The sequence below is a fragment of the Corvus hawaiiensis genome, chromosome 20 (genome assembly GCF_020740725.1).
Source record: "Corvus hawaiiensis isolate bCorHaw1 chromosome 20, bCorHaw1.pri.cur, whole genome shotgun sequence".
Lineage (NCBI taxonomy): Eukaryota > Metazoa > Chordata > Aves > Passeriformes > Corvidae > Corvus > Corvus hawaiiensis.
This window is the reverse complement of record NC_063232.1, coordinates 10,638,565-10,741,713: the sequence shown is the minus strand read 5'-3', so window position 1 is coordinate 10,741,713 and position 103,149 is coordinate 10,638,565. Positions and strand designations below refer to the sequence as shown.

Genomic DNA, 103,149 nt, shown 5'->3' with positions numbered 1-103,149 from the left:
GGACACCGGCCGGGCCCGGCCCGCCGCGGCTCCGGGCTGGCCGCGCTGCCCCGCGGGGCGCTGCCCATCGCCCCCGCGCTCCGGCACGGGCGGGAGCCCCGCGGCAGCCGCGGCTCGGGGAGGTTCCAGGTCGGGCTGATGTCAGAGGTCTGGAATTCAGCCGCTCGGGCTCCGCGGGGAGGTGGAGGATGCTGCGGGTCAGAGCCGCGGGCTCGGTACGGAGCGGGGATGCGGGAGGGCACCGGGGAACCCACCGGGAGCACCGCACCCGGGTCCCGCAGCGGGCCGGGCGTCGCTCCCGCTGCTCCTGGAAAAGGGTCCCCAGCAAAGCGAACTGGTCAGCGAGCGGGGTTGTGACACCCCTGGAGTCACTCACAGAGTGAATAAATGATGCAAACGAGGAACTGGTCCCCTCTTTTGTAAACTTGTCGCTGTGCTGAGGGTTATTTGTCGTGTCAGCAACAACTACTGAAAGACGAAGCATGTTTTCAACTGCGACGCTCGATCACCTGCAATTTAAAACAGAGCAAATGCAAATCAACACCCATTTCTGTTTAAAAACTTACTGCAGATTCGGTATAAAATGTCAAGTTATCTATTTAAATATCCATACACCTATCTAAATATCAATATACCTATGAAATATCAATATACCTACAACTTTATACATATAACAATATATGTAAGTCTAACTATATACACACATAACTATATGTAACTATACACATATATCACTATAACTATATATAAGAATATAACTGTATACTGTAACTATACACATATATAACTATAGCTATATACACACATATAAATATAGCTGTGCACACATATAAATATAACTATATACATAGGGAGCCCAGCTGGCAGCTGCTGCACATTTTCACATGCTCTCTCTTGTTCCTTCCTTTGCAAAGCACCCCCACTTGAAAGGCACATCTGCCAGCAGATGGAGATCTAGGAAGAAGCGGGAATGCTGAGTAAATATGGGGCCTTGTGTGCGTCCCCTGGCACACACATGGCGGGTGTGCTCCTGTCAGGAACTATAAAATACAGCTCCAACTCGGGAGTTTGAGGCCTGCAGTTGAAAGAATAGGAATCCTTCTAGTTCTTCAAACTTCAAATATAAAACAACAACAACAAAACAAATTATCAGCAAAGTGCTCCCATGCTCCAAGATCTTTGCTTTCACTTCCATGGATACCAGCTGGCCACCGTTAATTCCTCTAAAGCCTGGCAGGACCTGCAGGAATGTTCCACTTGTGACACGCACACACCTTCCCTGGTCCATGAAGGGTTCGACTGCCTCAACGTTCCCGGGGCTGGTGCCAAGATCCTACAGGAAACTCAAGGTGTGACAGAGAGCACAAACGAGAGGCTCCTTCTTTTTGTTAATTACCCTAATTTGGGGCAATATGGGGATATTTCCAATGTCTGGTCAAGAAAGTGAACACACACCCTGCTTAAGTCCCCACAGCAGCCCTGGGAATGGCACCCAGGAGAGCTTTAATCTCTCAGCAGAGACATTCATGTCTGAGGCATAGAACTGCAGCCCTTGTTCTTTCTCTGTACTGACAAAGACACTTCATTCCTTCCTTAAATGTTTCAAACTGATGGGCGTTATGAGCTGAATTATTAACTAGCAACATTATCTGGAATCTACAAATTCCCCTTTGAAGTGAGCAACAGCTCTTCCAACTCCACCACCAGCTCCTGGATGAACAGCTGGGAGGGAAAGAGCTTCCTACAAGGCTGAAGGTGGCACCAACTTTGCCTCTAAAATGGATCCAGAGGGCCCTTGATATCCTTTTATGTCTCACTAACGTGTGGACATTTAGGTTTCTCTTTTCATTACTAGATTAGAGGATTGTTTGGCCTCAGATGTTCTGCTGTTGGTTTTTCTCATGTGCCCCAGCATAGATATCAGCAGGCTGGTACAACATTTATTTTGTGATTTGAGATGAAATACTTGGACTTCTACATCAACTTCATCAGTTCAGTGGGTTTTTTCCCAGTTACTTCCAGAGTCACCGCATTACTCAGCATTTCCTTTAGAGCACTGTCACCCTCAGCAAACACATCTGTGGACATCACCTCCAAATTGTGACATCCAGATTTCTGACAACTCCCAGAACTTCAGGTTTTAATTACTAATTTAATTAACACCTTTTCCATGGAAGAGGAATTAGTGTAAGCATCTCTGTAGAAGCGTGTTGGTAAGAACACTGAGAGGCTGTACAAGTGTAATATTTTAACTGTAATATTTGAGGAATCACACTGCCACCAATTCTAAACTATTCCTGTCTCCCCTTTCTTTAATAGTTTCAAAGTAATTTCCTTGGTAATCTCTAAAAAAAAGTCGAATCTCTTTTTACCAAGAGAGAGGAAATTGTTCCCACTAGCTTTTCCAGCTGAATCTAGAGATTCAGTCAGACACCGAGTTCCCGAAGATTCCCAGATCATACTAATGGTCTCCTTAAAAAAAAAAGGAAAGAGGAAGGAAGGAATTTGGAATTTGGAATTCGGAAGGAAGGAAGGAAGGAATTCGGAAGGAAGGAAGGAATTCGGAAGGAAGGAAGGAAGGAAGGAAGGAAGGAAGGAAGGAAGGAAGGAAGGAAGGAAGGAAGGAATTCGGAAGGAATTCGGAAGGAATTCGGAAGGAAGGAAGGAATTTGGAAGGAAGGAAGGAAGGAAGGAAGGAAGGAAGACCAAAAATCACTCAATATTTTCCTGTAATCACTTTAGGATAAAATAATAACTATCATTCTCCACTCCAAAAGGGCATCTAAGCTGAGGTGAACACTGCCTGGATGTGTTACATAATACATTTGTAACTCAGAATTGAGTGTGCCAGATTAAAACTCAAGCTCTTACAAAATTAAGCAAAACACAAAATCAGAAAAGTAGACTACACAGAGTACATGTCCTCACAGTCTGAACTTTGCCCTCAGCTATCAAACTGGCCAGAAAAAATAAGCCAGAATCCCATAATGGGTCAAGCTGGAAGGGACCACGGTGGCTCATCTGGTGCCACCTCCCTGCTCAGGCAGGGCCATCCCAGAGCACAGGGCACAGGATTGTGCCCAGAGGGCTCTGCAATATCTCCTCAAATATCTGCAGGGAGGGCTCAGGGCAGGGCCCAGGCTCTGCTCCGGGGCCCGGCAGCGGCACCAGAGCACCGGGCAGGGCCTGAGCCCAGCAATTGCCCTGCACAGGAGGCAGAACTGCTGCCCTGGGCAGGGCCCAGCCCTGAACAGGCTGCCCAGGGAGGGGCTGGAGTCTCCCTCAGCGGGGATATTGCAGAGCCCTCTGGGCACAATCCTGTGCCCTGTGCTCTGAGATGGCCCTGCCTGAGCAGGGAGGTGGCACCAGGTGTGTCCTACTCATAAGTCCCACCAGATGAAACCAGTATAATTCCTTCCAACCTTAATAATTCTGTGATTCTGTGAGTCTGCTGCCACTCAGTGTTAAATATATATATATATATATATATATATATATATATATATATATATATATATAAAATACGTATCATATGAATAGAATTACATATGCATTATTTGACAATGTTGTATAATGATATTCCAAAAGGCCTGTGCGAATATAGTAACTGAACACTCCAGGGAAGTTTGGGAAGAGGAGAAGAGTTAGAGTGTTTCTGAAAAAAAGAGAGAATCTGTCAAACAAAAGGGCTGATAGTCCCTGAATTGCTCTTCAACACAGAATAAGCTCCAGTCATTGAACCAGCTCATGTCCAGGACCACCATCAGCCTTCTCACCAGTTATCCAGTCATGGGGCCTCAAAACCAAATCATCTCCCCTCAAATCAAGGGGCTCACACACCTGATCCTTCAGTTCCCAGTAAGGAAATTTGGGCCCCAAATGCCAAACGCCTTCAGCAACAGAGAAAATACCCAGTATCTGAAGGACCCAACAGGAAAGGTGGAGAGACAATATTGACAAGGGATGGAGAGATGGGATAAGGGGGAATGGCTTCCCACTACCAGAGGGCAGGGCTGGATGGGATATTGGGAAGGAATTGTTCCCTGGGAGGGTGGGCAGGCCCTGGCACAGGGTGCCCAGAGCAGCTGGGGCTGCCCCTGGATCCCTGGCAGTGCCCAAGGCCAGGCTGGACATTGGGGCTGGGAGCAGCCTGGGACAGTGGGAGGTGTCCCTGCCCATGGCAGGGGCTGGAATGAGATGGGCTTTAAGGTCCCTTCCAGGTCACACCATTCCATGATCCTGTGATGTACTTTGAAAGCTGCAGCTCAGGAGCTGTCAGAGCTGACAGTGTTTGGAGCTGGCCAGCACAGCCCACAGTGAGGGGGTGCTGAGGGAGGACCTCGCCAGCTCCAGCAGCAGCACAGGGACGAGCCCTTTCCTGGAGCCTGCGCTCGGGGCCGTGTCAGGGGCACCCAGCACGGCCCCACTGCACGGGGCACTTCAAACGTTGTGTACAAGAAGAGCAGGCACAGATACACAAAGTGCAATTACAACTTGTCAGGCACTACGAACTATAAACCAGTGAGGATGCTTTATAGCAATCAAATGTTATTAAATTATATTTTCCACAGAAAACAGAAACGTAATGTCTGTTTATCAGAAACAATGTGACCGTTTATCTAAATTTTCAATGAAAGTCCTTGCCTTTGGTGGCAAATCTCAAAATATTCTTCTATATAAGATTATTAGAACTTTAAAAAGCTTCCACTTCATCACCATGAACTCACCTGCACTCAGTTACCTGCCTATAACATTTTCTTCCTCTTCAAGGGTTTGTCCACGTCTACAGGGGGATGACTCCCAAGGATGCTTTTGCCATTACAGAATAGGTCCGAATGCTGCTGAAATGTTTCCCTGTGATCACAAGCTGTTGGGGCACAGTCAGCTCTGACGCATTTTTTTTTTAGTAGAATTCATATAGATCAACCAACCTTCAAAGTACAAAGAAGACAAGGAGAAGTTTCAAAACCAGCAAGTCCTACCCAAGTGAAACCATGCATCCCATTTCAACGACCAGTGTCTGTCCTGCTCCTTCTCCTGGAGATAGATCAGAGTTAAAGGATACTGGAAAGGTAATTTCTTTTGGCAAAAATGAGTCATTTAAATATGTTGAAGAGAAACTCAGGTATACTTAAAATACAGGTTTATTTTGGAAGAGATCTAGGTATGAAGGATTAGTCCTTAGTGCCTGATTATCCTCAGACTTTCTGGCTGAGGTAATGGTTAATAAAAAGCTAATTCCATAGATGAATTAGTGAAAACAGGAAGCCACAGGATCACCTACTAGGAAAGTCATATCAGATCAGGTGCTGGCGAAGGACTTGGTCTCTCAGCAGCACCAACACCAGAGTCCCTGAAGGACATACCCTGAAGGAGAGGAGACCCTTCCTCTGGATGTATGGAGTCAAGCCCTGCTGTAGATGTGCCAGCCTGCAGACAGCCATCACCTGTGGAGGGTGGGGAACGGGAGAGGAGGAGAAAAGCTGGAATTGGAGTTCAGGGGTGAAGTTAAGCAAAGCCTTTCCACTAAAGGCAAGCCATCTTTATATTTTTATGATCTGGGTTTAAACATGGTTGCTTTCATTTAAATTTTTTTCAGTTGTGTTTTTCAAACCATGAACAAGGTGTTTCACTTTTGCTCTACTGGTTGATTACTGTCTGAAGCAGCCAGGATTTTAGGTAAGATCCTGGTTCCCAATTCAACTGTCCAGGGATGGATGAGCTCATCCTGCCAAAACCAAACCAATAAATCCATCCACACTGGACCTTCTTCTGCCTCTTCTCAGGGACTTCAGCTCAAACCTCTAACACACGTCATCTTCTGGGATGCAATATCGGATCCCATATGCATTTCCAACTGGAAAAAGTGCCCAAAGTGCAATTTAAATCCCTTCAGTTCCTCTAGCTAGGACAGACAAGGATGGGACTGGGCCAGTAGTGAAACAATGAAAAGGGATAAAAGATGGAGAAGTCAGGACTCAAAAGACTGACAGTTTGCTGGTCACTTGAGCTCAAGAGGAAAAATGGTCAAATTTAGCCAAAGTGGTGAAAGGGAAGGTGGGAATCACTGACAAACAGCCCTTTTCAGTTTTGGAATAATTTTCTATCCCAAACATCCATTCTGAGATGAGTTTTGTGATTGTGACTCCCATCACTCTGACTGATCCTTAAGTCCTGGATGAAAAAGAAGCTCATGATGAAAGTGAGAGGACAAAGATGGACTGGGTGAAAAATAAATATCGAAATACAAATGGCCTGACTGGCTGTTGGCAATTCCCATCCTTACACCAACATGTTATCCTAGCCATCACCTGGCCAAGTTGGATATGGTTGGATAAACTTGGATAAGCTTATATTTAAAAAAAATTCATGAATAAAAGACAAAGGTTGATATTTGCAAGGCAGGAAACTGGATGATCCAGCTTGGGTAGGTCAAGCCTTTTTCAACACACATAAGCATAACTTGCTTTGCTTGTCCTTTCTGAGGGGGAAAAAAAAGGGTATGCATTATGCTGCAGTAGAAAAGGAAGCCCTTGCATTTTTCCTTCAGATCTTTTGATATCTGATAAGCCAGGCCCTCCAAGTAAGGAGCACTTTCCACTGGAAAGATACCAAGCATTTAGAGTGAGTCCTGTCGTTCTCTTTAATAAGGCATCTTGGAGGTGTGGCCGATTCCAAAAGTCACCGAAGTTTTTCTCATTCATCAAGTGAAACTCAGGGCTGCAAAAAGCTGTCTGGGAAAAAAAGTGGAGCTGTTTCCCAGTCTTTTCATAATATTAAAGAATCTCTTTTTGTCCAGGCAAAGACATTCTTCAAAGATAAACATAGACTTGTTAACTAAGATAAATTCTGGTGAAGTCAAGCAAAAAACTTTTGAAAAACAAACCACTGCACTGATGAGGACACCCACTATGCTGCTGCCCTGGAACCTCACTTGAATTACAGAACTACTTGTTTCATGTTCAGGGCTTCTTTGAAATAGATATTTGTAACCCACAATGCTTTCACTTTCTCAAGCAGATCCATTTTCAAATTTATAGCCTTCATTCCAGAAGTCCCTAAGCCTCCAGTTCTCTCCTACAGTCTCCCCTGCTCTCCCCTGCTTCCTACACTGCCCTGGAAGGTGCTGCTGCCGTGCAGGGGAAGCTGCAGAACTAGCACAGCCAGTGAGAGGGTTGGGGGCTGAACAACCCTGTGGTGGGGCTCGAGGATCCAAACACAGCCACCAGACTCCCAGAATTTGTGCTCAGTTTGCAGTGCTATGGCTTACTTTGATTAAACATTTCAAGAATCACCCAGTAAAATAAATTCCAGAAATGCATTCTTACCTCCCAAGTGATTTGAAGACTGATTTCTTTGTCTTCAAAAACATTTATTCTAATAGATGTTATCTATTCTATTTATTGTATATATATTGTATTTATTTTATACATATTCTAATAAATGTTAAACATATACATTGGGAAATTGATCTACACACATGTAGAAACTCCATAACCACAGTCTTTAGTGTTTTACTATCAGCATTTTGATTTGCTTGACTTTATCATCACAGCTAGCCACAGAAAGTAGATTCACACAGGAATGTGAATTTCACAGTGAAATTAAATGCTGATTTTATTCTAAAAATCAACTTTGTAGCTGAGGCCGTTTTCTGCAGGTATTACTTGGTGATGCACGGAGATAATTTAAAAGCAAAGGCATTATTTGCAGGACAGACAGTCTTTATAATCTGCAATTGTTCTGAGCAAGAGAGAAATCCTTGATGAAATCAAATTCAGTCCAATGCTGATAATCAGCGAATGAAACAAGTATAACTTGAGCTGGCAAACAGCTCAGACAATTAACTTGCAATGCCTTGGCACTTCCATGGGATTTTACGTGAGATAGTTGCTACCATAACCGAGAAGGTTTTTAATACCTCTGCCTATTGCCCTTCTTAATAGGATGTTGCTGTATTTTTGTGCTGTTTGGAGCAACAAACCTGGAAGCTGAACAACACAGAAAGAGCTGGTGTCCATCATTCCAAACAAGCAGATGTGAGAATGACTCACATTACCCAAAAGCTAATTCTGAGCAGCTTTGTGATGAAATCTGGGCATCTTTGAGAACATTCTGTGACCTGTGAACAGAATACTGGATACTGGATAATTCTGGATACTGCCAAAAAACCTAAATGGTATCTGTGTACCTCTCTGCAAGCTCCAAAGTGTGTTTGCAAACCTGAGAAACCAACAAAAGATACCTCTGAAGGGCTCCAGTGAAGACAAAGTGAGAGAGCAATGGCAAAGGAGAAATTTCTTGTAGCTTGTTGGAATGATTCCAAGGGAAAACAAACAGATACTACAGAAAAAACCCGATCTTCTAAGAAAAGAAAAGGAAAGGCCTGAAAGGAAAAAGTGCTTGTGGAATGGGAGAGAAGTGTGAGACATCAAATCCAGATCATATGCTATAAAAAGCTACAAATAAAAACCCAAAACCACTGAAGGAAGCGTTTGCTGAGGGCAGAGATATCAAATGGGAAGGTGGCGATTCATTCCTAAGACTCCAAGATTGAATCAAGAGTCAACAGACAGACCCAGGAGACTTCACTCACACACTCTTGTCCTGCCCTGTTAATTGGACAGAAGTTTCTAAGCTCTTTTGTCTAAGATATGGTTAATCCAGCCCTACCCAGGAGAAACTACCAGCTACAGCCCATTCTCTCACCAGCTGTTATGAAATAGCTGACAGGGAACAATGATGTCCTTTGAGTACTACGGAAACAGGGATGAACAGCATCTTATGGAATAAATCAATATTTACTAAAAATTTACAAAAAAACCACAGCCCCTTCCTTCTTCCAAACAAGACAGATCAGCCTTAAAATAAATTTGGTTTGGGTCAAAAAGGAGATGTACTTGGGCCCACGGAAGCTCTGGATGGACTCTGCATCTCAGCAAGAACATTACCAGGGAGGGCACACGGATGGTGGACAGAACACCTTCCTGAAGGAACAGCAAAGTGGGGCAGGACTCTCCAGAGAAAATGCAACTGGAGGAACTGAGACAGAAGTGTTTCAAATCATGGGCAGTGAGAGATAGAGATCCAATCACACCAGAGCCAAGTGGAGATTTAATGCAGGAGGCTCAAAAGAGACAGGAAAAGGTGGCTCTGGGCACAACAGCCACGCAGTGAAGTCCTTGGCACAGTCACGCACATGCCACTGTCTGCATTGGTTGGGACAAACAAATTCGTGGAAATTAAATCCACCAAGGGCTATTAAATACAACTTGTGTTATGGTTTATTAATTCCCTCAGCCCACATGGAATCACAGAATCATTTGGATTGGGAAAGCCCTCCCAGCCCATGGAGTCCACCCTGTGCCCGATGCCCACCTTGTCCCCAGCCCAGGGTACAGAGTGCCACACCCAGGCCTTCCTTGGGCACCTCCAAGGATGGGAACTCCAGCACCTCCCTGGGCAGCCCCTTCCAGTGCCTGACCACACTTTTAGTGAAGGAATGTGCTCTGCTGGAAATATTTTGGAAATGCATCAGTCCCTGCTTGCTCTGCTCCTGCCTCCTCCTTGGGCATTGCTGTCAGAGGAAACAATGAGCTTCAGGACGGGAGTTTGGTCTGACCAAGGCCAGCATTCTTATCTCCAAAGCAGAGATCTGTTCATTACAGAATTATTCAGACATTGATTAAATCCGGCTTTCTCAAAACTGGAAAAAATTGGATTAATTGGGTAGAAATAAGCATGTGAAATCTAGCTGGGGGGATGATAACACTAACACCACATTCTTACAGACATCTTCCTCTTGAGACAGTATTATTTTGTGGCTCTCAGTGTTTCAGTAAAGAACAAATCAATCATCACTTTAGCTGAAGGCACAAAGGCTGCAGCTTTACCAGTGACTGTATCCAGTTCCATTCTCTAGCACAGAGGCTGTTAATACTGGAAAAATCTCTTACTCTTCCATTTCAGAGCTGCCACATCCAAACAGCCTGGTGGGAATGGCTCCATGCCAAGCACCGAACTAAGCCCAGCACTTCTGGGGAGAGCTCTCACCAGTCCAGTGATCCAATGATGGGGCTGAGCAAGACCCCCGGCACTTTTCCTGGTGGGGTCTGCACTCAGGAGGGGCTCACATTGGTACTGAGGGCTTTCCACAGGTCCCAGGGCTACCTGCAAGCTCAGGAAAGCGGAAAGCCCAGAAAACCAGCTCTGGGGTCCCAGCACAGGAAGGAGATGGACCTGTTTGAGCAAGTCCAGAGGAGGCACCAGGGTGATCATGGGGATGGAGCAGCCCTGCTATGAGGAAAGGCTGGGAGAACTAGGATTATTCAGCCTGAAGAGGAGAAGGCTTTGGGGTGACCTAATTGTGACCTTCCAGTGCCTGAAGGAGCTGACAAGAAAGATGGAGAGAGACTATTTACAAGAGCCTGGAGGGACAGGACAGGGGGTAATGGCTTCCCATTGCCAGAGGGCAGGGCTGGATGGGATATTGGGAAGGAATTGTTCCCTGGGAGGGTGGGCAGGCCCTGGCACAGGGTGCCCAGAGCAGCTGGGGCTGCCCCTGGATCCCTGGCAGTGTCCAAGGCCAGGCTGGACACTGGGGCTGGGAGCAGCCTGGGACAGTGGGAGGTGTCCCTGCCATGGCAGGGGTGGAACAAGATGGGCTTTAAGGTCCCTTCCAAATCAACCCATTCCATCTTTTTATGGTTCTATGAAATAAATGCAAATCCAACATGATCAGCATCAGATCTGTTCCAAGCTTGAAGTAGCACGTGCTACATCCTTTCTCCAAAGATCTGTTGGAAATGGAAGGAATGTCTTGATCATTTCTAGGCATTGTGGGTAGGAACAGGCATCAAAAGGGGTTATCACCAGCTCAGCTGGACCAAAGGACACGAGACTGACACTCTCCAGCACCTTCCATCCCACTTGAGCACATGCTGTATGGGAAAATACCAAGGAAGCAACTTCAGGTCATCCTTTCACTGTGAACTTATAAAGTCAGGCCCAAAAGTCATGCTTAAGGGGAAGTACTCACTCATCTGGCGTCACCAGAACTCAAAGCTATGCAGGAAATTAGGGAATGCAGCTGTGCCTGTTCCTGCCCGATCAATGAACACTTGGAATGGGTCTGGATACAAAATCTGCAAGCTCTGGTCCTTTACCATCCAAAGGACTGATGAAAATGAAAATTATCTCTTCACTAAAATGAGGAAAGTCTCTTCAAGAAGCGAAAATGGGAGAGACAATGTTGTCTGCACTTCAACAGCCAGGTGGGATTAATGCCTTCCTGCTACAGTCCCAGAGGTCTGGCAGCTGTCGACTCTCTGCACACTTGATGAACTAATAGGCTCATCAGAAAGAAATTAATTGTCTTCCAAAGGCATCCGTCTAAGAAAGTTGGAGTGACTCAAGCTCTGGGAGGTGCCTGTTTCTCTCCACTGACTCTCTGTGCAATCGGGACGACAAGCCCAGGCACATACAACCAACTATTACACATTCAGATGAATCTTAGGCAAGATGAACCCTACAACGAGTTTTACAAGTGCATTACTAATGCAGCTACTCTGCTTTTCTCAAGGGAAAATGTGGTGCTCTTCACGCTGTGTTAAAACAGATGTTTTCAGCTGCTTTTTATTTTAAGAATCCCCTTTTGGCCATGTGAATTTTAAGCCTCGCATACAAAGACAATTATCTATCTTAATGGGGGGGTACACTCAGGGCAACACGACTGCTCTTAGGTTACCACTTGCCATAAAGGTGATCATGGGTAAAAGAACCCTTGGCCACTGATGCATTCAAAGGCATGACTGGACTTGCAAGGTCAGGTGGCACCAATAACTCCCATTTCTCACACAGCCTCCTCGACTGATTCTTCGTTATTCTCTGATAATAAAGCTTCACTGCATTTCTCTGATCCAGCCCTACCTCTAGCAAAGGTTTTGCCAATAGTTGAAAGCAAACAGAACTAAATCCTTCAAATAATTATGGTCTAAAAGACCCAGGTGGGCATCTTTTCTTTTACTGATCTCACAGTGAAAAACCCGGAGAAATCTTCTTGTCGCTGAAGTCAACAAAGAAGTTTGAATACACATAAAAAGAAACCTTTTGACAAAGTTCTACTTTGAATTAATTTAATGGGACTTCAACAGTGACATGAAAAGAGTCAAGAATGAGATGGAAAATATATTCTTTAGTCCCCTCACTTAGGAAATACATATTTGAAGATGAAGTATCACTTTGCAAAGAAGCTAATCTTGGTGCTGTGCCCTTAAGATGAAGGAAGAAGGTTTTATGTGGACATAAGAAGAAATCAGCTTTCAGCATTCTGCATGTTACAATGCAGAGAAGAAAGGAGAGTGAAGAGATTAAGGGATACACAGAATCCCAGAGTGGTTTGGTTGGAAGGGACTTTAAAGCCCACCCAGTGCCACCCCTGCCATGGGCAGGGACACCTCCCACTGTCCCAGGCTGCTCCCAGCCCCAATGTCCAGCCTGGCCTTGGGCACTGCCAGGGATCCAGGGGCAGCCCCAGCTGCTCTGGGCACCCTGTGCCAGGGCCTGCCCACCCTCAAAGGGAACAATTTTTTTTCTAAGAACTTGCTTCAGCTTCTCTTCTGAAGAATAAAAACATTTCTGTGAGACTGAAAATTTTAGCAGAACCATTTTGGCCAAAAGGAGAAAGTCAAGACTTTTGTACTTTGTGTTCTTCAGTGCATAAAAAAATACAACATGAAGAAGTTAGGCAAGAAAAAAAAAATATGAGCAGAATGAACTATTCTACGCAATATTTTTGACTAATCCTTGCCTTTAAAAACACAGCCTGGGAAAACATGAGACCAAGAACTTTTCAACACATCATCAGTTCTTTATTGCCTTAATTTTGCTTAATTAAAAAAAATATATGAATGTTAGCCTAACAGTGACTAGTCGTGGACAAATGTTTTTCTCCTCGCCCTTTAACCTCAGCAGGGACTGTCTGGAAATCACCAGGGAACACTCAAAATCTGGAGAAAGGACAGGAACACCACACACAGAATCTTTTGGCTTTAAGGGTTTCTCTTCTGTTTAGACTTTCCACTTTCTATCCAATTCTCACTTGAGATATACGCACGACAGAGCACTGCAGAAATATATGTAAATTATCACTTTTAACCCTCTTTTTGACAAGCAAGTGCAGAAATTCTTTTCATACCTGATGGACCTGAGTCCTGCAGTGAGGATGTGCAGGGTTGGGGAATGGAAGCGGCAGTGGACTGAGCCCATTGCTGAAGCAGCCAGAGTGGAAACTCCATTTTCTGGAAAAGTTTGGGAATCTTCCTGCCTCTGGGAAGAGGCTGTTTTGTAAAAGCATGGAAAGAAACTGTCCTGGTGATAAAAGGGCCCTGAGTCGGCAGCGCTGCAGGGAGTGCTTTCCCGTGTTGAGGAGAGGACTTTTCCCAGGCAGTGAAAGGCAGCAGGAGGAGCTGAGGCTCCCCAGCGTTTTGGGGGAGAAGGACTCCCTTTGCTGCAGCCCAGCTGGCCCAGGAGCAGGCTGTGTCCCCACCCCTGAGCACACAGTGCTGCTGCAGTGGCAGGAGGGCAGTGCCAGCCCAGCTCTGTGCAGTGCTCAGTCTCATCCAACCTCAGGAACAAATCACCAGTGTTCAGAAATGTGCTGGAAATCCCAACGTGTAGGAGCCACTAAAGCAAAGCAAAGGCATTCAGAAAGTGCTGTGTGTTAAACCTGACAATATGGTAAAACCCATTGGAAATCACAAAGCCAGGCTTTAACAGAACTCCAGTGCTGGCAGCTCCCAGACAGCTCGGAGAAGGGCAATGTCCAAATCCTCCAGGTGACCTTGAAAGCACTTTATGACAAGTCATTTTGTCAAGAATAAAAATTCAAAGTCAACTTTTTTTTCCAGTCAGCTCAACCAGTTCAGTTTAGAAACAAATATCCCAAACTTTGCCCTTTTGTCATTTTGTAGATAGTATCTTTATTTTTCTCTTAGTTTCCTGTCTTGCTGATTATGTCATTAAATGAGCTCTTAAGCTGTGACAGTTTGAATCCTATTAGAGGCTGTGGTGACGTTGTTCAGACACTGACAGCAACACCCAGGATCCCTGTGCTCACTGAATTCCTACAATACCACCTGCATTTGTGCCTTTTCCGCAGAGATGTCCCATGCCAAGTACAAATTTCAGGATAGTTTGCACCAAAACAGTTCATCCAGCAGCCAGGCTTTCTTACACTGGAGTTCCCAGTTCTCACTCTAAAGGAATTTTTTTAAATAGTGTCACATTTACCTCTTTCTGTCCTCTGACAGGCCAGGTTGGACACAGCTTGGAACAACCTGGTCTAGTGGAAGGTGTCCCTGCCCGTGGCAGAGGGGTGGAATTGGATGGTCTTTAAGGCTCCTTCTATCCCAAACCATTCCATGAGTCTATGATGGGAACTAACTCAAGATGGACAACTTACAGTCATCATTCTGCAAGTTCACATTAAATCATTAAAAATCACTACAGAAATACAACTTGGCCCTGAAAATCTATTAAGAGTTAACATTTAGAACTGATTATTTCCTGCTCAGGAAGAGCAGAAAATCAGTATTTTTATTTTAATCAGTATTTTACCATATATTAACAGAGAATGACCAGACATCTGAGAATTCCTTTTTTTTTAATATTTTACCTTTGGATAGGGAAATTGTGATTGTCTAGTCTTAATATACCAACAAGACACCACAGGATGCCAAGCTAGGAAGCACAGTTGCTTGACAGGAATTGTTCCTGGATGTTTAACAGAGAGTTCCATGTTGCAAGACATTTGGAGCAGACTGATGCTTTGCAAACAAAAGTATCTTTTATCTCTTAAATTACCTCACATTTACAGCAAAGCCATGCCTCAATCATCAGAACAGGGAATTGTCAGCCTGTCAGAACTCGACTGTATATGAAACCTGATGTCTGCCTTTTTCTGTCTTTCTAGAAACTGAGGACCAAAGCTCCCTGAAATTGCATCCCATAGAAACAGAGGCTGAAAAATCAGAAGGCCGTGTCTTAGCATTTGCTCTACCTCTGCCCTCCACTGAAGAAGTCTCTAATGGCTCATCTTAGTCTTAACAAGGCGTTGGGGTTTTAGGAGCTCTCCTGGTTTTTTTCTGTTAAAGGAGTTTTCCCCATACGTGTTGCTAGGGGGGACAAATTGCTGGGTACTTAAGAAAAACAAACCCCACCATTGGGGTGGGGGCATCTGGCGACTCTTTTGTTTCACCTGGGTGTGTGGGCAGTCGGTCTCCAGCGTTTGGACAGAGAGGGAAGCTGCTTTCGTCGGCTGCTTTTTTTTCCTTCTGCTGGAGAAGCCCCGGGATCCCAAAGCCGGCCTTCCCTGTCCCGCTGGGAGCCAGCCCATGGCTGCCCTGCCCCGCTGTTGCTTCGAGCCTTCGCTGCGTTGTGGCCGTGCTCGCCCTGCCTGCCCAGACCTCCGGGGGGTTCCCCATTTGGACACATCTCGTCTGCCACCTGGGATTTGTGCTCATCTCTGCCGCTCCAGCCTGCCGTTCCAGCCTGCCGTTCCTGAGAGCCCGGGATCGGCTGCCCAGGGGTTTGTGAGGCCTTTGTCCCATCCCTTCCCGGGATCCCAGGGCACCGGTGCCGCGTGCTCCCCGAGCTCGCTCCGGAGCGCCCCCTGCAGCCGCGGGGGAACCATCGCACCTGCCCTGCTCACCGGGAGCCGCCAGCGCCCCTGCCGGCTGCGAGCGGAACTGCACCCGAGGGGAAAGGGCCTGACAGCCGAGAAGGCTGGCACTGGGTTTGTGTTTGCTGTCACTGCCAGAGTTATTGCTGTTTTGTTTGACTGGTTATACACATATAGATATATAATAGTAAAGAACTGTTATTCCTATTGCCCACATCTTTGCCTAAAAGCACCTTGATTTCAAAATTATAATAACTCGGAGGAAATGGGGGTTGCATCTGCCATTCCAAGGGAGGCTTCTGCCTTCCTTAGCAGACACGTCCTTCAAACCAAGACACAAGGTTAATATCAAATCTTTAACTTAAATTCTTCCTAGCTTGGTATTAAGTTTTTTTGCCTTCTCAAATGCTTAATTTTGTTTTCTTGGTATTACAGGTGAAGTGCCACATACACCACAGAAAACACCACAGGAATCAGATGGCAATTCCTGCTCTGAAACAATAACCAAAAATAAGGATTGGGATACCCTGATCTGTCCTAAAGGTGGATGGTGCTGCAGGAGGCAGGGCGAGGGTGTCGGAGCAGACTGACCCGGGAACCACCTCCCCACGTTTACTGACACCGAATCCACCTTCATGGAGAACCCTTTCCCTACACCGGGTGACCTGAGCAGCCACCAGGGCAGGTCACCCTCCTCCCTCAGCTCCCCCAGCCCTCACAGCCCCGCCATCCCCCTCAGGCCCCCAGTCCCCTCAGCCTCCCAGTGGCTCCCAATCCCCCCCAGTCCCGCCATCCCCCTCACGCCATCGCTCCCGTAGGATGTGTCCAGCTGAGGCCCGGGGGTGACACCCTGAGGGAGGGTCTGGGGTAAAAAGGCAGGAAATGGGAGCTCAAGTCCGGTGAGGAGTGGCTGAGGGAGCTGGGAAAGGGGCTCAGGCTGGAGCAAAGGAGGCTCAGGGGGGACCTTGTGGCTCTGCACAGGTCCCTGACAGGAGGGGGCAGCCGGGGGGGTCGGGCTCTGCTGCCAGGGAACAGGGCCAGGAGGAGAGGGAACGGCCTCAGGCTGGGCCAGGGGAGGCTCAGGGTGGGCAGCAGCAGCAGGAATTTCTTCACTGAAAGGGCTGCCCAGTCCTGGCACAGGTGCCCAGGGCAGGGCTGAGTCCCCGTCCCTGGAGGGGTTTAACAGCCCTGTGGATGTGGCACCTGGGGACGTGGGGCAGTGGTGGTGGCCTTGGCAGTGCTGGGGAACGGTTGAACTCGGTGATCTCAGAGGGTTTTTCCAGCCTTAATGATTCTGTGATTCTAAAGCTGCATTAGCAGCCTAAGCTCGGTGAGACTGAAGCGGTACACTGCTGTGGGCAACTTTTTTTTGTTTCAAATTATGATAATTTTAAACATACTGGAGGCTGTGTGCAGCATCTTTCATCTATGGACAATTGTTTTAGCTTAGGAGACACAGAGATAGCCAAGGTCCCATAAACAAATGGCAGCACCCCAAGTTCACCTTCACAGAAGCCCAAGAGCTTAGGAGAGAAATGTGTGAACTATAACTGAAAATGGACTGGGCAGACACTCACACACCTCAGAAAGCTCAGAAATCCTTCCTGCCTGTGTCTCTCACTTTGAACTGCCTCCTGTGCAGCACTTGCAGGGTTCACAAGGCCACACATCACCTTCCTCTTCCTCTTTTTCCTCCACATCCCCAGCCGTTTTAGCGTTATCCATTAACACACCTGAATAACCCAACCATCGCCAGCCTGACCTGGCTTCTCCCTACACCGAAATGTGTGTTTATTTTGTTCAGTGGCTGCTGAGATAGCGTAGCACATCACACGAAGCCCCGGTTGTTAATTCACCAAGAATTCCCGGCAGTTGGTGCATGGATGGGGAAGGCTTTGATGTCCCTGTTTGTGCTGGGTTCAGACCCATTTCGGCAGATATCGATTACCTCAGGCTGAACATGTTGGCAACGTTGGCTTTATGTTCCTTTAGTGATAACATTTCCCTCCATGCTTAATAACCAGGAGCGTTCAGTGCCCCTCACTGGGGTGGCCAGGCTGACGTGACACTGGCCACAAGTGTCCCAGCAGCTTGTAATTTAATAAATATTATTTATAAATAATTATTTATCTTTCAACTGTGCATGGGGGAATTCTGCTGTGGTGTTTTCACACAGATAAGAAGCCAGCAGGTCACACCTGTGTCCCAGCAGTCAGCCTTCCTCTGCCTCTCTGACATTGGAACTGCTAACGATGGAAGTTAATAATAAATGGTCTTTTCTTCTAAAAATGTTGTTCATGACTAACATTGAGCAGTGTTGCTGTGGCAGAGCACCCACCACAGCTGGGACCAGCCCCTCCAGCCAGGGTCCTGCCACAGGCAGTCCCAGTGTGACCAGTCTGTCACACCTGTGGTGGCTGTGGTGGGCAGCAGGTCAGACCCCGGCCAGCCACAGTTAATGTGACTGTTTGACCACGGATCAGACTGGACTGGGCTGGAGCCCTGCCAAGGGTCAGTGGAGTCTCATCCTCGGGTCAGCAGTCAGGGATTCTCTCTGAGGGTCAGCAGCTGAGGGTCAGGCCTGAGGGAATTCCTCAAAGCTGAGCCCTCGCCTCACTGGGGCAGTGACTGCACATTCCACAGAGAGGGTACCCCTCTCCACTCTTCATAACTCTCATGTCAGTCAGGTAGTACCAATTCCATTTTGCATCACAACTCTGTATTCAAGTGTTGGCAGGGCTATAATTTCACTGATTTATCTGGTTAATAAAAAGAATCTCATTTAAATACCTTCTTTGTCTCAGTTTTACAGTCTCCTGCAAATACAGCCTCCTAAGTGGACCTTGTGTGACTGTGAGGAACAATGGTTCATGTTCCAGTGTGACACTGTCCTGTTCCCCACATTTCTAATACAAGGCCTTTAGATATCACCTGTCTGACAGGAACACCTGAGCCGAACTGTGGGAGTAGTTACCAGGGATCTGCTCAATTTCAAGATCCCTGGATGTCTGAATTGAGGACAGGCTTTCCAGGAGATTCTCTCTGGCTCCATCACAAACTGTAACTGACCTGCAGCACCATCCAGCTGACAAAGCTCAACAGTCCCACCCACCATCCTGCACAGAGGAACCACCCACACACCTACCTGGAGCAGGTGCTAGGAAAACATCAGCGAGGAGCGAGGGGATCACAGAATCATGGAATGGGTTTGGTTGGAAGGACCTTGAAGCCCACCCAGTGCCACCCCTGCCATGGCAGGGACACCTCCCACTGTCCCAGGCTGCTCCCAGCCCCAATGTCCAGCCTGGCCTTGGGCACTGCCAGGGATCCAGGGGCAGCCCCAGCTGCTCTGGGCACCCTGTGCCAGGGCCTGCCCACCCTGCCAGGGAACAATTCCTTCCCAAGATCCCATCCATCCCTGCCCTCTGGCACTGGGAAGCCATTCCCTGTGTCCTGTCCCTCCAGCCCTTGTCCCAAGTCCCTCTCCAGCTCTCCTGGAGCTCCCTTAGACACTGGGAGGGGCTTTAAGGTCTCCGTGGAGCCTTCTCTTCTCCAGGTGAACAATCCCAACTCTCTCAGCCTTTCCTCGTAGCAGGGAATCCTGCCTAACAATTCTTCCTTAGAAAGAAAACAACTTCTCCTTAAGTCATTACAGGAGAGGCTGAAGGCCCTGGTTATCCTGGGAAGGACATCCTGCAGGTTTGTTTGGAAGAGGGCAGAGATGTTCTGTGCCCTACCTGTGATTCTGATTGTGAGAAGGGATATTTTAAATCCCTAACACAACTTAATCAAGGGAAAAGGTAGTGAGTCAGCAGCCTGAAACCCCCTGGGCAAGCAGAAGAACTCCCAACACTTAGAAAGAAGGGGCCAAACCCAGCAGCACTAATATAGAGATTTTATTTCAACTGTATTGAGTTGTACAGCACATTTTGTTTGTCACAATGCCATCAAACTGATTGGAGAGTTTTTGGCCAGCACATTGTGACGCTGAAACTCACAAGAGCTAAAAGCAGTTTGGACTAATGGCCTGAATGGAAGGGCCAGCAGTACCTGGTTTCTGGCTTCCTCATCACTTGCAGTCATTCCAAACACGCGCAAAACAGGAGCAAATCCAGTCTCTTCTGCCAGGCCAATGGTCACTCTTCCATGTCCGGCAATGACTGCAAGGTACAAGGCAGGGGAGAATCTGAAGCAAGGTGCCTTCTCTTCCCAGAGCCGTGTTGGTTGTTCCCAGTATGGAAAAGAAGCAGAGTCTAATTAAGTACAGGGTCTTCAGAGGATGAGCTTCACTCACACATCAGGATTTACAAAACCAGAGGCTGGCAGTCAAAGTGCAGGAAAGGGTCCTTATTTAATTCCTTCCAACGGAGATGACAAACCATTACCACAAGATCTGGGATATCCCAACTGTGTCAAGTCCTTTGCCTTGTTAGCAGACCAATGTCCTCACAGGTCCTCCCTGCCACATACTGAGTCTCAGCACCTCATATTCTGAGGTGCAGCATATATTGGAAAGAAAACCTGCATTTCTGCAAAGAAATGCCCCACTTTCAAACTCTTCTTCCTCACTAGTATCCGCACACGCCTTACAGAGGAGGCAGGATGGATGCTCCCGGAGGGATCTAGGGATTACAAGCCCACTGAAGCCCACTTTATAAATCTTTCTTTCTCTCTAAACCCAGTTCCTTGTCCATAGGATGAGTTGGGATTCCTGCTCTCTAGTTTAAAGGAGAAGCAGAGAGGCAATTACAAGTTGGCAACTCTGAACTTTGACCGCTGTACAGGAGACAAAAAAAGTCAAATTCAAGAGGCAATTCAGGTAGCACTGGGGCAAGTCAGAGAGATTGTTTTCACCACTGAACAGATGCCACACGTCAGGGTTATCACTGCAGCGCGGCTGCACGTCCTAAAGTGAAAAGCACAGACCGTAGTGTCTACATCAGCCAGTGTCCTCCCCCACCCCCGTTTTGGTATCGATGCTTCATTCTCCCTTCTTCGGGTTACATTAAGTGCACAGAAATATATAGCAGCATTTGGACTGAAACCCTCACATACACCAGACAGCACATTCCAGGAGGTAAAACAACACATTATGGCCTATACCCTCAAGGTATCAAGTTTTCAGGATAAAGAGCAGTAGGAAGTGGAGAGCTGAGGGCAGAAAAGGGGAGGAGGAGCAACACAGGAACACGAGTTCTGTTTCCATGCCAGGAGAGGATCAGGGTGCCATTCCTGTGTTAGCACCAGGCTGTGACACGACCGCAGACAACGCAGACGGGCAGAGCAGAAGTGAAAAGCCAGTCTCCCATCTCCCCATGGTGCTGGGGGCAGGGACAAGGTCCAGTGCGACACCGATCCCAGCGGAGCCTGAAAATGGGCACAATCTGCTCGGCCCTTTTCAGCTGGAATGAATTTCTCTTCAGAGCCCGAGAGAAAATCAGTTAGTGATGGCTGAGTCTTGTTCACCAAGCTGATCACAAATCACACTCATGGAAAGAGAATCTACAGATCTGCTCCAGGCTGAGGCCCTTCCAACGCCTGCGGGACCATCGGGAGCTTGCCCTCTTCCTTCTCATACAGCAGCCTGCCTTTGGAGGGGGAGGTGGTTCTAAACATGCCTTTCTATTGCTTTGGGGGGACTTTGCACAGGCAAGAGTTGTGAAAACGTTGCTTTCCAGCCCACAAAAGGAAGAGGCTGTGATCCTCTCAGCCCTAGGTCGTCCGGGCTACAACACACAGGCCCACCGGCTCTGGGGTGGGGACACAGCAAACTCTCTGATCTGAGCTCCTCTGCTCCAGCCCGGCAGTGAGGCTGCTGCAGACAGTGCATTCGAGCTTGGTGTTCAAGTGTTGCACCAAAGGCCTTCACAGTTACCCTGGAGGCAGAGTCACCCTTCAAACCCACGAGAGAAAAGGCTGGGCTTAGACAGGTCCCTTGTCTGGCATTCAGCTGGAAGCTGTGGCAATGGGTTTCTTCATATGTTGGCTCATGAGCTCCCTGGCACGAGACACTTGGATATGGTCATAACAGGAGTTACAAACGAGGACAGGGTCATACAACTGTTGATCAGGGATGGGCAGCTTCAGATGGCAGCAGCTAGCACAGAACACATTCCCACAGTTCCTGTCAAGGAGCAAGAAAAACAGTGAGAAGAGAGCTTGGGACCACCACAGCAGAACTTCAGAAAGCACAAAGGGTCCAGGTCAGGGCAAAGCACCAGCCTGACTGAGGATTGTAGACATGTTTCTTATACTGTGGTCTGCAGTGCAAGCAAACTGCTAGCGCTGACAGGGACTCATTGCTGTCCAAGAGAGGGATCAAAGGCCTTGGAAAAATAGAAACAAGAACAATGTCGAATGGAACTCTGCAGGGAACTGATGAGGCCTGGCATGTAGTGGAAAGACCTAAAACTTTCTCCTGGGAGCTGGAGGGAACAGACCTGGCAAAGGGGCATTTTGTGACACCAGGCTGAGGAGAGGAAGGGCCCAGAGCGCTGACATTTTTACCTGCAATGGTGCCTCCGTTTGGCCAGCCAGAACTCACAGTCGCAGCTGAAGCAGTGTGAGGCCATGTGGTCTGGGACCCACCGCGTGACCTAGGGCAGACACCAGTCAGCTCCCATCTGTAACCCCCAGTGACAGCTCTGGGCAGGCTGGGGTGGCTTTGGGCCACGCCTCACAGTGAGCCTACCCCACCCGAGCCAGCAGCAGCAGAGGATGTGTCAAGGACATGGGAGGCTGCTCACTGCCTCACTTCCAGACCACTTCTGCTGCTGTGCCCACGCAGGTCAGCTGCAAAAAACATTCCCTCCCACTGCATCCCAGCTCCACGATGGGACACGCACCTCAGTCTCCTTCTTATCCACAGGCTCCCAGCTTGCTTCCGACAAACAGTCCTCACTGCGGTCAGAACAGAAATCCTCCGTGTCGCTGCCATCCGATTCCTTCAGACACGTCTGCAAAGCAAGACCAGGTCACCAATCCCCTCTGCTGCTGGGCACACGCTCCAGGGCACTCCCTGCTCTGCACACTCCATGCTGGTGAAGGGCACCCGGGTGGTTCCCGAGCACCCAGACAGGGGGCAAAGCATCCATGAGTGTCCAGGAGTTTGGCCCTTGAGCAGCAGAGATACCTCTGGGTGGATGAGGACATGGCCAGGATGGGGACACAGCTGAGGAAACAGAGGAACAATCTTGCACACCCCCTCCCAAAGGGATGGAGAGCTGTGGGTTGGAGAAGGTGTGAGGGGGTGCAGGGACCTGGCGTGGGGTGTGAGCGGCCTGTACTCACAAAGTCATCCTCGTAGTCCATGGGGGGCTCGGCCGGAGGGGCGCAGAAGTGGCGAATGTCCAGGCGCAGCTGCAGCTCCCGCACCTGCCGGCGCAGCTGCTCCACCTCCTGCTTGTAGCTGGCCTCGATCTGCCGCAGCCGGTGCTGGATCACGTCCGTGGGGAAGGGGAGTCCGTCGTCATCCAGGTAGAGAGGAGGCACAGGAGAAGGACATTTTGGTGGCATGTGCTTGGGACCAGAGGCTTGTTTCAGGTGGCAGGGCAGCCACAAACGGCTGGGCTTCCCGAAATGTGTGCCCGCATGGCCAGCACAGGCCAGGGGCTTCCCACCTTCCCTGCCGGACCACGGGCCACTGAGGCACAGGCCTGGGGCCCGCAGGGGTTTGCTGCTCAGCCTCTTGCTGCAGCAGCCATAGGAGAGGAGGTGTCTGGGTGTGGGCTCCCCATTGGGGAGCGATGTCACCATGCCTTGAAAACTGTCCCAGTTGGACCCCAGGAAGGAGAACTCGCTGCTCTGGCTCTGGGAAATGGGCTTGCGCCATTGCTCCAGCAGGACCCTCCCCGGCCGGCCAGGCTCCTCGAAGGGCACGCTACGGCCAGCATCACCTCTGCCCTTGTCTGCATCTGGGCATGGGATACCCAGGGCAGGGCCTGGGATGTCCTGAGAAGGGGTGCCTGGTGCCAGGGACTCCTGGCTGGGAATGTCTTGGTGGGTGGTGATTCTCTTGGGGCAGCCTCCTCCGTTGGACACTGTGCCAGCAGCCTTCAAAGGTTCCTGGGGACAGGTTTCCAAATGCTTTCCAGAACTGGTGGAAACCTTGTCACCATTGTCCTGTCCGGAAGGATTTGGAGCTGGACCTGTGCCATCCACTTCCTCCGTGTGTGTTCCATTTCCCTTTTCTGCCTCCACAGGGACACTGCTGGCTGGCACAGCAGCCTGGCTGCCCAGCTGCCTGCTCAGCCCTTCGTGCTCAGCACGGCTGCTGCCTTGCAGGGGAGAGTTCTCCTCCTTCTCCTCTGTAGGCCATGCCTCTCCTGTGGCCACTGCAGCACCTTCAGCCCCTTCAGTGCTGGCATGCCGGGCTTCCAAGCCCACCCGCACCTCCTGACAGTGGTTGTTCAGGTTGGGGTCACTGGATGTGCGGGTCAGAGGGCTGCTGGAGTCACAGGCTGAGAGCAGGTCATCCATAGATCTTGTCTTTGGTAATCTAGAACCCAAAAGCAAAGCAAATCTCACAATAAACCCCCCAAAACTTCCCTGGTTTCAGTCAAAACTGAGATGAGGGCAGGGAAATACTCCCCATTACAGCTCTGGGGGTGGGTGGAGAGGGGCAGTGCAGCTGCAGGAGCTGAAATGCACAACACCACAGTTTGGCCTCCTGCCTTTGAGGCGCAGCAGGGACCTCCACTCCTTCTCCAAGTAGCTGTGACACTACTACGGAGCTCTTGCTCCCACAAGGAAGATGAGAACAGCAGGGAAACGACAAGAAACTACAGGAAGGGCAGGAAGATCTGTGGGTAGGCAACACCCTGAGCCTGAAGCTCTAAGCTCCTACCTGTCCAAACACCTGCCACTGAAGTCCTGGCTCTGAGATCCAGGGGGCATGTAGATGTCCATGTCCTCCTGTCCCAGAGGATGTGGTGAGGAGGCCGGGAGGTACACGGCTGTCCAGAGGTGCAGGGCGCGCACGTGGCACACGGGATGCAGCACCTGCGACACCGCCCGTGTCAGAGCCCAACGCCAAGGGAACCCCTCCAGGCCCTCCCCAGTGCCTGCCAGGGGCAAAGCCTGGAAAGCTGGGCCAGGAACTCTACTGACCTGCTCGGATCCGGGCATATAGAGCAGGTTGTGGAAGTTCTTGTTGCCAGCTCGCAGCAGGGACCACACAGAGCACGTGCGCTTGTAGATGTTGTGCATCTCCCGCTCGCAGGGGCTGTTCCCCAGGAAGGTCCCGTAGAGGCAGGAATATGTGTGCTGCACCAGCTTCACCTGTGGCAGGAGGGGGAGCAATGCTCAGAGCCATGGGCAAAAGGGGGCTCCTGCCTACGGGGGACACATCTCCCCCTCCTCTGGGAGGGCTCATGCACTGCCTGCCCTGGGTGACCTCACTGCTTCCACACTGGGCAGGACAGGGATCACTTAAATTGAAGGGAAAGCAACACTCAGCTGATACCAAACCCATCCCTCTAGAACCAAATGACCCTCTAGAACCCTCTCCTGCATTTTTTGGTAAGACAGAGATTAACGTTTTTTTTCCTATTTTACTTTTTTTTTTCAAATGTTTCAGACCCATACAGCTCTGAGATTTGATGCAAATTGAACCAGTGCTGCTGCTGGCATCTGAATTCCCTGGGCTGGACAGGGACTGGAGAAGGGATGCAGAAAAACCACAGTATATAAACCCTTCACCATCCCCTCATGGGACAACAGTTTTAAACTAAAAGAAAACAGATTTAGATGAGATGTTAGGGAGAAATTGTTCCCTGTGAGGGTGCTGAGGCCCTGGCACAGGTTGCCCAGAGAAGCTGTGGCTGTCCCATCCCTGGAAGTGTCCAAGGCCAGGTTGGACAGAGCAATCTGGGGTAGTGGAAGGTGTCCCTGCCCATGGCAGGGGATGGATGGAACAAGATGGTTTTAAGTTCCCTTCCAACCCAAACCATTCTGGGATTCTGTGATCACATCACAATCTCCCAGGTTCTGCAGACCTCTTCTTTCAACTCCAGTACTGTAAAACATCACACCCTTCCCTCTGTCTCTGCTCACATCTGGCATAAAGGCATGTTTGCACATGTATTCCTTACCAGAAAAGCTTCATTAAATTCAAAGAGACAGGGAAATTGCTTCAGAAGCTGATGAACAGCATCCAGCCACTGGAGAAAAACTGGGCACTGCTCGTTCTGATCTTCCACCTTTTCCTGGTGTCCACAGCGATCCCCAAACTTGTGACCAAAATCCAGCCAGTCTGATTCAACAAGCACCTGGAAGCCCTGGGAATAAAAGAAAAAACAATTGCAGAGACTTTGCTGAGGACATGTGGCAGGACAAAGCAAGCCCCATCCACCAGGAAGGGCTGGGAAGGAGGCTGCTGCGGTGCCTGGTGTGGGAGCAAAGCTCAGCAGGGTTGGAGGTTTCCAGACACAAACTAACAGTTGCTGTGTCTATGCAGTAACCAGCTCGGAGAATTCAGAGTAGGGAAGCAGCTGAACTTTGAGCACAAGCTGGTATTTCCCACGGCACTTCCCCAGGCTAGGCAGAGGAGTGAGGAACAGTTCACCCAAACCAGGCAGGAAGAGAACAAGGAAAACTCAACACCCACCACAGCAGCTCAGAAACACCACTAAGCTTATTCCCAAATGCAATCCTGCTCCTTTCCATGGGGATTCCGAGACAAAAGCTGCCTTTGAACAGACGTGAATCGCAGCAGAGCGCACTCCTACCTCCATGGTCCTGTAGTAAGGATCCAGGAGAATCTTTGCCAGTGCCACAATCTGTGGAGTCCTGTCCCAGCCGTCGGAGCAGTGAACCAGCACTGGACGTCCTTCTCTGTCGACCGCACTGGAGACCAGCACTGCTGCCTTCAGCATGACTGACAGGTGCTGCAGCCACTTGGTGCTCTCCAGGGCCGAAAGCCAGCTGGAACAGAAAAAGCAAGAAAATGGTTGCTTAGCTCTCCACTGAAGCAAAAAAGGTACATTTTAACTTCTGTTTTCTTGGAGTCCTCAGTGAAAATCAGTCTTTTCTAAAACATGCCCCCCCAGAGGAGCCAGGCAGCCTGGAAAGAAGGGCAAAGAATCCAACCCTGAATTTAGTTTTTCTCAAATACAGCCACATTTTAGAAACCCCCACAGGACACACACAACCAAGTGACACTGAGACAGTGCCACAATCCCTTCTGGATTAATGGATCAAAACTAGCAGCATTCAAGCACTGTGAGCACTTTCCTATCCCTCCGTTTTCTCAGGTAGAAACCTGGGATAAAAAAAGGAAAACAGAGGGAAACCCCCCCAGGTCACTGACAGATATGGCACCAAACTCAGCTAGAGAAGGTCACTTACTTGCTGGGGTCTGGCACCTGACTGCAGACAGCACGCAGATACTGGAAGCTGTTCCGGATGGAGTGGATGTTGGCCATGCCCATGAACACGACTTCACAGTTGGGGTAATACTCTGACACGAGAGACAGAACACTCAGAGAGAGCTACAGAACATTCTGAGCTGGAAGGGACCCACAAAGGCCATCGAATGCAACTCTGCTGCTACTGCAGCAACCTCCTCCATCCCCCAGGGCAGCCGCCCTGCACACACCACTCCTGGTGTTGGTGGAGTCACTAAGGTTGGGAAAAACCTCCAGGGTTACTGAGTCCAACCATTTCCCAGCACTGCCAAGGCCACATCCACACGTCTGTTAAAGCCCTCCAGGGATGGGGACTCTTGCACTCTCCTGGGCAGCTGTGCCAGGCCTGACCACCCTTTCATGAAGAAATTTTCACAGTATCCAACCTGACCCTCCCCTGGCACAGCTTGAGGCCATTTCCACTCATCCTGTGCCTTGCTTCCTGTGAGCAAACCCCAACCCCCACCTGGCTCCACCCTCCTGTCAGGGAGTTGTGCAGAGCCACAAGGTCCCCCCTGAGCCTCCTTTGCTCCAGGCTGAGCCCCCCCAGCTCCCTCAGCCACTTCTGGTGCTCCAGACCCTTCCCCAGCTCCATTCTCTTCTCATCCTGAGGGGCACAAAACTGACCCCAGGAGTGGAGGTGCCTCAGCAGTGGCCAGATAAGGGGGACGGTCACTGCCCTGTACCACACTATTGCTGGTACAGCTCAGGTGTCATTGACCTCTTGCTCACCTGGGCACACGCAGGCCCATGTTCAGCTGCTGCCAACCAGCACCCCCAGGTCCTTTTCCACTCGGCAGCTTTCCAGCCACTCTGCCCCAGCCTGGAACATTCCAATGGGGCTGTTGTGACCCAAAAGCAGGACCCAGCACTTTGCCTTACTCAACCTCAGCTAACTGACCTTGGCCTGCTGATCCAGCCCATCCAGATCCCAGTGTAGGGACATGCTCCCACAGACCAAGTACCAAATGCTGACCTGACCCCCAGCTGTGCCCTAGGACCCACTGCCAGGCCCAAGAGGAAGATGCTCTGGGATGTTCTTGGCCCTTGGTACCTTCGCATTCGCAGCCGCCTCCCTTGGCCCTGTTGGCCACGGCTGCTGTATAGGACCTGGCATCGAGGATCAGCAGCTTCTGAGGGGTTCCCGCATTCTCCACGCCCGAACACGCCGTCAGGGACGAGTCTGCAGGGACACACAGGGACTGAGCGAGCTCCTGGCACCTCCCTCCCTGCCACCACCACAGTGCCACCGTGAGCGAGCCCAGAGAGCCACCCACCCACCACAGGCATGGCACGATGGGGCCCAGGTTCTCCAGCTGGACACTGGGGTAGAACCCTGCCCTGGGACAGCCCTGGCAGCCACTCTGTGGCGTTGGGAGCACCGAGGAGCTCGCCCATATGGGAGGGCTGGCGGGAGCCATCTCACCGAAGTCGGCGTCGCAGGGCTCGCTGCCGTCGCTGCTCCCGGCGTGCGGCGCGGCGCCCGACGGCCTCGCTCCGGGGTTCAAGGCACAGGCTTTGGCAATGGATGTCACCAGGTACTCGTCGTCGGCGTTCCGCCAGCCCCACCAGCTGATCTCGGGCTGGCTGCAGCGCGCGATCACCGCCCCGTTGCGCACGTGTCTGCGGGGACAGAGCCTCGTGGAGCCCCTGCGGAGCGCGGGCCGGCCCGGGAGCCGCTCCCTGCGCAGCACCTGAGCTACCCCCGGCTGCACTGCTCTATCTGCTGGAGCACTGCTTTGTCTACAGCACTGACTCTCTCATCAAAAAGGGAAAGAGAGCAGGCAATCTCAAATAACCATTTTTCACTGCTACAGCACTGACCCAGAGGCTAAACCAGCCTCATATTCTTATTTACAATAATATAGAATCATTTAGGTTGGAAAAGAGCTTCAAGATCCCCAAGTCCAACCTCTGACTTCTATTTATATATATAACTATATCCTGTAACCCATAGATATATAATAAATAAAATAGATTATATTGTATATAGATAGGTCAATATTTATATTCATATAAACCAGAGAGAAGAACTTTAAATCATTATGGTCGTATTTTGGGAAAGTAATAGTTATTTCATAGAATCACGGCATGGTTTGGGTTGGAAGGGATGTTGAAGATCATCTTGTTCCACCCCCCTGCCATGGGCAGGGACACCTTCCACTTGATTTTAATGCTGTTCTGTTTTCTCCTTCTCTTTTTTTTCTCCCTTAAATTACAGATCCATTTTTAAACCATTTCACTTATCACCTGTAAGTTGGGAAGATGAGCTCACTCGGCATCAGACCAGGGAGTTTCTGGGTGGAGGCCTGAGCTGGTGTTTATTAACAACCCCTAAATGTGAAGCCTACCCTGGCTGTGCTCACTGACACCTGGCAGGAGGCCTGAAGCAGGAATCAGTGCATTTCTCACACGAACACACAGTCATTCCCAATTGGCCTGGAGAGGGAAGGGACTGTGAGGTGACAAAGCTGCTGGTGATAGAGAATGACCCAGAGAGTGTGAAATTTAGTACTAATAAGTGAAGAGTATTTACAGACGATCAGAACATAACCCCAGCTGTGATATGGAGCCGTTTTGGTGCAGATCAGCAGCCACATCCCAAAGGCTCTGAAGTCTCTGGGGAGCTCTCAAAAGCCTCAGCTCTGTGCTCAAGAGAAGCATGAAGGTTAAGGACGTGCTAACAGTTATTGGGAAAGGAGTAAGACAGAAAATATTACGGCTTCACATCTTAGCCACCCTAAAATGACACAAACTCCCCAACAATCCATCTCAAAAAGGATCATGTTGTAGCCAAACCAGGCTTCAGAGATGGGTGGCACAGACACAAGCAAGCACTGGAATGGTTATGCCATATGTTTCAGAAGCACAAGTGTTTCTTCAACAACAAGCAAAACAAAGAGTGGACTCACTGCCACGGTGCAATGTGGAACCACTAACTGGTTCCAAAGCACTCAGTGGCAGGTTCACCAAGTGACCATGAGACACAGTCACCCATTCCCTCAGATGGGTGTAGGAAACCTAAGATAGCAGATGCTCCAAAGATGCACCAGGAAAGAGCACCTGCATCCCCATCCCATTTGTTACATTTCCCTGAGGTGCTGCTCCTAGTGCCTGGTCCTTCTTGGAGATGGGAAAAGGAACTGGACAGCCCTGAACCAGACTCACACACCAACCATGCTGAACCAGCCCACCACCCCTCTTGCAGCATTTCTCTGCAGATCACAGAGTCGAGGAATGGTTTGGGTCAGAAGGGACCTCAAAGCCCATCTCGTTCCAGCCCCTGCCATGGGCAGGGACACTTTCCCCTGTCCCAGGCTGCTCCCAGCCCCAATGTCCAACCTGGCCTTGGACACTGCCAGGGATCCAGGGGCAGCCACAGCTGCTCTGGGCACCCTGTGCCAGGGCCTGCCCACCCTCACAAAGAACAATTCTTTCCCAATATCCCATCTAACCCTGCCTTCTGGCTGTTTATGTAGTGTCCTTAATGACATCTCACAGATAGTAACAACGAAGACTTTAAACTGAAGCCTTCCAAAGAAATAATGTTCATGTTTGGCCAAGTCAAAACACTGTAGGGACCCTTTACTTTCAGTGCTGCTCTGTTTTGCAAGGTGACTTGCAAAGCAGTCACTCCCAGGAGATCCGTTCCTGCCTTCAGGATCACTCAAGGATGGATAACAGAGAGCAGCAAAGGCTTTGTTTATAGTAGTAAATGAAACAGAGCCAAGGTGTGGACTTAAGCACCAACCTGTGATCATCCAAGCCTGTTTGTGAGCCACCCACAGCTCCTGGCCTGTGCCAAGCAGCACTTTCCCAGACAGCGCCTGAGCACGTTTTTGGGAAAGGCAGGGGCTGTGCCAGGGACTGCTCCCAGCAGGCAGCTTGGGGGGCACGGCAGCTGCTCCTGCAAAGCCGCCCGCGTCACCAGGGTCATGCTGAACTCACAAAACTCTTGGTAACACAAACCTCTGAGCACTGAACAACTGCTGGGAACCTTCAAGGGACACGCTGACCTGCCAGCGAACGAGGAAATGTGGCAGCACCAATGAGTGTGAAGCCACCAGCAAGCAGAAAGTACAGCAGGTGCCAGCAGAGGAACCAAAACCACAGCTGAGCTTGCCAGGAGCTTCCCAGGGCAGGGGAGCACCAGAGCCTCACTTTGCCTTCCCTGCACATCCCCAGCACGAGCACAGGAACTATTTAAGGCCTTTTCTTACCTGGAAGTTTTGGGGAGGTTTTCCTCAAAGGAAAAAGTTGCATTCTTGAGACTGGAATGGCAGAAAGTGCCAGAGTGTTTTAATTTACGTGGAGCAAATTATTCTCTAGGGATCCTCAGTTTAGTTTCAATCACTCAAGACCCTTTCATGATCCAAAGCTGCAATATGAGGTGCCTCTGTAGTTCATCAGTTGAGTTTTTCCTCACAGATTCCTTCTGAGCACAAGGCTAGAGCACATCTGATATTGTCAGCACATGCCATTTAACCCCCAACAATCCTCCACAATGGATTCATTAATATCTGGTTTAGTGGAAGGTAGCAGGGGGGTTGGAAGTAGATGATTCTCAAGGTCCCTTCCAACCCAAACCATTCCGTGACTCTGTGATCTCCCAGGTCTCCTCTCTGTTATTTCCTGGACATGGATGAGCACTTGGAAGTCAAGGAGCTTGGCTTAAAGCACAAGAAAGAGCTTGGAGAGGGTTTACTGAGCAGAGCCCAAAGGTTCTCAACTGAGATGCGTGAGTGTATAAGTGCCTCCATTTCCCAAATGTTTGGGATAAACTCCCGTCTCACTGCGGCACGACGTGAGAGCCCCAGAGCGAGCGCTCAGCCGTGGGGCTGGAGCAGTGCCCACTGTCCCCCGCTGCTCCCCTGGCAGGTGATGGAGGAGCATTCCTGCTGCCACAGCCCCAAGGTCTCCTCAAGGTGGCTGAGCAGACAGAGCCAGAACTGCCAGGCCCTGCCCATCTGCCTCTGTACTCAGCTAAATAATTGATTGCATCCTTTGCCTTGTTTTAGAAGTGCCTGGATTGTGCTGGAGGCTCCTGCATCTCTCCCGTGCATCTCCACCGAGAACTGAGATGGAGACCTGAATTTCTGCTTTGCTTAATAGCTAAATTATACTTTTTTAAAGAAATCTGATAACGTGGTACCTTTGGTGTCATGTTTTACAGCTCTGACTGTGACCCAGTGAGATGAGCCTTATCCAAAAGCTCTGAGGTCTATCAAACAGAGTCCCTGGGATGCAGGCACCCATCCACTCTCTCCTGAACTCTGAGTGAGGAGGAGGAGCTGAGTGTGAGGTTTTTCAGTTCCACACAGCACGAGGCACTGCACAAGCAGCCACGACCCTCAAGGACCCTCTTGCCCCAAAGACTTCAGTCTTGAGGACAAAGGCTAAAAAAAGTGCATGAAAATCAGAGACACACGGGCAAGCACTTGCCTCACCCTGTAACATCACTTGTCAGCGTCTTCTAATCTGATCCCAGGCTGCAAAGGGTTGCACTCAGCTTATAAATTACTGGGTACCATTACAGAGATATAAAGCAAGGAACAAAATAATTGCTGGAGTAGGAAAGACATGGCTTTGTCCTCGGGTGGGGAGGCACAGTGGGACAGGCTCCAGCACCAGGCCATTTTTAGCAAAAGGAATCACAAATACAATTAACTTCTTAGCTGAGCTGGCTACAAGGAGGGAAAGGCTCCATCCGATAAGCTGTGCTCATTCCCACTCTGCTGCAGAACTGAGTTCTAGCAGGAACAGTGTTTTGCCACACCCAACAGCAAGCTGTGAAATGTGAAGATGCAGAGTAAGGTACCTGTAAATTCACTGGTGTTGCTTCCTGACTTTTGTATTTTCCAATACAGCTCTGAAATTTTAAGGTTTTTTATATTTGGATTTGGTAACTGCTAACACAGAGTCTAAGGCTACAAACCATGATGTACATTTTACAACAGCACAGCTGCCTGGGTGCCCCTTTCCATCAGCCTCCTGCTGGTTTCAAACACGTCACTCTCCCGGGAGACACATTTAATGAGGAACCAGCCCCTACCCTGCAGAGCCCTGCTCCACTGGCTGCCTGGCCTCCTACATCCCCCTCTAGATTATTTCTGGAAGGCTGGTCAGGGAATATTTCATAGAATTACAGATTATCCTAAATTGGAAGGGACCCCCAGGGATCACCCAGTGCAGCCCCTGGCCCTGCACAGACACCCCAACAGCCCCACCCTGGGCATCCCTGGCAGCGCTGTCCAAACACTCCTGGAGCTCTGGCAGCCTCGGGGCCGTGCCCATTCCCTGGGGAGCCTGGGCAGTGCCCAGCACCCTCTGGGGGAAGAACCTTTTCCTAAAATCCAACCTAAACCTCCCTGACACAGCTCCAGCGGTTCCCTCGGGTCCTGTCCCTGGTCACAGAGAGCAGAGATCAGAGCTGCCCCTCCACTGCCCCACATGAGAAGCTGCAGGTTTGGGCATTCCCAGGTCTGTCCAGGCCTGCACACCCTGCTGAGCACAGGGCACCCAGCAGGCTCCTCTTGGCTCAGATTTCTTTTCGAAGTAGCAGCCAGACAAGGACCAATGTGTGGAAAGATTTTGAAACTCTGAGAGAACTTTAATTTGACCTTATTTTGCAACATCTCCCATAGGAAGAAAGTCACCCACACCTTCCAATCTAACTGGAAGCAGGAAAGGACAGTTCTGGAGCACTGCTTCTCTCTTCTGGAAAACACCCTGCTGCAGACAGTGCTGGGAGAAAGAGCCCTGGGAGCACCACATTTGCAGGCAGGAGGCAAAAGGATGAACAGCTCTCCTGCCATCCCTGTCCCACAGCCCCTGCAGGACTGTCATGGGTTTGGGGGAGGGAATTTGGGTTTACATTTACCTGTACACCACCACAGGGATCCTCTTCCATGACCTGAACGAAGCCACATTCTCCAGCTCCTTGTCAGTGATCCAGACAGGGACCAGCAGCTTCTGGGGATAACTGGAACAAAGCCTGGCGAAGAGAAAGTACGAAAGGCAAGATGAGGACTGAGCAATCAAAAATCTGCCTCAGAGCAGCTCACATTTCCCCAAACTCAACATGTAGGACTTTGGCTCTTCCTCCTCATATCTGTCTCAGTGCAGCCTCAACAAGTGACCCAAAAACTGCTGTCAGGAACGAGCTGAGAGAAGACAACCTCCTTTCACCTCAGGCCTCACCTCTGGGCTCATACTAAGTATCCTAGTACCTCCCAGGATGCCTTTGGAACAGCCTCTGGATTTAAGAATTCATGAGGGTTTAGGGGAACAGTCAATAATTTACGTGGAGTTTTTGTTTTCTTGTAGCAGGACACAGAGCTTCTGGTAAAGAATGGCCTGCCCCTGTCTGCCCTGCAGAACACGGGTACCACTGCTCAACTCCACACATTGTTCAGTAAGGAAGACACAAATCTGCCCAGAAATTTAGCAGTGGGGATTTGGGGTATGCAAATAAAGTGACAGGAGTGAGATCTAAATCATATCTTGCTTGGTGGGGTGTTGGAAATCAAATTCTTATAGATACCTGAACATGTACCAGCAGTGAGAAGAGAACACTGAGAGCAGAGAGCACTGCCAGAGGGCAGCGTTAGACGGGATATGGGGAAGGAATCCTTCCCTGTGACGGTGGGGAGGCCCTGGCCCAGAGCAGCTGGGGGTGCCCCATCCCTGGCAGTGCCCAAGGCCAGGCTGGATGGGGCTTGGAGCAGCCTGGGACAGTGGAAGGTGTCCCTGCCCATGGCAGGGGCTGGAATGGGATGGGCTTTAAGGTCCCTTCGACCCAAACCATTTTGGGATGGCATGAAGCACACACAAAATTCCAGGAGTGCAGGGTGGGTTTCTGGCTCCTGCAGCTCTTCCCCTGCCCCTGCTGCTCCCAGCACACGCCGAGGGCAGGCTCAGGCACAGCAGTGCTGGGAGCTGGACCAGCTGAGCCCCCACAGCCCAGGCAGGCACAGGTGGGTACGTGGCAGGGAACATCAAAGAGCAGCTCTGGCCCAAGGCTATCCCACATCATTTAGCAGGAATGTTTCAGGGCAGATAGGGAGCAAAGTGAGGGGGGTGAAAGGACGCAGACAGTACGCTCCAGAGGGTGGTCTGGTGTTCCTGAGCCCAGGCTATTCCAGCTGATGGCAACAGGCGCAATCCAGTATTAGTTTATGGTGCTAGTGAAGAACTTCCAGCCACGTTGGAAAAGGGCACTTCAGTGTCTAGACAGCTCCACGGAGAGCCCCAGGCAGCAAGCAAGGGTGGCTAAGGGATAAAAACAACTGGGTGAGGATGAGGAATTCAGGAAGCAAAATTAAAGCTGTCAGTTAAGAAGGTGAAGACCAGGTTGTCTGTGGGAGGATGTCTGGGCTTGGACACCTCTGAAATGCCTCAGATTCCATGAGTAAAGGTGGTCAGGAAATTAGAGAAGCAGTGAAGTGTGACTGAGGATGCAGGAATGTGGGAGAGGGTTAGCATCTGTTCAGGTCTGGAGGAACTTCTGGAATAGCTGAGTCTATACATGAACAGGCTTCCCTGAAGTGCAAAGAGTTCCCTGGCACCTCAGCTGAAACATGGGTGATGTCTTAAAGTACAAACTGGGGAGAGGTAGTCCAGGAGAGGCTCAGGATTGTATCTTCCAAGAGTTAAATCACTAAAACTCTGTAGCCTTAGGAAAACAGTAAGATAGAAATCAATGAAATTCAGGTAGGAAATGGGACATCTTTAAGAAGCTAAGCCAAATTCAAGCAGGGTGCATAGACACAGGCAATGAGGTCAAGACAAAGAGACATGTCTTTCTATGCTAGAATTCCAGAGGAATACAGTAGAGGAAATGAAAACCCAGGATGAGGAACTCTGTTGGCCTAACAGTATCTTATAAACTGATACAAGGAAAAATATTTGTGGCACCCTAAATTTCAGAGCACAAGCTTTCTAAGAAGGCTGAAATAGGCCAAGCTTGTGAACTAAGTGTGGGCAACTTCCAGGGGAAGGTGGAGGTAAAAGTGTGATGCTCAGAGTGACCAGCATCCACCAGAATGAGCAGGGATCAAATCCCAGGCCTAAAGAGAAACAGGACAGCGTTGAGGCTACACTACCAAGCCCTGGTGTGACAGGAATGACATCCACAGCCACTGGAAGAGATGCAGAAAGGCTGTGAGGGCAGAAACTCCCATGGGAGACTTGTGTTGCTTCCACACAGAACGCACCGGTGTCTGAACCAAAGGTGACATTTTCAGACACATCCAGGTGTTTCTTGGTGCTACCAGCAAAACTATACAGAAGTCCCTGACTCTTCCTTTGAGCCTAAGCTGCTCCAAAGTAGAATAACTGAAAAATCCCTTTCTTACAGCATTTATCACTCAGCAGATTCAACAATGTTTCCAGAGGGGATAAGGCTCCCACAACAGCAACAACAAAAAAAGTCTACGTTCAGTGCACTTGGGAAGAGTGAACGTGGCTTTTGGGAGGGAGGTCACCCTCATGTGTGAGAGCTACCTGAAACATCAGTGAACGAGCAGATAGGGCAGACTCGAATTTTCAGAAGGGGGTTAAATTTTTGAAATTTTTTGTGTGCCTGTGTTTTTTAGCAGGTGTCTCCCCACAGAGCTGAAGGATGCTTCTCTTAGGAAACAGCTGCTCTTGAGAAGACAAGAAATAGTTCAGAACCTCAACGATCATTTTTCACCACAACGGGAGCTCTAAAGGGAACCACCTGCAGTGGGGTGGCCTGGAAAGCCCTGGGACCAGGCTGAGCCAGACCACCAAGGGAAACAGCCTTGAACTGTGAGGGCTGATGGCAGGAAAGGGTGGCTGGAACACAGACACAGGAATGAGCACCTGTGAACAAGGATCGATGGACAACCTTCTTCCCACAAAGCTAACAGTGAGAGAGATTGTGGAATCAGGGAATATCCTGATTTGGAAGGGACCCAAGAGGATCGAGTCCACCTCCTGGCCCCGCACAGGACACCCCAACAATCCCATCCTGTCCCCAGGAGCCTTGTCCAAGCTCCTCCTGCACAGAAGGCAAACACATGTACCACTAACAGTCCTCACAGACTTATTGTCCACATGTTCCTGTGGCAAATCCGAGCAAGGACACTAATTATCACTTCTCAATGGTATGGATAGTATTAAAATGTATAGAGAAGCGTAAAAAAGACAAAATGTGAATTAAGAGCAGTCCCAGAAACCAGTAGGAAACACCATCTGGCTAAAGCAGTAACAGAACTCCAAGCAACTTTTTCCTCATAAACTCAAAGTTAAATAAAACCACAACCATAAAAAGATGAAACCTGAAAATGAGCATCAACACTGGAGGAAAAGTGGGGGTTTTTTTCCTTTATCTGAAGGAACTACACGTGTACCAAACCCACCAGCACCAAGGCTGATATGAAACAACTCCCACCTCGGATGGCCTGTGTGCACCAGATGGGAAATGCTGGAGTGATCCCATTTCCCTGGGTATAAGATCCCTGAAGATGTGAGAGCCAGAGAGAGACCGTGTAATAATTTTATTATCACTGTATACTTTTATCAAGACTCAAGGAGTGGTTATTATAAGCTTGTATTGCTCTCATTTTATGATGGCTGTCGCCAGAAAGAAGATAATAGTTCCCAGATAAGGACATCTCGGAACAGACTTGAAAGACAAGCAACAAAGCCATTACCTTGGAGTATCCTGTCTTTAACAACACTGTTTTGCAAATGCAGGGAAATAAAAGATAAAAGGACTATAAACAGTTAAAAAGTAACCTGATCCCTGTGAATAGAGGCAGGTGGTTATGATCAAAAGCCAAGGCAGGATTTAAAGCCACACTCCCCCAGCAGCAAGAGAGAACTGCTTTGAGTTGCACAAGGCAATTACACCACCCCTGAGATCCCGGGATGTCTGCAGGAAGCTGGGATCTGCGAGGAACCCCAGGGAGGAACTCGGCAGGTGGAGGGAAGCAAAGCCAGGCCCACACCCAGCTGGCTGAGGTTTGTTTTAAGTCCTTTCTTCCCTGGTTTGCTTGGAAATCAAACACCTGTCTTCAGAGAAGGTGGGTAATGGCTGTGGATTACTGGCCAGGAAGCAAAGCACAGATGGTCAATGGAAGCTGAACTTCCTGAAATAGTCAGAGGGAACCACACCCCAAGACCCAGCAGGGAAGAAAGCCTGACATGCTGAGGGCAGGGACCTCAGGCTGTGCACTCCAAAACTGAGCAGTTCAGAACAACTTTTACTTGGTATCCTTGGAGAAACTGTGAAAATGCCAGAAAAGTCACGTGAACAGTCCCAAAGCAACAACATGGTCAGTAGGGCAGAGGGAAAATGGAAACCACCCCCCAAATTTAGTGCTTGTGGCCTGGATTCTTCAGGAAGAGAGAACAGGCAGCAAGCTCCCAAACTGGGATTTCCCCAGTCCAGTGTGTCCGAGGTTTCTCATAGTCTCCACAGGAAACCAGTGACCTGGAACTGTCCAATCCATAGGTGATGGGGATGCCTGGACTGGCTGGGACAGAGAGGAAAGGCTCTTTTCTAAATACCAGTAGTTTCAAGAACAGGATTATAGGGAATGCACAAATGAGTATGTCCATCAAACCCCAGTGACTTAATGCCACCTACTGCAACACAGTGCAGCTGCCCTTCTCCGAGAGTCCTGTGCTCCTGCAGGAATAGAGGACAGGCTGGAAACACTGACTGGTGCAAAAAGGTCTCTTCCACTGTGATAGTGGCAAAACCTTGTGGAGATCTCCACTCCAATGCCCTGCTCACAGGGACCACCTCCAACACTGGCTCACCTGAAATGTGACATCACAAAGATGGAGAACCCCCCCGCCCTGCTGGGGATGTGCCCAGCACACTACCACGTTCCCAGGGAATGCTCTTTTCCCTTCCATATTGTGAACCTCCCAAGCTGCACTTTGGGGCCGTCACCTCTTGTTCTGTCACGTGTCACTGCCAGGAGTTTTACTCCATCCCTTTGTGAATGCCCTGCCAGCAGCTGGAGGCAGATCACCCTTTAGCTTCTCCTGCTCTGACTGAATGAGCCTCACGCATTCCCAGGCTCCTGAGCATCCTCACAGCTCTCCACTGGCTCACCCCAAGCTCATCACAGAGCTGAACAGCTGCCTGAGTGTATGAAAACTGTGTTTGTTATGTCAAACGGAGCATTCTACGGAGAAGGACTGACCAGAAAGACAAACCCACAATGGATGGACCTCCAGACTTCCAAATGTCTTCCATGAGGAATTAGAGCCACCACATTATAAACTACCTGAGTCAGCATTTACAATTCCTGCTAGCTCTGATGTTTGGGCTGTATTCCCTCTCCAATTCCACGATGTGAAAGGCAGAAAGAAAAGGGATCTGGCTCATCTTCTGATCTGCCTGGGGGCTGTCAAGGCCAGGAAGGAGGATTAGCTGGAGTCTGACTCACCCACTGCTCTGCATGGGGATCACCAAGGGAAAGGCAAGGCAAGAGGGGAGTGGGGAGAGCCCGGCCATGAACACTCACTTGTAGTTGTTGTTGATGTCAGAGACGCGCCAGACGTTCTGCAGGTCGAAGCCCATCCTCACCAGCTCCATCTCAAACCGGAACCTCACGTGGTCCCCTGAGGAGCAGAGCACAGGGAGTTACTGACAGCACTGAGGAAACCCGAACATGTTTGTGGAGCTCCACAGCAACTGACACAGGCTGGAGAGAGTCACAAAACCACAGAAACCTTTGGGTCAGAAGGGGCCTTAGAGGTCATCCCGTTCCACCCCCTGCCATGGGCAGGGACACCTTCCACTGTCCCAGGCTGCTCCCAGCCCCAATGTCCAGCCTGGCCTTGGGCACTGCCAGGGATCCAGGGGCAGCCCCAGCTGCTCTGGGCACCCTGTGCCAGGGCCTCTCCATCCTCATTAAAGAAACATCCCATCAAACCCTGCCCTCTGTCACTTTAGCACTGTTCCCCCTTGTCCTGTCACTATCCACCCATACAAAAAATCTCTCCCTCTTTTTAATAAGCTCCTTTAGGCACTGGAAGGGGCTCTAAGGTCTCTCCCTGGAGCCTTCTCTTCTCCAGGAGAACACCCCCAGCTCTCTCAGCCTGGCTCCAGAGCAGAGGGGCTCCAGCTCTCGGAGCATCTTTTTGGCAAAGGAGAAACTCCTGGGCAGCTGGGTGGCACCAGGGATTGTGCTTCAGGAGCCAGAAAGATTGTCCCTCACAGGGGTTCCTCTGCTTGTTTTATCAAGTCAGAACTCATCTCAGGGCACAGAAACAGCCTCTCCATGTCAACGGGGGTGTGGGGGTTAATTTAATCCACTTCTGCCCTTCTGGCAGAGACAGCTTCCAAAGTGGATGTCAGGAACCCCATGGCAAGGAGCACTGAGCACCCACCCCAGGCAGTTCCTTCCTCCAGACTGCTCTCAGATGCTGACTCAGGGTTTCCTCTCTCATGGTTTAAGCCTTGCCTCACAAATTCTGGAGGCCTTTGTTGCTCCAGTGTCAAATCTTGTTAATAAATAAATACTGCAAAGCTCTTCGCCTCACTCCTATCCTGCAGCAACTTGCACAGGTGAGTTTATTTATACTAGAGAATAATACTTTCCCTAAAGGAAACACAGCAAATATCTCTGACTGCTGGGGTTTGGGGCGTGGTAAGGACACAGAGCTTACCTTTCCCCTATCAGCTTCTCCTGGGATAGCTGTACTGTTGAACCCCATCCCTCCACCCAGCCTGTCTTTGGACATTCCATTCAGGCTACTGCTGCTCTCCTCTAGGCTCAGCACATTTTTCAGTCCAAAGCCAGGTTTCTCACTCATTTTAATTCCTTTTTTAAACAGCTTCATCATGGATAAGACAAAACAACTGGAAGCAAACTTTGTGCTCCCAGGGAAGGGAAACTCCCAGTCCACACGAGGGCACCAGCACAGCTCTGGTTTTCTCTTCATGGACCCAAAGATTTGATTTGTGCCTGTGTAAGGATGAGCCAGAGCTCTCCACAGACCTGATCCTGGGAGTGTCACAGCATTTTTGGGTGTTGGAGAAGAGATGCAGATGGGCTCATATTAATTAGGCTGCCTCAAAACTGATGCTGTTTGCCACTCCAGGACAGGACTGCCTGGGGTCTCCATCACCTTGATGAGGGAACATAAGTATGGGATGTTTTCTCATGAGGAGAAAGGGAAAAGCTGCTTCTGTGCTGCTGGCTCTGAAAGTTTCTTGTTGTGTTTATAACTAATTCCTTTCACCGTGCTTCTTATCCAGCACCATCTGGCCATCAGCTGGATCTCTAGGCCAGGCTCAGGATGACCTAGCCAGGCGAATTTGAAATCAGACAGGGTTTATGAACAAGAGCTCAATTGCACTGCAGTGCTGCTGGCCAGAGGAGCAGGAGGAGCCAGGCCAGGAGCTCACCGGGACGGCAGAGATGTGCATGTTGATCCTCCTCATCCACACACACCCCCAGGCACCAGGCGTGGTAGGCGAACGCAAAGAGGTCCTCGGGCTTGGCGGGGCGGGCGATGGCTCGAGTCAGCCTCTTCAGCCACTCCTGGCACTGCTTGAAGGTGGAGAAATGGCACCTGCAAACCCAAAGGCAAGCCACCCTCAGTGGGGACACTCATCCAGCCAGGACTGAGCCAGGAAAAGGAACACGGCCCCAGACCTTAGAACGCTGACCACGGACAGCATAGAGGGAGCCACCAGAGCTGGTCACAGCCTGCAGCAGCTGCAGCACAGCAATAAACCAGATACCTGATCACTTTGGAGTCCTTGCAGACAATGTGAAGCTGGAACATATCCCGACACTCCACACTTTCCATCATCCTCAAAGGCACCTGCGAGGGAGGGACAGATGTAGGGCATGACAAGGCACACCACAGGCCAGAGCAGCCCCAGCAGCCGTGCCCGCAGGCTCCTCACGCTCCAGCACAGCTCCACCAGGCATGAGCTGCTTCTGTGAACTACAAACCCACTCCCAGGGTTAGGGAGCTCCGTGAGTCAGCACAGAGCTCCTTCCATGATTACTATTCTGATTTCTGTCCTCTCCCTCGGTAATCTCCCACTTGGGGCCAGTTCCTGACTCAATCACATCCAGCCAAGCACAGGTAACTGAGCCAAGCAACAGCTGCAGGAAGAGATGGCAAGTTAAGGCAGTGAGGGAAAGCCTCAGGCTCCCACTGCCTGACTCTGTGTTGGTGAGAAATCTCATTAAAACTGGTCTGCAAGAGACCTCAACAGCCTTAAAACCACCCAAGGGTAATGGCTGAATTTAAAGAAAACAGCAAAGGAAAAACCTAATTACTGTCCAAAGGAAAACGCCATCCTCACACCTAAATGCAGCAGCAAAACAGCAACCGCACGCCCAGGCCTGGCATCCTCCAAGAGGCACCTTCCTGTGCCACAGCCCCCAGGAACGGGGTATTCCCACCCCTCCCTGCTCCGAGACCCTGCGAGAGCTGATGGGGCAGGCAGGGCCAGACTCACATTGATCACAGAGTCCTTGAATTTGATGTGCAGGCGGTAGTTAGAGATGGCGATCACGGCGTCGTTGGCATGGCCCAGGTACTCCACCCCCTCGCCCTGCAACACAGTGAATGGCACCTGGAAGGGAGACAGCACCAGGTCAGGTCACACAGCCACTTTGTGCACTGCAACTCCCAGAGCCACTCTCCCATTGCCTCCTCCTCTCCCAAGGAACCGTTCCCAGCAACGTGCTCCTCGTGCCCGTGCCCCGAGAGCAGCACAGACAGCAGCCACTGCCCAGCCCCACACACTGAGCTCTTCCCAAGGACACCTCCGGAGCCAGCGAGCACCTCCTGCAGGATCACGTGTGTGCCATGCACACGTGGCAGCGAGGGCTGGCCTGGGGACAGAGGGGCTGACGGGCCCTGCTCTTCAGACAGGGGAAACCAGCCCTGGCACAAGAGGCATGGAGAGGGACGTGACTGCAGGACAGCTCAGAGAGAGGATGGGGAGCGCTCGGCACAGCTCCTGAAAGAGCCCAACGCCATGGGGAAGCACTGGAAGGGGCTGCCCAGGGAGGTGGTGGTGTCACCATCCCTGGAGGTGTCCAAGGAACAACTGGATGGAGCACTCAGTGCTCTGGGCTGGGTGACAAGGTGGGGATCAGGCACAGGTTGGGCTCAATGGTCTCGGGGGTCTTTTTCAACCTCAGTGATTCTGGGATTCTGGGACTGATCAGAAGCCTCTGCCCCAGGGCAGTGTCACCTACGTGATCCTGCTGTGCTATTTAAACATGGGGGGCCCTCAGCAGCACTGTGAGACTCAGCAGTACCATCCAGGTAAGCAAATGAACCAAAGATGTGCCCAGTTTCTGCTAACAAAGCTCTCAGGGATTCTCTCTGTACAGTGATTTATATGACTGAGGAAGCTTGTCCTGATTAAACTGCAAGAAAGCTTCATTAAAGTTACCTGTATTCCATTTTTTAAAATATCTAGATAATCAAGTGTCTGTTTTTCCCCATCAGTCTGGACACGCCATAGTTATTTTTAGAACAGGGGATCCTGGCAGACAGTCAAGTTTGACTTTTCTTATATTAAAAAAAAGAAGGCAGAACAGCCTAAAATTCACCAGGCCCCTTTGTCCTTAGCTAATCAGGCTCCTCCTGTTCTCTGAATGCCACCTACACCAGGTGATGTCGGTAACCCATTATGTAAAAAGTGTCACGACACAGCTGAAACCTGCCAGACAGGGCAGCTGATGACACAATTCATTACACTGTAATTAGTACAAGTCAGACCACCTTCTCTTTATTTCGATATGGGTTGGGTATAAAAACCTGAATTTCCTGGATTTCAAGTGACAACTGTACTAACAACTTCTCCTTTCTTTGTACAAAAATAACCAGCTTAGACTGGCATATGTCTGAACACTCTTGAAAAATATTAATTATTTGCCTAAGAGAATATCCTCTTTTTATTTCTGCAGTTGATTTCTGCACGCTTGCCAGAGCTGTTTTTATCTGGCATGTGTTTCTCCTGCTTACGTGGCTCTTTCACACAGCAACAGAAGGGAGACAGAACAGAAAGGGGCTGGTAAGGCTGCAAGAACGGACAGAGGGAAATCCTGGAATAAACCAGCAGGTGCCTGAATACGGCTTGTTATCAACTGATGGCAGCCTTCTAGAGTCACAGGATCCTGGAATGGTTTGGGCTGGGAGTGATATCCCAACCCAAGCTCATCCAGTTCCACCCCTGCCATCGGCAGACACCTTCCACTAGGCCAGGCTGCTCCAAGCCCCATCCAACCTGGCCTTGAACACTCCGCTTTACAATGAATTAACGATTTACTGAAGGCAAATTAAGCTTGGGAGGGTTGAACTTTACTTCTCCACGCAGCAAACTAAGGCAGAGTCTGCTCTTCTCCAGGAGCCTCGGCTCAGAGTCACCTCAGCAGCTTCACCCCCCAAAGCCACAGACCCTGCACAAGTCCCCAGACTGTGGCTGTTCCTTCAAGCCAACAGCTCCCAGCCCTTGCTTTCCCCAGCACCATTTGCCAAGGCAGTGACAGCCCCAGAATAAACTCAGACACTGCAGCAGCAGCAAGAACAAGGTGAGCCTGGCTCCAGCCCCAGAGGAGGATGATGAGCACTGGATGATGTTAAAGGAAGCACCAATCCCCAGGAGGGAATGCTGCCCTTGCTGCACAGCAGCAACAGCACGCGGGGCTCTTCCCAGGGCTTTCTGCAGCAGGAGGCTGGCACCATATGGAGGCTCCTTCTTCCAGCCACCGTGCAGCAGGAAACGGCAGGAGCAACATGTCCAGGGGGAGAGCAGGCAGAGCAGCCGCACGCTGTGGCTGCAGAGCACAGCCCCGCGCTCCCGTCCCGGGGAGGCTCCCTGCTGCAGGCTGCCGGGCTGGGCAGGCAGCGGCACATTCCGACAGGGAATGCCCGGGCTGGCTGAGCACTGCACCAGCTCTGGCCGTGCTGGCAGCAGCTGGTGATGCCGGACACATCCTGCCAGGGCTGGGCAGGCGGGGACAGGGCTGTGGGAACAGCCAGCCTGGCCCCCACGCACAAGGACCTGCTGCTCTGACTGTGCCCCTGGCACCGGCCAGCCCATGGCCTCCAGGACGTGCTGGGCTGGAGAGCTGCTCTGCAGAGCCCAGCCTGACACATCCCAGAGCTGTTTGGGTGTTTTTACTTCCTTACCTGCAGTGACTCCTCCTCCTTTATGAGCTCCTTCGGGGGGAACAAGTCCTTGGCCTGGATGTACTCCAAACTGGGAGGGCCTTCCTCACCCTGCATTGCAAACAGAGCACACAGTCAGACAGCCTCAGCCAGCACGTGCTGTGAAAGCCAAAAATTGAAGCTGATGGATACTCTTGGCACCCCAGGAGCTTGGGGATACCTGTGCATGGAAATGCCTGTTCTGCCTGCAGACCCCAGCAGTTCCTCTGGCTGTTGCAGAATGCCCCCAGCACCGTGAAATGCTGAAGCCTCCAAGTCCCACCTCTTCCAGCTGAGTTTGGAAAGCCCAGCAGACACACCTTGGCCACAGGGGACTGATGTGACAGTAACTTGTCACGTCAGCTGTTCCCGTTACCTGCTCCATGGCACCAGGGCAGACACCCTGTGACACAGAGGGTTTCCATCTACAGTCCAACGTCAGCCTACTCTTCCTCCTCTTAAGGACCGCTTTTTTTTGGGAGTTTTTGTTTTCACTCTCAGACCAAAGAAATCTGGGAAGATCCTGAATCTTTTGGAGGAGAAGATACAACTGTGAAACATAACCCTACAACAACTGCACCCCAGTGCACCCAATTCACAATAGGCACTACTGACTGGTGCCAGCACCGAGCCCAGGGCAGCTGGACATGTCCAGCCTGCTCAGGTGGACATCCCAGAAAACCCAGAGGCCTCAGAATGGTCTGAGAGGTCACATGGAACCTGCACATGCCATCCTTGACAAGTGGAGTGTATGCCTCAGTTTGGAACACGGGAATCTTCATTCACTCATACAATCAGAGTATCCTGAGCTGGAAGGGATAAGGATCATAAAGTCCCACTCCTGGCCCTGCACAGAATACCCCAAATCCCACCATGTGTCTCAGTGCATTGTCCCAATGGTCCTTGAGCTCTGGCATGAACTCTTGGTGCCAATTTTCACCAGCCTTCACCCAGGCCCTGTCACATCACCGAGCTGCTGACCGAAGGAGTGGCACCCGGACACTCAGCTGCAGATGCTCACTGCTGGGAGTCCAGGATGGTGCTAATTCCACATATATTTGGTGTGGGAATGTTTTCTTCAGAATGCTGCTTGCTCTCTAACTCTAGCACTAGGCTCTAGCATTTACCAGGAAACACCGTGTTCTGTAAGCACTGAATAATATTTTAAAATGACATATCTTTCTGGATATGTCACTCAAGCCAGAATCCCAATTTCAACCTGAAGAAAGGAGATCCCAATCCTTCTGGCTCAGGAATATTTAAAATGCTGCTGAATCCTCTTGTGTTACTGACGGGAGCTGAAGCCTCAGCGCCCACGGGAACAGGCTGGCCTGAGGTGATCCCTGGACCTCAGACAGGGGCAGCCAGACCCCTCCCACCCCATATCCAAGGAACCTGCACGCATGTAACATGCTGTTAGAGCCTTCATAAAACTCAGCATCAGCTCCAGCTGGAGGCAAAGGCACTGGCCCTGTCATCATGCTGTGAGGGACACAGGGCACAGCACCTGCTCCAGCAGCAGCCGATGCTGACTGCAGACCACGGGGGGCCTGGGGCCCCTCCTGCCAGTGGCTCACTCCAAGTGAGGCACCAGCCCAGGGGAGCACAAAGGGAAGGTGTGTGCCCGCGTGCCGGTGTAGCAGCTAGGGAGCAGAGATCCTCTCCCATCGTCACTTTGCAGTTCACAGAGAAATCCCAGGGAGCAGCAGGAACTGGAACAAGGCAGCCTAAGCTCTCCATCAGCCTGGGTGTCCTTGAGTCCCTCCTCGCCTGCCGCACAGGGCGGGCAGAGGCTGAGCATCCCCTCCTGCCACAGCCCCATCCTGGGTACCGGCAGGGCGGGGGTCAGCACCCTGCTCTCTTCACAAGTCTCCTGAAGCCCTCGGAGCCCATTCGGCCAGGAGTGCCCTGGGGGGCCGAGGGTGGGTCTGCAGGAAACCCCCTCTCCCGGAAGGTATGAAAGGCGAGGAGCGCAGGACCCCCTCTCAGCAGCAGCAGCAGCAGCAGCAGCAGCGGAGGGTCCTGCCCAGCCCCAGGCAGGGAGGGGTGTGCAGCTCCCCGGGGGTCGGCTGCTCTCGCACGGTAATTTTCCAGCTCCGGGCAAGGCGCGGAGCCTGCGGGGCCCAGCTCAGTGACCGGGGCCTGCCGGGCTCGGCCCGCGGCGCCGGGCACTGCTGTGCCCTTGGGCCCGGCCCGGGCAGCAGGGACGGGCCGCGGTGTCCTCCGGCGGCATGTGGGAGCGAGGAGAAGGAGATCCCCCTTCTCCCTGGGCAGATCCAGAGGATGCCTCCACCGGCATGTGAGCTGGAGAGCGCAGCTGGCGTACGGCCCCGCTTCCATGGAGGAGAGAAGGGGAATAAAAAGCAGCACTTACAAAGCAGTTGAGCATGGAGCAGGAGACGCGGCCTGGCAGACTCATGTTCATTTCCCGAGGCGGCAGCAGGGCCGGGCAGGCACAAGCAGCATTTCCTCCTTCCGGCTGCGAGCTGCGGCCGCGGCCCCGGCACTGCGGCAGCGTCCCCGCTCCGCCGGGAAGGGCAGGAGCATCCCGGCCGCCGGCGGCCCGAGCAGGTGCCGCCGCCGCCGCCGCTGACAATGGAGGGAGGGCGGGCGGAGGACGGGCAGACTCCACCTCCCTCCCAGGGCCGCCGAGCGCGGCTCTGCCATCTGAGCGTCTCCGTGACGGGCGAGACAGAAAATGGAGCGGGCGGCGGGACCGCGGGGCCGCGGCCACGGCCCCTTCCTCGGCCGGGAGCGGCATTCCCGGCCCATGGCGCTGCTGGCACCGGCCTCGTGCCGCAGGGATGGCGGCAGTGGGAGCGCCGGGAACAATAGCGGGAAGGCGGCTTCGTGCCCCGGCACCGAGCCCTCTGCCCCGAGTCCTGCGCTCCGGCACCGAGTCCTCTGCTCCGAGCCCCTCACCGACCCCTCCACCCCGGCACGGAGCCTTCTGCCACGAGCCCATTGACCCTACACCAACACCTCCGCACCAGCAGCGAGCCCTCTGCTCCAAGACCCCTGCCCCAGCTCCATGCCCTCTGCTCCAAGCCCTCCACCCTGGCATTGAGCCCTGTCCCTGAGCTCTTCCACCCTGTGCCGACCCCTCCACCCCAGCATCAAGCCGTTTGCCCCGAGGCCTCTGCACCAGCACTGGCCCCTCTGTCCCCAGCCCTCCACTCCCATGCCGAGCCCCCAGCCCTGCTCCCAGCAGCTCAGCCAGGATCTGCCACTGCACCCCTGAGGCCGCTATCCTCCCGCAGTCCTCTGTGCCTGGCCAGGGAGATGAGGATAAAGGGACTGCCCTGCTGCATCTCTCCACTCAACACTCCCGAGACTTCAAGCCCTCCTTCCCAGGAGCTTCATGTGTGCAGGGAGTAGCTGGATGTCCCTGGCTCCCACCAGCACCTGTGTGCTGGAGCCTGGGTCCTGGAGAGGACAAGGCTCCTCTCGCTGACTGCTTGGACACTTAGCTCCCGTGGGAAGTTTCCCCAGCTCCTGTTGGCAATGCTCGCAGACACAGGGTAAGGCCATGGGTGCAGGAAATGCTGTGGTTGAGCACCCACCTCCCCACCCCAGCCCCCTATGAGCTCACCTTTACAACCTGCTGTTCATCAAGCCCAGGAGCAAACAGCTCCCAGGTCACAGCCTATCCCGGGAACCACAGGAGCAGCAGCAAAGCCATCCCCATTTCCACCATCAGCAGATGCTCTGCCCCCACCACTGAGCCAGAGGGAGAATCTCTTTGTTAAAATGCAAAATTAAAACCTGACCCTTCATCAATCCTCAAAGGCCCCACTATTTTGCTCAAACCACACCAGCTTTTTGCTCCCGAAACACAAACCCAAACAGAGCACAGCCTGTAGCCATTGAGCTCCTCTTAGATGTGGCTGCCCCGAAGACACCACAGACAGCTCTCCCCAGCAATACCAACGGGATCTCAAAGGGTTTTTCTTGAGTCAGATAAAATACTTTGGCATTTCTCTGCAAAATTGTTCAGGGTTAGATTATTCAGAGCTGCCTCAGCTAAAGGGACAGCTTTGTGACACCCAGACATGCTGCCCGCTGTCACTGCAGGGCAAAATTCAGTTCCATGAACTCCCCTGCTGACAAAACAATCCCACAGACTCCCATAGTTACACCAGCTTCACCACTTAGGAAAGAAGACTTAGAAGAACACACAGCCACACCTGGAGATAAGCCATGAAATCCCATTTCACCCCCGCTCTGTCCCACTCCACCATTTACATGGAGCACAGTGGGTGAATGTCAGGCATTGCCCATCCTTGGGGCAACTGACTCCAGCTGGCACCCAAAAACCAAAACACAAGGAGAACAGAGGGTTATGGACACGAACAGAGGGTTACAGATAAGGACAGGGTTATGGATGAGGTGACTGATTTGTCTTGGCCAAAAGTGAGTGGCAGGAGAGGTGCTCTGCTCGCTGCAGGTTCCCCTCTGGAGGGAATGCTGAGAAACCAGAGCAGCTAAAGCTGAAGGAACCTTTTATACTGGAGAGAGAGTGTGGCCATAAACACTGTAAAGCCAATATTTATTCTTTTTCCTGACATGTGTCAGGGGAAAAGCAACACAGCACGTCTGGGGAACAGCTGAAGGCCGGGAGTCTCTTGGGCAGGGTGTGAGCACACACTGCTGTTAAGTGCACACAGCGCAAGACCGGAGTTTATAACACACAAAACCACAGACAAGGTAGGTAAGAGGTTTGCTCCAACCCACAGTGAGGTTTTTAGGGCCAAGGCTCAGTTCAGGGCCTGGCACAGGGATTGTTTGCAGAAGGACCTTTGTAACCCCCCTAAGCTGCAGCTGTGCAGAGTTAAAGGGCTGCTCGTCAGATCAGTACTTTGAATTTCCAACCTAAGCTGACCTGAACAGCCACAAATAGAACTTCTTCTGCTTTCACTGAAATATTCTTGCACTTTTGGTATCATAAAAAGACTCATACATGACTTAGAAACTTCTGCCCAAACACTGAGCCTGGTGCAGAGCAGAAACCTTGCTCTGAAGTTCAGTGGCTTCACGGACTTTCAAGAGGAACTTGATTCAGACTCTGCTTTCACTTCCTTCAAGAGTTCCCAAAATACCTGCCCTCCTTTCCCTCCAGTGACCCAGGCAAGGGCAGGAGTGGTCCAGCATAGGACTGCAGAGTGCTCCACACTCCTTAGCTGGCTTAGCCAGAGGGATCTCCCAACTGCCACCTCAGACGCCTCCCCAGCTGGGGTCTGCTCCACTGTCACAGACCACTGAGGAAGAGAATGTTATTTCACAGAACTGGGCTTCTGAGTGTTCTCAGTGTGTGTGTTCATGTGGGCAGAGAGAGAAATCTCCCTCATCATCTCCCAACCAAAATCCAAAGTGTTTCCCAATTCTGAGGAAGAGGAGCTGAATATAACATGGGCAGCATGTTCTTAAGGGCAGCCCCTTTTCCCTCCCACTAGCACTGCCCACTGTTCTGTGCTGCTCCTCCCACCCCTCCAGACATCCCTGGGTCCACACTGCAGGCAAACACCTTGCAGCCTTCTCCTGAAGGTCCCAAAAGGGATTTGGAGGCTTGGCAAAGATAGGACTGGCACTCAAGGGGCCATCCTGCAGCCTCCAAAGGAGATGATGTTCCCTGTGGAGACACACCTGCATGCACCAGGAGCCCAGCCTGCAGCACAGGCTTCCCAGGGAACATTTGGTCCCACTTGCCCAATGAATCTGCATTGGGAGCACGGGACAGGCATCAGGATGCTGAAAGCTCTCTCACAGTCTGGAGCCAGTCAGCATCCTGAAATGAACCATTTTGCCAGTGGCTGGTCCAGCATTCTGCAAGTTTGGGAAAGTGCGGGCCAGGGAGCAGCTAATTCCCACCTGGCTGGGTCCCTTCCAACCCAAACCATTCCATGATTCCAGGAGAAAAACTGGTCCCATTCACTGCAGGGAGCTGCCAGCACACCTGACTCAGCCGTCCACAGACACGTTCACCCTTCCCAACCTTGACATAGCTTTATCCTCTATTTCTCTTTGGCACCACAAATAAAATTACGCTCTCCTGAAGCAGAAGGCACCGCACCCATCCCTTCTATAGATTAAGGGTGAGCTTTTCATCACCCCAGCACAGGGCATCACCCCACAGATGGAGGGGAGGGAAGGCAAGGGCTAGCAGAAATCCGAATGTGCAGCCCTGTCCCTGGTAGCACATCCACTGCACAGACTGCCCTGATCCGCCTCCAGCTGGAGAAAACCAACAGAAAAATTGGCAGGAGGAGGTGATTGCCCTGGGAAGGGAATTCCAGGACATGAGAAGCAAGTCAGCAGGAGCCAGGGCAGCTCTGTCTGACAGCCAGGGGCTCCAGCAGCAGAGGGGCCATCAGGATACTCTACTTTAGATCCTTCCAGGTCTGAATATTTCTTTTCAGTGAATATCAAGCTAGGAACTGGTTATCTAGATTTTTTTTTTCCAGGTAAGGAGGGGAAGGGAGAGACTTGTATCATTTATCTCATTCTAAAAGTTAAAATTTATTCTCCTTCTGCCTGGCAGATGCCTACAATGGGTGAGATGAGCTGCACTCAGACACGTATTTCTCTCTCTCTCTCCATAAGCTGATGCTGGGACTGACGAGCTGTGGCCAAAGGCACTTCTTGTTCTGCCTCCCCTACTTCTGTTGCACAAAGGGCGTCTTTGTTTCAGGTCCCCCTACATAAATAGTTCATTTCCTCAAAGCCTAGGGATGTTTGTGGGTGAACTGGCAGGCTGCTGAGCCTGAGGTGGAAATAAAACCCTAAACCTGTGCGAAGAGAAGTTACTGCTTATATACCCTGTAAGTCAGGACTGGGATGGTGAGTGTCATCTTTTAATCGGGATAGGATGATAGAAGAGCTTACAGATCTGTAATAGTGCATTCGGTGTTTGTTCAGAAAGGTGCCCAGAGGTGAGCATGGAACTGAATATGCAGCAAGAAACCTTTGAGGACAGGGACAAAAGGGCCCAAGTCACGGGCTGTCAACTCCATGCCCCAACAGGAGGGGACGAGGGCTGGCTGCAAATCCCCACCTGGGATAAATCATGGCCTCCCCGGGGTAAGAACCAGATGCCTACAGAGCCAGCATCCCAGCAGTCAGGAGAGGGAAGGCTGCTGTGGGAGCTGAGCACTGAGCTGCCAGCACAGCACCTGCACCACCCCACCTGCCAGTTTTAAGTAATGTATTAAGGTACCAAGGTGCTCGTTAGGGCTCCATTAGTTAAGGATTAAACCAGCACTAGTGCTGTCTTCAAGGTCATTCCCATCAGCGGCTGTTTTGGGGAAAAATGGGAAGAGTAGTGCAATCCAAGCTGCTGACACTTGACCAAGCACCTGGAGCAGCAGGAAGGGGAGAGCAGCTGGTGAGGCACATCTGGGGTGCTGCTGAGTAGAGGCAAAGCTTTCGGGGGTGCCCTTGCTAACCAGAGGGCACGGGGGCTGTGGCCTCAGCCTGCAGGGAGCACAGGGTGTTAAGGAAGCACTGAGCATGCCTGCAGGGAACAGGGATTCCAGCCAGCCCCGAAGCAGCCCTTAACCCACAGCCCACCTCCAGCCCTCCCTGTGTCTAACTCGGGAGCCACAGCCCTCCAGAGAGGTCACAGAAGGACTCCAAGGAGGCTGCAGGAGCTTCCAGCAGCTCTCTGCCTTCAGCTGCTGACAAAAGCTCAGGTAAGGAGGTGGAGGTAAATGCTTATTTCTACAGCTTGCAATTACAAGTCACTTTCTCTCCCTTGTCATGGGAGACAAAAAGCCCAGTGTCTCTTCCCAAAATAGTGGGTGAAATTGGGGGCGGGGCACTTTTGTTGGTTGCTTTATTTTTTCCAAAATGAAAAAATAATTTTCAAAAAATCACAGGAGCATTTTAATAAAATATAAAACAACCTTTTCAGAAGGTCCTGTGAAACAGTAAAAGTAATCTTTGGGTACTCATAAGGAGCAGGAAACCCTCTCATGTAGAAGAATCCGAACAATGATTACACGTAAGGGTGGGCAGGGCCATGGCAGGGTAAGGTCTGTCCAGACACAGGAAAGGAGTACAGGGAAAAGCTTCTATGTTTTAGTAAATCCAAAATTCCAGTCTCTGCACTCAAACAAAACCCAAAACAGGTCCAGGGAGGGGTGATGAGAACTAAAGGTGGCTTCGCTGCAGAGAATTTAAAAGACTAGTGCTCTTCAGATGTCCAAGGGGAATGTGTGGAGATTTACAAAGTCCTGAAGGGCAGGAGATGCTCACAGGCAGCACCACACCTTACTGTTATTCCCAGTACAAGAACCACCCAAAACAACATTGGGCTGGTTCCAAAACAAAGCAAGAGGTGCTCGGCAGCACAGCTCTGACACAACTGCAAATCTTCACCTGGTTTTTGAAAGCCTGAGGAATTCATGGAAGGAAAACCTACCAAGGACTCATAAAATCAGTAAATAGTTTCTGCAATACCAAGTCCCTGAGCTGTAGGTCCTGCCAGGTGAGGGCACACACTTGAGCCACGCTCCCCTGCAGCATTCACTGGGCCCTGTCATTTCAATGTCTGACCAGCCTTGTCCTCAGGGGGCCTGGCCTTCTCTGTGTTTCCTGCAGGGATTTTTGATGCATTTTCCATGAGTTTGTTCCCTTTTTTTCATTCATATCTGGGTACATCTGCATCCCTCTCAACTCAGTCCCACCCAGAGAAGCTGTTGGGTTTTACACCTCCAATGGCGCACCAGGGCAGCTCCAAGCTGAAGTGTGAGATCCTTTATCAGGTTATGACAGGCGAGGACGTTCACCTCTCCACCCCAGAGCAAGTTCTTCACCCTTCACGTGGGGATCAGCTCTTCCAGTGGGAAGCACAGGAGATCTTGAGGCAGCACCAGGAGCACAAGGACAGGGACTACAGCAAAAATGCTGTGTGTGTAACTACTCGAGCTGAGAGTTCAGCTAATGCAGAGAGCACGTTTCCTTTTCTATTCCAGTTGTTAACAAAACACATCGGGGACAATCCCTCAGGGGACGTCACCATTTCCTCGAGCACTCTGCCAGATTTTTATCTTTTACTTTTTCTAACATGGTTAACCTAAATTTTCATGTCCTCGATCTGAATTTCCAGCCCTTTGTGTGTCTCTGCTGTTCTCCTCAGCACTCTGTCCCCCACAACAACATGGAGCTGGTGCTGATCCATGTCACTGCAGCAAGTTCAGGCTCTGCCCACCCACAGCCCACATGCAGATCACCCCTCTTCAAACTACCCCCCTCAGGACACTCTCAGCATATCTTTCAACATTCCCAGTCTCCAGCTTTTTTCCTCCCAGCAGATCCCTTGTATTTTGGGTTATTTCTTGCCGGAGGCATTAGAGGCCCTTTATCCGAGTTTATCAGCAATCTGGCTGCTTTGGCTGTGGTTCAGATTCTTTTCTACCACATTTTTCTGTGACTAATTCTTGTGAAATTTCTGCTCCTTTGGTGGCACCAGAGCTGTTATTAACATGGTGTGAAATCCTTCACTGAGAGGCGACAGAGGAACACAATGAGAAACCCCAGCAGTAAGATTTAAAGAAAAAATAAATCAGTAAGCCACAAAAACTGGATGACTATGTCAGTAGTCCAGGGAGACAGAAGGGGGTTCCAGTCTTATTAACTTTTTTTCCCAATATATTCCAATAAGAGGTTTAGGGGTAAATGTATCCTATTAACAGCATCTCGATGACAGTGACAAATCCTCTCTGTTACATTATTGCATATAATACACAATACTGTTCCACCCTTCTTGCTCATTCTTGTATTTCTTCTACGTTTAGCTGCAGTACAAGATTTGGACACACAAAGAACAAGACCACCCACAGAGGACAGAGGCAGACCAGAATCATGGAATCATTTGGGTTGGAAAAGCTCTCTGAGATCATTGAGTCCAACCATCCCCAAAGCACTGCCAAGGCCACCACTGTCCCCAAATGCCACATCCACAGGGCTGTTAAACCCCTCCAGAGACGGGGACTTCACCCCTGCCCTGGGCAGCTGTGCCAGGGCTGGGCACCCTTTCAGTGAAGAAATTCCTGCTGCTGATGCCCACCCTGAGCCTCCCCTGGCCCAGCCTGAGGCCGTTCCCTCTCCTCCTGGCCCTGTTCCCTGGCAGCAGAGCCCGACCCCCCGGCTGCCCCCTCCTGTCAGGGACCTGTGCAGAGCCACAAGGTCCCCCCTGAGCCTCCTTTGCTCCAGCCTGAGCCCCTTTCCCAGCTCCCTCAGCCGCTCCTGGGGCTCCAGCCCCTTCCCAGCTCCGTTCCCTGCCCTGGACACGCTCCAGCCCCTCAGGGTCCATCCTGTAGAGAAGACATGGACTCACCATCCTCAGACACCGTCCAAAGCCTTCTGGTTCAATCACAGCTCAGTCTCTTCTTGTCCTCCACAAGTCTCACCTGCAGCAAAGAGGAGACAACCCAGAGCAGAAGTTTAACCTACAGGAATTTAGTTTAGAAGTTTAATTTACAGGAATGGTACTCCAATGTGAACATAGAGGGGAAAAAATCAAAAGCCCTGAGGCCAGTGCCCTGTCTGTACCTATCCCTGCCAACCTCTGCTTCGTGCCCTTTCCAGGAGCTGCTGGAAATCAGATTCAGCATCATGGGGAGACACCAAATCCTTTCAGGCACTCACTAACACAGCACCCAGGACTTGTCACATAAGCACACAGCATCCAGTGCCCCACAGGTACAAAGCCCACAGGAGGGAGCTGAAGGAAGACAGACTTGGTCATTGTGGTTCAAGGACCTGTGGAAGATGCTTCACAGGGAACTTGAGCGTTTGGAGAAAATTGCTGTGGTCGTGGGAGGAAAACACCTCTAAAATCCAATCTGGTCATGCCTGGGAGGTGGGGCAGGATGCAAACACTCCAAGTACCAGGAAAAACCAGCAGTTCCCCGCTCGAGGGAGGTCACAGGAGGTATTTGTAGGAAGGGAAAAGCCAAGCAGCAAGACTTGAACAAGGTCCTGCTCCAAGAAGATCTTTCCCAATAGGACCAGATGGTCCCACAGGTGATCCTGGGAGCTCCATGGAGGAAGAGACCCTTCCTCAAGGTTTTCAGGTGTCTCCAATACAAAATCAGTTGATCACCAACATCTCTCTCATCTGCCCACATTTTGCCTCTGCTTTGCTCTTCCAGCCCCACATAGGGGATGGAATTATCCACAATTAAACACCGGGACCAGGGATGGGCTGAGCCCTGGGCACTCCTGTCCTGGTACCACTGACCTGCCTGAGCAGCCTCTCACTGGCCTGGCAGTGCCCAAGACCAGGCTGGACATTGGGGCTTGGAGCAGCCTGGGACAGTGGGAGGTGTCCCTGCCCATGGCAGGGTGGCACTGGATGGCCTTTAAGGGCCCTTCTGACCCAAACCGTTCTGGGATTCTGTGAAGCAGCACAGAAATCTGCACATGTGTGTCCCAATGTTTTTTAAATACAATGATATTTTAAGCAGGGATCTTCGGTATTTTGGTGTAGCTCAAGGATGGCTCAGAGCTCACCAACCAAGCCTGATTTCTGCCAGTCCCCTGTAGCACATCAGAGCTCTGGGAATGCTCAAGGTCTTCCATAAATTTTGCCACCATTAATTTTAACCTTTTTCCTCCTCAGATGAAATACAAATGCCAACAAATATGCAACTGAAGATTATCTAAACATCTCACACAACACACCCCAGCTGGGAATCCCCCTCCTTCAGCCACTCAGGAATTTTGTTGGCTACAGAGGAGCTTTGAATACCTGCCCAAGGCTTTCCTTCGCTCAGGGATTTCCTTCCCAGCCCAGAATTAAGTCAGGTTTGACACCCACATGTCAGAAGGCCAAGCTGAATGCCAGCACTGAGGAGTCATTGTTGAGATGTGATTCCCACCGTGACACAGCTGCTCCCACCCTGCTGCTGCTGTGCCCAGGTTGGAATCCTCATCCTTGGCCTTTCAGTTCATCTCTCACATCCCACCATGCACTCAACAGGAAAGGACAGGAGAAAGGAATGGGAGGCCAGAAAGGACTCCAGACTTGTGCAATGTATCTCTGTATTTAATTCTTATCTTTATGGGGCCATGGAGATGCTCCCAGGGCTGGAGCGCCTCTTCTCTGGAGCCAGACTGGGAGAGCTGGGGGTGCTCACCTGGAGAGGAGAAGGCTCCAGGGAGAGCTCAGAGCCCCTTGCAGGGCCTGAAGGGGCTCCAGGAGAGCTGGAGAGGGACTGGGGACAAGGCATGGAGGGACAGGACACAGGGAATGGCTTCCCAGTGCCAGAGGGCAAGGATGGATGGGATCTTGGGAAGGAATTGTTCCCTGGGAGGGTGGGCAGGCCCTGGCACAGGGTGCCCAGAGCACCTGGGGCTGCCCCTGGATCCCTGGCAGTGCCCAAGGCCAGGTTGGACATTGGGGCTTGGAGCAGCCTGGGACAGTGGGAGGTGTCCCTGCCCATGGCAGGGGGGGTGGAATGAGATGGTCTGGAAGGTCCCTTCCAACCCAAACCATTCTGTCATATTTAAAAGCAGACCACCAAGTTCCAGGAAACTATGAAAAAAACCCCCACACTGGGAATCAAATTTTCTATGAAAACAGAAAAAGCCAAATACTGCACTATCACCCTTCAAACCCAGATCAGTCTGGCCCTTTTGAACTGTAAAAGCCTTTTTCCCACTACTTAGCAAAAGATCTCACGTATCAGCCTTCACAGAGGAGAGCCTCCAGCAGGAGCCACCAGGAGAGCCACTGCTAACCAGTGACTTGCAAGTGACATGAGAAGCACAATTAGTTTGTGGGGAAGAAAAATGTTAAATATGGTTTTGTCACTGAATCTGAAGATACTTGAGTTATTGACAACTCTCAACAACAGGAGTACAGTTCCTGCAGTGTGCTTTGTGCCAATGCATCCAATCACTGCTACTAGCCAGTGCAGCTCCTCAGTTCCTTCCTTGTACAAGTCAGTAATGATCAGAAACTGAAACTCTGCGGCTTCATCATGGGTGAGGAGGTTCTTCCTCGCTCCCATCCCCCAGCTCCTCTGGACAGCCAGTTGCCCGAGAGGAAGGCAAGGGGCTCCGGCCCCATGAGCTCAGCCTGCTGGAATGCTGCTGCTCCTGTGTCCCCAGGGCCTTCCTCCTCCTGTGGGAGCAGGGGCAAAGCTGAAGGGGTTCCTGAGGATTTATGGGGTGAGAAAAAGCCAGGAGATACCACAAACCCCCAAGTGTTGCTTGTACCTCTGAGGACCTGCAGCCTTACCCCAAGGAGGCAGCCTCGCTTGAGCACTAGTGCAGTTCCACGTGCTCCTGTGCTGGCACCTCAGATGCACCCCCCTGTTTCAGGGCTGGCCATGGCCCTCCTCTTTGCAAAGGCTGCCATGTCCCACTGGCTGCTGGCTCTGCCCCTGTGGCTTCCAGCCCAGGGTCTCTAGCCCTTGGGAAAGAGGTGGCAGCTGCCCACAGCAATGCTGTCCAGCACCTCTCTGGGCTGGACCCAACAACTTCTCCTGTGGAAGTCAGGTTTGGCAGCTGCTCAAAGAGCTGCTTCCCATGCAGGAGGCTGGATTACCCCAAAATCCAGGTCAGAAGCTCCCCTTAAAATCTTGGTCACAGGGGATGGGCTGGGGCTGGCCACCTGCTATGCCAAGGTGGAGGCTGATGCTACAGAATTAAATGAAGAGGGGACCAGGGACAGAGAATGTGAAGACAAAAAGGATGGCACTGGAAAGAAGATAAAAGAGAACAATTGCCTTTCACACACAGATGGAATCACTGAATCACAAAATGCTTTGGGTTACAAGGGACTTTAAAGCTCATCTTGTTCCAGCCCCTACCATGGGCAAGACCAGGTTGCTCCAAGTCCAGCCTGGCCCTGGACACTTGCAGGGATCCACGGGCAGGCACAGCTTCTCTGGGCACCCTGTGCCAGGGCCTCCCCACCCTCACAGAGAAGAATTCCTTCCCAATATATCCAACCTAAATTTCCTCTCTCGGTTTGACCCCATTCCCCCTTGTCCCGTCACTGGTTTCTGGGTGCCAGTGCACACTGACAGCTCATGTTGAGTTTTCTCAGCCCCAAGTCACCCCAAAGCCCAGAGCTTCAGGCTGTTCTGCTGCTGCGCAGTCATGGGCAGAGCGTGGGGCCAGCAGCTGCCTGCCCTACCCATTGCTCACTGGAGGGAGACACAGGACAGCACTGGTGCTGCTGGTGGGGCTGGTGAGGTGGTGCCACCTGACACACCTGGGCTGGGGGAAGTACAGAAAATAACTCACTCCTCTTGAGCATTTTTATAGCTTGTAACCTCTGGAACTCTCGGTCTGGGAGCCAAGCCCTCAGATAATAAAGCTGTGTCAGAGTTGAGAACACTCGTAAAACCCTTCATTTGCTCTCCCATAGCCTCCTGCTCATGTGACTCACACCACACTTCCTTATGCAACCACGATACTGCCTGCAGGGATCTTTGCCCCTCCTGGTGTGGAACAGTGGCAGGGACTGGAGCAGTGTCTGCAAACCCCTGTCCCCATTTCCTGCAGATGGCGGAAGAGGCTGCTGGAACAACCTGGCCAGGACCAAGCTCTGCCTGCATCCTCCAGGATGCTCAGCCTTGGCCCCAGCCAGACTGTCACAAACACCACGAAAGGACTGCTCCTTTTCCGAACTGCAGCTCTGGACTGCAACACCCAGGTCCCCTCTCAGCTGCAACTGCAGCCAGGATGCAACAGGAACCGGGAATCCCAGCAATCCACACAAACAACCGGGCTCTCAAAACCCAGGAGAATCACTTCCTCCGCCTCCCCAGCTCTCACGGAGGTGCCATGAAAGCACAGGGCTGCGGATTTACGGAAACCTCTGAAAAAAGCTGGGAGTCCTGCCTCCAGCACAGTGGGATTAACAACGGTGAGCTGGGCACAGGGAACACAGAGTAACGAGGAATGGTGAGCCGGGCGCAGGGAACACGGAATAATGAGGAACAGCACCCGCTCCTGCCAGCACAACACGGAGCAGAGATCCTGTGGGAAGGAGGGAGGATGCCCATCGGGGCACATTCACACATGGAGCTTTGGAAAGCTGGGAAAGGGAGCAAGAGCTGGCTGAGGCTTCCCGGCTGCAGGGGTGTCGTGGGTGCCCCAGGCGAGGTGGGTGGCCCCTGGCACCTCCTCGCTCCCTGCTAGGAGACTCGATTTTAATTGCTCATAAAACTCCAGCAATTGTTTGCAGTTGGAGCGGAGCTCTCTGCGCTCAGCATCTGCCCCAGGCAGAGATTTTTGCTTTAACTTCAGCTAAAATTGTGGAGTTGGTCCTGATGCACTTAAAGGGGAAGAACAAGTCCAATATTATACAGGGGATGTTAGAAGGAAAAAAACAGGAAACCTATTAGCCTTACTGTGATCCCAAACGAAACAGAAACAGCCATCTCAAGCCTCCCGACTAATTAGAGGCTAAAAATATAATTGTCAGACCCCACAGTTACATGCAAAGCAAATTGTATGGGCCGGTCTTTGTTATTTTAAACAAAATTACAGCTCAGAGGGCTGTTTCTAATGAAGGCCACAACCAGCTGCTCTTCAACAACAAAACTCCTTTGCTGCTGAATAACCATTAAAAAGAAAAGATCGGGCTACCAGAGCCCAGGAATGTCACAGCAATACCAGATGATGGTGACGAGTTGCCAAAGTATTCAGATTGCTCTGCAGCATGAAGGGATCATAATTTATGGTCTAACCAGGGGGAAGGGCTGAATTCCAAGATGCAGAATTACCCACGGATGAAGGGCTGCTGAAAGTGCAGCTTAGAGGATCTCACAGGCACCTCCACATGAGCTGCTCAACAGAGACTGGCAAAAGTCTACTGCAAAAATATATCAGCAGTGATGGCAGAGGCGACAGATTGGTGGCACTTCTGTCCCCAGCACTGCTGGGACCATGGCTACAACTGCCAGAGCTCAGCCAGCACACTTGGAGCAGGAAGACCAATCCCATGTACTGATCCAAAGCAAAACCAGCTCACCTATGCAGCTTAAAAACCCGAAGATAATAAAAGAATTCTTCAATATACCGCACTATTTATGCAAAGTATCAGTCCCTGAAAAGGACAGATCTCAAACCAATTACTGGTAGATGAAGTTTCAGAATGGAATAAATTCCATCAAGCTTATGGGAAAAGTTGTCCTTTTTGTTGCTTGGAGTATTTAAAACTTCATTAAATGGTTGTTTTTAGTCCAGGTCTGAATACATGAATCTCCACAGGCTCTGGGTGAGCAGAGCTGCCCTCGGTGCCCTCGGCACACCCCAACCTCCAGTTGCTCTTCCCAGGACCAGGGGCTCAGGGTCACAGACTGAGTCTCATGTTCAAAGTTATCCTACCTGGGAGATGTGGGGAGGGCAAGAGCAATTACCCCAGGGGAGGGGGCCACCTGCCATTGCACTGCATGGCCCGTCCTGAGTCCCAGGGGATGGTCCCAGGCCAATACAGAGCAAGGCACGGCCACGGCCTCGCTCAGCCCTGGCACAGAACCACATCCCACCCCGCCTCACCCACAGCCACCAGGAGAAGGTCACAGCTTGCAAACCCTTCCTGGTCATGATTAAAGTATCTTGAAAGCATTTCATATTTAAAAGCAATCGTGACCTCTTTGAAGGCTGATGAGGCTCCAGTTGCATTCCAGGTGGGAACAGCTAGGTTTCAAATGTGGGATTGTTCCCAAGAGCTCAGGCCAGGACACATCAGTCAGCTCTCTGCAGGACTGCAGGGTTCAGGGAAAGCTGCCATAGCCAGGAATGCTCCTGACTGCACCATTCTACAGGAGAAAAGCCCTAAAAAACACACCCACATGTGGCCAGTGCTGGGCTGGTCCTCGTGCCCATTCCCAGGGCAAGCCCATACAGCTGTACAGGGAGGATGCTGGAGGCTGGGATCAGCCACGGAGGGACACAGGGAACACAGGGACAGATTATCCAGGCCTGTGACTGACAGCCAGGCACAGGGGGAGAGGGACAGAATATGCCTGTGCCAGCTGCAAAGGAGAGCTGGGGATGCATGTGAGGATAAGGTTACACAGAGCAACAGGACAGAAACCAGAGCCCTGCTGGGACAGCAAATGCCCAAGGAAATGCAGGAGGAGCAGCAGAGCAAAGGAGAGAATGCGCAGAGTGAGTTCAGGGTTTCAGGAGCACAACTGCCACAGAGTCAAACCTTCCAAATGGTGAAGGAGGGGAGAATAACATGGAGATTTTGCCAAGCTCAGGGTTTTTGCAGCAGCAGTTCCAGGCTGAGGAGATGAGGGACTTCACTTTGACTGGGCTGTGTCCAAGGGACTTATCCTGGAAGTGGGGAAAAAAAATTAGGCACAGGAGGTGAGTAGGAGCAGAGGTGAGCTTTGCTTTTAACGGGGCGGAAAGTACATGGCACGGGGAAAGACTGAGAGGCAGGTGAGAAACTGAGCAAGGGGGGAAGAGGAATAGTGCAACAGGGAGGAACAGACAGCACAGAGGCAGAGAGGAGAGGACAAACCGGAGGAGAACTTGTGCCTGGTACAGGGAAAGGAGCAGAGTGCCAGAAGGAATGCAGAGAGGCAGGAGGGGATGCTGACACTGTATTTTGTCCTTTCCCCTCTAAAGAAACAAGGTCCTCTGCAGTAAAAAAAGAAGAGGAAAGAAGGCTGGAGAAATCAGAGGTGTGCCTGGAGCAGCCACAGGCTTAATACCCAATACAAGCAAAGCTCTGGTTTGGCAAAGTCCAGAGTAGCTCTGCCACAAGCCCTGAGCCCGCATGGCTGTGGGCAGGCCCAGACCCCAGAGCTGCCCTGGATGCACCACTGCCAAAAGGGAGAGCAAACAGGAGAAATTTTGGAAAAGGAAATATGTGAGAGGAGAGACGGGCTGGGGATCACAGAGCTTGGGAAGAGCAGTGCAGACCTGGGGCAGAGCTGCTGGTGGGAACAGGGGCCACTGAGCTGAGCAGGGGTCACCGGGGCAGGAGCAGCACTGGGGTACAGGCAGCTTGGGGGTTCGTGCTGCTGAACAGTGTAGAAATGAGGCCTGCTGCGGGTGGAAGGAACAGTGGAAGCCATGGACGGAAGGATGCAGGAATGTAGAATAGGGTGTGGAGAGAGCTGGGGGGGGGGGGGGGAGGGGAACAGGCAAACAAGACCTGAGCCTGGGGGAGGAAAACACCACCAGAATTCAAAAAATGCTGAACTCGATAGGCTGGGCCAGGGATGCACCTGGAGCCAAGACCTGCCAGCCACCTCTGTGTCGGGCTCAGGGGACAGCTTAACCTGGGGACTAAAAAAGCAGTCTAATGACAACTTGTTTTGCAGAAGAGTGAAGAAACAGGGGAGGGGGAGATCCTTATGGTGCATCCAAGCTGCAGGACCATGTCCCCAGCAGCATTTTGTCTGTCCCATCCTTTCCTCTGCCACATCTTGCTCAGCCAGGAGTCAGGAGAGATGGATCCACAGAGGAGCCAGAAAACAGCTTATATCACTTGCAAGATGGAACAAAATGATCTTTAAGGTCTCTTTCAACTCAGGCATTCTGTGATTCTGTGAGATGGGGGTACACAGGCAGATTCTGACAGATCCCAGCTGGAGGGTCCAGCAGTGTCACCCAGATGCCATCAAGGTGTACGGGATAATGAGGGAAGAGAGCAGAGCTCCGCCCTTTGCCAGACCCCTAACGAGCACTGCTATCCATCTCTGCAATGATTTTAAGCATAATTAATTTCAGCTGCCTGCCTGCCTGCCAGCTGACTCTGCTCTTTCCATTAATGACAGTGAAATCGGAGTTTCGAGGGGAACACAGTGATGGTGAAGGAAGCAGAGCTCGGACCAGGCAGGAGTTTCCCAGCTCATCTCCCCTCTCCTCCCAGGGCTGTGGCTCTGGTGGCACGGGGCTGGGGCAGCCAGTGGCACCAGGTGGCAGCAGCACCCCGGGGATGGTCCCCTGCCAGGTCAGCGTCTGCCTCCTCTCCTCCTCCATGTTCCAAAGCCGCCAACAGGAGCGGGGACAGGAGCGGGGACAGGAGCGGGGACAGGAGCGGGGCCTGGCGGAGGCGCTGCAATCATTCCCCATCCCTGCCAGCCCCAGGCAGCCGCAGAGAGGGACATGGAGGATCCACGGACCGAGAGAGCCCTGCTGCCCCCGTGCCATGCCCACCCTCCAGGCCTTTCATCCCAAGCTGGCAGAGAAGGAATTTAAAGCAAGGCTCCAAGCTGAACTCCATAACCATTGGACTGACACAGACAGGAAGCACAGCTTTGGCAAACATTTCCAAAGTTCCCTGTAACTCCAGCCTGTTGTTCTCCAGCTTTGTTTGCTTTTCTTTAAAAAGGCAGTTGGGACATTTCAAGTCACAATTAAGCCTTTATTCAAGTACACACAATTGCCTGGTCCCTACCCAAAGCAGTGCAGATGGACCCATCCCAGCTGCAGACCGGGCTCCTGCCGGTTCCTGGGGGCCCTGCAGCTCCGGAGGGAGGGATGTGTGGGCGCTGGGCTCCCTCTCATGCTGCCCTGGCAGCCCTGGTGCCTCCCTCCGCACCGGGCACTGACTTCGACTCAGTCTCAGGAAGGCAGCAGCTTCAAGGAAACAGTGCTTGCACTGCTGAGGTCACATCCCAAGTCTCCAGGCCGGAGAAGTGCTGTCTAAACTGGTCTCTGTGCAAACACTCCATTCTCGTTATGCACCAGGAGAACTCACCTTTAACTCCCATCAACTCGGGGAGTCTCTGACGCCAGTTTTTTCTGAAAGGCAATCTTTGTGACTGCAGAAAAAACCTGAGAGATGTGACCCAAATGCACCAGAAGGCCCTGAAATCCAAAGATAAAGTCCTGAAGTGTGCCACTTCCCCTCTCCACCCCACTACAGCTTTTCCCAGCCAAGCTCAGGGCTTTCCCAAGCACCCATGTCCTGGCACTCAACATGTGGGTATTTTAAAATAATTTCAACCAAACAGCAGCAACACAACTTCAGCCCTGTTGTTATTACAAATATAACTATTATTCTTTTACACAGGTGCATAAACATACCCATGTGGTATTACTTTAGGAGTCCTAAGGTTTCTGAGGCATGTTCCTGTAGCCAGAGGACAGGGTGGATGGGGGGAACTATAGCCCTTGGTAAAGGGCAGCCAGGACACCTTGGGCATCTAAAGTGGTGCCTGCCTGCAAGGATCTGGAATCTCTCCTGGGGCAGACAGTCAATAGAAACAGTGTCTGAAAGCAAAAAATACTGCTGTTATTCCAGGTGATCACATGCCCTGTAACTGTCCTGTAACACTACTGGGGTTCACAGCTGTGCGACAGCCACAGTTCCAGCTCCGGCTGAGGCTCCTCACCTCTGGAACCACGTGCTGCTGGCTGGAGGCAGACCCCAGGCCAGAGCTCAAGTGCCACTATATTCACCACTGGCAAAATTTCTAGGAGAGCCTGTTTTTTCCAAGGGTAGTTTTCTTCCATGGGAATAAAATGAAGCGTCTTTTAGTAACCCACATAAAAGCATGCATGTGAGAAAGCTACGACCGAAACCACCAGCAGGTTTGAGAGGACAAGGAAGCACCAGGATTTATTCTCTTGACTCACCCAAACCAAGCCCAGTTTCCCCAGCAGCCTCCTCACAAGCGACGAGGAGGATCTCATGCCAGGCCCTGCAGCACTGACCCTTCAAACGTGGCTGGGAACACATGGCTCTGCTGAACGCTCCTCCCCGCTCCTGGGGGAAAGCCAGGTCCTCTCCAAAACTTGCAATAATTGTGCCATCATCACATTAAGTTCCCAGCTCCCCCCTTCACAGGAAGAACCCCTAAAACAGAGCAATGAACATTTGCTCAGGGTTTTTACCATCAAGCTACAGAAGACCACAAGAGCAGATGAAAACCCTTGAGAGCTGTAATTAATAAGTTAAGAGCTCCCTTTCGATTGCATGTCCAACCTGAGCGTGGTCAGAGCTGTTGGCTCCCATGGAAACCCTGGGTTTGCAGGCACTGTCCTGGAGGTTTGTTATGTTGACTGCCTCGACATCCTCCTTCCCAAGGAACCCTCTCAGGGCTTTGTGTTGCCACTGCTGTTCTTCACAGCCAGGCAGCGAACGTGGAAACTTGCCCTTCATGAAACTTTTCTGGAGGTGGTATCCCTCCTAAAACCAAGCAATACCTCACCTAGTGTTTAACAAACCCCTTTTCCCACCCCAAGCCCCCAAAGCTTAAGGGGGTTAAACCAGAGCCTTTGGTCTTTTATTTCCAGATATCTGGAGCCTTCAAAATTGGTTTGCACTTCAGCAATGGAAAATCCCACGAAGGTACTGCCTCGCACACTGACCTGCTTTCATTAGTAACCTCACCTCAAAGGATGTGGGCAGGTCAGCAAGTTCAGCTGAGCTTAAGTGCTCCCATCTCGTGCTCTCCCTAAGCACGAGCTTAACTGCTTCTAAAAACAGTGCTGGCCACGCTGGCTGCTCCAAAGGCACTCTTAGAAAGGGAAATCCCCAGCCAATCGATACAAGGGAAGAGAAGGCAACTTGATATATATAGCAAGTCCCCAGCTTATCTAGCAGCAAGAGCTGCTCAAATTCACACACACTGTCCCTTCCCTGCTGGCAGCTTCCAACAGGATGAGGGATGAAGGTGGCCACATGCTGAGCTCGGTACCAAGAGGAGCCAGAGGATTTATTCTCATCTGCTGCAATTCGCACAGGGAACACAGCCTGGGATTTCTTCCGCTTAATAACTGACCATAATAAAACTCATTAAGGATCAAATTCCTACCTCTATAAGTTTTAGGACAAGACTGCAATGCATCAGACTTACTCTAACACAAAGACAAATCTCAGGAAGCACTGGGATTTTTATCATCTTTGCCCAAACACGAGGCAGTTCCCTTCCTCCTGACAGTGCATCACTGACACACACAGATGGAACCCCAGGGTCACCGAAACCAGTGGCAGCTCTATCAGCAATTCCAGCTGACTCCAGGTTTTCCCCAGCACTGTGTTTTCACTCCAGCCCATGCTGCCATGCAGGCCAGCATCCTGGGCTCCAGCCCCCCAGCTCCAGAACAGGCAGAATGGAAAGCTGGAGTCGCAGCACTCAGTGAGACATCCCACTTCCCAGCTTCTATCGCTCCAGTATCAGCCCTTTTCTGTGGGATTTTGGGGGGTGGGAGGAAGCAGGAGCGGCAGCACAAGGGCAGTGGGATCCCACCTGCTGGGCTGCTGCTCCCCAGGGAATTCCAACAGAGGAACCGGCTGCTCATTCCGGCTTCAGTTTTGAGTACTTCATCATTAGTAAAACATGCTGAAAATGTGACTTCCTGTGCCACGAGACCTATTGAACCTTTTCATAGAACTCTAAGGAACTTCCTCTTATGTTTCAATAAAAGACAAGCTTACAGGAAGAACAGTTCCTCTCATACTTCTGGGAATTCCTCTAGTAAAAACAACTATTGAGGAAAGAACGATGCAGTGGAACAAAGAGAGGGAGGTGGGAGATTCGCTTGTCACTAAGTCTGTGGTTTATTATAAAACAAAACTATGAATCCACTTTACAGAACAGAACCACTTTTACTTCCTCTTTTGCCTCATTTAGCAATGGCAACAAAAGCTCTGCAGAGTTTCCTAATGAGCCAGATCTGCACAGAACCTCTGCACTCAAGAGTTTCACATTAAAAAATAATCTCAATTTGGTCTCCTTGCTGAACAAAACAGGCTCTGTCTAGGATCATCTTATGCAGCATCCAAAGGTGCTTAGCTACCCGCTTTCATTTGGAAATGCAGACATGAGGCAGCAGAGAGGGATCCATCTGCTCACTGGCATACTGGGAAGAGTGGCACTCCCTGGAGAGTCCCCATAGATTAACTTTCCAATTCCAGAAAGGGGAAAGAGCAAAGAACAGGGTAAGGAAGACAAGACCTCGTGCCAGCCCAAGGAAGTGCAAAGGACAGCAGGGAGGGGTATGAGTTGCTCGCTGGCACATCCCAGCCCTGGCAGGCACTCCCCATGGATCTGCATCCAGCCTGTGCTGGCTGCCTGCCGGTAACGTGGCATTCCCTCGGGCAGCTGCCTGCAATATGTCTCCAGGCTGCCCTATAACGAGCACAGTACCTTGGATGCTGGGAGCTACCGGCTCCCTGAGGAACGCTCAGTGGTATGAGTCAGCCACAGGCAGCAGAAAGGACATGACCAATTCTTCAGGCCAAAGCAGGCCCGTTCATTCAGTTCTTCTGATCACGTATTATCTCAAAGTCCTGCAGAGGTTTCTCTGCAGGCCCTGCTCCTCCCTACATCCATCAAATCTCAGCCTGAGGCAGCTCCACTAATTACCCCTTCCTGCACCTTCAGCAAGCAGCAAAGCTCCTCTCCAACACGGTTCTTCGGTTCTTTGTGCTCCCAGCCAGCTGTGGGACACAAACAAAGCATCTGCTCTCCAGGGCGATAATCCCCAGTATCACCACATCACACAGAAACAACCAGCATCCCTGTGAGTGTTTATGGCAAAGACAAACTGTGCCCAGGTCACCCCTCCAAAAGATGCTGCCCCCGAACTCCCCCCCACTGTTCTCACCAGGCACGGCGAACACCCACTCCAAGGATCCCAAGTGCCAGGAGAAGCAGAAGTGGAGCTGTCACAAAGCAAAGCTGCTGCAGCAACAGCTCTGCTCAAGGGACTGTTTCCCCTGCGGGCAGGAGCCGTTGACACGGCCCTGAGGGATGGTGCAATCCAGCAAAGCTGCAGGGAACGTCTGGGACTTGCTCTTGCGTCCGCTTGGGGATTTCTGCACTCACCTCCAGTGCCGGGGAATCTCCCACCACGGCCCCTTCCCTCACCACAGCACTTCTAAAGAAAAGATCCTCTATTCTTGCCATTATGTGCCCTTTAGGATGCACCACAGCTTCAATGCCCCCCAGAAAACAGGGACTTCACAGCACAAACAAGCAGTTCTCCTTGGAAATCAAGGGACTTTCTCTTCCCGTAGGCAGCTATAACCAAACATGAAAGCTCAGGGCACAGTGATAACAAACATTCAGAGGCCAGTGCAATTTCACCTGAGATTCGCCTGAGTTAAGAGACAGCAAGGCCCTGAGCAGGGCAGCAGTGTGGGAGCTGGAGTGGGAGCAGGAAGGATGTGGTTATCCTGGGTATGATAAAACTCCCCCAATGTAGTAACAAAATTACTTTATAAAGGCACTGCACCCTTTGAGCTGTAGCATCAACCAAGGCTGGCAGTGTCAGAGCTGGCATCAGTAGTACCAAAATTCCCAATCAGCTGGTTACCAATCAGATCAGCTAGGCTACGACTTCTTTGGGAAGAGCCACTGCTGACCTCAGCTCTTGTCCCTCTCCCTGGACAGGGTGTTATCCCTCTTTCTGCAGAAGGGAAAGGGGCAGCAGGCAGAGCCCCTGGCACTTCATGGAAACCAGGTCTAGAAGAGACGTTTCCTTGCTGCAAGCAAGACGAGAATTCTCGTTGCCCAGACTCCCTCTCACCGTATCCACTTCCCCTGGCTAGGTTTGCACACACATCCATGGTCTTGAGATATCACCTGGCTGTCAGAGGAGGTGTGTAGACACAGGGAACTTTCTTTTCCTAGAAAAATTACCTCTTGTGAAGGGGTGGATGTGAAAAGCACAAGCCAGGATTTCCTGACAGCGAAATATTAAGCATTGGCACTTTCCAGGAGCAGCAGATCTCCCCTCCACAGCAGGCAGGCAATGAAGAGCCCTGTGCAGGTGAGACAGACATTTGCAGAGGGCTGGAAACGAGAGAACCAGGCACATTGTTTAGGAGCACAAATGATCCAAATACACAGAAGGAAAAACTGATACCCCAGAAAGAGGTGCCAGAGTTAATCCCTCTGCAGGGCTCCCAGCCATCCCGCTGTCCACTGGGACTGGAGGGAAGTGGCTGCCCCAGAGCACAGCAGACAGACACTCCTCACACCAGAAGTTAGCAGCAGTTCCCCAAGTCACAAGGGCCACATCTTTTAAAAACTAAAGCAGCACTGAACTACAGCATCAAAGGAAATAAATCCCACATACAGAGGACATAAATGTCTCAGGCTGTGACAAACCCTGGAGTCATCCTGGAGGAGCACTGGAGAGGGAATGTGTGGCTGACAAGGGTCCAGACCTACCCAAGGGCACAGGAAAGCTGACAAGAGGACACAAACCATGAACTGTACTTCAGCACAGCCAGAGGAAAGTTTAACACCTGGGTCACTGGGAATGTACTGCAGACACAGCCTCCTCAGTGGTACGTAAAGCAGCTTGAAAAAAATCTCTGGTGTTTCCAGAGGAGCTCACTGACTCCCACTTTGCTGTGTTTCTTCCCACCAACCCCCCAAATACCTCACAGCTGTTCTTTCCCCATCCAAACACAGGCTCTGTCCTGGCACACACAGGCTGCTCTGTCCCACATCCAACTTCAGCCTCCCCAGGCCTCGTGCCTGAAGAGACTCATTTCCACTGCCCCAAGCTTGACCTCCAGGGCAGCACAGGCTTTTTGGCCTGTGCCCAGATGCCATGGGCTTGCTCTCAAGTTTTCAGCAAGAACAGAACATTTTAGCCTTTGGGAAGTTCAGTCTGCTATTCGGGAAGGAAGGCAGAAGTGCCTCTGACACGGGGGCAGCTGCAGCCCTGACCTGGGGGAGGTAGGAAGGGGGTGCTGTCTGGCTGGAAAGCAGAAGTGAGTATAAGCCCAAACGATGCTGACTGGGATGAGAAGCAACAACTCCAGGGCTCCTCACATCCTCTTAAAACTCCTTCTGAGCACCCTGGGTCACAAGGAGCCCGCAGGGTGATGAAGCTGCCAGGTGGTGCTGGCAGCCAAGCTGAGCTGCAGGAAGCATGGGCATGACCCAGGCTCTGGGCTGGCAGCCAGCCAGGCTCTCCCAGGGTACCCTCGGTGAGACCTTCTCCAAACTGGGTGCAGGTGCCTCATAAACGAGTTACTAAACAGGACAACGGCTGCTCTCATTCCCATTAGAACAGTGAAACGGATCCCACCTGGCTCTGTCACACTGGTGGCCCTGAGTGCTACATGCCAGTCATGCTCCTGCAATAAGGAGACTTCCGCCGAGTCCTTTGAAAGATTAAAAAAAAAAAATTTATTATGAATCCAGGCAGCACAGTTGAAACAACAGACACAACTGAATAGATTCATGCTGGATTGCCACAAGGCACTCATCCACTCAGGGGAAGCTGTCTACTTCAACAAGTTTCTACAATAAAACAAACCAACAAAACCCTCTGAAGCTTCCAGAAGGAACAATGGAAACTGCAGCCCTCGCTCGCTCGGAGCAGTCCTCGGCTTCAGCAGGGACCATCAGAGAAAGGCTGGCAGAGCCTAAGCAACTGAACTGACTGTAGAGCAGAAATGCTTTGAGGGTCCTTACCATAAAGCTGTCACTCACAGGCAGTGCCATGTCCAAGCACGTTCTGAGAACAATTCCACAATTTCATTTTTCAGCAAAGAACTGGTCAGGTTGGAAAAGGAACAAGGACTCTGCTTCCCAGCCAGTGCTGTTCAGACAGCATGAAACGGCAGAAAGCTGAGCTCCAGAGAATACCCCACTGCAATTCTGGGCTTAAGTTCAGCTACAAGACTTTGCCCCCGAGCAGATAAATTGTGAGCCATGTCTACCTCTGTCCCTGCTGCCAGCACAGGCTCCTCCAAAGCAGGGAGGAGCTGACAGTGGTCAGCAACCTCAGCAAGAGTCACCATACAGACTGAGGAACCCAATATGTCACCTGTACTTTGCTATCAGAACATTCCCACCGATCTTATTTTTAGCAAACCCTGTTCCAAAGGCTTAGGAAAACCTCAGTCCTAACTACCATCCTTCCTGTGAGCACTGTGTGCATCTCTGCGGTGGGATCACACCCGCACCCTTGCAAGAGACACCGCAGTGTTTCTGTCCCCCCGGAAAATAATTGTTGGCAAAAGCAAAACTCCGACCTTCCCGGGTGTGCAGGGCCTGAGATCAGCTGTAGCACACACGCTGCTGAGCAAACACTCCACCTAGAAGTTAAGCAATAGGATCCACGAGGGAAGGCAGATCAGGAATGCTCTCCATCAGAGACTGAAGGGAATAAAGCGCCTACAAATGCTCACAACATAAAAGGAAACCTCTGAGGCCAGAAACCTGATACATGTTGAAACAGAATATACTGACACATAACTCTCCTCTCTTGGGATAGGCCCTGGGCAGGCTTCTCCCTCTTGAAGAAGAAATTTGAGGGTATCTCTCAACTGAGAAAGAGCAACACAGACAAAGTAGTAAGTAACAACAAAGGCCTTACCACTGTTACGAGTGGGAACTGTCAGTTTAGTTCTGCTGATGCTTTGTCCCACTAAAGTTACCTCTGTCTGGAAAGGCCGAGGCTGCTCCCAGACCCACCACACACAAATCACTGCACGACGACGTTGCAAAACAAATCCCATGAAAACTATCCCCACAATTCGATTCCCACCCTGCTGGGAAGGGGCTCCTCCAGCTCCGAGGCAAACCCAGGTATGTCAGAGCGACCTGAGGCTGCACTTCAAACCTCAGCACGAGGAAGGCCAAGCACGAACGAAGCTCTCTTGAGAGAGCTGTGGGGAAGCTGTGTTGGAAGGAGTCCTGACAGACCCTAAACCTTGATGTGTGTCAGACTCTCTCAGCAGCCCAGGACCGACCAAAATAGAGAGAAAGGAAGGAAGGTTGGAAGGAAATAGGTAAGGGGGAATGTGTGCAACTCAAAGAGGACTCCAAGAGCTCAGGCTTTGAGACAAGGGTGCCCCACTACCAGCACAGGCTTCCTGGCAGGAACACAGGCTCATCTCAAACACGATTCAGCCACTGAACATGTTTCAGTTCCATTTCAGCTCACATTCCCAGAGAAAAGAGCCGGTTTCCCTGTGCCGTGCCAGCACATCTAGCAGCACAGTGCGCTGCTGCTGCCGGAGCCTCCCAGTCAATCCCCCCCTCTGAGGCTCTGGCTGCAAAGCCAAAGCACCTCGCACCAGGGCAGTTTCCTTCCGCGCAGAAATTCGCCATCTCAAGGGAAAGCATCCCCCTTTCCTTGGATTCAGCTCCGGGCCACAAGGTGCAGATGCAGTCGTACTCATTGCTTCAAACAGGACAGGGACCAAACCACCCTGGAAAGTAGGCCTGAGCAGGCATTTGCTATTTATAAGCTAATCATCTGATCCCTCTGGAGGGAAATCCTATCCTTTGGGGCTGTTGGGAGTGCCTGGAACTGCGGGAGCACCGGGGAGGAACAGACGGGAAGCGATTACATCGGCCGGGAGCATGCTCTAAGTGACCAGACAAAATTCCTCCCTGCTCCATCACAGCCCCAGCATCCTCCTGGAGAACAGGCCAGGGATTACGAGCAGGGATTAATCTGTTATGCTAATTTGCTAAGAGCAAAGTAATTTTTTAAATAGCTCTTATCTCCATTCATCATTATCTAAAAAGGGCCCTGATCTAGTTCAGCACAGAGAGACAAGTCTCATGGTAAGAGCCCACTTGATATCCAAAAACACATGGGAAATTGGTTGGCTGGAGCTGCCTCGGAAGGGGGAAGAGAAAGGTATGAGCTTTCATAACTGTTTGATAATTATTAATTCCTTGAGGGAGCATACCTGTCCTGGGAAGCTGAGTGTGATGTGCAAGTATGCAACACTGATTTTTTCCCTTCTGTTCACATTTCTCTCTGATAAAAATAACCTGGGTTAGATGACACTGCTGGATTTTCCTGTGAAACAATGCTCAGTCATTTCCAAAGCCACTGCACACACTCAGTGCAACCTCACATCCCCCAAAACAATCTCAGTTCTCTCTACCCTCCTTTTTCTTCACTTACCAAAGTATTACTGAGAACAACCCTCTCCCTCCACTGACAGCAGCCTCTAAAACAAACTGAGGACAGAGAAGAAGAATGGAAGTAGCTCTGACTCAAACAGCACAGACTAAAACTACGTCTCTTGGAGGAGAAGGCCCAATTCCCAGAGCAATCCTCACAAACAGAGCAGACTAGAGTCATCCAGGCCTGGCACCTGCCTCCAGGTGAGCAAAGCCCAGCCAGACACAGGCACCAGGCCGAGGAAAGGCTGCTCACATCATCCCTGCGCTCCCCCAGCGCTGGGACAAGGGAGACTTTGAGAAGCCCCACGTAAACAAAAAACAAAAGCAGGCCAGTGCATATTTGGCAGATTGAGATCACAATAAAAGCTGGCACAGCAGCATTCTCCAAAGCCTCTGTGGCAAGATCTGCCCCTAAAGCTTCCCTTGATTTGGGTTTTGGGTTTGGATTTTTTTTTCTTTCAGCTTGTTACAACTAAATCTGACAGGTAAGTGACACTGTTGTTGAGACACATGGGCTGGAAGGATCCTGCCACAAAACCCACAGCAATGACACCTCTGAGGAAATGTCCCACTAAAGGCTCTCTCAGAAAAATTAAATAACCATCACAGCCAGATAAAAAGATTCCTGAGAACACAGCAAAGGAAAGGGGAACCCAGATGTTCCAAGAAATTTATAAGCGAAACTTTTACATTTATTTCCCAGTTTACTTAGATGTCCATCTTCCAGCAAACTCCCTGAAAGTCATCACAGCCACCTCACAGACCCCCAAGCAGAGCAGACCCCCAAACTCCTGGGGCTGTGAGCTCAGCTGCTTTTATTAAAAAAAGAAAAATATGGAGCCTCCATGTAAAAGCTGGCAACCAATACAAAGTCATCACTGACTGAGGGAAGTTTCTTCTCATGCTCGCATCTCTATCACCTAAAGATACAGGTTTTGGTTTCCATGTACACATACTCTCACCAGCTAGACTGAATTCCCAGTGTCCAACCTCTGTTCTCCACAAGCAGACGCAGACTGGCCAGATCTTCTCTCAAGTTCTTGCTGGAAGAAGCAGATGGAGTTCTCTCGGCACCACATGGCAGCTTTTTTCACCTTTAATCCCACCTCATACATCTCCAAACTCTGCCCAGCTTTCCACCAGCTTTGAACCACACACAGGCACCAAACCTGGGCACAGCAGCTTTTGCACCAGTGTGGGAGCTGAGTTAACACTCCCTCTCCTCCTCCTCCTCAGTGAGGCACCAAAGACCACCTCCAGCCTGCCTGTGTTCAACATATTCATGAACCCAGGCAAAAATTCCTGCTTCCCAGGACAGAACCCACTTCTCCCTCCCCTGTTTCTCTGTTCCCATTATGGACTCTTCCTGCAGTTTGTTTTCTCTGGTAAAACATGCGTGGTCTCCCCAAAGTCCAGTGCCAAACTAGCCAGGCCACAGTGTCAGATTCTCATTCCCCATTTTCTAATCAGCACTCTTGAGTTGCCCATGCAGTTCCTCAGCTTTTAGCTGTCATCTTCCTTCAAGTCATTGCCAAAATCACCATCAGGATCCTTACAAGACGGTTAACATAACGTGGCCAATAATGTTCTAGGGACCCACAATTTAACATGGATTATTTGGAGTTCATCCCGCTTCAGTTAATTCAGCAGGAAAACCAAAGGCATCAGAGCAACTGCTTTAGGGAAGCCAGTGTTTACAACAGTTAGCTGAGGGGGTTCTAAATAAATGTCAAACCTGCAACAACACCATCTCCACACCAAACTTCAGCCACCCGCCGTTCCAAACCAGCACAGAACCAGCTCCTACCCAACACGGAGGGGAGGCACCTGCTCCAAACACAGCCGTGTGTGGCCTTCGCGGGGCACCGGACAAACCCCACCGAGTGCGAAGAAGAACCAGCTCCGTGCCGCTACCCCGGCTCTCTGCGGCACAAGAATCTCCCACCCGCCAGGCGCTTCTAGGCGAGATCTGCACGGCCCCAGCGCCGGGGGACGGCAGAGGGAGGGAGGCGAGCCGCGCCCGCAGCCTCGGCCGGGGAAGGGCTCAGGCCCCGCGGCAGGGCCGGAGCGGGCAGGGCCGGCCCCAGCAGGAGCCCCGCGCTCCCCTCCTCGGTCTGACTGCGACCCCGCCTCCGCCCGCCGGTGACACCGCGGAACCTCCGGTGCAGCCCGGCCCGGGCCCGGCCCGCAGGGCCCCCGCCGCCTCAGCGCTGCCGCCACCGGGCGGTGCCGCCCCTCACGGACAGGCCCCGGGGAGGCCGCGCTCTTCGGGTGGCGGAGAGAAGGAGCGGGGCCGCGGCGGGCGGCGGCCCGAGGAGCGGCGCTGGGTGCCGGGGCGGCGGGAGGGCAGCGGGGGCGGGGGGTCCCGGGCAGCCCCGGTCTCACCTGTCCCGGCGGGTCCCGCCCGGCTCCGGCCGCGCCACTCCCGCCTCTGCCGCGTGCGGCTCCCGCCCGGCCCCCCCCGCCGGCCCGCGCGCCCCGGCCAATCAGCGCCCGGCACCGCCGGCGCCACCGACCAATCAGCGGAAGGAACGCGTCCCCGCCCAGCGCCACCGGCCGCCGGGCCACGCCCACCCGCGCTCCCGCCAGGCCTATCCCGTGACACGGGAGGGGGCGGCGCCCGGCGCCCGACGGCCAATGAGAAATCACAGCGCGTCCCGCCGCAGCCAATCGGCGCCCGCGCAGCGCCTCCCCGCAGGAAAGGGCGGCGGGAATGGGGCGGTGGGCTGTCCCGTCACGTGACCGCCCGGTGACGGGGACCCCTCAGCGCCGCGGGGCCGGCAGCGCCCGGCGGGTCCCGGAGCTGAGGGACGGCCGTCCCAGGCAGCGCCCAGGGACCAGCCCGCGGCCATCGGGGGGGTGGGGTCGCCTCCGGTGCCCCAGCCGGGGCAGGATGGCGCGGGGTCGCCGCTTCCGCGGCCTGCGGGGCCACCGGAATGGTAGAGAGATCGTGAGGCCTCCCCGTTCCACCGCCCCTCTCAGCCTCGGGCCGCTGCTGCTTCTCACTGCCTGGATGTGTCTCTCCTGGGGCTGGATGGCCTCTGCCCCCCGCCTCGTGCCTGCGTTTCCCGGTCCGTGGCGTTACTCCTACCCCTGCCATCCTCAGCCTGCCCTGCGGCACAGCCCCGCTAGTGGAGTGAGTTAGGGGGCAATCCCAGGCTTTCTCACAGCCCGGGTTTTACATTCTGCATCACAGAATAGTTGAAGCTGGAAGGGACCTGTGGGGATCACCCAGTCCAACTCCCCTGCCAAGACAGGGTGACCCAGAGCAGGTGACAGAAACGCGTCCGGGTGGGTTTGGAATGTGCCCGGAGCGGGAGACTCCACGCCTCCCTGGGCAGCTGCTCCCGTGCTCCCAGCTGCCAGGATGAGATGCTGCTGCCCGAGGCGGTGTCTCCCTGCATCCCCTGGAAAGGATGAGCTGAGCCCAGCCCCAGACAGGTCTGGAGGGTTTGGGGGTGTGGACAAAGGGATATTGGTCCTCGACAGAGGACAACCATCCCTGCCTGGTGCCAGCTGCGAGTGGAGCTGTCCCGGGCCTGGCTCTCAGAGGTGCAGGAGGGAGCTTCCTCCTCGTCCCGTGGATGCTGAATCTTTGCAATTGCATTGCTTCGGGCGATTTCTCTGGGAAAAATGTGTGGGAAATGGGGAGGTGGGTGATGGAAAGCCGCTGGGCTGGAAAATTAAGGAGGGGGCAACACCCTGGGTTGGCAGTAGGGCAGGGGGAGCAGGTAGAGAGGTGATGGGGAGGAGGGAGCACCTGGAGGGAGTGGTGGGGCAGCTGGAGCTATGGCATGGGGCAGATGGTGCCATCCTGAAGAGGAGCTCCTCCAGAATGTGCAGGAAGAGTTTGTGGAGCATGTGAGCAACCCTCTGATCTCTGGGATGCTGGACAGCCTGCTGACCCACTGGATTCTAAGACTCAGTGAGGTGGAAGAGGTGCAGGATCAATGCAGGATGCACGTGGATAAGCCTTGACTCCTCATAAACATTGTGCTCCAGAAGGGCACCAAGGCCAGCCAGATCTTCACTGACAGCCTCAGGATGGTGGAGCAGCTGGGTCTGAGCTGACTCAGGTGAGAGATGAAGGGCCGTGGTCTGCTCCTGGCCAGAGCCTCCACTGGGATGCTGGAGCAGGGTCCAGCCGTGGGGAGCGTCCAGGGCTCAAAGGCAAGGAGCAGTTGGGTATCACTGCTCTGAGACCCCCTTGCCACCCTGTGATGACAGAGCTTTTGGGGGTGACTGTCCCCTGTGGGGCTGAACAGGGGCCCCCAAGGGCCCTGCAACAGCTCCTCTTGCTGCAGGCGCTTCCCAGTGTAACTGAGGAGCTTTCTGCTTGCAGGGTCGTCTGCTGTGCCACTGGCCCTTCCTGACGCTGAGGTACACCCGTTGCCCTCGTTGGTATCGAGGGCCAGCAGCGCATCCGGCAGTGCTCCCTGAGTGAGTACTGCGGCATCAGGGACAGAGAGGGAGCCCACGTGCTGTGGCAGAGTAGACGAGAGGAGGGCAGGAGCATAACCCAGCCACCCTGATAGAGCAGGCAGGGGCGTGCTGAGGGGAGCCAGGGGCTTGCCGACCAAGGAGCAGGGCAGGAGGCCACAGAATCACAGAACCAATTAGATTGGAACAGACCTTTGAGATCATTGAGTCCAACCTTAACTGCAGGGAACCCCACCGCCAGGGTACACGGCTGTTCAGGACACCTGCAGATCCCTCTAAGCAGCACCAGGGCCAGAGCTTTGTCACCTCCTTCCCTGGAGCCTCTCTGGAGGCGGGGCTGCACTCCTCCTGCCAATTCTACTTCCCCCGCTAACCACCGCGGTGGAAATTGCCTTCTCCTGCTGGGTCTCAGATGGCTCCAGGCCATGCCAGCGTGGCAGCTGGGAGGAGAGCAGAGCCTTGAAGAAAATATTCGTATCACTTGTGTCTTCCCTGGGATGCCCTGTCCTTTTTCCACGCTGTTGGTCAGATGGGCCAAACAGAATGATCTTGGAGAAGGTGCCCCAGTCTCCAGGCCTGGCACCCAGCATTAATCACTGCTGCAGTGAGGGACACCAGTGAAGTCACACTTGACGTCTTCTGTCTCCCCAGATACCACATCCTGCAGGTCATCAACAGGCTCCATTTCTACCCAATGCCTGACAGAGCAGTTTTGAAACCATGCCTGCAACAGCCACATAGAGGTCTTCCTAAAGGCGGGGTTTGTGGTTAACTGCAGCTGTGCCAAGGGTCAGAAATCCTGCTTGGAGCAGAGCTCAGGCTGGGAGAGGTCATTTTTTGGCAGGCCCCTTGGGAGGGAGCAGGTTGTCAGAAAGGGGTCTGGTTTTGCCTGGGGTGTCAGCTGGATCTCTGGAGGCATCAGCACCCTGACACCACGGGCACAGAGCCCAGCGTGTTGGTGCAGCCCATGGCATCCCTCGTGCCACCAGACACATGCCTGGATGTGCCCCTGGGATGTTTCTTGATTCCCTGCACCCTTCCCGTGCAGGAAACAGAGCTGCACTCATTTCTCCCTGCTATCTCTCACCCTAGGTCCGACAGTGCTTCCCTATGTTCCCTCAGCAGATGCCATCACAAGAATGGACTACAATGTTCTGGAAGCTCTGCCTCTTCTCAGGCCACTGATGCCGTGCCATGGTGACACTCTTGACCTTGCATCTCGTGGCAGCCTTTTGTCTGTGCCCCAAACCTGGTACCTGGCCAGCAGGAAGGAGTGGGGAGAAATCCCCCGCTGATCCTGGGCTCCAGAGCTCGTGGCTCGGTCCAAAGGTCTTGTGTGCTGATAGCTGGGGCCAGACCGCACCCCCAGCTGGCTGGTGGCACCCAAGGAACTCATTTCAGTAGCCAGTGACTCTGGAGCTTATTGGTCTGATGTTCTTCACATGAAACAAATAATACACAGAGAGCAAAAGTGTGTGAATTTGAGGGTGATATAGCAGAAAGCTCAAGGCCAGTGCAGCCCAGCTCCTGAGAGATGCACTGTATAAGGAAAGGAAAGGAAAGGAAAGGAAAGGAAAGGAAAGGAAAGGAAAGGAAAGGAAAGGAAAGGAAAGGAAAGGAAAGGAAAGGAAAGGAAAGGAAAGGAAAGGAAAGGAAAGGAAAGGAAAGGAAAGGAAAGGAAAGGAAAGGAAAGGAAAGGAAAGGAAAGGAAAGGAAAGGAAAGGAAAGGAAAGGAAAAAGGAAAAAGGAAAGGAAAAAGGAGAAAGGAAAGGAAAAAGGAAAGGAAAAAGGAAAAAGGAAAGGAAAAAGGAAAAAGGAAAGGAAAAAGGAAAAAAGGAAAGGAAAAAGGAAAAAGGAAAGGAAAAAGGAAAGGAAAAAGGAAAGGAAAAAGGAAAGGAAAGGAAAAAGGAAAGGAAAGGAAAAAGGAAAGGAAAGGAAAAAGGAAAGGAAAGGAAAAAGGAAGGGAAAGGAAAAAGGAAGGGAAAGGAAAAAGGAAAGGAAAAAGGAAAGGAAAAAGGAAAGGAAAGGAAAAGGAAAGGAAAGGAAAAAGGAAAGGAAAGGAAAGGAAAGGACAAGGGGAAGAGACAAGAACAGCTCTGCAGAAACACAACAAATCTCCAAAGCAGTCCCTGGTGCCCCACTCTGCCAGGCAACTATAGCCAGACCTAGAATAAAATATCCTGAGTCTCCTGCCCTCCCTCCCTTTTGGGGCCTCTAAATAACCCCAAATTAAGCAAACTCATCCCAGGGAGCAGCAGAAGCAGAGATGGTTAGTGTCTCTATTGTCCCCACACAAAGCGTATCCCCAGCTGTGACAGAGATGATCTGTCACCCCCCTAGTCACTTCTGCCCTGTCCCCGGATTTCCCAGTTGTCCAATAAAGGGATTTTTGCAGCAGACACCCTGTTCCTCTGCCTCCAACCCGTGGTGTGTGGGCGTTATGCTGCCGCGGGAGGATGCAAAGCAGGTGGGAGGGGAGAAATTGTCAGGAGCTCAGGGACAAAGGGACACCTGTCTTTGGGACAGGCTGGGCAGACACACGCCTTGCTCAGGAGGCAGATTCCCCCACACCTCAATCCTTACACTGCCCCAGGCATAGAGCAAGGATGCAATTCCCCCTGGGAGCCAAGAAAGATCCTCAAACCTGTGTCTCACGTGCACTGCTTCCACAGCTTGTCACCTTAGGGCCCAGTCCAGCTGTCACCTCCCACCAGCAGCCCTGCTGGCAAGTGAGAACCCCTTCCTGTGCCCCCCGCACATGCCCTGCCCTCCATGGCCACGTCCAGTTCCTGTTATGCCTTTGCATGGATTCAGCTTTATTGCACATTCTGCAGATCCATGGAAGGCTCTGGCAGCAGGAAAACGAGAGGGCTCTCCTGCCCCCTCCATGTGCCTGACTCTCCTGTGCAGGTAGGACAGTGTCCTGAGCCAGTGCCACCCCGTGTCCCTGCGAGGTGGCAGGTCCCAGCAGGATGCAGGTGCGTCTCTGCTCTGGCTGCAGGAGAACCAGGATGGGAGAAGGTCTTGCAGGCAGAATCAGACTGCAGTGAGGGCAACCAGGCCCAGCTGAGCCCATCCTCAGAACCTCAGCCCTGCGTCACTGCCCAGAGCTCCTCAGGACCCACACGGTCCTTGCAGAAACCCTGGTCCTCAGTGCTACAGCTGTGGCAGGAAATTGAGGACAGCAGTGATGAATTCTTCAAATTTATCCTGATGGACTATGTGGCCTGCACCTTTAATGTACTGGATCTCTGCCTTGGGGAAGAGGCGTTGGATCTCTGGGTAGTCTCTGGAGCTGCAGGACAAGGGAACACACCATGATCAGAGGTCCCTCCTGGTGTCTTCCCTCACCTCCCCAAGCAGAGGGTGATCCCGGGTATGGCTCCTTCCCTGCTAGGAAAGCCCAGGGGGGGCCCCCAGGTTCCCCCTTGCTCCAGTGTGTGGGTGTCACTGGTGGCTGGAGGCACAGCCCTTGCTCAGGACCCTCCGCATCCCAGGGGGGGAACTCCCCTCCCACCCTTGGCAGCTGCAAAGAGCACAAGAGGTCAGACCTGGAACCACTTCTCTCCAGTCTCACCTGATATAGGGTGAGTCGGACCCTCCCAAGAAGAGTGCAGGACCAGGATATGGCTTGTGGAAAACAGGGAAGTTCATGATGTCTGCCAGGTGCCGGGAAATAGCCTCCAGGTTCACCCCGCCACACGTAGCGGCCCTCCACCTCCACCAGGTTGGTGAGGAGGAACTGTCTCAGCTGTGGGAGCTGTCACGGAAGGGGATCGTGCGCTCTTCAGTAAGAGCAACAAAGCAGGATGCCCTGGCACCCTCCATCCTCCCCTCTACCCTCATCTCCCACAGGATTTCCTACCTTGACCACGGGCTGCAGCTGGTCGTCAGCCAGCTGGCGTGCTGCCGAGCGGGACAGCCCCACCGGGACCTTCACTTCCTTCATGGCCGAGATGTAGGCGGAGAATTCAGACACGGGGGCGGTTGAGCCAGGACTGATGTCTACGGAGATGAGGCGCTCCACCAGGTCTGGCTGGAGACACAAGCAGGGCAGATCAGATGCCAGGATCTCCCAAGATCTCCCCAGAGGGAGTGGGGACAGGGCTCTGCTCCCAGTCTGATTCTCTGGAGGCTCTTAGCTCCATCCTGCCTCAGCAGAGACCTCCACATGCCCTTCCCAGAGTCCTTGTGCTTGGCAGAGATCTCCAAGCTCCCCTGCAATCGGTGCTGGAGGGACAAGGCAGAGCATGGGCTGGTGGACACAGATTTACTCCTGCTCCCACAGCCTGGCTTACAGCTCTGTGTGGGACAGCACCCACCCTGATACAGACAAGTCCCTCTGGAGCTGCGGGCAAGGCTGGCACCGGTGAACAGCCTCCGAAGGTGCCACCCCCTCCCTAAAGCCCCCCCTGGAACTTCCTGAGCCTGTGACCCCACTCCCATCCCCGTGCCTGCCGACCCGCTGCAAGGCCAGCGTCATGGCCGTCTTGCCCCCCATGCTGTGTCCCACGAGGATGCACTTGTTGATTCCCAGGCGGCTCAGGAGGTGCTGCACGTCCAGGCTCATTGCTTCATATGTCATCACAGGGCTGTGGGGGCTGCTGCCATGGTTCCGGGCATCCACTGTCAGCACCTGCCTGGGCAGGGGCACCGTGTCACCCCAGGCACTGCCCACCATGACCCTGCACTGCTCCCTGGGTGCTGCTCCTCCCCACACCCCCTGGGTCTCACCTTGCCGCTACCACGGCGTACCAGGGTCTTGGCCACCGTCTGGAAGTTGCCATGGCTGCCAAAGAGCCCGTGGAGCAGGACAAGGGGTGGCCGGTCCCTGCGACCCTCCACCTCCACATGGGCCAGGGGCACTGCACTGCAGGGAGAGAGGGGCACGGGGTATGGCCAGAGGAGTGGGGGGGAAGTGAGCCCTGCCCCTCTGCCCAGCCCTGGTGAGGCACATTTGGAGTGTTGTGTGCAGTCCTGGGCTCCTCAGGAAAAGGGAGACATGGAGCTCCTGGAGCAGGGCCGGCGCCGGCTGTGAGGATGAGGAGGGCCTGGAGCATCTCCGTGCCCAGGACAGGCTGAGGGAGCCGGGGCTGCTCAGCCTCGAGAGGAGCCCCAGCTGAGAGGGGCCCTCAGCCCTGGCTGTCCCTGGCTGCAGGGAGGGCTCAGGGCAGGGCCCAGGCTCTGCTCCGGGGCCCGGCAGTGGCACCAGAGCACCGGGCAGGGCCTGAGCCCAGCAATTGCCCTGCACAGGAGGCAGAACTGCTGCCCTGGGCAGGGCCCAGCCCTGAACAGGCTGCCCAGGGAGGGGCTGGAGTCTCCCTCAGCGGGGATATTGCAGAGCCCTCTGGGCACAATCCTGTGCCCTGTGCTCTGGGATGGCCCTGCCTGAGCAGGGAGGTGGCACCAGGGACCCTCTGGGGTCCTCTCCAGCCTGGCCCATTCCGAGGGAGCGCGGCCACGGCCGGGCCAAGGGCACGGTGGGGAACGGGGGGGGGGGGCGTGGCCACAGCCGGAGAAGGGCGTGGTCACTGGGGGCGTGGTCACAACCGCCCCGCCGCCCGCACGGGGCAGCGCGACCGGGAGGCGCGGCTTGCGGGAGGCGTGGCCAGCCTCGTGGGACGGACACGCCCCTTCTCGCGCTATACCCCCCGGGACCCTTCCCGGATCCGGTACCGCTCCCGCCGCGCCCGCCCCCGCCCCGCGCAAGGCCGAGCCCTTACGTGCCCACGGAGCGGGCGGCGGCGGCGGCGGGCGGCGGGGCGGGGGCGCGGGGCAGCCGGCGGAGCATCATGGCGGCGGCGGCGGCGGCGCGCGGGCCGTGACGCGACGTGCGCGGGGGCCCCGCCCCTGCCCCGCCCCGCCCCGCCGGGCGCCCCCCTGCGGCAGCAGGGCGGCAGCGCGCGCTCCGGGAAGGTCACGGCGGGGCCGGTGCCGGCGCTTCCCCCGCGGGCAGCGGAGCGGGCGGCGGGACACGGGGGTGGGGGCCCGGGGAACGTGAGCCGGGCGGGGCGGCTGCCTGCGGGCGGGGGTTCCGCAGGGCCCTGCCGCCCGCTGCCACCCGCAGGCACAACGGGACCGGGCGGCGCAGTCCCGCACTCGCCGCCCCCGGCCGCGCTTCCCCCAGGACCGGCCCCGCGCTCCTGCGGCCGCTCCTGCCCCTTTGTCCCTGCCCGCTGGAGCGTGGCGGCGGGCGGGAGGGAGCGGCCGAGCAGGGCGGCCTCGCCCCAGCGCGGCTCCCGGGCGGGGGAAGCGCCCCGCGGCCCCCCCGGCGGCCCCAGACTTTGGACTGCGGGCAGGGAGTGTCCCTGCGGCATCCAGCGGCTCCTCCGCTGCTTCTCGCCCCGACCGATCCCGGAGAGCTGCCCCTGGAATGCAGGGGGACAACGGGTCCGCGCCCCGAGCAGGGCCTCCCGGGGCGGGAGGGAGAGGGGCTGCGGCTGAGCCCTCTGCTGTCCTCGGCCCGGTGCCACTCGGGGGCTGCCGTAGCAGGGTGTGTAGGGTGACTTGGGGGGCTGTACCCCAGTGTCCCCCCTCCCGTGCCCACCTGGATCGTGCCCCACATCCCAACGACACTCGGGTACCAAAACAGGACACGTTTATTGACAAATGTAACCGGTACAGACCACGCGTAACAGGGACAGACGGTGCCGGGCCAGCAGCGATGGGGGGCTACAGCAGGGAGGCACCGTCCCCATCCCGTCCCCATCCCGTCCTCATCCCGTCCTCATCCTGCCCCGTCGGCGTGGCAGGACCTCGCCGGGCGCCGCTTCTCCCGCCGACCCGAAACTGCCTCGTGTTTAACCGAAACTGTCTCTATTTACACAGCCCGGCCCTGACCCCGCGGCCGTCCCCAACCCTTCCTTCGCGCCCCCCCCCCCCCCCGCCCCGGCGCTGCCGTCCCCGGGCCCCACGGAGGGCGATGAGAGTCCCAGGGTGGGTCGGTGGGGTGGGGGATGTCGGGGGGTTCCGAGGGACCCTGGGGGGCTCAGACATAGTTCCTCTTGTCGTAGCTGGTGACGGCTGAGCGTGGGGCAGAGTAGGCCACCTTTCCCGTGGGGTACCTGTCGTCTTTGGGGGGGCAGGAACAGCAAAGCAGGGCCCCCCCCAGCATCAGGAGTGCGGAAGCCGCCCAGCCCACGTAGAGCGAGGTGCCCAGCTCCCGCTTCTGCGCTTCGATCACCAGCGGGTTGTAGAAATCCCGGATGATGGTGTTGGCTGACCAGCAGACAGGGATGAGGGTCATGACACCAGACAGGAGGAAAATGACGCCGGAGACGATGGTGATCTTGGCTTTGGTGCTCTCGTCCTCCACGCAGCGGGTGCACTGGGCTCCCACGATGGCCACCATTAAGCCTATGACGGCCAAGATGATGGCCACCACCAGCAGGGCACGGGCGGCTTGCAGGTCCTGCGGCAACGCCAACATGGAGTCGTAGACCTTGCACTGCATCTGCCCCGTGCTCTGCACCACGCAGTTCATCCACAGCCCTTCCCAGATGATCTGGGCCGTCACGATGTTGTTCCCGATGAAGGCCGACACCCTCCACATGGGCAACGCGCAGCAGATGATGCTGCACAACCAACCCAGCACGGACAAGGCCACGCCGCCGATCTCCAGCCCCATCGACATGGTGGTGGACGGTTCAGTGACGTGCTCCAGGCGATGGTGGAGAAGAACCCACGGACCGAGACCGTCGCCGTCACCCGCCGCCGCTCGCAGCCGGGGGATCGGCTTACACCTGTGCGCAGCGCTATTTATGCAGGCTGGCCCCGGGGTGGGGTTTCAGTGCTGGCTGCTGGACGCTCCTCTCCGCTCCTCCGTCACCATCACCTGCGTCCCACACCCTCCCCTTTGTTTGCAGAGATGGAGCCAGGTAACCAGAGAAGGGCGGGAGGAGGAGAAACGCCACCTGCCACAGCCGTTCCCTGGTTTCGGCCGATGGGTATCGGGAAGCACTACCACCATGCTCGTTCCCACCAAACCCCTTCTGTGGACCTGGAAATGGCAAGGGTTCACCTTTCCCCCACAGAGGTGCTAGCAGGTCAGGGTTTGGTTGATTTCTGGAGCGTGGTATCGGTGCTCACGTTTAACTGGGGTTCGGTGACCGTTGGGCACCTTTGCATCGCCGTGCAAAGTGCAACGCCTTCGCCGTGCCATGAGGTTTGTGTCACCATTCCAGGGGACCTGCGGGTGCTCCCGGCCCAGCCGGAACCCCTCCAGCCTGGCCCCTCCTGTTCCCACCCTGCTGGGCCGGGAGCACTATCAGAGATCCTCTGACTGACTGATAAATATCTTTACTCATCCTGCACAAGTCTTGTGGCCTTGAAGGGAGCAGATAATGCACGTAACCACCCCGGCAGTGTCACCCCGACAACCTGAGCTGGCACCTGGCAAAGGGAAAAATATCCCAAGGCATGAGCAATCCCTTCAGGCCGGGCAGCAAGAGTCCCATGACTGTGGGGTGCATGTTTCCCCCCCTACCCTTGCATGCCGGGGGTAGTGCCAGTGCTTTCAGTCCCCCTCCCCCAGGAATGTGGTTGCTGGACACAGGCTTGCTCCTACCTGTTCCCTGCCTGCTCCAAAAATCTCCTCTACAACTTATTAACTACTCAAGAGCGCGGTGGGATGCTGGCAGCTGGTGCCGTGCAGCTAGGATGGGGGGGAGCCCTGCAACTGCCTGGCTGTGCCCCATGGTACCCTGACACCCCACAGCCAGAGGGGTTGGAGTTGGGTGCTCCCATATTATCCCGACAGCCAACAGCCAGCGGGGTTGGATTTGGGTGCCCCAGAGTATCCCAACACCCCATAGCCAGGAGGGTTGTATTTGGGTGCCCCACAGTGCCCTGATACACGGTGTCTGGTGAGCCACCTTCTATTGCCCAGCAGCACTCTGAACCCCCATAGCCAGTGGGGTCACCCCACAGCACCTGATACCCCATGTATGGCTGGGTCAGCTGTTGTCACCCCATGTCACCGCAGCACCCCATATCCACCCAGCCTGACCTCCAGCCCCTGCAGCACCTCATGTCTGACCTCCACCATGCGGTGGCACCCCGATAACCCCTTATCCATCCTCTGCCAATCCACAGCATCCCCAAAATACCCTGTACTTGGCTGGATGAGCTTCTGCCACCCCACTGTAACATGATCACCCCCCGAGGGCACCCAAAATCCCCACAGCCAGCCGGGGGGGTTGCGAGGCTGACCCTGTCTGTGCTGCTGGGGGAAGCCCGTGCAAGCAGCCCCCAGGGTCCTGTGCCCTTGTTGCTGGGGGTGCTGGGGGTCCCGGCCCTCGGGGGCACCTGGGGGTGGGTGTCCATGGTCCAGTGCTGTCACAGTGATGGTGGGCACAGGGCCAGGCTCGCTGGGCTGCCAGCAGCAAACAGGGGGGTTGGGCTGCCGAGGGCCCCCACGTGTGCAGGGAGGGGAGTTCCCGCAGGCCCGGAGTGCAGAGTGCACAGGCACACAGGTGAACACGCACACCATACAGACACACACACACACACACCATACAGACACACACACCATACAGACACACACCACAAACACACACACCATACAGGCACACACACACACACCATACAGACACACACACACACACACCATACAGGCACACACACACACACCATACAGACACACACCACAAACACACACCATACAGACACACACACACACCATACAGACACACACACACACACACACCATACAGACACACACCACAAACACACACCATACAGACACACACACACACACCATACAGACACACACACACCATACAGGCACACACACACACACCATACAGACACACAAACACACACACCCCCCATACAGACACACACCACAAACACACCCCATACAGACACACACCACAAACACCATACAGACACACACCACAAACACACACCATACAGACACACACCACAAACACACACCATACAGACACACACACACACACACCATACAGACACACACCACAAACACCATACAGACACACACCACAAACACACACCATACAGACACACACACACACACACACCATACAGACACACACCACAAACACACACCATACAGACACACACACACACACCATACAGACACACACACACACACACCATACAGGCACACACACACACACCATACAGGCACACACCACAAACACCATACAGACACACACCACAAACACACACCATACAGACACACACACACACACCATACAGACACACACACACACACACCCCCCATACAGACACACACCACAAACACACACCATACAGACACACACACACACACCATACAGACACACACCACAAACACCATACAGACACACACCACAAACACACACCATACAGACACACACACACACACACACCATACAGACACACACCACAAACACACACACACCATACAGACACACACCACAAACACACACACACCATACAGACACACACACACACACCATACAGACACACACACACACACCATACAGACACACACACACACACACCATACAGACACACACACACACACACACCATACAGACACACACCACAAACACCATACAGACACACACACACACACACCATACAGACACACTACAAACACACACACACCATACAGACACACACCACAAACACACACACACCATACAGACACACACACACACACCATACAGACACACACACACACACCATACAGACACACACACACACACACCATACAGACACACACACACACACACCATACAGACACACACACACACACACCATACAGACACACTACAAACACACACACACCATACAGACACACACCACAAACACACACACACCATACAGACACACACCACAAACACACACACCATGCAGACACACAAACACACACACACCATACAGGCACACACCACAAACACCATACAGACACACACCACAAACACACACACCATGCAGACACACAAACACACACACACCATACAGACACACACACACACACCATACAGACACACACACACACACACCCCCCATACAGACACACACCACAAACACACCCCATACAGACACACACCATACAGACACACACCACAAACACACACCATACAGACACACACCACAAACACACACCATACAGACACACACACACACACACACCATACAGACACACACCACAAACACCATACAGACACACACCACAAACACACACCATACAGACACACACACACACACACACCATACAGACACACACCACAAACACACACCATACAGACACACACACACACACCATACAGACACACCACAAACACACACACCATGCAGACACACAAACACACACACACCATACAGACACACACCACAAACACCATACAGACATACACCACACACACACACACCATACAGACACACACCACAAACACACACATACACACCACAAACACACACACACCATACAGACACACACACACCACAAACACATGCACACAAACACCACAAACACACACACACCACAAACACACACACAGAAACACACACAGACACACACACACACAGACTCAAAGTCACACACACAGACACACACAGACACACCCACACACAGATGCACATACACAGACACACGGACACACAGCTGCACACAGACACACAGATACACACACCCCCTCTGCCGGCAGTGACGCCCTGGCATGCAGCCTCACACACAGACACACAGACTCATAGTCACATGGACAGACACACAGACACCGACAGACTCATGGACACACAGACACATGGACAGACACAGACAGACACACAGATAGTAATGCAGCCAGACGCACAGACACACAAAGACACAGGGACAGACACAGGGACAGACACACGGACACACAGCTGCACACACAGACACACAGACACACGGATGGACAGACATGCAGCCAGACACACAGACACACACACAGACATGTGGACTGACGGACACACAGACACACACAGCCATACAGACAGTCAGACACACAGCCAGACACACAGACTCACAGACACACAGAGACTCACAGACAGATTCCCAGACACACAGACACACAGAGACTCATGGACACAGACAGACAGAGTGACAGACAGACTTACGGACGCACACACAGACTCAGACACACACACAGTGGCAGAGGTGAGCAGGCACGCTCTGCTGGTGCAGGTGCACACCCACAGCCGCACCCAGTGCACGCGTGGCTGCGGGGCTGCGGGCAGGGGGTTACCCTGGCAGGGCTCTGGGGCAGGGGGGACCCCAGGCAGGGCTGTGGAGTGTGAGGATGCGCCAAGCAGGGCTTTGGGGTAGGGTTATACCCCAAACAGGGCTCTGGGGAAGAGGGGGTGGCACCCCAGACAGGGCTGTGGGGCACAGGGGTAGGGGCAGGGTTATACCCCAGGTCTGTGGGACAATGGGAATACTCAATACCAGGGCACCGGGCAGGAGAGATAACCCACGTAGGAGTGGGGGGTAGAAGGGAGGGATACCTCTGGGTAGGAATATGGGACAGGGGGGATACCCCAAGTAGGGCTGTGGGGCAGGGGAAGAGAGAGATACTCGAGGCAGGTGTATGGGGTAGGAGCTACTGGGGCAGAGCTGGGGTGGGACGGGGCAGCGAAACACCACAGCCCCCGACCCTGCAATCAGAGCTCTGCACGCGGCGTCCCCACTTCATCATCCCAAATTGCCCAAAGTACAGGCTGTGTCCAGTGTCGTGCCGGCCTGGGGCAGCTGCTGCTGCCTGACTCACGATGGAGGAAGGGGCAAATCACCGGGGTTTCGGGGTGCCAGCCACCCCCGGCAGGACACATTCTTGTGGTGAGCAAACCAGTCACTGGTGTTTACTGAGGAGCTGAGCAGGGCCGGCGTCCCTGGGGGATTCCTGGGAGCACCCCCATCCCAGCTGCTGCATCTCCCTCCCTGGTGCGGTCCCTCTGCACTCCCTCACAGCTGGGGAGGGATGAGGAGTATCCGAGTCCCTCGGGATGGGGACAAAGTGTGGTGGCTGCAGGAACTCAGTGGTGACACGGGGACAGGTTTGCTCCACTGTGATGCAGAGACCCCAAACAAATGTCAGATCCAAAGGTCACAGGAGCATCCCCGGTTTGGAGGCCCCAAAGGAAGGATCCCTGCGCTGACACGGGGGACACCCACTGCAGCATCCCCCATCCTTGCATCCAGCACCCGGCAGCACCCCGGGGGTGAGCAGGAGGTGACGGCAGAAACCGCCCCGGGCGCCGCGGGGCCGCGTCCCACTCGCGTGCGCGGCGGGGCCGGGGTGTTCCCCGCCGGGGCTGGGGTGTTCCCCGCCGCTGCGGTCGGGAGTTCCGGCGCGTTCCCCCCCAGGGGAGCGGGGCCGGGCCGGTAAATGCCGCCTCGGCTGCTTATATTTCAGGCGCGGGGCTGCTGGCTCTGCCCCGGCCAGGGCACACAGGCAGCCCATTGTTGGAGCCCCTTCGGCGCGGCGGGAGCAGGTGAGGCGGCTTCGAGCATCAATGGCAGCTCTGTCTGCCGGCGGGGCGGGGAGGGAGCTGCGGCACACGGGGGCTGGGGGCGGCGGGGGACATGGACTAGCGGGATGTGGCAAGGGGCTGGTGGCTCGCTGGGGGATGCTGGGCCATGCCTGGGGCATCCCCACCCCGACAGCTCTGATCGGCTTCCCCACGGCTTTGCCGTGGCATCCCGCTTCCTCCGAGCATCGCCCCTGGGAGACCCCCATTGCACCGCCCGTGACCCCCTCCCTGATCCATCATCTCCCCCATCCCTTCGCCAACCACCTTGGCAGCGCTTGGGGCTGTTGTCCCTGTTGGGAGCCACTTGTTGCTCAGAAATTGGACAGAGTTTTGACTTTCAGAGCGACTTCAGGCCGAAGGTCCCGTCTCTCCCAGCGGGGACCCCGCAGGTCCCGGCGCTCGGCTCCCCTCCCGATAAGACTTTGCTTTCCCATAGTGAGAAACAACCTGACTGTGCATATTTGAGTCGGTCGGAGGGGTTTATGTTGGGCAAGGATGTTTTTTGGGAACATTCAGTCTCTGGGCTGCCGGTAACTAATCCTCGGCCCTGGTGGGGAGAGGCTGCCCCTCTCCTCACGGGCTGAGTGGGAGGGTTGTTGGCCGTGCCTTGCTTGGCAGATGTGAAGCCAGAGATCCCGGTGGAACATCGTTTGCTGGCGAGTCTCACCTGCCTTTTTGGGACCTTGAGGTAGCCGGGTTGGTGGGTCCATGCGTGGGTCCTGGGGGATGAGGGGCTCTTGGCTCAGTGACACGGGGTGTGTGAGGTGGGACTGTCACCTGTGTCCGGGGTGGGGATGTCCCCAAACCCTTTTTGGCAGGAGGTTCATGCCCCAAGCCCCTCTCTCTGCAGGGTGTCCTCTACCCTGAGCAAGGTCAGGGTGACACAGCCTCTGCTGTGCACCCAGCAGTGCCTGGCATTGTGGTGACACTGGGTTTAGTGTCACCTCCCTGCCTGCGAATGGCCTCACTGCCCAGCTGAGGGGCTGCAATGTGTCCCCATGCTGGTGAACAAGTGTCCGAAGGTGTTTCCTGATGGATATGCCAGGATGGGAGCTCTGCCCTCACCAGTCCTCGTAGTGCAGTGGAACAGGGATGGGACCCCAGGCTCCCACATGTCCTTCAAATCCCACTGGATTTGGGGGGTGGGAATCCACACCTGTCTGGGTGCTGGGGCAGGTGGTGGGGGGTGAAGGCTTGGGATGGGTTGAGTGTGTTGAGTACCCCATTTTGGGGTGGAGGAGCTCCCTGCTGAGCAAGTGGGCTGTGGTCCCACCAGGACATGTGCCTGTGCCATGGCTCCTTGCAGGTGACACTGGGGCAAAGCTGGGACTGGGGTCCTGCAGGATGGACTGGGAATGAGCACTGGGATGGGGCTGTGGGGCTGGTGTCCATGAGTGGTTGCCCTGGATGGCATGTCCTGAGGTGCTTGGTGGTCCCACCTGTGCTGCAGCACCATCCTCGGGCTCCAAGGGCACTGGGGTTGGCTGATGCTCCTCTGCTCCGTGCTGAGCCGGTGCCTGTTGGCCTTGCTGGCCGGCAGTGCTGGGCACATGGGGCTGGCGGTGCTGTCCAGGCAGGTGTGGCACTGGGGAAGGGCACAGGGGCTGCCCCTGTGTGGCAGCTGCCAGTTGGAATATCTGTCACGTTCCAGCATTAATTACAGTAATTGGCTGTCAGAGGCTGTGCTGGTGCCTGCTCTGCCTCCGAGGGGGAGTATGAGCAGCTCAAGCTTTGATGCTCTGTGCGCGGGGGAGTCCCTGTCCCCACCTTGCCATTTGTCCCCAGCCCAGAGACATGTCCCCACGTGTCTGCAGGGACACGGCCCATGCGAGCCACACACACATGTGGGTGTGTGCTTCTCTCCAACCCCAAATAATGTGGTGGTTACAGCAGCTGGCTGGGAGGTGAAAGCCTCAGGCAGAGTCTGGCCCCGGCGGGAATGCTCTGGAGCCTTGTAGATTAAAGGGAGCCCTTGACCACAAGGCTCTGGCCGCAGGGTGGACACTCTGGTATGTGAGCAATGCGGGCGTTCCAGCAGGACAGAGCACAAGTCAGGCAGGCAGGACCCTGACCATCCCCTTAGGCTGGGGTCTGCTGTGAGACAGGGGTGTCCCCAGGCATCCTCCTGGCACTGCAGTGCACGGGCCACCAGGCTTGTCCCAGCACACTGGGACGTGATGCCCAGGGACATCCTGGCACCAGCACCAGCAGCTCCAGAGTCTGTCATACCAAGCAGACCACAAGTGGTTGGATCGTGATGGTAACGCCAGTGTTTGGGAAAACTAAGATTATCTCAGTGCCTCTTATCTTTTCAGAGGCCCAGGATTAAGCTGGGGTGATGAAACAGTGCAATGTCCGTCTGTCCGTCTGTGCCGTCTGTCTGGTGTTGTGCTGCACCTGTGCAGGTGCTGCAGGAGCTCGGAAGGAGCGGGGAGGGGACCTGTGTGGGAGTCATGGATTAAAGGAGGACAGGTCAGCTGCAGTATGGCATCAGTGCTGGCACTGGACTGGCCTCGGCACTGGGATCAGTGGGTACGGCACTGGGGCACCGCGAGGCCGGATCTGCCCCTCACAGCCCCAACCCACCCAACCCCACTAGGCAGGCAGTGGGACATGGGCAGAGCTGGGGCTGAGGGTGGCTGTGTGAACCCTGGCTCAGCACTGGAGCACCGGTGGGCTGGGTTTGGGGTCTGCACCCCCCATTGCCCCAGGCAGTGCTGTCTCTCCTTCGTGGGGAACCGGCAGCTGCTCCAACCGGTTTGTGGGTCTGGGCGGTGACACCTCCTGCCCCAGGCCTAATGGAGGGCAGGGAAGTGCTGGTACGGACGCCAAGGAGCAAACAAGGGCTGCTTGTGTCCTGCCGGGCACAGAGCCCAGCAGCCAGGGAGGACAACGTGCTGCTCCCCCAGCACAGGGCCATGGCGGGGCCAGAGGCTGGGCTGATGTTGGAGCAGTCATCATGAGCTGGAGGGAAACTGAGGCATGAAGGCGTGAAGGAACCCCATGCAAGTGATGGAGCAGAAGGTGCTGGCAGTGATGGCAGAGATATCCCGGTGCCTGGACACCGGCTCTTCCCCTCTGGCATCACGGGCTGAGCCCCAGCGCTGCCCTGGGCATGTCCTGCCTGCCCACAGCAATGGGATGCACTCCTGCACCTGGGTGGCCTGATCCCGGTCCCCTGCATCCTCCTCCGTGGGAGCAACCGGGATATTAAGTGTCATCGCTGCAGGGAGAAATACAAGTGGAAGAATCCCGGGAAACTGGTTCTACCCCTCCGTCCGGTGCCGGCGGCAGGCCGGTGGCTGCGGCAGCGCTCCTCCCTCGGCAAAGGCATATAATGCCTGCCATGGTCCCGGCAGCCGGCACTGCACGGCGGGAGGCGGGCAGGGGAGCGGGCAGCGAGCGATGGCCTCCATGGGGATGCAGGTGCTGGGCATCGCCCTCTCCGTCATCGGCTGGTTGGCCTCCATTCTCTGCTGCGCGCTGCCCATGTGGCGGGAGACGGCCTTCGTCGGGAACAACATCGTGGTGGCCCAGATCATCTGGGAAGGGCTGTGGATGAGCTGCGTGGTGCAGAGCACGGGGCAGATGCAGTGCAAGGTGTACGACTCGCTGCTGGCCCTGCCGCAGGACCTGCAAGCTGCTCGTGCCATGGTGGTGGTGGCCATCGTCCTGGCCATCCTGGGCACCCTTCTGGCCGTTGCCGGCGGCAAGTGCACCAACTGCGTGGAGGACGACACCGCCAAAGCCAAGGTCATGATCCTCTCCGGCATCATCTTCATCGTCGCCGGTATCCTCATCCTCATCCCCATCTCTTGGTCGGCCAACAGCATCATCCAGGACTTCTACAACCCGCTGGTCTCCGACTCGCAGAAGCGGGACCTGGGCTCGTCCCTCTACGTGGGCTGGGCGGCCTCGGCGCTGCTGCTGCTGGGGGGGGGGATCCTGTGCTGCACCTGCCCCCCCCGCGGAGAGAAGCCCTACTCCGCCAAGTTCACGGCTGCTCGCTCGCTGCCAGCCAGCAACTACGTGTAGGAGCCGCCGCGCCTGCCTGGACGCCCCGGCCGCTCCGGGGAGCGGGGACCTCCCGGGACACTCAACCTCCCCGGCTGGGACTGGCCGGGCGCCGGCGCGGTGCGAGGGAGGGCAGACAGAGCCGCCTTTGTTTCACCGGGATTCAAGCCGGTTCTTTAGTCTCGGCTGAGACAGGGAACAAGGAGATCCTGTCCTGGCTGCCCGCGGTGGGAGTCCTGCTCCCCCCGGAGCATCCAGCTGAGGCATCTTCTCCGAGACACCGCCTGATCCCCTCCTCGAGCATTTCCTGGCTCCCGGTATCGGGGTGCGCCATGTGGTGACACAGCTCGCAGGAGCCCGTCCCGCGGGTGGCACAGGGCTCTGTCACCCCGCGTGGAGCTCCCCGGGACGTGTCTGTCCCTCGGGGTGGGTGGCGGTGTCGGTGCTGGCAGGGACAGCGAACCTGTCCCACGTGGTCACGGGGACGTGGTGGCTCTGCAGACCCCGGCAGGGTCTTGAGGGGTGACAGGGGCTCTCACCTGCCTGTTCCCTAAATTTTGACTATGACCTACTTTCGGGGCTCGGAGCGGCCGTACCGAGTGTGATTTCTCGCGGCAGCTCCCCAGGGCGGGGGCATCATTATCCTGGGAGTGGGAAGGCAGCGGCCGGGCTGGGAGAACCGGTCGGGGAGGCAGGACCGGAGCGGGGCTGTGCCCCCGCATGGAGGGGGCGACTCCCGGACCCGACTCTATCGCCCCAGAGTGGGGTGCCTGGGGCCGGGAGTGGGGTCTCACAGTACCCCTGGCTGTGCTGCCGTCCGTCCGCGTGTCCAGCCTTCCCGCATTAAACGGCAGCTGCTCAGACCCTGCTGTGCCTCGTGTTCTTTACCCTCTCCAACACCTGCCTGGGTGGTGGGACAGCCCGGTGCTCTATGCCCTGGGCTCCCGCCCCCCTAAGAGATCACCCAAATCTGCTCCTCGGAGCCTCGTGAGATCCCCGCCGCCTGTTCCAGCCCTGGCATCACTCGCCGCTCCCCTCCCGAGCGGCCCCGGAGGTGACAGCGGCTGCTTGCACGGCACAAAGCCTGTCCCACGCCTGACCCGCCGCGATCTTCCCACCCGAGCAGGAAGAAGGTGGCGGGCGCCCACCGGGGCGGGTCGGGGCGCGCTGGCCCCGGGGCCACCCCACAACCCCGGCTGGGAGCGCCCCGGGGCCGGCGTGGGCAGCGCCGGCTGTTTTGCCTAACTCGCTTCGGGCACGGCAAGTGCTCCTCTGGCTTGGGAACATCCTTCCTTCCCACCTCGGGGCTCGTGGGGACGAGGGGCGACTCCGCCTGGCTCTGGGTGTCTCATCTGGATCTGAGGGCCTGAGGGCTCCCAGCTCCCCAATCCCTTCGTGGGGCACGGGAATGGTGGAAAATGTGCCTGTAGCCCTATGGTGCCGGCGGCCAGGTGGGAATGTGAGCACAATGGTCTCTCGAGGACCCCTGGGGAACCATGGAGCCACCACCTGTCCCCCTGCAGGCGGTCACACACCCTGGTTTGGGTGTCTCCTGTGGCCCAGGTCCCGCTGGCTGGGGAAGGGTGCCCGGGATGGGTCCCATCATCCCGGCCCCTGCCTGCCTGGAGCACGGGGAGAGGGACTGTGATTTTAGCCCAAACGGTCTTTCACGGCCCAGGGGATGCAAAGTGCCAGTGCTGGGTGTCCATCAGGCTGCTGAGGGATGAAAGGTGCTGGGGAAGGAGTGGGGATACAACGGGAGAGGAGAGGCTGAAGTAACCGAAACCGGGACAGGGGAAATGGTGGTGAAACCTCTGGCAAGAGCCGCAGGGTGTGCCAGGCACAACCGATACCCGCTGAACTCAGGGCCATAAAAACCCGTCTGGTCCCAGCCACCAAGCGCAGCGCAGGCACCCACGGATGAACTCTGCTCCGTGAGGGGCTGAGCTGGGTTTGGGCTGAGCCAGGGCCACAGCGGTCACATGTGACCATGATGGAGCTTCTGGTGTGTCCAGCATGTGTCCCTGTACCAGCCACCCCTCTCCCAGGGACACCACCTGTGTGACCCCATAGCCCCTCACCAGGGTTTGCCCTCTCGGGGCTGCTCTGGGGTGGTATCGCAGAAGGTGCTGAGACCCAGAGCCGGGATCAGAGCAGACCTGAGCTCTGACTGATTTCCATTTCCTCCTGGAGAGGAGATCCCGGATCCAAAGGTCACTGCAGCATGGCTGTGAGGGCAAAGCCAAACTGGGAGCAGGCACTGCTGAGGGGGGTGGGGGGCTGCCTTCCCTGCCCGTGTCCCTGGCATGAGGCTCGGGGCCAGGGAGGCTGAGCACCAGTGGTGGAGTGGGACACGGGGTGGGCACTGGGGGTTGGCCAGTGACATGGGGTGAGTGTGGGGCGGGGATTTTGCCCTCTGGAGCACTGGGGGATGGGCACAGAGAGCCCCCTATCCTACTCCCCAAAACCCATCCCTTCCCTGACACTTGCCATGCCCTGGGAAGGGGCGATGGCAGAGGCTGGGCTGTGCTGTGCTGTGGGGCCAGTGTGACACACAGGGGCTCCTGCACCTTGGCCTGCTCGGGGCCTGGGTCCTCAGAGCCACACGTGTCCCCATCCTGTCCTGCAGCACCGCCCCATGGCATTCATGCCCCCATGTCCCTTGAGTCCCCGTGTCACTCATGTCCCCATGCTGTCCTGCAGCCATTCCCACCCCGGTGGGGAGCAGGACATACAAACAAAGCCCATGCTGTCCCTGGCTGGGGGCTGTGCCTGTGACACCTGTGCCCTGTCCCGCAGGAGCTGCCGATGGCGATGATGACCATGCAGATGGGAGGGCTGATGATGGCCGCACTGGGCTGGCTGGGCTCCATCCTCACCTGTGCCCTGCCCATGTGGAAGGTGACTGCCTTCATTGGCTCCAACATCGTGGTGGCCCAGGTGTTCTGGGAGGGGCTGTGGATGAACTGCGTCTACGAGAGCACGGGGCAGATGCAGTGCAAGGCCTACGACTCCCTGCTGGAGCTCACCTCCGACCTGCAGGCTGCTCGTGCCCTGGTGGTCACCTCCATCTTCGTGGCCTTCCTTGCCTTCCTGATGGCCCTCTCGGGAGCTGACTGCACCCGCTGCGTGGACGACAACGGCACCAAGACCAGGATCTCTGCGGTGTCAGGTGTCATCTTCATCATGGCCAGCATCATGCTGCTCATCCCCGTCTCCTGGTCTGCCAACAGCATCGTCAGCAACTTCTACAACCCCATGGTGCCTGAGGCCCTCAAGAGAGAGCTGGGGGCTGCCCTCTACATTGGCTGGGCCTCCAGTGCCCTGCAGCTCTTCGGTGGCGGTGTCCTGTGCTGCTCGGGATCCCAGTCCCAGCAGGACCACTACCCCAAGAAGTACCGGGCAGTGAAAACCTGCGGCCCGATGGGCTATGCCATGAAGGACTATGTGTGAGCCACTGTGCCCGGGTGCCAGCCCAAGGCAGAGCACCACTGTCCCTGTCCCATGTCCCCATGCCACCCCTGCCCATGCACTGCCTCCTCCTGCCCATCCCCATGCTGGCTGACCCCCAGCACGGTCCCCATGTGTGCCCTTCCCCAGGGCAGGGACTATAAACATCCTGGTGCCACCAAGGCTGCCTGGGCTCATTTTGAACAGCGCGGTGTGGGGAGGATGGTGATGCGTCCTGGGGGTGCTGTGCCCTGCCAGCTGCTGTGTTCCAGCGCCTGGAACATCCCATGTTCCCGTGGGGATCAGCTCCTGGTGTTCCCTGCAGCAGGAAACTGAGGCAGGGAGAAGATGCTGAGAGCTGAGAGAGGCACAGAGGGACACCAGGGGCTCTCAGCCTCCGTGGACTGGGAGGGGACCCCAGACAAAGGCTTGAACCCCCCCTCCCGGGCTCCTGGCCACCCACCCTGGAGGGTCCACATTCCCCCTGCTCTGGGAACAGCACACAGCAGGCAGACAGCAGGGACAGGGTTTATTGAACAGGCAAGTGCAGGGCTGGGGACAGCCACAACCCCTGGCTGCTCAGGGGACAATGGGGAGGGAGAAGTAGGGCAGCTACGGATGGGCACAAGGACACAGGGGACAAAGCACAAGGGTGACAAGAGCCATGGGGAGGGTGAGTGTGGAAGATGTGGGATGCCCTGGGTGAGGGACAGGGACAGACACAGCCATTGCCTCACATTGGGGAAGAGCTCCTGAGGGGAAGGATGCAACCTGTTCCCAGGACCATGGGAACAGGATGAGCAGGAACAGGTCTGAGGGAAGGGAAAAATGAAAAAAGCCCAAATATTCTAGCAAGAAATTTAGGTAAAAAACTTCCCAAGGGAGCAGTGGAGGAGGAATTGTGGAGGCAGCCCAGCAAGGGGCTGGGGGAACAGGCTGGGCAGGCAGTGCTGGGTGGGGAGCAGCCACCAGCTCCCGAAATCCCTTCCAAACTCATTTTCCACCCAGACCATTAACTACAAAGCTGTGGGAAAATGAGAGATTCCAGCAGCTGTTGTGGGATGAAAGGCGGATGTGGCACTTGGAAAGCCTCTCCAGCTGGGAGCCACCTCGGCATTGCTGCTCCGGCTCTGGATGTGGAGGCTCCTGCACCTCAGGGCTGGGTTCAGCCCTGGGAAGGATGAGGATGGGAAGCCACAGCACACAGTGATGGGGACCCACCCCTAACAGTCCCCAGGTAAAGACTCTGGGGGTGGGAGATGAAGGAGGATCCAGATTTTGACCATGAGTGCTGAGGTGGGTGAGGTGGGGAGAAGACATCCTGGACTGGACATGCCTTGGAAAGCAGCCATGTGGGTCTGTGAGATGTCATGGTGAGCGCTGAGGTGCTGGGGACAATGCCTGAATGTCAGAGCTAAAGGTGGTGCCCAGGTGACCCTGGCAAATCCAGGAGACCCTCCCCATGCCGAGGAGAAGACAATGGCCCCAAGCCCAGACTTGGGGGAGAAGGAACCAAGAAAGGGAATGGGGAAACTCCCCCCAAAAAACTCCCCCTGCCCTGCTCCAGGAGGGGGTCACTGGGCTCAGTTTTATAAGGGGCCCAGTGCTCACCCCATCTCCAGAGCCATGCTGGCTCTCAGCCTTCCTCCAGGTGCGGCACAGGGCACTTCTGGTAGATGTAGACCACCCCGGAGATGTAGCCGGTGCCCTGGGTGCTCTCCTCCTCGGTGGTGGCCCTCTCCCAGTATTCCACCTCCTGGGCCAGCAGCTTCTGCCAGGCTCCGCTCCACTCCAGCTGCCCCATCGCCGCCTCCAGCTCTGCCTTGTACCGCAGGTTCGAGGGGTTGCTCCTCGTCGTCAGGCACAGGAAACCGCCTGCAGGACAGGAGACAGGTAACGCTGACACAGCGTGTCCCTCTCTGGGGATGGCACCCCCTGGCAAGGGTGGGGACACGGAGAGGCACTGAGAGCCTGCCAGGAGTCAGCGCGCAGGGAACAGGCAGGGCAGGGGCACAGACAGGGCATGGACAAGGCAGTGGGCAGGGCACAGACAGGACAGCAGGCAGAGATGGGCAGGACAGGGGGCCAGTGGGCAGCGGATGGGCGGGATGTCACGCCTGAGCACGGGCTGTCACACACCAGCACTGCTACTGCCACCTCCTACCTTGTCCCGCTGCCCGGACCTGGCAGTGGGCAAGGTCAGGGACCCGTGCCATCGCCCGTCCTTTGGCAGCAGGGACAAGGCCACGGGTCCAGCGTCCAGCGGGATGGGGACCCACATCCACCGGAGCCCGGTGTCCTCATCCCACCACCCCGGGGGTCGCGGCGGGGAGGGGACACGGGCCCGTTACCCGGCTTGGTGACCCGCAGCAGCTCCGGCAGCACCGTGCTCGACACTTGCCCCTCGCCCAGGGCCCCCACCACCGTCACGGCGTCGTAGTGCTCTGCGAGGACACGGGGCGTCACCGGGGGCCCTCCGGGGCTCCCCCCGCCCGGTGCCGGCCCGTCACCTGCGGGACACGCGGGTGTCACCGAGAGGTCCCTCCGGGGTCCGGCCCCTCCCGTTACCTGCGGGCGCGGGCAGCGGCTCCGTGCCCAGGACGCAGAGCCGCAGCTCCTGGTAGAGCCCGGTGCTCCGCGCCTGCTCCAGCATCCCCGCGCTGCCGTCCACGCCGTGCAGGCAGCGGAACCCGCGCCGGTGGAGCTGCGGGGACAGAGGCACCGTCACCCCCGCCCCGTCCCGTTATCTCCAGCCCGCCCCGTCCCGTCCCGTCCCGCCGGTACCTCCCGCGCTACGAGCCCGGTGCCACAGGCCACGTCCAGCAGCCGCGCCTCGGCGCGCGGCGCGGGGAAAGCGAAGGAGAGGGAGGCGGCGGCGAGATGCGGTGCCCGGTACTCCAGAGCCGCCACATCCTGCGGGGACACGGCGGTCAGCGGGGACGGCCGCGGCCCCCCGGCGCTCCCGTCCCCGCGGGGTCCCCGGTACCTGCTCGTAGCGGGCGGCCCAGCCGTCGTAGAGCCGCAGCCGCTCGGGTAGCGCCGAGCCCCGGTGCACCGCGGCCACCTGGTCCCGGAGCGCCGCCGGCAGCCCCATCCCGGTACCGGCCGGGCCCCCGCGCCCACCGGCGGGGCTCCGCTCGGGACACGCCCCCCGCAGCCCATTGGCTCCGCCCCCGCTCGGGACACGCCCCCCGCAGCCCATTGGCTTCTCCGCCCGCCCAGGGCACGCCCCCAAGCGCGTTTTGTCAATGACCCCGCCCCCACAGAACACGCGATCCCCGTCTAGGCCACGCCCCCTCGCCATCCATTGGCTCCGAGCGCCCGCCCCGGCCACGCCCCCCGCGCTCCATTGGGCGCCGGAGCCGCCCCCAGAGCGGGATCGGGGCGTTGGGAGCGACCAAGTGCGCAGGGCAAAGGGGGGGGACGGGCCGGGCCGGGTGTCCTGGGATTCGGCCAAGTGTCTGAGTGGTGACCAAGGGCCCCAGGACGGTGTCGGGTGCCCTGGGGGGGATGACCAGCTCCAGGGATGATGACATCAAATGCCCTGGGGGCGTGGTACCGAATTCCCACGGCAGGTGGCCCCAGGAGCCCCAGGGCTACCACTTTCTCCCAGCAGTGTCCACTGTTTCTGCTGCTCTGTCACTTAGAG

The 103,149-nt window shown here is 54.1% G+C and overlaps 6 protein-coding genes and 1 long non-coding RNA gene across 9 annotated transcripts; 3 read left to right on the top strand and 4 right to left on the bottom strand.

Moving 5' to 3' along the window:
* Positions 1–19,560: 19,560 nt before the first annotated feature.
* Positions 19,561–76,553, bottom strand: MTMR4 (myotubularin related protein 4). Of its 2 annotated transcripts, XM_048324435.1 has the most exons (19): positions 76,479–76,553; positions 55,598–55,670; positions 45,244–45,333; positions 42,554–42,670; positions 41,822–41,904; positions 41,483–41,649; positions 39,594–39,690; positions 33,965–34,078; positions 28,511–28,707; positions 28,139–28,267; positions 27,026–27,137; positions 26,407–26,602; positions 25,771–25,956; positions 24,788–24,958; positions 24,525–24,679; positions 22,970–24,176; positions 22,525–22,635; positions 22,187–22,275; positions 19,561–21,803 (listed from the first exon to the last, which is right to left on the bottom strand). In XM_048324435.1, exons 2-19 carry the CDS (start codon positions 55,598–55,600, stop codon positions 21,626–21,628), a joined length of 3,402 nt encoding a protein of 1,133 aa, XP_048180392.1. In that variant the 5' UTR covers positions 55,601–55,670; positions 76,479–76,553; the 3' UTR covers positions 19,561–21,625. The 2 variants fall into 2 exon arrangements, with proteins under 2 accessions (XP_048180392.1, XP_048180390.1); XM_048324433.1 differs by lacking the exons at positions 55,598–55,670; positions 76,479–76,553 and adding an exon at positions 47,636–47,847.
* A 347-nt stretch (positions 76,554–76,900) lies between these two features.
* On the top strand, positions 76,901–80,007 carry LOC125336102. Its single transcript, XR_007207649.1, has 3 exons — positions 76,901–78,169; positions 78,436–78,533; positions 79,626–80,007. It is a non-coding gene; the product is annotated as an uncharacterized LOC125336102 (long non-coding RNA).
* A 1,321-nt stretch (positions 80,008–81,328) lies between these two features.
* Positions 81,329–83,580, bottom strand: ABHD11 (abhydrolase domain containing 11). The gene is given in 8 exon segments (XM_048324898.1): positions 81,329–81,828; positions 82,111–82,226; positions 82,228–82,293; positions 82,399–82,569; positions 82,996–83,169; positions 83,268–83,414; positions 83,417–83,445; positions 83,448–83,580. Coding segments are annotated over 8 exon segments (885 nt in total). The 5' UTR covers positions 83,491–83,580; the 3' UTR covers positions 81,329–81,689.
* Positions 83,581–85,114: 1,534 nt separating this feature from the next.
* Positions 85,115–86,601, bottom strand: LOC125336413 (claudin-3-like). The gene has a single exon (XM_048324899.1). It carries the CDS (start codon positions 86,164–86,166, stop codon positions 85,522–85,524), a length of 645 nt encoding a protein of 214 aa, XP_048180856.1. The 5' UTR covers positions 86,167–86,601; the 3' UTR covers positions 85,115–85,521.
* Positions 86,602–91,890: 5,289 nt separating this feature from the next.
* LOC125336322 (claudin-3-like) lies at positions 91,891–99,682 on the top strand. The gene is made up of 2 exons (XM_048324729.1): positions 91,891–91,997; positions 98,850–99,682. Exon 2 carries the CDS (start codon positions 98,859–98,861, stop codon positions 99,501–99,503), a length of 645 nt encoding a protein of 214 aa, XP_048180686.1. The 5' UTR covers positions 91,891–91,997; positions 98,850–98,858; the 3' UTR covers positions 99,504–99,682.
* On the top strand, positions 94,753–96,913 carry LOC125336323 (claudin-4-like). The gene has a single exon (XM_048324730.1). The coding sequence runs from the start codon at positions 95,442–95,444 to the stop codon at positions 96,069–96,071; it is 630 nt and encodes a 209-aa protein (XP_048180687.1). The 5' UTR covers positions 94,753–95,441; the 3' UTR covers positions 96,072–96,913.
* A 330-nt stretch (positions 99,683–100,012) lies between the features above and the next one.
* METTL27 (methyltransferase like 27) lies at positions 100,013–102,654 on the bottom strand. 2 transcript variants are annotated; one of them, XM_048324728.1, is made up of 6 exons: positions 102,487–102,654; positions 102,285–102,413; positions 102,069–102,204; positions 101,852–101,944; positions 101,112–101,375; positions 100,013–100,888 (listed from the first exon to the last, which is right to left on the bottom strand). In XM_048324728.1, exons 1-5 carry the CDS (start codon positions 102,592–102,594, stop codon positions 101,137–101,139), a joined length of 705 nt encoding a protein of 234 aa, XP_048180685.1. In that variant the 5' UTR covers positions 102,595–102,654; the 3' UTR covers positions 100,013–100,888; positions 101,112–101,136. The 2 variants fall into 2 exon arrangements, with proteins under 2 accessions (XP_048180685.1, XP_048180684.1); XM_048324727.1 differs by having other exon boundaries at positions 100,013–101,375; positions 102,487–102,653.
* Positions 102,655–103,149: the final 495 nt, after the last annotated feature.

Excerpts from the sequence above, each read along its gene's own strand:
- MTMR4 (XM_048324433.1), bottom strand. The coding sequence starts at position 47,686 with ATGAACATGAGTCTGCCAGGCCGCGTCTCCTGCTCCATGCTCAACTGC. Across the intron at positions 24,680-24,787 it reads ATATGCCCGGATCCGAGCAG|GTGCTGCATCCCGTGTGCCA; the intron begins GTCAGTAGAGTT and ends GCGGTGTCGCAG. Across the intron at positions 21,804-22,186 it reads AAACGGAGGCACCATTGCAG|GAACTGTGGGAATGTGTTCT; the intron begins GTAAAAATGTCA and ends GCTCCTTGACAG.
- LOC125336413 (XM_048324899.1), bottom strand. The coding sequence starts at position 86,166 with ATGTCGATGGGGCTGGAGATCGGCGGCGTGGCCTTGTCCGTGCTGGGT.
- LOC125336323 (XM_048324730.1), top strand. The coding sequence starts at position 95,442 with ATGGCCTCCATGGGGATGCAGGTGCTGGGCATCGCCCTCTCCGTCATC.
- LOC125336322 (XM_048324729.1), top strand. The coding sequence starts at position 98,859 with ATGGCGATGATGACCATGCAGATGGGAGGGCTGATGATGGCCGCACTG.
- METTL27 (XM_048324728.1), bottom strand. The coding sequence starts at position 102,594 with ATGGGGCTGCCGGCGGCGCTCCGGGACCAGGTGGCCGCGGTGCACCGG. Across the intron at positions 101,945-102,068 it reads GCCGCTGCCCGCGCCCGCAG|AGCACTACGACGCCGTGACG; the intron begins GTAACGGGAGGG and ends GTGTCCTCGCAG. Across the intron at positions 101,376-101,851 it reads GCTGCGGGTCACCAAGCCGG|GCGGTTTCCTGTGCCTGACG; the intron begins GTAACGGGCCCG and ends CCTGTCCTGCAG.